We start from the raw sequence: 144,179 nt of genomic DNA on the forward strand, positions 1-144,179 counted from the left end.
TTCATAGCATTTCTCGCGTATTTTGCTCAATTTTCTATTGGTTTTTATGCTTGGTTGGAGTGTTTGTTTCTTATCTATTTTGTAGGTACAAAGCTCTAATTATGCTAGGAATCGACTCTTGGAGCGAGATTTGCAAGTTGGAAGGTCATTAGCTACTCAAAGGTCATTTTTGTGCTGACCAGGTCTCATACCCGGGTGGGTTTCCTCATACCCGGCCGGGTGAGCCTCACATACCCGACCGGGTTTGCACTTGATACTTAGAAGAATTTGAAGATGTTATTCGGAAGAAAAAGTTGCCACACGCACCCGGCCGGGTTTCCACATACCCGGCCGGGTGAGCCTCTCATACCCGGGTGGGTTCCCACATACCCGGCCAGGCCTCTATTGAAGATTAAAATGCTCAGCTGCGTACCCGGGCGGGTTTCCACATACCCGGACGGGTTTACTCCTGGACTTAGAAAATTTTTGACCTTTGAGATTTAGTTATGCTTCGCACCCGCCCGGGTTTCCACATACCCGGCCGGGTCAAGCAGTTATTTTTTTTTTAGTAACTTCCGTATCCTCCGATCTCTTTGGAGGAGGATATAAATAGCTTTTGAGGAGAATTACCAGGGGTGAAGTTTTTTTCTCTGTTTTGAGGGTTTGGTAGTGAAAGAGATTTATCATATTACTTGCTTTGAGGGATTGTTAATCAACGCTTCGACATTGTAATTTTAATTATATTGGAGGTATTGATTTCAATCCTAATTTCTTGTTCTTGGTTATTATTGTTATCTTTGAATGCTTGTGTCTCTATTAAATTTAAATTTGAATTTCTGCATGAATTTCATTGTTGAATCTCTTGTTAGTTTCAATATGCTTAGTGAGTAGTTTTATTTCTAGGGTTTGGTGAAACTATGCAAAAGGTCATGATTCTTGTTTGATTTTAGGATTTAAATTTGGTTTGTTTAGGTGATTCAATTGATGGGTTCTAGATTGATTGCATGTTTGGCCAATTTGCAAGTTTTATTCGCTCAATTCTATAAGCGAGAGTTGCGAGTTTGAGTGAACGATTTCCTTCTTTGAACAATTAAGCTTTAATCGCGATAGCTTGTTTTATTGTTTAATTGTCGAATTTGTTTGCGAGAGCAACATCTTCCTTCGCCTATATTCATTCCTATCCCAATTGTTGTTCATGAATCATGATCTATGCATAGTGGATCCTTTTAGCCCTAGGTTTTTAATTATTGAATTCTATTCATCTCTTATTTTTGCGTTCTACTTAGATAACCAAAAATCCAACATTTGATCGTTAACAATAGTGAACTTAATTTAAATTGTAACTTCATTTGTCCTTCCACAGTGGTTCGACCCTACTTTCCCAACTATACTAGTTAGGTGAATTAGGAATTATTTTTGGTAGTAAAACGACCTATCAATGATTCAAGGCGGGATGATTCATCACCGAAATATCAGAGCAATAACTATCTATTCGTAATAATCATATGCTAAACATGATAGATAAACATATATACATTTACATATATACAAACTATATACAAATGTCAAAATATTACAAATGTTCAATATACTACAAACAATACACTAATGCTCATTCTCCTCCTACACCCTCTCTAGCTGTGATGGTCTAGACTGTCTCTTATGATAGTAAGAGGCAGTCATATGGCGCTCGGGGAGGGGAGGTGATTGATACCGGGATGACCCCGCACCTTGGGATGTTCCCGCACCCTGTGAGGACCCCACAACATCCTAGGGATACGTTAGGTCGACCTCCTCCAATTGTACGTCGTCGTGAGGAGGAGATTCCCTCTGCATGTCGCCTGAGGTCTCTAACACAGCCACTTCTGGAATGAAGTGCTGGAACTGGATCCCTAGGTGCGCAATCTCCCGTACAGGCTCCTCTTGACTAGAGCTAATCACAGATGCGACACCTTGTGCCTGCAAATCACTTGATCGTTAAATAAAGTTATATTATATAAGTTATATGTTTAATAATTCAACATGGAAGAATACTTACAAACTGTGTCATCATTGGTGTGACGGGGGCGTACTAAGCTGCTGCGATGATACCTCGAGGTGTGATCCATCGGCGAGTGATGGAGAGAAACCACACCATGTAATTCAGAGAAGTAGGTGTGCCGGCAGCATTAATTGGTGCACCTTGCGCCAACAGCTCCAACTGTCGATCCCAGCGAGCGATGTGTCGCCCATTGATCTCAAGCAGTTCTTCGGGTCCCGATCCTTACGTGAGGTGAGATAGAGCTCAAACCCCGTGTCACATGGCGGGAGGATGCCCTGTACCACCCCATACTGGCGAAATACGCGCTCGGGAATATGTGCTTTGACTATTTAGAAGCAAATGAATGGTACAGAGGCTCTCTACGCACCCGACATTATGCCTGAGTGCTGAGGCAAGGCAGCATATGCCTCAACGGGGTATGGGTCCCAACGAAACTACAAGTTAAGAAGCAATTAACAAATTACAATACATGATAATAATGATGTTAAATAGTGAAGCATTTACTTGGTCTGCTCGTAATAGATCCAAATGATCACGAAAGAATCCCACACCGGATCCGGTGTGAGTCCTTGTGTGTTGTGCAAATGTTCATCGAGATCCTTATGGAACCTCTGGAGGGGGATTGATTGGAGGTGCAACAGCGCCATGTCCAACAGTTCTCATTGGTTGCCCAATGAAAATGTGCTCCCAAACCCAAAGCTATGACAATTATACATAAATAAGTAAATGTAGGAATCCAAACATATTGAAAAACAAAACAATCATAATTTGTAAGTTTCAATTACCTGGAGTATAACTAGTGGTCCAGCAATCTCCTTCACGTTCCTCTATGAAGCATTGCAGAGCCATCTGTACAGATAGCGTAGGGCTGCGGAACCCCAACTGTAACACCTCAGAATTTCCGACTTTACACCAACTGTATCCGGTAATGCGCTCCCAAGGAGCATCAAGCAACGTCAAGTACAGAATCTATACTTGACTACCAGTCTTGTCGGCAAACAAGACCGTACCAAGCAAGTAAAATATATACGCCTTAGCGTACCTCTCTATAGTGACCTCATCAGCACCTTCAGGGAGGTGCGAGAAGTGTTGCGCTAACCATATAACACGCAACCCACTCCCTTGGACTATGTCTGTCGGAGGTCACACTCCAAGTACCCTTTAGAGTATGTCTCTATATGGGAAGTCGTGTCAATACATCTAGGGTATTTGACAAATGATACTTCACTACAAATTATTTCCCTTGCTACCAACTATTTATCATTAACATGATATATATCATGAAAATGTTTACTACAAATCATTCTTATTCCCACCATTTATTACCGATTACTAAACAGACCGTTAGTGTTTTAGGTGCTTTTGTTTTTTGGATGTTGCCTTGTACATTTATGCTAGTGTTTTTCTTTTAATAAAAATCTTATTTTCCAAAGAATAAATCATACGATACCCTCTATTTAATTCAGAAGGTATTTAACAAATAAATAATAATTGGTAGATGATAAAGTAATTGATTTTAACAATTGATTTTTAAGAGCCGAATTGACCAACATATTTTGAACACGTTGCTAGGAGCAACTTGTTAAAAATTAATTTATTAATAATAGTAAGACGCATTAACCAACTAATTTACCAAACATTAGAATTAGATAGTTCGACCACCAAACCATCTATTTCAATTGCTAAATAAATTGTTTTGCCAAATACCCCATCTCGATTGTGAAATATCTAAACTATGCAATTGGAAGATAAATTGATAAATTCATCCAACCCATATATGCATACAACTAGTCTCTTGAGAGATCGTCTCTTTGAGAGACGTTTCTCAAGCCCAGCCCATTGAAACTCAATGTCTATTTACATTATCCTTAGTGCTATTTACCGTATTTTTAATGTCTACTCACAATATTTTAAATGTCTACTTATATTATTTTTAATGCCTACTTGTAATATTTCAAAAAATATATAATGAACCGGCCCAATTAAAAATAGTCTCTTAAAAAGACAGCATCTCACAAGAATTTGTAATATTCATAGTGCATATGGTCATATGGACATCAAAATTCCCAACTCCGTATCAAATTTAGTGATAGATTTGGGTTAGAAAAACATAAGCCTAAAAACGACCAAATGGTTGCGTTAGGGACCATACAAACAAACCCAAAATCTTGTTCTTCCTATCTTCAGTTTCTTGGGTTTCTTCCCACTTCCTCTCTTTCGTTCACTTCAATTCTTCATATTCCCTTTCCTTTTATCTCTAATTCAACTTTCTTTCTCTATAGAGTGTCATCCTGATTCTGAAGTATTAAACTTCAATGGAAAATTGGCGACCATTACTTTCTTTCTGGAATCTTCTAGAATCTTACTGAATGAGCTCCCCATGTCTTCACTTGGTACTCTCTTCATGTTTCTTTTCTCTAGCCTTCTGTTCTTCAAAGCTATTGATAATGTTATTGCACTATAATAATATTTTATCTGCTATGCTTTTTATATGTTGAATATGGTGTTTTGTTGTTTCATTAGTACTAATTGTAATATGGGTAACTACTAATTTCTAGGGATTGTTCAAGGGATTATTTTTTTCTTTGTGAATCTTTATTTTTCCCTTCAATTTTCGTTTGCTTATTTGTTTGATGAAGTCTTTTGGGTGCACAATTCTGAATTTAAATGATAAAACAAGCCATAAGGTATCTTTGAATATAATTATTTTATGGATAAGTTGCCCTTGAACATGATAAACAATAGACCTGTTGTATGAGAATTTTAGGTTGGCCTAGTGGTTGAATGCTTTTTGTATATTCTTATAGCAAGGGTTAAATTCTCACTGTCTATAAAGAAGATGACTGAGTGATGGGGAGTTAATAGTGATATGATGAATTTGGATTTGCTAGAGCATATGGTAGTCCATAGCAATGGCTCGAGGAGGAGAACATTCCTTAAGACCTTGTTCGGATGGAAGGAAATGGAGGGAAAAGAAGGGAAAGGATTTGGAGAGATGAAAATCTCCATGTTTGGATAGCAAAAAAAAGGAGGGGAGGGGTTTGAAGGAAGGGATTTGGAGGGATTAAGTCTTTTAATTTTGTTAACATCAAAAACTCTCCATAAGAGGAAAGATTTGGAAGGAAAATGAAATTTCCTTTCTTTTCCCTCCCTTTCCTTACTAAACAAACATGGAAGTCTTCTCTCTCTCTTCCTCCTCCCCTTCCTTCCCTTCCTCTCCCCTTCCTTTGTTTTCTCTTCTAGTTTGCATCCAAACATAGTGTTATGATCATAAGAGTTGAAAGTTTGGTTCATATAGATGACTTTGTCTATATGGGAATAAAAGATTTGGCCTTATTGTCAATGTTGTTGGTTGGAGTAATATTAATCAATCATTTCTAGCTTACTATTTACTTTTAGTTAACTCAGTAACTCGAATATTCACAACTATTGATTCTTGCAATACTTGAATAAAAAGGTTACATTGATGAAGTCATGGTGAATCTTTAAGCCAATAGAAGCATAATCTTTTATTCTATGTTTGGAAACATATCATATTCTTTTATGCTATGTTTGGGAACGTACCATAATGCAAAAAAGGCTGCATCTGTGTATCTCGATCATATCATAACGGTTTCTTTGAGCTTTCTGCAACTGAAATATAGGCTGCATTGACCGCAAAATCCTTTTCACGTCATTACCAAAACCGTATTATTGCACTATGCTAGAAGCTCCTACTCCCTTTAGGATATAACACTAAACGAGTGTATATTGTGATAAAAGCAGATATTGCTATTACACAGTCTTCCTTCCAGAAGTGTTTTGCTCATTCAAGGCTGCACTCTTTTATCAAAGGTACAATACCCAAGTGTTCCTTATCACAGCTTGAGGATAGATGGGCATCATTTCGGATTTCCTTTAAGAATACAGGGGACTTGAACTCCAACTGGAGTCATTCCTATAAGAGGTCACATCATATGTTTCTGGTTAAAGCTGTTGCTACTCTTGAGCTTAGTTCTTTAACTCCAAAATGTCTGGTCCAACGTAAAGGTGAAGAAAAGGAAAACAATGTCGTCTTATCAACTGAAGAACAACAGAGCTCAGTTCTTGATAGTACAACAAGTAAAGAATCAGAGGAAGTTGATGAGAAAGAAAAGTTGAGACGCATGCGTATTTCAAAATCAAATAAGGGGAACACGCCGTGGAATAAAGGCAGAAAGCATAGTCCTGGTAATTTACTTGTACATCTGCAGCTTTCATGCTTTTGCATTTTGGAGCTTGATATGATGAACACTGAATACTTTGATAATGTACAGAAACTCTTCGACGTATCAAGGAGAGGACCAAACTTGCAATGCAGAACCCTAAGGTGAAGTCATGTAAGATTTATTGGTTTATATGTTTGTGACTTAGGAGCGGCAAGGAATAGATTTATATCGACCCTGAAGCCTTTTCGAGGTTTGTCTATGGATGAGAACTGCATCTTAGGCCCGCCATATACTCTCTACTTTGAGAATCTAGATTTTAGGAAGAGCACTTGCTTAAATATGTAACTCTGTTTGGATCGAAAGGAAAGGGGAGGGATTTGGAAGGATGGGTATCACTTGTTTGGATAACAAAAGGGGAGGGGAGGGATTTGGAGGGGCAGGGTATGGAGGGAAAACATGACAAATTTGTTAAGAATGTAATCTCTCCTAAAGTAGAAAGATTTAGATTTGGAGGGAAAACGCTCATTTTTGTTCCTTTTACCTTCCCTTGCTTTCTAAACAAACAAGGTGCACTCTCTTAATTTGTTATCCAAACATAGTGTAAGTGATTGCCATTTCTCTTGATTTTTGCTTTTTGATACCTGTCACACGAGAGTATATAGGACAAGAATCGAATCATTACATCTCCTAGTGCTCATGTTTAGCTATCTCATTTATCCAGTCATCCTAAGCTATGTTACTCGGACTCTTCATTTTGCTTCACATACCCCTGTCCGATCCTTGATCCTAGACATTGGTATGGCACTTAGACACTTCATTTTAGGTGCAGAATTCAATATTTAGACGTATCTGGCACTTAAACACGTATCAATATCCAATATCAAACACCCGACTCCAAGTAACATAGATCCTAAGATATTATGGAATTTGAAAATTTTTTCTTTTGCCTTAGCTTCCTTGTTTCGTATACATGCAAGTAATTGTTTTACTCATACATTATGAGATCCATTCTAATGAAACTTTCTGCTCAGGTGAAAATGAAGTTGTTAAATAATGTTGGTCATGTACAAAGGTGAGTCCAGACCAAGTTCTGTTCTGATTCATGTCGAGTAGCCCATTGTTACTTCCATCATATCATGTTAGGGTAATTCTTTCGTCATATTCTCCCTTTAATGTGTATGCACTTCTTGTAGTCGTCAGACAAGGGAAAAAATTGCAGTTGGAGTGCGAATCGGCTGGAGAAAACGTCGTGAAAAGTTGTCGCTTCAGGAAAATTGCCTTTTTGATTGGCAGAACTTGATTGCTGAAGCTGCTCGAAAAGGTAACCTAGAGGAGGAAGAGTTGCAGTGGGAATCGTACGAGATTATAAACGAACGCTTGAAGCAAGAGTGGGTGGCCAGCATTGAACATAGGAAAACAATGCCCGGACCCAAAGCTAGCAAGAGAGCACCCAAATCTTTAGAACAACGGAGAAAAATTGCCGAGGCCATTGCTGCTAAATGGGCGGATCCTGTAAGTTCTCATCCCAATACTGAAACATATTTTCCCAATAACTTCATAAGCTCTCATCCCGAGTTTTCCGGCCTTGATTAGTGGCAAAACTTTTATGCCCTTGGTTTTTCTGACATTTTAGAATTAACCCTTAAGAGCTGCCCAAGCAATCTAATTTCTGCGGCATTCACAGGACATTACAACAATATTGCATGACTTCTATGCCACTAAAATGGCTCCCGCTTAGGCTAAGTACGGGGGATTGGATATATATAGAACATCACCCTTGTAAACAACAAAGAGGTTGAGTCCGGTGAACTGTGAACCCATGATTGTTGTCATAAGCTAAATGTTAGTATGTTACATCCAATAGTCATAGTTTGAGGCTTTGAGCTTTTGATATTTTGTGCTCTTCATGTATGCGGCAGTCCAGTTGAACAGAGTTTACATCTTGTTATTATGTCGTATAGGTAGGAATTTAGAACTCTATAAAGGGATGAAGAACCTTCTGTTATTCTGTGATTATCGAACTAGCTACTTAAAGGAAATGCTTTTCAATTCGACCTCTTTGAAGCCATCCTTTCTTGGATATCGTCATCATATGATACTGTTACTCAGTATGAGGCCCTAGATATGGTGTATGGCTGCATGCAACTTCACCCATATAGCGATTATGAGATGTACAAGGTTTATGGTGTTGTCATCCAATGATACCGTCATCCTGTGTGAGGCCTTAGCTTAGGGTAGTGTAGTTGGCTGCATGTAGCTTCGCCAGTATAGCTAGAAGACCTGTATGCCTTAAGGTATACTCAGATCGACAGAATGTTCTGAATTACACGCAAACGGTACTAGAATTCTGGAAGGTGTCATATACCTTCAAGTAATCTGTAAGCATCGGATTAAGCTTAGCAATGTCTAGAAGATCCCATTTGTCCCTAGTCCAAGAGTATTGTGTGCTTCGAGTATGGCTTAACAGTGCTGTTTTCTATTTTGTCGATCTATTTCTATTGATATTCAACGAAACAATCTAATTCTTGCTTTGGATCCTTGAGCCTTTCACTTTCTTGTTCGACTGATCTGATTTTCTTCCTTCAAAACAAAGGAATACCGTTCGAGGGTGTCCTCCGGGATGGCTAAATATTACGAATCAGCAGATGGGGCTGAGAGAAAGGTGAAGAGGAAATCAAGTAGTCGATCACAAACCCCGAGAACTCCTAAGAAGAAGCTCAGTAGTGCAGAAAGATTGATTGTAATTGAAAGGAAGGTAAAGAACCAATCATCGAAATTGAAGAAAAGGACCGCTCCCAAGTACAAGGATCCTTTGGCAAGCTCCAAACTGGAAATGTTGAAGAACATAAGGGCACAAAGGGTGGCATCCGAAGCAAGTAAGAACGAAGCTGTGGAACGAGCAAAGTAAGTCATCAACCTTTAAGATTTTGTATCCCTTTGTTGTTGATTTTGCCTTTTCTTATAATGGTGAACTGAATGACTACAGGCTCCTGATAGCCAAAGCACGAAAGGCTGCCAAGGCCCTCGAGATCGCTGCACTGAAAAGCCCGGTTGCTCAAGCTTCCCTCGTTGAGGCAAGAAATCTTATTGCTGAAGCAACTCGATCTATTGAATCAATAGTAAACGAAAAGGTTGCTTCAGGAGAGAATCTAACATTAGGGAAAATTATTCATGCCGAGAAGGATGAAAATTCGAGTGTAATAGAATTAGATGCTGTTAGTCATGCTTTCCTTAAAAGGGTTAATGGCACTTGCACTGGGATTCAGGTTGAGAAGGCGGAAAGTCCCCAAATTCGATCTGAAGACGATAAAACTCAACCGACAGATGATGTTGATGAACGAGACCGTATAGGGATCAATGGAATCAGTACTGGGCACGTGAAAACATTCGATGGCCAAAATCTAGATGTCGGTCTGTATAAGATGCCAATACCACAAGATTTGGATGTGATTCACCAGCACCAAAGGCAAATCGGTGGGTATAGATTTCCTAAATTCGATATCCAGAGTTTCACAGGGAAATCGGAAACGCGAGACCTCATGAATCAACAACATTCACATGTGCCGAATGGTCTCGCATCGTGCAATCGCCTTACCAAGTTGCAAATTCATGAACAAAAAGTAGCTCCAGCTCCAGAAAAACTAGCAACTAAAAGATGGGTTCATGGAAGACTGGTTGACATTGTAGCAGGGAAGTGAGATGCTGTGTATTCACAGGAATATTGACTAGAAATAGGCATTTGGATCATCAGGTCGAGTCTAGGTTGCTTGCTCAACATGTTAATTCGATTCCATTTTTGTGCTCGAGTTATTATTTAGTCGGGCTAAGTCAGAATCAGATTCAGATGCTAGACAGCTAACAGATGAAGTGAAAATGATACTCATCAGCCTCTAAATTCGTAGCACCATTCATGTTTTGTATTGTAAGTATTTCACAACTCACAAGCATGTTTATTTTCTAATAATTTTGATAGATAACTGCTATTATTGCTGCAGTAATATGAAAAACTAGATCATGGTTGTTTATGTAATACGTCATTCCCTTTACAAAATGATTAATTACCATAAACTTATATGCAATGTGAAATTGTAAATGATATTTATTACATCTGTTTTATAATACTTGCACTTATTTATTTTTTGGTTGTTTTACTAATAAATTTGTTATCTAGTTGATTGAAAACCGACAGCTTTGATGCCATAATAAATTTATCTTGTACACACAAGACGTGCAATTGAGGAAAGTTGGCTACACATAAGTCTAATAAGTTTCATTTTAAAACCAATTGATAATAAGAGGAACCCATCAATCTCTCTAATTCTATAGTGTGAAATTACAAGTGGGTTATTTTTCCATCAATTTCACGTTACTTGCGTTTTTTTAACTTAGTGAAAAACAACTCAATAGTTCTCTATCTTTCCTCTATTCTATTCTTACTCATCACATTATTACTACACTTTTTCACTTATCATCCAACGGGTAAAATAGACAAAAATACATTGACAGTGACTTTTTTAATTCATGTGCACCATCCAAAGGTGCAAGTAATTACGAATAAAGGCAGTATTACTAAGAATCAATTGAAACTAATCTTTTTGTCAGGTAAACACATATATCTAACCTCTAAACCCACTTAGGAGAGGCATCTTATGACATAATCATTTTATAGTTGTGTCTGAACATAAAGTAGAACGTTCTGATAACTACTAAACATGTGATCCTAGTAGAAATTTACATATTTTAAAAAAGATGGATGGACTACAGCTACTTGGATTCGATAGGAGACACTGGTGTTGATCAGATTGATGGAGGTATGAATCCACTGTTTCCTCGACCTGTTTCATATTCTCCTCTTTATCCTTCTTACCTTTATTGATCTCACTCTTCACCACTTCCACCTGCACCAAACCCCACAAACTTAACACATCTAGTGTATTAATGTGTCATCACTACCATTTGGTCAATTTGTAGGTATAAAGTCGGTCTATTACATAATATTAGGTGATAATTATCACATGATCATCTCATAAATGCACTCGTGTGTGGACACATCTATGAGGCACCTGTGGCTTGGACCACAAACCTATGGTGATGAGCATTAACTTGCATAAATAAATGTGAGCTACATCCAAGAACCACCATCGGCTCTGATATCATATTAGGTCGTGAAAAGTCTATCATATAATCACCCTACGGGCACATAATCACCTATGAGCCTACTCGTGTAAACACCCCACAGGCCACGGTGGGTTTACAAACCCACTAGAAGTGTTCAAAACAAAATCAAAGACCCAAAATTTACCGTAATCAAACCCGATTTGACCCGACTTAAAAATAATTTACACTTATATAAAAAAAATAAGACACAAAATTCGATTTCTAATTGACCCGATACTTCTAATTCCAAACCCAAATGAACACCTTGACTTAATTTGCATATACATCTAATGAGGTTGAACTTTTCTAAAACCATACACCTTTTTTAAAACCATATAATCGTAAAAAATTACCCATCAAGCATTATATATAAATCTACAAAATCAGTGATTTTTACACAAGTGAAGCATTTTCAACAACTCTGTAAAAATAAATGTTCAATTTACCTTATACTCAACCTTGAACATAAATATCAATAATATTTTGAATGAAGTGCAAAGAGTAAACAAGAAGGGGAATAATTAACCTACATTATCAAGTTTATCAGTAGTAGGGAGGAGTGCCATGAACCCCAGAACGGTTGGTAGCTCTGCCCACCATTAATCTATGTTGAAGATTAAGATTGTTAATGGTAACAGTATTTGCAGGCCTCTTCTCTTTTAACATAACCGCTAACATCATTGGCGATATAATCTTCATCATATCATATCATATTATCTCTGATTCTTATGATCAATGTATGTTATGGACTTATATATGGAGTACTGGAGTAAACTGGGAATATTCGAATGGGTCATATGCAAATACTAGCTTCTTGTAAGACATGCATATGTTCTACGTGTCTTCATTTGTTGCTTACCCAAAACGTGCGACTGGGCATATGTGGAGTTGCACAAAATATGACACTGGATCTAAATCGAGTCGCACAAAGTATGCGACTGGACTTAGATTGTGTCGTATGTTTTTGTGCCTGGACCTAGGCTTAGTTGTACGTTTTATGCGACTGGATCCATTTTCTGATGATTTTTAAATTAATACTCCCTCCGAACCAAATAATTAGTCCCATTTCCTTGGGCACGGATATTAAGGGTTGTGTGGGGTCCATTAAAAAGTGGTAGTTGGGTATTTTTAAGTAATTGGATTAATTGTTAATGATTCCCTCCTTTTGCTTAATAAAGTAGATAGAATGAATTTTAGAGGGAAAATTGGGTTTCACATTATTTGAGACTTAATTGAAATTAATACATTTCCGAAATTTTAATAATTAAACAATCATTAAACTACTTAATTTAAATTACAAATAATTACATCAAATAAATTACAAAACCCGTCAAAATCATAAAATAAACTAAGTCTTCAATTCTTCCTTGATTTCTTCAACGTTTTTTGAACGGCAATTGAAAACGAGCAACCCTCACGCCACATGCGCATGCGGATATTAAATCTTTCGTTGACTTCAGATTTATAAAAAAAACAAACACGGTATGCATTTAGTGTTGAAAATTAATTAAATAACTACAAAAATCTTAATGTTTTGATTTTGAAAATAAGCCATCCATGAAACTGGAAGATTGTAACACTGATGAAAAGAAGCCAATAATGAAAGTGGAAGAAAAATACAGTATTGAAAAGAAGGCATCAATCCAATGAGTTGACAATTAGTAACACAGTAAAGGGAAAACAAAAAATTAAGTGGAATGGCGCCAAAGTTAAAAAAAAATTGCGCCCATACAACAACAAAAACCACCAAGCATCAGTATATGTATATAAACAGCATTAAGTGAAGATGTCAGGAGCTTCAATTAATTTCCACCACCTTCAATTAAGTATATACAATGGGGAAAAAAAAAGATGTAGATAATTTTACTAAGACTTAAATAATGCATGAGCTTTTAACGTCACTAAACAGTAATGGGAAGCCACAACACGGGTTCATCAATGAAATTGCGAAGAAGTACGATTTGCATAGGAGGACAATCGGAAGGATATGGAGACAGATTCGGGATCAAAAAAAAAATGAAGTTCCAATTAATGTCAACAATAAGAAGACATGGACCAAAGGAAGGGCATCAATCCCCTTTGATGAAAACAAATTCAAATCAATTGAAAAAGTGAAGAAGACAACTTTAAGATCACTATCAAGGGCCATGGGAGTTAGCCACACCACAGTATGCAGATGGAAAAAAAAAGGTACTTTCGAAAGCACACCAACGCAATCAAACCGTTACTTACAGACAAAAATAAACTCGACAGGTTAATTTTTTGTCTTAGTAGTTGCATTTTTGATGAGCAAACAAGCAACTTCACATTTAATGAGATGTCAAATGTAGTCCGCATTGATGAAAAGTTGTTTTATATTACAAGGACACAACAAACATTTTATCTAACTCAAGATGAAATAGAGCCACATAGAGAAATCCAATCTAAAAGATTTATCCCCAAAATCATGTTTATGTGTGCCGTTGCAAGACCAATCTTTTCTAGTGAAGGTGAGATGATTTTTGATGGAAAGATAGGCATTTTTCCTTTCACACATCAAGTGGCAGCACAAAGGAGTTCAAAAAACAGGAAGAGAGGAGAGCCAGAGACCAAACCAATACAATCAATCACTAAAGATCACATAAGAGACATGATTGTGCACAAGATACTACCAGCAATTAGAATTAAATGGCCACCACATTTAAGCAAAACAATTTTCATTCAACAGAAGCAACAACAGAATCAGCAGCATATATTCCAGCACGAAATGAAGCAACAACAGAAGCAACCACAGAAGCAGCACCAGCATGAACACCAGGAACATGTAAATATGACACACATGAGTATACTTTTGGGTTACATTGTTAGGTAAATGTTTAGGTCTAAACACGATGTAGAAATTAAATAGGGGAGATGTTTAGCCGTAAACATTTAGAACGAAATGTCATATAACAATTTATGGATGGCTTCAAAAACAAAATGAAAAACATATTCATCTCAGAGAACAATTTGAACTCATCACAGATAACCCAAATCCCATACTAATTGCCTCCTACATGTGGTAAGAACATAGCCTCCTAAACATAATGTTTGGTGGCTTATGAACTGAAAACCCTAGATTGGTGGCAAAATGAATGAATTTAGGGATTTTGTAGCTATAATCAATTGTCTACCCTCAAAAAAAAATCATAGGGCAACAAAAACAGAACACGAAAGACATGCATACCATACAAATCACATAAACAAAATCATCATTAGTCAAAGAGGAAAGATGTATCCATACGAGAAAATGGGCCTCGAACATCTATATCAGACAGCAAATCATCATCATCCAATGATTCTTCATCTGAGGAAGGGAACAAGTTCTCAATGTATAGATCTTGAAGATCCAGTTGTAAATCAAACATACCCTATATTTCTTCATCTTCAGAAGTTATACTTCTTCCCCAGTTAGGATCTGTTTCATCAGAAGTCGTAGACGATGCAGGTAGGCGATTGTAGAAATCGAACCATGGGTTAGGAGATCCAATCGTAGGATCACTTTCTTGGGACGAAGACAAACAACAAAGACAAGACGTTGGTGACGCCATGTTCAAAAAAACCCAGAAAAGTCAAGAAAAAACCCAGATTTAAAAAACCCCTAAAAGTATTAGGGTTTCAAGGAAGACGAAGATGGTGGAAAAAAAATGAAGATGAAGATAATAAACCGTAAACCAAGGTATTCTTGGGGATGAAGATGAAGATCATTGAAGAAGAAGAAGAGAGGTTGAGGATGAACATGAGAGAGAGGGAGGGAGAGGTAGGGATTCAGTAAATAGGGGAATTATAAAGGGAGGGAAAGATTATGTTGATTAATGATGTGTTATATTGTTAATTATTTTAGGTTAGTAGGGTTTACGGGGGTAAATTCGTAATTACGTGTGTGAACTAAGGGTATTTAAGTAAAAAAAGATTGCCAAAAATAGAAATGGGACTAATAAAAAGGTTTTGCCAAATAAGGAAATGAGACTATTAATTTGGATCGGAGGGAGTATTTTTTTGCTGTTCTTTGCCTCTACTTATCATTCTTTACTACCTCTCTCACCATTATCGTTTTTTTAGTTATTTGTACGTATTATATTTGTTGTGGATATTTAGTTAGTTGTTTACTATTTATGGTTAGCGTGGTGTAAGTTACAGGCTTTCGGAAGTTACAGGTTCTGCTCGCTTTGAAGACCCTTCTTGAGCCGAGGGATTCTTTGATCGCACTCTCCATTATAGGTATGAGCTGCCGTCTCTCTTCCCTCCCCAGACTCTGACCATAGTTGTCTATGAGCGGGATACACTGAGTATGATGATGATGATGATTTATTTTAAAATTTAATTATTATTAATAAATTTCAGATTAATTATAATGATTTTTTTATTTTTAGTTTAAGTGTGGATCCTTTATTTCTCCTAGAAAATTTACAAACGAAATAAATAAGAGTTTGAAATCGATGCTTATCAAGTTATTTTGGGATCAAATTCATCAACCTTCAATTATATTTTGATGTTGAATTTTAGTTTGGAGTGTTTTTTAAGATAGAAGTTAGAGAGATGGAAATATGAAAAAATAAATATTAAACTAAATATTATTAATAAACAATTAAATCAAAAAATTAAATATTAATTAAATAATGATAATAAAATATAATTAAAAAAAGAAAAATGGACCCAATCAACCTAAGCCTAATTACATGTTTTGTGCAACTTGGTTAATTTTTTCGATTTTTTAAATACTTTGTCCTGTTTTTATTGAATTAATATTTATTTTATTTAATTGTTATTAATAATTTTAGTTTAATGATAAAAAAATTATATTTAAAATTTTTAGTTTATGAGTGGCTCTATTTTTTTTCTCCCAGAAAATTTACGAACGAAAATTCAAGTATTCAACTAAGAGTTCGAAAGTAATATTTACCGAGTCATTTTGGAATCAAATTCATCACCTATATTGTTTTATAGAATTTTAATTGTTTTAAAAATTCAATTTATAAAAGGTGGTGAAACAATTAAAAAAGGAAAAATTACTTAGAATAATCCAACTTTTTCATGATTTTCCTATAATAATCTCACCTATTGATTAACCAGGAATAATCTCAACTTTAGGAGGTATTTGCCTAGAGTAAGCTTGGATAACCCAATGACCTGTTATAGTAGGTAATTCACCAAAAAAAGTAAATTAAAAATTAAAGTAAAATTAGAGAAAATTTTTGAAAATTCACATAAAAAATTCTAAATAATTAAAAAAAGTCAAAAATTTTTTTAAATATTTTTTCACATTTTTTCGACATTTTATTTTAATTTATATTTTTTTAAAAGAAGATAAAACTTGCTATAACAAATTATCGGTTTACTGGATTTACTCTAGGAAAATACGCTCCAAAGTCAAGATTATTTATGGATAATTAATAGATAGAATTATTATAGAAAAATCATAAAAATATTAAATTATTCTAGGTAATTTTTCCATTAAAAAATATAATGACAAATAATAAAGCCCCAAAACTTTTACAAAGAGACGAGATCAATACAAAATCACACATTTTTATTTCTCTTTAATTTGCATTAATTGGCATTAATTGGGCTATAATCCATAATGGTTTATTTAGTACCTTGTTGGTTTATTCTATTAGGATACAGGGGCCGGGCGAATAACAAGTCCTACTCCTACTTCACCTCTCTTGTTCTTGAAGAAAACTTTAGCATCTTCAAAAAACACATCAGAGCAGCGAGAAATCAAACACAAAAATGGCAATTGATCACGAAGATGAGCTCAAGGACGAGAAGAATCCTCCACCACTTGACGAAGATGATATCGCTCTCTTGAAAACCTATGTACTTTCTAGTCCTAATTACTTCGCTTTCCTCCCATCCATTTTTTCTTTTCGATTTATACAAAATACCAAATTTATACTCTTTTTGGTTTAATTTGTGCTTATATGATCTTTTATGCTAAATTAGGAATGTTTCATGGGAATCATAGTGGTTAATTGAAATCTGTGCTAGTTATATCGTATGTAATTTGAGTTTTGTTTTCTTGATCTATTGCGATTGTAAAGTTTGATTTTTCCTTAATCCCGATTGCCTATGTATTTTTTATTGCTGATATTTTTTCAATTGATCTCGTAGTGAAGGTAGTTGATGGTGAAAGATGCAAATTACAGTTGAGGTCTTACTGATTCGAGAATTAGGGTTTGTATTATAGGATAGCGAACTTAACCAAATGTTAAGCGTCTTTATATGTTTAGCAATTGCTTACTCCCTCCATACAATGAGTTTGCTACATTTCCTATTTCCATCGTACTTCTTAATTTGTTACATTTACAGGAATATTCCACACCACTTTTTGAACTTTCATCCATGCAATCTGGATTCTAACAACTAAACTTCTCTTTAATGTTTGGGGTTTGATATTTGTGCCAAGCCCCTTGTTAGCTGAATCAGGGACAGGGAAGCATGTATCAATAGGGTGCTTTCTAATTTTTCATTTCATTGCAAGTTGTTAATACCTAGTGGTGTCTGGCGAACTTATTAAAAAAAATGGATGTCGGATGCTTACTTAGGTTTAAAAAGTGCACCTCCTAGAAAGGCTCTAGAAAAACCACTTCTCTTAATCTAGGCTTAGCGAGATATGTGAGTCGCACATTTTTTGTGTTTCAGCGTTTTTTATGCCTCAAGCATGTTGGATTTTTTTGGAGAAACCTTTTCAAACAATATGTCATAGTATCAATGGACAAACAAAGAGTTGTGTCTTATTTGAAGAGAAAAAAGAAAGGGAACTGGACTTCTTTTGTCTTTGAAGAGAGAAAGAAAAAAAAAGGAAACTTAAGGACTTGCTTGCAATCCTAATTGTAAGCAAGCAGACCAGTACTAGGTAGTTTGTAGTTTCCCTTTATGTTTTACTTTTTCTCTTCTAACTTTTACTTTTTTTCTTTTTTGCGGATATCTTTTTTCATTTCTCCTTCTAGATTTCAACTTTTTTTCTTTTCTTCCTTTGGTTTATTTGATTTTTTTTGGCTTCTTCCTCTTTTAGTTTTCGCTTTGTTTATAGTATTTCAATTATGCTAAACTTCTTTCTGTTGGTTTTTTCTGTTTTAATTTTTCTCTTTATTTCTTCTTTCGATTTTCGTTGATGTCTTCTTTTCTCTATTTTCTTCTCTAATAACAATGTATACCTCTTTCAAAAAAAAAACCAAAAAAACAATGTGATACCAACCAGACAAAGAACAACTAGACGTCTAGACATATTGCATAGAATTTAGCTTTAGGTACCTTTTTGTGTCATTTAGCACTATATTAGTGGCTTAATGCAATGGTAACAAATGTTTAGATCTTTTATACAACAATTGTATATTCTCTATTCTCATATAATTTGAAGTAATAAATATTTTAAAAATTGTTTTTAAGCTTTTGACCAAAAACTTATGCCTTACCTCCCTAACAACTTGCAGTTTCGCCTTGCACCCTGTCCTTGACACTTGTGTGCCTTGCGTCTTTTACAATTAAGGATTCTCATTGGGTCCCTGATTTCTTTCCTCGAATGGCTTTCTTTATGTTTTTGTATAATAGGTTTTGCCAGTTTGTTTGGACCTCCATGATACCGTCCAGCTGCGGACTTGTACTATGTTGTGATTTTTGTGGTTATTGTTATCATTTGATAGTTGTGTTTTTAATTTTTGTTCTAATTTAATGGATGGGAAATCAGTTTGGTTGTAATTACTAGTTATGTTAATTCTTATGTGTCAAGTGCTTCAAGAAGTTTAGGCTTATATTGATTGTTTGTGCAGGGATTGGGACCTTACTCATCCAGCATCAAGAAAGTGGAGAAGGAAATTAAGGAGATGGCGAAGAAAGTCAATGACTTATGTGGTATGTGTGATACATATCAATTTACTAAAGTATTGTGCAATTCCTGTTTTATTCTTGCTGGATGTTCTTTGAAGTTATAATGATCTTTGATTGGTTTCATCCTCTCCCCCCGAACTTATTAGCTTAGTTAGAACAGTATTCATCAATGTTCTGGAGTAAAAAGCTGAAGTCTAATGAAGTTACTGTCCTTTGTGTTTTGACATGTGTGAATCGTGTGATATGTTTTACTGGCTTTTTGAATGATGTTTGACAATGTAATGGTCAAAGTCTAAAACTCAAGAGTCAAGACCTTTGATATCTGTTAGTTAATAGCATGGCCTATTATAGATTATCATGAGTGTGTTTTTTCTGTTTAAAAAATGCGTCATCCTGGACTTACATATTGTAAAAGACTTATGTAGGTGAAGTATTCTGTCAATTTCATAAGCCCATATGTTTTAGTATTCACTGGTTTGAATAGCTTGAACTTTTATGTCTTGATTAGCCATCTGAGTAGGTTCATGGCAATATTTTGTCATTGTTGCGATTTTGCAAAACTATTAATTGGCGAAGTTTGTAGTTGCCAGATTAAAGTTGAAGGTAATTAGATGAGGTTTATGAAAACGCTATGTATATGAATGACAGGAGCTTGTTTATTTTTTTAATTTTTAACATTTTCAGAATAACTAATGAGTTCCTAACAATTGAAATTTTGACTTGTGAGAACCATGTCAATTTCTTTGGGCCTCTGTCTCAGGATGTGCCAAAGGAGCTGTTTCTTGTTCTAGTTGATCACTTGATTGACACTATGTATGAGCTGAAGTTTTCTTGAAAAAGATTTTTATGAGTAGGTCCATTTATGTGTGTCTGATTTCTGTTTTTTTTTTAAATAGGTTGTGTGACCAATTTTATTATCTATTCTTTGACAAAAAAAATTTTTAAATGGTGATTTACTATCTATATAAACTAGTTTGTTGGACATTCTAGCTTGTATCTCCTTGATAGAAGCAATGATTTTTGTAATGTGGCAGGAATTAAGGAGTCTGATACTGGATTAGCAACTCCTAGCCAATGGGACTTGGTCTCTGACAAGCAAATGATGCAAGAAGAACAACCTCTCCAGGTATTTTTTTTGTGAAGTTTCTTTGCTAATGTCTTTTTTTTATATAACTGTCTTTGAATGCTGAATGATTATGGTGAAATTTGAGCAGGTTGCAAGATGTACCAAGATCATCAGTCCAAACACGGAAGATGCTAAGTATGTTATTAATGTGAAGCAGATTGCAAAGGTACTCGAAATTCAAGCTTGTCTTTCCTTTTCCTGTTTTATTTTCCTTTTACCTTCAATTGGGGGCCATTGTCACTTCTATTATATTGTTGTCTGATAGAAGGTTATGATTTTTTTTTTTTTTAATCTTAATGCTGTGAGAAATGGTATTTACCTTGGCTGAGACAATTTTAGTTTGTGATATTTCTAATATGGAGTATTTGTTATAATGCACCATTCTCCAAGTGGTTTGGTTGGTTTTTGACTTTTGATATTGTATTGTAGAACATTTTCTTATGGTATGTGTAGTTGCTTACTATGAATACTTCCCTTGGTTCTTTCTTATTTGCAGCATAAGCCTACCGTTCTCTCACTAAATGGTTGGCCCGTGTTGTAGAACCTGAGAAAGTATTTTCGTTCTAGTAAATTTTTGGGTTGTGATTGTTTAGGACATACATTTATATTTGCTTGATATGACTTGTGATCACTTTTAACATGTTTATATTTTATTATTTCAGTTTGTTGTTGGGCTGGGTGATAAAGTATCTCCAACTGATATCGAAGAAGGCATGCGTGTTGGGTATGTTGGTATATTTTCAATTGATCTTGTGATTCTGTGGTGTGTCTAGCTTGGTGTTATATATAGTTTTGGGAATTGTCTAATTGTGTTTCAATATGGTGCAATCTTCAGAGCTGAATCAGATATTTAACGCTAACACTATCCTGTAACTGTGGAAAATCATATTGATGAGTGCATTTTTTTTGTTATGGTGGAATCTTGTGATATGCAGTTGATGCTCCAACTACTCAGGACTTTTTATATGATTTTTCTTGCCTGATAGGAAAATGGCCTGTTAGTTAAAGGACTATACTTGTTAGATCACACTGCTTTTTACTGAACTAGTCCCTGCTCTTTGATTTGTGAGGTTGCTTATAGTGGACGGTTTTCAAACCTTGGGAATCTATTTCTTGTCCTTCCGTTTGAAGTTGCTTGAATTTGATATGCTGTTTCTATTGCAGCCAAAAATTGTGATGGCTGAAAATCTTGATTGACATCTTTTGATCCCCTTTGACATGCCCTATTACTCTCGGCTGCTTCTTTTACTAATTCATCTATTTTGTCTCTCCACGTGATACATCACACAAATAGTCTTTTGTTAATTTGAGCTTTCATTTTCTAATATGTTTATGACAGGGTTGATAGAAACAAGTACCAGATTCAGATTCCCTTGCCACCAAAGATTGATCCCAGTGTGACCATGATGACAGTGGAGGAGAAGCCAGATGTGACGTATAACGATGTGGGTGGCTGCAAAGAGCAAATTGAGAAGATGCGAGAAGTGCGTTCCACTTATGATTTCTTTCATTGTTTTAATATGACTAATGAGAATAAGTCGTAATTTTTTATTTTAGATCTCTTGGTCTGGATTTTCTTTGTGCTTTCAAGATGTTCATCTGATCCCTACTTATTTTTCGGTTGTAGGTTGTTGAATTACCCATGCTTCACCCAGAAAAATTTGTTAAGCTTGGGATAGATCCTCCTAAGGGTGTGCTATGCTATGGCCCTCCTGGCACTGGAAAAACACTTTTGGCTAGAGCTGTTGCTAATAGAACTGATGCATGCTTCATTCGAGTTATTGGCAGTGAGCTAGTCCAGAAGTATGTTGGTGAGGGTGCTCGGATGGTTCGTGAGCTATTTCAGGTATGTTTTTCTTCTGACGGCTTAGTCGAATGCTTCCTTTTTCTGTATAGCTGAATTGCTAAATATATGATGTGCTTGTTTAATTAGATGGCAAGGTCAAAGAAGGCATGTATTGTTTTCTTTGATGAAGTTGATGCCATTGGAGGTGCTCGTTTTGATGATGGTGTGGGAGGAGACAATGAGGTTCAACGTACCATGCTTGAAATTGTGAACCAGCTTGATGGGTTTGATGCTCGTGGAAACATTAAAGTTCTTATGGCCACAAACAGGTAAATTTTGTTCTTGAAGGCAACATTTCTACAACTTCATTGAGTTTTGAGTAAAATTAATCTATGTTGTCCTGTTTCAGACCTGACACACTAGACCCTGCTCTCTTGCGTCCTGGAAGATTGGACAGAAAGGTTGAGTTTGGCCTTCCTGATTTAGAGGGTAGGACACAAATTTTCAAGATCCATACCAGGACAATGAATTGTGAAAGGGATATCCGATTTGAGCTACTTGCTCGCCTTTGTCCAAACTCCACAGGTAAATTTTACCTATTCTGCAAGTAACATTTTGTACCACTTTACATGCATTTAAAGTAACAAAGATTCCCAAAAGAGATAAACCCCAGCCTTGGGAAATGGTTTTTTTTTTGGAGAAGTGTTATTTGAGGTGGGAAGGAAACTTACTAATCTGAAAATCTGTGACAGGTGCTGACATTAGAAGTGTGTGCACCGAAGCCGGAATGTATGCAATTCGTGCTCGTAGAAAGACGGTGACAGAGAAAGATTTCCTTGATGCAGTAAACAAAGTCATCAAGGGTTACCAAAAGTTCAGTGCTACTCCCAAGTACATGGTTTACAACTAAAAAATTCTTGTTACAAGAGCCTGCCTGATAATTCCAATATCACTCCCATGGATAGCAATTTCCTGCACTATCGTCTGGACGCTGGCACCAAATGGGAACTTAATGCAAGTCAATAGCAGTTCTACTAAGAGGTCTATTGAATATTTGTGCTGGAAGTTCCATTTATTTGTAGTTTCAAACAAAGTTTGGGTTCGGCATGTGGTTAGTTAGCTGAAGTGAGTCTTTTGTTGCCAGACTGATCTACAATTTAGGGTGTTCTGGGACTTCTGGTTGTTATCTTTTTTTACTGTATAATTTAGAAATTTGTAATGACTACCAAATGTTGGCCTTTTTCCCTGTTTTCCCTTCAAATGTTGCTATTATTAGAAAGAACTGGTTTATAAAAATCGGAGAAGAGTTCTTCCGGTGAATGTTCTTCATTCATTTTCTTCTTTTCCTTTTACTATCCAAATGAAGTGGATTGGTAAGAGTCATATGTTATAATTGTTGATTTTTTAAGCTACTGGATGATTTAACTGTTTAAGATGTTTGGTGAACTTCGATATTGGTTTTTGGCTATTAACAAACCATTAAATACATCCACACAAGTCAAAATAAATTTACCCAAAATGAATGAAACAAAGAAATAACAAGGTTGTTAAATAATTTTTTCCTAGTTTGAGCCAATTCAAATTATTCTTGAGCTGAACGTAATGATAATAATAAAATTAATTTCACCCAAATGATGAACACAAAACATTTATATTAAATACAAATATATGGTCTGATTTAGTCTTATGTAATCTAATAATAGTAATTGTAGTTTGGTCTATTTTGATTTGATTAGATTTGATCTCATCTAATCTAATATGATCTAATCTAATCTAATACATAATTTGATATTTTAATTAAATCTAATTTGATCAGATTTCAATATAAATAAGCAATACATTCAAAAATTGAACGTAACACTCCAAAATTTCCGACCCTTATATGACACAAAAACCGCAAAGGACGGGAGGAAATTCGGGTGTTGCATTAAAATAAAATAAAATAATAATCTAAAATTGTGAGTAGAAATTTCGACAACATTTCTGCTAAAAATCGAGGGCGAGATGGAATATAAACACAATAAAATAACTAAACTATCCAAGGCATCATCACCTTTTAAATCTTGTACCACGACGGAATGATTCATCGTCGGCTCCTCAAATCATCATGACAAGCATGGATTGTGATTCCAGTGTTGACGCTCGAGTTTTAAAAAGAAATAAAACACTTTAAAAACATACAAAACCATAAACTACGCAGCGGAATTATGAAAATACAATAGAAGACACAATGTCTCATACCAAAAACATATACAACCTAAAATTTACAAAAGACATAAAAGAGCTACGAAGTAAAAAGACAAATGCATAACTCGTGTTATGCTTCGCACTCATCAGTCTCCCCCAATGCAATGCAGAAGAAGCTTCAATACTTGTTACACCTATCTAGGATGTTCCTGCTGCTCAATATCAGACCATAAGCATGTATCATAGCAGAAGCATCATAGAATGTGGTAATAAATCAAACATAAACACAAACACATACACGTCAGTAACTAACACCAAATATAATAAGGTCAACAGACTAGCTAACATTATATTATACAACTGTATAAAGATGATTTTGTAAAACACAAAGTATAACTAGTAACTATTTATCATCCATCTATATTTCTTGATCTCAATTTCTTTCCCAACACGAACCATGTGTTCATGGGTGGAATGTATATCTTAACACTCCTCTTCTCAAAATCATAACATCTTTATAAGACACGTATGATATCAACTTAATTAAGGGCGTTAACAAACTACCTGACGCCTCATGATAAAGCATGGCTTTACGACGCTTGTCTACCTTAAAGTAAGTGTGATCATAGTATATCCTTAGGATTCTAAACTCCCATGAGGTAACTCAACTTATTCACAATCATTCTATAAAGGAAAACCCTTGGGGTTCGCAAGACCCACGAGGCACTTCTCTCTAGCATAAACTATTCTATCGATGAAGACCTTGGGGTTTTGCAAGACCCCCCGGTAACTCACGTACTCTTGCTATCAATGAGAACCATGGAGTTTGCAAGACCCACCAGTAACTCAAACATACTCTTGCCATCAATGAGAACCTTAGGGTTTGCAAGACCCACCGGTAACTCATGTACTCTTGCTATCAATGAGAACCATGGGGTTTGCAAGACCCACCTATAACTCACAAATACTCTTGCTATCAATGAGAACCTTGGGGTTTGCAAGGCCCACTGGTAACTCAAATATACTCTTGCTATCATGAGAACCTTGGGTTTGCAAGACCCACCGGCAACTGATCGGGACTTTACGTTCTTCAATAGTAATACCGCAAGTGCAGGGCGTATCTTAGTACGGCTGCATGTACAGGTCTAATCCACAAGGAGTGGGGGTTAAGTCAATAGTTTCTCGATCGATTAGTGTGTTCGAAAACGTATAATAAGATGTTTGGAGATGGAAATAATTAAAGTAAGAAATTAAAAATGCTTAATGAAAATAAAGCATAAAAGTAAATAAGGATATAATGAACTAAAGCAAGGATAAAATGATCAATAAGCTAAGAGCATAGGTTAGGCTTTCTCACCAAAGTAGTGTTTACTAAACTTTAACCTAAGGTCATGGATGTTTTGTTATGGGGAAGAACGTATCATAAGTTTTAATGTTCTCTCTCGAGCAACAAAAACTTCCTAAAACATACTCAAGTACCTATTCTCATGGAGCTAAGCACAATTTAAGACATGAAGCACACATTCAACATTTCCAATCAAAGCATCTACCTATTCTCATGGAGATGTCTTAACTTTTAAGTATAGATTATCGTTAAAAATCGACTCTCGCCCTCAATTCAACAATACTACAACATGATAGCAAAATACATCTTAAACCATAAACAACACAACCAAGCCAAAGGTATAGAAAGCAATTCAAACTACATAAATTGTGATAATGCCTAGCCTAAGCTCATATTGAAACTGTAGATTGCAAACAAGCCAAGAACCATAAATGAATAAATTAAACTAGAGTATCATAAAGAGATGAGTGCAATATAAGTTGAAGAACTAAAAGCATGAATATATGAAACTAAAGGCAAACAATCAAAGATAACTAAGTGATATGAATTGAAAACAATATAAGCAAAGATAGAAGTTACTCTTTTAGGTTCAATCTAAGGATGAACAAGATGATTTGATGATTCAAAGTAATACCATCCAAAAGCTTCAATAATAATACATCATTGGTTGAAGAATCCAAGTTGCAAAATATTACAATAAAGGATGAAGTTAAGATTGTAATTGAAAATTGAAAGTACTTAATTGAATTAAAAGGAAAATTATGCTAAACACTAATTTTTAATTGAAATGAAAGCAAAGCTATGAAGAATACATAGAAATTACTCAAAATGAAGGGTGAAATCTCATATGCCTAGCTCCATCTTCCTCTTCTCTATTTATAGACTTCAAAAACAAGTAGGGGTGGTGGTTTCATGATTGCTCCACCACCCCTAGGTTCTAAGAGAGGGGTACCACCCCTAATGGATAGGGTAGGGTGGCTGGCAATCTTGGCAGCAGCAATTAGAAGCAACAAATGTAATTGGACCTCGAATGATATTTAAAAAGATCGCAAAGGCTACTGCCACCCATCTCGCTCGACCTTAGCGGATCTCGCTCAATCAGTCGAGCCACCATCAGGTCCAACATCAGAAACTTCAAAAATTGAACAGAATGTGAAAATTAGCTCCGCTCGGCCTGAGCCATCTCGCTCGACCTGTCGAGCAGATGTCCTATACTCCTGAATTGAATCCTGCTAATGATCAGAAGCTACTAACTTGCTCGACCAGTCGAGCGACCTTCAGGAATGTGATACTCAGCTTCTGATCTCAAGTACATGCTCCCGGACTGCACAAGCTACCTTTGCTCGAGCTCATTCGGGTCGAGTGGGTCTACTTTGGCTTTTTTTGGCTTGTTCTTATGGCTTGGCTCATGATGTTTCGCTTCTTTGAGTCCTCAGCGTTTAGGTGAGCAATGTATGCATCAAAAGGGGCTAGTTTGTGCTCGATGTTGATGATTAGATCCTGAAATGAAACAAAACACCAAAGCAACAAAACAAGTGTAAAATCCAATAAACCAATGCAATAACATATAGTTTCCTCACGCTAAACAAGCCACTTATAGGGGTAAAAATAAAGATAAAATGTAGCTAACAGTAACTCACATACTCTTGCTATCAATGAGAACCTTGGGGTTTGCAAGACCCACAGGTAACTCACGTACTCTTGCTATCAATGAGAACCATGGGGTTTGCAAGACCCACCGGTAACTCTAATATAAACTTAAAAATTCTTATATAAAGGAATCATTCCGACTCCAAGTAAATATAATGTAATTCTATCAATAAGGGAATTGTGCTCAACTTCTAATCATACCTTAGTTCTATGCATCTATACCATTCTAAGTTCAAGAGACATGCAATTAATATCTACTCATGTATAAGGCTTACTCTAGTACTTCATATATTTATAATACAACGCATAAAGTCGCAAATATTGATAATACTTTGAAACATAAGCATATAAAAGTTAGTTACCGCGTGTACTTACCTGAAACTGCTACAACACGACCAAAAGCCATAATAATCAGCCAAGGTGAGGTTTTTCACCCCTCTTATAAACCGAGTACCTATACGAGTTTTGAGTGGGACTAATAAGCCTCCCTAACCTTATTTAAGAGCTACTTACTCTAAAAGAAAGGACTCTACTGCCATTTAAACAAGTTTCAACTCGTGCTCATAAGTGCTTTAGCCACACACACAACGACTTCAATACTAAACTAGCTTATGAACTGAAATATCATATTACAAATCTAACCACAACACAAAGTTAACACTCAACTCTATATCAAGGTATGATCTGATGAAAAAGCTTCTAATTATATACTTTTTTGAACTAGCATAACTTTTAGGAATTAGTAGACTTAAGCTCTACAGTGTATTGTATTACACCAAATAATAATGAAAATACTCATGGTAGTATTAATTTACATCCCTACAAATATTCAAGTTTAAAGTGATAACAAATGAAAACAATGAAAAAGAAACGAGTTATTTAGATAAGTCATAATAAATATGGCTAAGTTTACGCAATTTTACGACAACAATAAACAAGATCAACAATGTCAACCACTATTAACAACAACAATGACACATATTACTACACTAACAATAACCACACAACAACTAACAAATACTACTAACATTTTACAACCACATTTAATAAACTTTAAAATGATACCTATAGTTAACAACAATACCCAACAACCATGACAACAAGAATGCTTGAACTCATGACAATGAAAGCATAGTGTCCAACAAAACTCCAACGTTTAATAACACAAAGTTTTCATGTAGTAAGACACCATCAAAATAGCACACAACCATCATTTTCATTCATACTTCAAACCCTAATTTATAAATATATTTAAATCATCAATTAAACTCTTACCCATAGTAAGATTTAATAAAAATAATATAAAATTAACACTTGATAAAATTCCAATTAGAAACTAGAAAAAAATCAATTAGAAACTAGAAAAAAATCAATTAAGGGAAAGAAAAGATGGCTCACAATGGTGAAATTAGGTGGTTGTTGTTGTGGTGGTGATGCAGGTGGAGCACGGTGATGGTGGGGGACCAAGAACCGCGTGCTGGTGGTCGGGGAGAGCCGCAGCTACTGCTGCTGGGGAGAAGAAAATGCGGTTGGTGTGGCCGGCTGCTGCACGTGGATGGGAAAACGCAGCCTGTGCTGCGATGGCTGCTCGTGGGAGGTGAGAGAATGCCACCGGTGCTTGTGGAGGGAGACAAAACACACTGGTGGTGGTTAAGGGCGCATCAAAATGATGGAGAAGTGGAGAGGGAAAACTATTTAACTGATTTCAAATAATTTAATATAATCATAAAATCTCTAAAAATTATCATAACGTCATAAAATAACAGACCGTTAGGATCCCCGTCATAAACATAGGGGTTCCCTAGTCCCTACAATAAAGGGTTGAAAAGCGATTGTCAAGTTGACCTTGCATTGCCTGGTTCTGAGTGGTTCTCATTAAAAAAAAAAAGAAAAGAATAAATAGTTGTTAATCAAAAATAAAAATAGCATCATTATATTTATTCCAAATTTCAACCTCTTTAAGTCTCAAGTAATGTCACTTTAACTTAACCTCACAGCCTTGATATTCACCTACCCTCACCTATCCCATCACTCACCTACTTAACATTCTTTATAGTCAATAGAACGCCTCGGTATATACGGTAATTTATAAAGTTAACAAATTACCCTTATATGATAAGATTTTATCGGGTGAAAGTTTTTTTATTTTCATTTACCTTTTTTAAATTTGTTTATTTTATTATTATTTATTTGTCTTTTTGTGATGATTTACAAATCACAGTTATTGATTAGAAAATCATTGCTTCTGTCCTATTCATTTTGTTCCAACGGTAATTGACGAAAAAATTAAGAAAAGTGATAAAATGATTTTAAAAAAATAGGATAAATATGTAAATAAAATGAAAAAATAAATTAAATATATGGATGAGACAATCTTACGATAAAACCATACATAAAAATTTACCAAACATGATTTGATTCAACTTAATTCGAAATAGTCCATGCATAAAAATCAAATCAAATCTACAACATATTAAAAAATTCTCAAATGAGACGGTTTTCTGGTTAAACCATTTCTATTGGGTTAACTCAACGTATACAATCTTAATATGGTCAGTTATAATCTTAAAGTGATCACTTACAATCTTAAAATGACGAATAATCATCTTAAAGTAACCATTTACACTATTTATAATTTTAAAATAATCACTTATAATATTTTAAGTGATCAATTAGAAACTCATCTCGCAATCTAATACAAAACTTGTTGGAAGATTATAACTTCAAATATCGTATCTGAAACCCATCACTCCTCTAGTTAAGATCCGACAATAGTCGAGTTTAGATGAGTGGGTTGTGTTGCAATTCAAGAACATTTTGTACAAAAATGAGAATTTCCAGCAAATGATTGATGCACATTCTCACTGTCACATGATTCACTAATTTACTTTCAAATCGCAAATAGAAAAACGAAATATAGTCAATTATAGACTATTTTAAGATTATTTTACGTGAATTATGAATTAAAAAAGCACATTAACTAGCAAATTATGTTATGCTGCACATATTTCTGCTAACAATTAACAATATGGTATTATTATCATGCATTACATGAAAAATAAAATAAATTAAAGCTTTTCACCTTCAAGACATTATATCATACAACAAGGTGATATTGAAAAAAGAGTAAATCAAATGGGGAAAAACTTAAATATGGTACCCTGAAATGTTGTGGAGGCAGAATAAACCAGATTATAGGGGAGAAAAAATTATGAGCTGAAGAAAATTAATTACTTTACTTTCATCAAGTGGATCTGAAAAAAAAATTATACAAACAATTTAATTCACACTATCATTTGTTTCTGCACCGTCTGATTGTCGAGCTGCATTTCCGACAGTTCTCTTACTCATGTTTGCTCGTTGGACCAATCGAACTAAAGCTTGCACTACCTCAGACATTGGTGGTCGGAACTCAGGCTCGGGCTGTTCATAAAAGAAGGTTTTAGTATGTTTTGAACACTAACCTGACAGAACCTAGAGCATGTATAACAGGCATAATAACAAACTGACGGGCTGACGGTTGAATCTCCAGCATAGCATAGATTTTTCACATTCCAATAGACCGTAGACTTTTACACGGGCTGATGGCTAGTTGATAATATAAGGCCACAAATTAAGGTAAAAAGACTAGCTTAGTGAAGTCTGTGACGGCTAGTTGATATTGTTAGGCTTGTTAGGCCGCAAAACACATGGGTCACGAGCGTTGACTTGCATACATCACATGATGAGTTTCACTCTTTCCCAAAACCATATGGTATTAGGAGATTCATCCATCAAGTATTATATACAAGTCTACAACCCACTTTTTTAGCGAAGTGGGCTCTTCCTCACATGTAAAGTATTTCCAACAAATATAACGCCGCAAATTAAGGTAACAAGAATGGCTTGCGTATTTACGTTCAAACTATTGTCGGAGGTCATACTAATACATCAACATTCAACATTCACATCAAGTGATTTGAGATACTCATTGGTGGTAATTTAAATATTTTTAGAAGTTTCCCAAACTCGTTTTGAATTCAACTTCACCATTTGGTATGATTCTCCCTTCATTCGACCGAAGATTCTTAATCCCAACCTCCCACCACTTCCCAAAAAAAAGCAATCATAGAAATCTTTTTGATTGAAGCCATTTATTGTTAACATTGTGTTTGAGAACAAGTTTAGAAAGTCATTCTCAAATTCACAACTTACTAATGGCGAAATTGGCAAATCAAAATTATTTTTTTTTTAAATTGTTAAACACTAAATTTGAGCCAATTCTGGACTTCCATATGAAATCAACGTTCCTAAATATAGCATAAAGGAAATGTGCAAAGCCCCTTAGGTTTGAAACGTGGAAGAAGTACCAACAAGGACGAACAAGGGAAACTAGACCCACAAGATGAATCTTAATTGCTATTCTACCCAAGAGACACAATTTATACATGAGTCACAGACTTATGTTCAATTATACTTCCATACGATATCTCCAATGTGTAAACCTAAAAATACCAAAGGTGTTGTGCTAGTTATATCTTATAGAAGCTAATTCATTCCCTCCACCACAAGTGGTTGAAACCGTTGATAGTCAACCGGCACTATCAGGCAAGACGTAAAAGCTTGCAATTGTTCACCTATTGAATAAACTAGAGTCAAGAATAAAGCAACTGACATACCTGAACGCAAAGAGCAATAACATCGGCAAAACGCGACAAAGACTTCACGGGGTAGAGACCTTCTAAAGCAGGATCCACCATTTTAGTCAAAGCATCAATATCATGAAGTTGAGGTGTTGCCCATCGAACCAATGACTGCTCAGCCCATGGTAATGAGCTGTATAAAAAGTAAGATTTAACTCAGAAACAAAAAATGGTAAAATTCCAGCAGTTCTCACTATGTTAGGATAACTGACGAGACGAAATTACCTATCAAACGGTTTTCGTCCGGTGAGAAGTTCTAACATGACCACCCCAAAACTGTATACATCGCTCTTCAAAGTATACTGACCAGAATCAGCAACTTCAGGGGCACAAGCATTATGGTTAATCGCCTACATAAACAAATGAAGGATATAGATGATTGAGCATGTATGATGCATAGTTATCAGAAAAAATCATCTATGATGCATAGTTATCAGCAAAAATCATCTAAAACGAAAATCAAGATGTTATGGGGACAATATTACGAACACAGCACCAACGGTGAGATCTTTCTAAAACTACAATCACATTCGTAAAGAACCAAATGGCTTTTTCCCCTCCCTGGGGTTTGTTTCTTTTTGTACATTAACATAGTCCACTCCTATGTTGTTTGGGTGGCCTGTTATAGCTTGGGGCCTTTCCAATGGCTTTTTTTCCCTCTTTGGGGTTTTTAATGCCGGTGGTGTAGGTTTCATCCTATATCAGTGTTTTGTTTTCCCTTTTTGATATATATATTCTCACTTTCCAAAAAAAAGAACCAAACGGGACAATTTTTGTTTGTGTACTAAAAAAATATATTACTATCGGTTCTTAAACAATGCTTCATTTATGACACACTCCCCCCCCCCCCCCCCCCCCCCCTCTATCATTGAAGCAAATAGCATTCTATACACCCCGCAAGATTCAATCCTACCTGATTTGCATTTGAAAGGAGACTTGCCAACCCACAGTCAGAAAGATGAGGGTTAAGCTCTGCATCAAGTAATATGTTCTCTGACTTGAAGTTTTGATGAACTACTGATGGTGAGCAAACTTCATGTAGGTACCTGGCACATATAGTAGGAGGGTTCAAGTAACGTGAATAAACAAAAGAAAACACACGCGCACATCAAGGATTGTAAGAACACACTTTTTATTTTAATATTTATAAATTCGCTGACTGTATTAGGCCAGTTCACCTTTATAAAATAAATAATTAGTAAAAATAAGTTTTAATCAGTTACAATCAGTTACAACAATCAGTTGCAATCAGTAAAACACAGTATCAATAGTAAAAATCAGCTCGATAAATTAAAATAAATTTTAATCAATAAAAATCAGTTTCAATTAGTAAGTTGAATTAGTAAAAATTAGTTGAACTAAACAAGGCCTTACTACATAGTCATAACCTACAATCGTACTTTGATTAAAAATGCAACATATGACACTAGGATAAGAGATAAAAGAATTTTTAAATGGCATAAACATTTCAAGATAATGAGTCTCAGATGGAAAGCCTCTAACACCAAATTCGATCTACCCAAAGTCCACTAAGTGGCTCTTGTCTAGGCGAGTTAAAGGTAATCAGAAGGTATGATGCTATAAGTCGGATACAAGTGTTGCATCTGAGTGTCAGACTCGTTAAGTTCTAATTTTGAGGATTCGTGGATTCATTTGAGAAGGGGCCACTTGGCAATAAATAACACACATATTGTCTTTCAAATTTTTAAGGTTGAGTGCGTGATTTCAAAATTAAAGGTTTTTTCAATTTATTAAACATTTCATTTTCTCTCTAGTGAGTTTAAGGGTTATTCCATATTATACAAACTAATCAGGTAGGTAGGATGTCGAGCCCGAGCATCACATGTAATAAAGATATTATTTCCGATAGACCCTTGAAAACAAATTAATTTGGCTAAATGCGAAAACACCAAGTATGCCCCTAAAATTGTAATGTTGAAAGTGAAGACCATCTATGATCAATTGTATCAAAAAACCAAGTCTCATTCACTATATCGACAAACAAAAATTAAGTCTAGTCATTCATTATATTTACTTACTCAAGTGCACGTGCACTGCCCAAAGCAATCTTCACACGGGTATTCCACGTCAATGGTTTACTAAATTCATCATCAAGATGTAAAAAGTCATGCAACGACCCATTCTTGTGGAACTCATAAATTAACAAGTGTTGCCCATGTTCTGAACAATAGCCAACAAGCTCCGTTACATTTGGATGATGAAGTTTGGAAATGCTAGCAACAATGTCAGTGAAATCTTCAGGAAGGTTGGCTAGGACAGATGAGTCTATCTTTTTCACAGCAAGAACCTGCCAAACCAATAATTTAATCAACAATGAGAAATTTAATTCTTCCCGAAGGCTTTGAACAAGGCACAAAATGACTCGTGACAGATAAGCGGTTAATCAATATAAAATATGCAATTGTCTAAAACATTACGCGAAGACTACATTTCTAATGTCAGAATTCCGATCTTTTGTAGATATACTTCTATTTGACCATCCATTTTATACAAAGACGGAGGTACTAGTGTGTGAAGGTTGGCCACGGCCCCCTAAAAATCTGTAAAAATATAGTATATGTAGGATATTTTTCCAAAAAATTATTTTAACTCTAAATTTGAGTCATATTGCTGATGTTGATATCAACATATTAAAGTTGCTCAAATACTCTAACGGCACTAAATAGTGGTAATGGGAATGACTTATAGTGTAAAATTTCATTAAAAGTTCCATGTTATTCCCATGGTGATAAAACTTTGATCATAAAAAAGTTTTTTTTGAGTACAATTTACAATACCATCTAATACCATCTCTCCCAGTGGTAATGCATTGGAATGAATTTTATGAAAAAAATGAGATGATTGAAGTTGGACAAGCATGGTCATAAAGGTAGCCAAAAGATTTTTCAACTAAAATTACACTAATTTTCATTCCCATTATTACCGTTTAATACCACCTACCAAACATAAAACTCCTTGCAGATTATGACCCCCTTATCCATAAATGTTTTAGAGATGTCAATATGAAAAAAAATTCCCCCCCCCCAACCTAATTTTTATGGACACAACAAACTTGTACAAGTGTGTAACCTACCCTCGTGAATTACCTTCTTATAAAAGTAGGAGAAAATAATAGCATTTAGACAATTATGTACCTTTCCATCATCAAATGCAGCACGATATACACGTCCAATAGACCCTTCTCCAACAAGATTTTCAATACTAAAACTGCCGGTGGCCATTTGCAAATCTGCTATAGAATATTGTTTCACATTTTCTGGCACGGTTGTAGGAATCTTGGTGACAACAGGTTTGTTTGAAATGTCTTCATCATCAAATGACTTGTTACGATCCAGCGGAGGTGGTTTTAGCGTAACTGTAGGAACTGTGTCAAGTGTGGTTGTGTTGATTGAAGATGATGAATGAACTGACTTCAGCTCCGTGAATTCGGGTTTACCTAATCAAGTTAAGCATTAAAAATTACTTGAAAGAGTTAGCGATATCCACAAATTTTAAGTGAAACCAACGAGTCTTAGATTAGATAGCATCATACTGCAAAAACAAGGCCGCATTGCATAAGCCGTGTTGTAAAGGCTTTAAAAAAACAAAACAATATTTCCCGCATTTCAAAGGTGTAAACGTATTCTGGGCTTTTTCATGGGATATCTCATGCTTTGCATTACGATAACCGCATCTATCCCTTTACCGCATCACTGCGTCATTACCTCGATCTTGACCACTACACTCGCCCTTCCTAAGTAGAATGATTATAAATAACATGTGGACATTATTTAAGATCACTCTCTAGATTCAAATGTTTTCAAGAGATTCCAACCAGCTATTAAGATTTCATTAGCTAGCTTACATTATGCACCATGTGAAACAGTTTTATAACCAGGGCCGGTCCTAGGTTTTTAGGGGCCCTGGGTGAAAGATATTTATGGGCTCCTAGACTATTGTATTTATATATAGAAAAGTTCAAATCATAGCACTAGTTGAAAACTAAAATTTTTTGTGGGCTCTGGGCATAAGCACGACTTGCACTTGCTTAGGGCCGGCCCTGTTTACAACAGAGTAAAAACACGAATCGCGGCCAATACAGTATAAATTTTTGAAAACAAAATAAATCACATAAGGGGAATTTTGAACTTATAATTGTATTTTTGTTATTGAACTACTATAATTATGCAATAATATGCCCAAAGCTATATAATTGCGCAATATTAGGTATTTTTAGTGTTTGATTAATTAACTTATTAGTTAATTATTTTGTTTAACAACTTAAATAATGAGTAACTATAATTTAAGTGATCTTAATAATAAGTTGTAACGGTGAAATAATAGGTGTTACACGTTACATAACTAATTAGCTATATAAAGGGATTTAACGTCGCGGCAACTTTCAAACAGGTTACATAACGGCATCTGTACTCTAGCTTCTAACTTCAACTAACAAGAACTAAAGCCTATTCTAAAATTGAAAATTACCATTTCCATAATCAAGCTTACAAGCAATTGAGAGTGTCAGCCAATCAATAGTTTCAAATGTGTTTTTATATAAAAGTGATAATTTGATTTTTGTCTATCTCGATCCTCTAGATAAAGTACTAGTGTACTGCATACTACATTGTAATAACAAATTTAATATTCAAACTACAAAAGAAGTCATATGTGAATGTGACCTAATTTCCGGAAACTGAGAAACTATAAGTTAACACTAATAAGCAATGAGCCTATGACAAAGCAAGTACATAGTTATATCTTTTGAACTTTAAGAAGCTATCAGTCCATCAAAAGCCAAACAATTTGAAGCAAAGCAAAATCTATTACGAGTTACGATCTAAAAGGGACAACATAAGCACAAAAATGCTGAATTACCTTCCATATCATTTGACGCAGCGACAACAAAGGGCTTATTAATGTCAACCTTCTCTAAGTCAGAGGATGGTCTTCGTATTCTTCTCTTAAATATGAAAAACCCGACTATTATTATAACCACAAGAATAGCTATTATTATTCCAACAATAGCACCAGCACTGACACCAGATTTTCCACTCCCGGAGTTTGAATCAGAATTTCCACGATTTCCAGATCTGTGACGATTGCTTCGTGATCCAGGTGGAGCAGGGGGTGCAGGTCCTGAGCTCCACGAGTTACCATCCTTCCTGTAAGGAACAAAAGAACAGTATAAAGAGTGAACAAAATTTCCACTCGGAAGGATCCAAAACATAAGGTTAAACCCATCAATTCTTACTGTATATTAATGCCTTGTAACTGCCTTGGAACCCATCCCCTAAAATGGTTATTGGCAACATTCCTAAAAAAGAAAAATAAATCGTTAAAGATAAGAACAGAAGCAATTATACCCATCAACTATTGTTTTTACGATAGAATTACTAACAAATTTTTCAATGGCAAGTCCCCTAGAACATCAATTGTGCCTGTGAACTGGTTGTTTTGCAAGTTCCTGCATAAAATCAGCAATTTAACCAATAGAAGTAATATTAAAGATTAAAGAACATACGCATAGACAGAGCAAAGAATAGATATAGAACGGAACATTTATAAAGGATATAGAGCACTGACAAGGTGTTCAAACTGGACAAGGAACTCATCGATGGTGGAAGATCGCCTGTGAGAGCATTGTTGGAGACATCCCTGAACAATAGATTATCAGTGAGCCGTTTTCTAACTCATTTTAAACAAGACAAGTTACATGTAGAATTTCCCGAAAAGCTCATCAATTTGAGAATACAGAAGAATGTGAAGCATCAAGCATTATAGGAACAGTGGAAGCTAACTGAAACTTTCTGAGCTAAAAACCAATGGAGCCTCCAAATAAAGAATCAATTGAAAATAAAGAAATATCGCAATTTAAGGATATCCTATCACCCTATTAACATATATAATAATTTAGCCAAATACATTTATCGACAACATGAGGACGTAGTAGATAACTCACATTGTGGAGAGTTTAGTAAGTAGTGTAAAATCGACATTCAGCTGCCCGTTAAATTGATTCTGGCTGAGGTCTCTATTGTCAAGCACGGAAAAATAATTAGATTGGGTTGTCATTGAATAATATATCAAGTAGAATTGTCGTCAAAGGGCAACCAACTTACAGATGCTCTAGAGATTTCATAATAGAAATTGAATAAGGTACAGCTCCATTGAAGTTACAACCAGCAAGATTTCTGCACATGTAATAACAGCTTAAGAATGTCCGAAACAAAAAAATAAAATAAAAATGTTGAATCACTAATACTTCTTAGACTAATGAATTAAGACATTAATTTTTGTAATGGCGTTCATTAGATCAGCATCATTAAGTTAATGAAAAGCATGAGTCAAATTAATGGAGCATACAGTCGCTGCAGATTTGGAGGAAGGTTATAAGGTACTGCGCCTCCGAAATTGTTATGGCTTATGTCGCTGCAAACGATATCACGGATTACAGAAGTGTGAGATAACAAACTTAAGACAAAAAAGTTTTAAACAGGCAAAGAGATGTTAGTATTACAATTCAGTCAGGGCTTTTAAACTGTCAAGCTGGTAACCTATTGAGCCGGTGAGTCCAAGATTAGATAATTTTCTGCGCACAAGATTTGAATAAAGCAAAAATAAGACACAAAGCTTTCATAAACGAAAATCAAAAAGAAAAATGCATAAAATGAAGGCTTACAATTCTGTTACCCTTGAACCCGAACAAGCAACACCTTTCCACGACTGACCACATGGATCACCACCACCAGCAGTCCACCCAGTGAGCTGTGAAGGTGAATGCATGCTACTAAACATAACATTGAGGGCAGAAACTACAAAATGATGAGAAAATCCGAGTCAAACTATGACATAACTACAGAGAAACAGCTATAAGCTCCCGTTTTCGGGCCGAGGGTCTTACTTGCCACAACCCCCTTATCTCAATTGGTAAGGGTATAGTCCGACAGTCATCCAACCCTCCCAGACCCTAATCATAGCTTTTATGAGCGAGAACAAGATATATTGGGCATGATAATGTTAGGCTTCCAAAATAGGCAATATGAAATCACATAATTTTATCCACGATGATGTCACAACCATTAGCTTACTTAAAATGATTATACTCAGGCAAAGCCCAACAGATTATAATTATAATAATAAAAATCCACAAAATAAATAAAGTCATCCATGTTTTCCCTTCATTCATAAAGATCTAGTAAATAATTATCAAGCACAACCACCCATCAAAAAACCATCATAAAAAGGGTCTACTACTATACAAGTAAACAATCCTTTATTGAAATGGTAAAACAACTCCATAAATGACAACAGCCTCAATGTAGTTGATTTTGGCAGTGGGAAAATCGGATAGAAAGATCTAGAAGAAACTTATTTAGCCACATCCCATAAGCACCCATTGGTAAACATCAAAGCTTATCATCATCATCAATACAAGAACACCCTTCATTTACTATATCAATCAGAACAATCAACTCAACATTAATATGACACTTGATTCATTCCAAATGAAGAAGCAAAACAAAATTACATGATCAAACTAAAACCAATACACCTATCATCAATACCAAAAACAGCAAAGATTCAAACATTATGCTTGTGGGTGGAAATTATCAAACTAAAAGTGAAAATTTCATAAACCCACAAATCAATGAAATCCAAAAACAGAAATAAAAAATACCCACAAGTGTAAAATCTAAAAAAAATAAAAACATAAAGGAGCAAACTTTATTAATGCTAACCATCTGATTGATCTGTTTGACCATTAATGAAGCTTGGAGTTAATACCAAAATGCTGATTATTAGGAGCCTCCAAAGCTCCATCATCTTAACTCTTTCTCTCTCCTCTTTCTAGGAATTCTCTCTCTATCCACCTGTTTCTCATACAGAATGAAGACTAAAACAAACAAACAGTGATGGCCTGCTCTATTTTTTTTATAAAAATTAGCAATTCATATTTGTTGGATTTGTCCCCATAATTAATTTAGTATTATTTTTTTATTTTGTTTGTAATTTCTGACCGACGGATAGATTTACAGCATATAGAAGAGTCTATACTGGATTACTGTGTGTGTAAATGAAAGTGTATGGTATTTGTATATACCCGTGTTTATTGTAATAAAGCTGGCAGGCATGATCAAGTATAAGAATCCCAAGCCACAAAAAGTCATCCTTTTTTTTTTAATTATTTTTGTCTTTTTTTTGGATTGTTATTGATACAAACTAACTTCTTCTCTTTGAATTTATAATATTAGTATAAAATTAGACATTTAAAGGTAAGAAATGACACTGATAATTAGATTATCTTGATTGGATTGATTACAAGTGGTAGATATTATGTCGATAAGAATTAAAGAAAATGATAATAATATTATCTAATATAAAAATGGTGCAAAAAGATAGATCAAAATAGAATTGTTGCTAAAACCATCTAATTCGAGAAGTAATGCTCTATCAACAAAACATTACCCAATCTAGTTTTTAAGATTATTTTTTGTATATAATAATTCTATGACTTTGTAAGTTGATACTCTATTAAGGAGTTACTCTTATTATAAATCATCTTTTAATGAGACTATCTCAAAATAAAGATTTTCTATATTGATAATTGTATTGATTATGATATTGAACTCATGTATAGGGAACATCTTACGATAAAACTGTCTCACACAAGAATTTGTGATTAATGAAAATATGGCAATTACTTGAAGATCTAATTTTATAATTTTTTTAAGTGTTTTTATATATAAAAAAATTGATTTAATATAATCTTTTTTGTTCATTTTTATGTGAAGAAAATATATAGTATTTTTCATAATTATATATATTTCAATGATAAAAAGAGTTGAATGATGAATTAAAAGCTAGATGAAAGTTGTTGGATCATAGATACATAAAACAAAAAAAAGCATAAATCAAAATTTCCCAAATTGGGTACAAGAATCAAATTGGATAACATTTCCTCATTGTTTTATGTAGTAGTAGTCTAGATAGTACCATTGTCTAATTTTGTTGATAAAAGTACATGATTTCAAAAATGTATGGGAATAACGTATTTATAAGGGTTTAATTTTTAGAAAGTTGAAAAAAAAGCCAAATATTTTTTTATCTTATTTATTTTGCAACAACTAATTTATAAGGGTTTAATTTTTAGAAAGTTGAAAAAAAAGCCAAACATTCTTTTATCTTATTTATTTTGCTATATGTGTATCTTTATTGATATTAGCAGTGATATTTATTAACACCGGACTTTCGACATACATATTTATGCAATATTAACTTTTATTACATTGTTATCTATGTAATTTTGCCTTTTATTTATTGTTAGAAGATAATCTAGAAAATTGTATTCCAAGAAAATAAAATATATAAAGTAAGAGTTATTTAGAGAAATGTAAATGAAAGGAACTAAAAATAGTTGGCAACAAATACACTGACCTAGCAAGTTTATAAATACAATTTAAAATGCGTGTAAAATTGTGTGTTCATAAAAAAGTAAGAATGTGAGTGTACACCAAAAATAAGAAACTAGTGAGACATGAGCTCACAAAATTAAAATTTTAGTATGTATAGGTGAGAAATGATGTGAGTGTACACCAAAAATAAGAAATTAGTGAGATACGAGCTCACAAAATTAAAATGTTAGTATGTATAGGTGAGAAATAAGTATTCCACACAAATATAAATGTACAATGTCATGTATTTAAATTTTTTAATTATATAAATGCTACTTTGGGTCCAATACAAATTTTGTGTGCGCCCAAAGCTTCTATTCATTATAATATACTGGTTTATAATTCGACACAATTAAACCTACTAATTAATGTTTTATTATTTCAAAAATAAACCTATAAAAAGTGTTATTATTGCTAATTCTTCTAATTAACAGTGAATTTATTTTAAAGGAATAAATAAGTAAGCAAAATTTTGTAGGGAAAATAAGGAAGGGTTTGTTGGGAGACAAGTGGGATACTTTTCTTACTCAATAATCACCTTCTTTTACTTCACTTAAATTCTTTTGGTTTGTTGCCTTTTAAGATTACATCTGGTCATCTCCTACTATTCACGATGATATTTTTTAGTTTATGTATGTTGGCTTCTTCACTTTTGCAAGCAAGCATATACTAGCCAAAATACTTATTAATATCCTCTTTATTACTTTTTTTTCACCTTATTTTGTATGAGACCGTCTCAATATAAGACGAGCAGGCCTATATGATTAACTTATTTTTCTAACTGATCACTTTAATACACTAAATGTATATGAATCAGTCCAAGAGAGATCTCACTATGAGACAATCTCATTTAAAAAAATTTCTAAATTTATTATATAGTTTTGTGTTGAGTAAGACAAACTATTTAAAATACAGTTAAATAAAGAGATATTAAGACTATGTTCAGCACAAAATAGTTGTGAATATGAGAAAGACACACCAAGACTGAGGGAGGCTCGGCCCTACAATCAAACATACGATTTGTTGCATTTTTAGCTCATTTCTTATTAATAATTTATAATATACTCAAATTATAACTTGTTTATATAATTATTTTGCTAGGTGATTCAAATAATAACACCTAGCCAAATACCTAATAAATTTCTATTTATTGTTAGAATTCCATTTTGATGTTAAAAAATCAATTAAATATTATTTTAAACTACAAAATATAAATGAAAAATAAATTAATTTGATTTGTGCTGCCTATTGGGGAAAAATGGAATCAAACACCAAACTGTGACCCCTTACCCTCCTAAAAATAATATGTGGTTTTAGTTCACTAATCTCCGTTAATTTGGTTAATATTTGATGATTAGTTAAATAAAGTCAAATCTGTTCGGTAAACTGTTAGCATAAATCAAATTATAAGTTAATCATTTCATCTCCTTTAAATAAGAATCTCATGGATCGGACACCACTTATTTCATTTGTTAGGGGTTATAAATATTATTATTATTATTATTATTATTACAAATTACAATACAATTATTTATAAGACTCGAATTTTACCGGGTATGATATCATATACTTTTATGTATTTTTCTAATATAGGATAAGTTGAGAAAGGAAAGGGAAACAAAGAGAATATATCGAACTTAAATTTCTTCTAAATAAATCAATATTACATGCTCTAACTTAAATAAAATTATATTTTAATACTTTTACTTGTCTACTAATATACTTCTATAATTCATGATGATTAATAAAAATTCTTATGCTAAAATTTTGAGGGATAAGTAGAATTTTTACTAGAATTTATAGGCATTCATGAAATACATTGATTTACTTCATAAGGTCGGGGATAAAGCCAAAAATAAATATTAAGAGAATAAAAGATATATTTTTAAGTTAAATTGTTATTAAAGAAATTATTATACGTGATCAGAATGGTTAGTAAGGGGTTTGGTGGGCACATATCATATGTGATTAATTGACTACTTATGATAATGATACATAATGATACAGCTCATTACCAATTAATTTATAAGAAAATGCAAAATACATTCCTAATACCATTATTGTCTAATATTTTTCGCATTCTAATTAGATGTCCCATTTAATAATGCACTAATTTAAAAAAAAAAAAAAAAAACAGAAAAAGATCACATAGAAGAAGATAATAGGAGAAAAATAAAAAAAAATTATAATTTCATAGCAATTATATAAATAGTTATACTTTATAAAATATAAAAAATAAAATAATTATCAAATAAAAAAATAAATTATTTTATAAATATGTGACGATATATTATTCAAGCTAGCTAGTAGCTAGCTACCTTACGCGGAAACATATGTTCAACACTGCTCTATATTATTTTCAATGGGACAACATATTTGATGTTTACATGTAGTAGGTCATTGCCTTTTTTTGTTGATTAATTAAATAAAAAGATTGCTTAAAGAACCTTCTAATAATAATTAACTATGACAAATAAACATTTGAAGATAAATCATTGGAAGATACTTGTATGTTAGCTAAGGTGATGTATTAATATTTTGTAATAATATAATAATTCTACTTTATTTGTGACTCAGCTTAAATTAGTTTGACTTAAATTTAAAATATTGTTAGAAGTTACCTGTAAAAATAGGATTTTTGTTAAAAAATACTTTGAAAATTTGTTTGTCAATAGTTATCAAGAAAAGTTATTTCTTTATTAATGACTACCAGTTAACAATAGATATTCAAATTTCTATTATAGGTGTTGCATGAGTCACATGCTATAAAAGATTTATTTTTAAACTTCTTTTAATCTTAGCTTAAATAGCCTTGAGTATGGATTAGTGCTAGTAACTTATCTAGTTACTTATCCGTAAGTGCCAAATATAATGAGAGTTTAATTTTTTTTTTAAACTTTTAAGTTTGAATAAACCAAGTCGTGTTTTGTTTAATGTTATTATTATACTAAAGTAAAGATTTTCAATGTACTTAGTTCTATTAAAGTTTATTTGATTTACTAAAACAACATTAATTTCCTTCTAAACTTGGTTGATTTGATAAACATATTAATTTCGTTTCTTATGATAAAACTTTATAGTAATTGCAAATAATTTAATAAACTATGTTAATAAAAGCTTATTTTAAGTGATTTAATAAAAGTAGTTATTTTGAATATAAAGAAAATATATTTATCTAATTACAATATATTATGAAAGAAAAGGTTATTTTTAATGATATTATAGTTATTTGGTATTTAAAAATAAGTTTTGGTTATGGTTTTATATTGTTTTCAAATAAAAGTATACTATTTCCTAAAAACAAGTATTTCAGAATTTTTTCTCAAAACTATTATCTTACTTCTAAAATTATTTAAAAATAGTAAATGAGTATATTTTGACCTCATCTTTTACTATATCATCCACATACATGTTATTGAAGATACCAAACCATTAGATTGAGGCAGCTTGTGGTATAATTAAAGAAAAGAGTGTAGATTTGTACAAAGGTCAGGTTCAGTGATAATTTTGCAAGTCTGAAAGATACCCTAATTTACCTAAACTATACCATATATAATTGAGTGATACCATTTGGAAACTTTTCCTAACACTCTAAGCTTTCTGTAGGTACTTTATACGCCCTTATATCCCTTCAGAAATGAGAGATTCATTTCCTTCTTTTAGCCCTTCATCTCAACAGTTTCTGGCAGCTTATACACCTTCAAAAAATCATCCTTTTTCTCCCAAATTCTCTTAATAAGGGCCTCATATTTTTATACTATAATACTGTAGACATCCTAAGCTTTCCATTGATACCTCACACGCACATATACAAGCTCTATAAGTCCCTCATCCTCAAGCAAACATTTACAATTTGTTGTTCTTTTTTGGTCATTTGTATACATAAATACAATTTGAAGTGTTTACCCATTTTTCTCTTCATACATGTATAAATAAACCTTATAGTGATTTTACACACAAAATTCTTCACATTTTAGACCCAAGAATTGCATCAATTAGAGTATGAAAGGTTATGTTGCCCTCAAACATTTTGGACAACTATGAGTAATCCAATTTCAAACACCTTTTGTTTTGTGGATTCGACCACCTTCTACTAATTTTAACACTATAGTTTCTTCTTAAGAAATATGGATCTTGGAGTTGTGAGCAATTAGACACTTGAATCATTGGATTTGGAGTTCGAAACTAGAGGTTATGAGCATTTTAGTAAGACATGCCGAAAAGGGACTTATGATGGTGAGAGATTTGGACTTTAAGTTGAATGTGTATTTTATAATTGGAGTTAGAGATAAAGATAGAAAATAATTTTATCATTTTCTAAGTCAAAACCATCAACTTTTGTAAGGTTCTAGTATTTTTATTTTGGGAGCTTGGATTATTATTCTTGAAATCTGGAAGATTAATCTTGGAGCTTATGTTTTCTTATTTTGGAGTTTTTATTTCTTATTATTCTCTTGCATCCTTAGTGTCTTATGGTATACACTTCTTAATCTTCTTACTATGTGACATGTATATTATATTTACTTGAAAACGCGAAACATATGACAATACGTTAGATTGATTTAATTTATATCTTGCATGTTGACTTAAAGTAAGAATAACACATTTTTGTATTCAAAGTAAAAATAAAGTGTTTATTATAAGTTTAAGTATATGCATGTTATAAATTGAAAATTTATGATATTTTATATATATTAATGTTAAAAATGTTATTCATATGTTTATATTATAAATTTTCAAGTATTGCGATTATTACCCGAAATCAGTATTAAATTAAAGTCACAAAAAAAATATATAAATCTAAAATTTTCCCATTTATATGATATTAATGATGGATATATGTTTTATTATGTGTATTTTTACTTTAGTATTCATGCATGTAAATTTTATGAATTTCTATATGTAAAAATGCGTAAAAATGATGTTTTGAGGTGTTTTTGTGAAGTTATTGTTGTGAATGAATTTTGGGTGAGCTTAGTAACTTTAGGAATGTATTTTTATATGAACTCCACAGTAGATAAATGTTAGAAAATCATTTAGGTTTATTTCCTTAAAGTTATTTCATTAAAATGGTTATTAATGGAATTTTAACTAATAAAATATTTTCTAATATATTAATGGGGGTTAAATATAATATTAATGGATAAAATGGTTTATAAAATCATGTTATTATTTTTCGTACAATTTTGGACCAGAATATAAACTTTTGGTAAGTATTTTACTACTTACCGATAAAACGTAAAATGTTAAAATATAAAATAATTACTAAATGAAGTTATTTCGAGCTATAATTTTTATGAGATTCTTATATGGGTAGTAGGTTTATAATTTGATTATTGGATAATTTATATGACCATCTATGGACCATTGTAAATTTTAAATAAAATGATAATTCTAAAAACGATAAAATATAAAATAAATACTAAATAGACTATTTTGGACTTAAAAGTTTTACGAGACACTCTCTTATAGAGTAGAATCATATGAAGACCCTTTGACAAATTTTTTGTGGACATTGAGGACATTAATAATTTTATGTCGGTTTATAGGTAAATTGGCCAAACAATTTAGTTAGAATCTATAAGCTTGTTTTTCTTGAACTTTCTGGTCTAAAACTCACTTTATATAGCTTCTTGACCTCTAATATATTTTTATAATATTTTTATTGGTTATTGTGGATTTTTAATTAATTTACATGTTTAATCAATGGAAACTCCTTATTAAATATTACGAAAAATTTTCTTAGCCTTTATAAGTTTATATGGTCTTGTAAAGAACTTATATAGCCTCCATAACCTTGTCATCCTTTTTGGAATTGTATTTATTGAGAATCTCTAATTATTGAATTATCAAATATGTTGATTTTTCCTTATAAGAATGTTGACTTGGAGTTAGACTAAACTAGGGTTGACCTATAACTATGTCAAATAGATAACGAGGAGTCTTGTTTGAACTTATGTGTACTTGGATGAATGACTCTGATCGTAAGGAAATGTCGAACCACGAATCGGCGTGTAATCTGGTGCCCGTGTTTCCCGGCACGTAGAAATGTGGGGTTAGACAGGGGGATCGAGAGAGTCCCATCCTATACAAACTCAAGCATAAAAATTGGTGGAGCGACAGCTCCCATCATAGTTAGATTTTGGAATATGTTCCTCCTCTAGCTAGACCCTTACATATATCAAAAAGTCATTACTATGTGTGTTGTGCAAATGTGATTTTGGATCTAATTAAGTCGATCCATTGGATGAACCTTTATAGTTACCAAGTGTAGGTGACTGTAGTAAAGATATTTATTTACATTCATGTGATGAATGTGAAAAATTGTTGAAAGTATTTGAGAACTGAAAATGAGAAACGAGAAACAAGGAACTTAAAATCAAGTTTTGAAATGTACTTTACATATCTTGTAAATATATTATGATTGTCATAGTATTACATTGTTGAGGAGTTTGTACTTGGCGTTAGGCGCTGATTCTGATTCAAACGGCTATCATACGTATCATGGATGACAATATTTTGCAGGAAAGTTTACTTCAAGTTTCGATCCAGGCCACAGCATTTATTTTCTTTATCAAGGATTTAGCTGCATTTTATTTTACTTATTTGTGATTTTGATGATCATGGTGTATTTATGCCTTTATAATGGTTAGAGAAAACAATATGTGTTATTCTCTTAATCGTAATATTTTAAACTTTTGTTTTTAAATGATTTTAAATTTTAATAGATTTTAGCAGTTTGGAATTAAAGATTTTCGCATTATTTATTATAAACATAATTATTAGTGTGATTTGTATACAGGAATTATTGCGGCTGTTACACATGCAATTTATCTAAAAAATAACTGTTAGTCTTTAACAAAGAAATAACTTAATCTAGGTAGTGTTTGACAAAAAAATTTCTATATAGTTTTTGACAAAATAATTTTTTTTGTGCAAAGAGAAGGAAAAAAGCCAGAACATAATACATCTACAAAGAAGAACCTACATTCTTTGTATCATCATATTGTTAGAAATTTCAATATTACAGAGCTTGGTATAGTCAAAAGAGTATGAAAAGAACATGAGAAAACAATATAAGTTTTCGAGGATCTAAGCCGCTTAAAGTTTCCAACATCATAGCAAAAGTGAGAATACAGTTTTCTCAAATCCTTTGCTATCACTGAACAAGTGAACTCCATGCAAGATCCTTGTGCAATTAACATATATATAATCTAACCTACATTGACCCTTCTATTTAGTTAAATTTGTTGTATAATAAAGGAAAAATTGTCAAATTCTATCTATAAAATTAGAGTTTTTGTCAAAAACTACATTAAATTTTTTTTTGTCAAAAACTACATAAAAAAAGTTATTTTTTCATTACAGACTACTAGTTATTTCTTAGGTATTTTACACATGAATTGCACATGCTACACTTAATGAAAATTTGGATGTCTATGGTTAACTAGTAGTCATTAACAAATTAATAACTTTTTTTTGACAAAAAAATTCTTAGATAGTTTTTGAAAAAAACCTTATTTTGTACGTAGATATAGCAATATTCGAAAATAATTTTTTTCCTCTAATTCCCTTATTGCTAAATATTTTTGATTTGAAAATACTCTTAATTCAAATATGACTTTTGTGTCAAATCACAAGACACAAATGCAAGCCTATATTTGGCCTAACGGTCATGAAGATGGAGAATTATCCATTTCTCCTATATGGATGAATGTTGATGGGGTCAGGAACAAAAATTCCATCTTTATTGATTAGTCCTTTTGGTATCCGCACCAAACTACTCCATTCCTTCCTATTTCACATTTTATAAGGAACTTCATTCATACATCTGTTTTTTACACTATTTATTTATTATTTTTAATTTATATTTTATTTTTAATTTATAAATTAAAACATAGTCAAGTAAAATCTTATTTGATTTATCTTAATGCAAAGATTATTAATATCCACTTTCTATAGTATTTCGTTATGTATAATAAAAGATATTAAGTATTTAATAAGAGCATTAGATAGCATGAAAAAATAAATGACACATTTTTAATGGAATGGAGAGAGTATAAAAATAGACTCTTTTAGATGAAAAAGATATTATTTTATTGAATATAAAGTAAATGAAGAAACAGAAAGGACCACATACATTAAAAAATATATAAAATAAAGTTAGTGGAAAAAAAATGAAAAACAAAAATATTTAGAGATGTTAAAATAAAAAACAATCTACAAACAATTAGGACACATGTCGACTTTACGTGTATTAAGTGATACAAAGTCTCAATTTAATTAAAATAAAGAATTAACTATCAGAGTCTAGGGATATAGTTAATTATGTGGGCTAAGGCCCAATTTAGCATTTTTGTGGAAAGTTATTGGGATCGTGTAAAATCGCTAGAATCGTACGATTATAGTTGCGATTTCACAATTTTATTCGATTCTACTTGTGACTCTAATTGATTTCGATTTTAGAAATGATTTAAATCGTAAGTTTGTATTTGAATCATAAAATCATACGATTCTAAATCTGAATCGCAAGTCATTTGGGTGCATCTAAATAAGCTTAAAGATGCAACAAAAAGTCCAAAAAGTATTTGGAATTTTATCTATATCTATATATCTATCTATCTATCTATACAATATACTAATGAAGAAACAATTAGAACACATGTCAACGTTACGATTAAAATTTTTTCGCTATTTTTATTTTCTAATTAGGCAAATATTTTTAGCATATCATGTATTATCTTTCTAATTAGATTGTTAAATTGGTTACTTACAAAAGATTTTAAAACTATACTTTTTTCCTAATTTTTTTAACAGATACAATCAATTGAGATATGTAGTATCTTTTAATTACAATGGGTAATTATCGAATAACATATTAATTATCTATGTAATAAAAAAATAAGTTATATGTTAATTATTATAGTAAAATATTTGTTCGGTACGCTAAAAATTTATTATAAGGTTTTACCAAGACAATCAACATTTAAATTATTATTTATATTATTTTGTATGTGTTAAAATTTTCTATTATTTTTATGTAATTATTTTTAATCAATATTGTTTAGTGCATAATTTTATGATTATGTTTTATATATTTTAGTAATATGTATCTCAATCAAATATTTCATTCGTTTCAAAATACTTGAAATATTTGTTTCACGTAATCCAATGCACTAATTCAATTATCAGTATATAATCAAAAATATACAAATTTGATATTAATAATATTTGCATTAAAACGAATTAATCCCACTTGACTATATTTTAACTTATTGATTAAAAAATAATCATAAATTAAGTATAATCAGTGAATAGTAATTATAATTCTAATGTTGCAAATAATTTGAAACGGAGGAAATAGTAATTTAAGTCTTATTAATACTTTTACAATATTTAAAACAGATTATATATTTATAGTTTTAATATGAATAAAAAGTAATAATAACTTATTTACATTTATAAATAGTAATTTTTTATTTAATAATTCATAAACCGACACATAATCTACTTAGTTATGTATTAATCAAAATGTAATTTTAATTATGTAAAATAGTAATTGTGAGATTTTAAATTTTCAGTTTAAACTCATTTATTTTAGTTATGCCTTCCTACTTATGACTTAAAATCAGATAACCAAACTCAATGTCACCCAAACCCTGACATTACCTAACCGCTGCCCGACGACCTCCACCACGGCCACTTCAGTCGTTAATTAACACCAGTCGAGCAGCGGAGCTGAGCCACCAAAACACGCTAACCAGCCCATCCGGGTCACAGCCCAGTCTCCACGGGCACCTCCATCCACCATCACGCCAAGTCGTCAGTCTTGCTAAACTCACTTGCTGTGGTCCTCCGTGAGCAGCACCGTACATTTGTTTCTCCGTTCCTCTTTTCTTCTCTTGAGGTACACACTACACGCCCACCCCATATGAATTTCGTTTGTTTTTAATCAAATTGCAAGTAGATTTTACATTTCTAATGCATTCTTGTAAAGTATCTGCAAATTATGATCATAAATTTTGTTAGTTTAGTTGTGTATATTTATCTACTAATGTTTAAGTGTGTTAGCACGTATATGAGCAAAGGTTTTGGGATTAATCTAACTGGGTTTTTTTTGTTTCTATGTCTTTAAATTGCTGTAGATTGGGTTCTCTTTGATTGTTAGTTAGGGTTAGTTTAGGGTTTTGCTAAAGATGAATTTTGGGTAAAATGTTGGGGTTTTTGCTTAAGTTGGAAGTAAAATTAGGCTAAATTTTCATTAAGAGGGGTTTATGGAGTGTAGTGTAGTTTGGCAGGGTGATAGTGGCATCTGGCTTCTGTCAGGTTTTGGACTATTGGGGCTTATGGGTTGCAGGGGGAGGCAGCAGGTCCGAGTTGGGTTCCTTTGGTTTTGAGTACCAAAAGAAGATGATAATGATTTTGGTATTTTGATGAATTAATTATGAAATTGGAATTATAAAATGTCGCATTATGACTTTGTTTGTGATTTCAATGTTTGAATTGGTTATGAATTGGAAAGTAAGGACTAGATTGTGATTGTGGTATTATGAGTGAGTTTATGGATTGGGTTTGAGTTTAGATTAAGAGTTTAGCAGGTAAAGTTTGATTATAATAAAAAGGAATTTGAATGATTGGTTTTGTACTTTGTTATGCAAAAGAATTTGGAGTATGGGATGCTAACTGAGTTGAGATAATGGGTTTGTTAAACAAGTTGGATTATGGGTAGGTATTTAGCTTATAGGATGGTATTAAGAGTGCACTGCGAGTTTGGAATAAAGGATTGAGTGTGAGATTGATTATTTGAATATTCCTTTGACTTAGTATAAAGTAAACTAATTATGGTTATAAAATAAAATTTGTAAATAAAATGGTGAGTTGTGAAATCTTTTGTGCTTTATCTTTTACATATTATGCGCAAAGCTGAAAATGAGAATGTAATGATTTTGATGTTGATGTAGATTTGATTTTAATGAGTGAAGTTTATATAAGAAATGCCATCTTTTTATAAATAATAAATTTCATCATGTCAACTAGTGCATAAAGGGCAACTTAGTGCACATAACATCCCCGCAGAGCGAGGGTCTAGGGAAGGATGTGCAAGAGGCTGTTTATAGGACCTGAATCTGTTGCCTTTCAAGCACACTCACACAGGGACACTTAATGGTGCCAAGGTTACATTATTTATGTTACTCAATGTGGGTACTTTAAGGTTTTGGGTAGAGGTGTTTGACCGTTATTGAACCAATTGTTAGACCTAGGAACCTGGAAAAATATGAGTAGTCAACCAACTTCGGTAGAGTTTTGACCCAAACCATTAATAGCATTAGTCTGCGTCCCATTTGTGACCAGTCCTACCTATTACTATTTGAAGCAAACCTGCTGTTGACCCACCCCATTTTGACTTGTCCAATAACCATGTCAAATATTTTCAATTACTCTTACTTTGTTGTTTTCTCCCTCTCTGTTCTCTTTTTTGTGTATTGGCAAAGGAAAAACAATTACAATGCGAAGATTTGATGACAAAACAATATTTCAATACCTCAATGCTCATACGTGGCTTTTGCATATGTGTGGGTCGGAGGGTTAGATAAAAAATATACACAACCCGGTCATTGTAATTTGTAATGTGCTTGTTATTATGTAGAGATTGATTCTGATTAACCAGTTATTGCAATATGCAACCATCACTTGCAACTTAACATAAATAAAAACATACATAATCTAGTGAGTTATTTTAATATAGTTTATTATAATCCAAAACTAATGAGTTATAAAACTTTAGGTCCATCGAGAATGATAATAAACTGTGTTTATTTTTACTTCAGTTTGCAGGAACATTCAACACTCGTCAATTGACGAATTTGAAGTAGCATACGCGAAAGCATAGATATGAACCTTTCAACCAAGATCACGGAGAGGATACCCTTTCTTGAAGTTCTTTGTAATCCTGTTCTCTCTTGTAGAGGTGCATATTTAGCATTCTTGAACTCTACACCTTACAACATTATACTTTGTCTTAGTATGAATCACAAATATATAATTGTGTCCTGCAATTTGGAACTGACTCTGAATCAGGTATCTTTGCTTGCAGGAGCTTCCAGACTAGGATATGTGCATTTGAAGCAGCCTAGGAGTTTTACTGGGGTTCGTGCAAAATCTATTCCGAGTTTAGATGGTTGTGATGGCTCTTTGAAGAATGAAGCAGGTATTGTCCTCCCTGCAACTAAAGATTTTGTAGAGGAGGCAATACAATCAATAAAATTGGGAAAAGTCATTGCTGTTCCAACTGATACATTGTATGGTTTTGCTTGTGATGCATGGTATGCTCTTGAACCACTCTACTGAGTCTTTTGAACTTCATTAAAGCTTATTTGTTTTGTTCTTTTGATCATATATGTAATGTGTTTTTCTGATGAAACTTGTGGATATTTTTTTCTAATTTAATTTTCTTAAGCGTGCATGTTGTGAAGAATTTATTTGTGTTTGGTGTATTGGGGGTTTCAAAATCTTCTTATTAGGATTTAGGAATAGGTTAGTAAATGAATGTGGAAATATGGATAAAGCTCTCGATATTCCTTGTAGCCCCCTGGTGTGAAAGGGTTGTCTCCAAATTTGAGTATGTGGAAACTAGTTCTGGAAGGTTCTTTATTGTCTGGTACTCTCTGGTAGGAAAACTTGAATATGTTGATTTCAATCTTCTCATTTAGGTTAGGTTTTATGTCTTCATTTCCATGAGGAAAAACCAAAGCCGTCTTAAGGTTATGTGATTCCTTCTTAATGTGATTATATTTAGTGGCAGTGTCTTATTCATTGTGGATGGTCATGCTTTTCAAATGCACTTAGAAGCTAAAACTCCTTTGTATAAAATGCAAAGCTGTAAAGAGGTTGCTAGCCTGTCCTTTATTGACATTGCTAAATCATTTAGCTGTCATTGCTTAATCATTTTGTGTCTACAACTTTTTCTATGTGAAACTTTATTAAAAGATTCAGGAAATAAATATTTCTGGAGAACTATGATAGGATGGCTGTGAGAAATGGAAGGTAGCTTGGTGAGGTACTGTGGTATGTGGCTGCTGAAGACGTTAGATTGAAGAGAACTGTATTTTGATAGTCACTCACCATTCCTGATAACAACTTTGACTTGCTAGTAGAAAATGATGTATTTTAGCAGAAAAAGATGGTGATGTACTCACAAATCCACCACCTACTACAATATGGTATTAAATTAGGGTAGGAGCAGTCCTAGTGCTATAGGAAAGAGGAAGTTGATTCTTGAGCCTGAGTTGCGTTTTTAATTAAGAATCATGTTCAATATCCATGAGATGAGGGCTCGTTGTTCCAATTGGCTTCATTAGGATCGAATTTCACTTGGTGTGAAAGTGAACCTCATGCTAGCCAAACAGGATTTGGTTGACTGGAAAGTTTAAAAAGTAATGAAAGGTTCCCGATCATGGTTTCTGTTGTGATTAGGTCTTAATTATTAAACGAATCCATTTCCGGTCCAATCAGGTTCCGGTCATGGTTTGGACGGGTGCACACCCCGAAATTATTAGCAGTGAGCTATTGTTTTCAGTTTACTGATAGCCGTTTGCGATCAGTTTAAGCCTTTAGGGGTTTTTGGCAAAGTTGGTTTCAGTCAACGTATCTTTTAGCTTCTCACATTGCGGTTGGGTTCCCTGCAGTTCTGGCCTTCTAGTAGCTATTATTACTGTTTTGGTTCATACAATTGCCTTTGATATTCTATTTAGGTTTTGCGGTAAGGTTTAATATTTTGATCTACTAAAGCTTTGAAATGCTGTTTTTGTTCTTGCTCCCTAGTGTTTGCTTTGGCCTCAAGAATAGCATCCTTGCAATTGTGATATACCTTGCTCATCAAATTTCTTTCTTGAATGGAATCACATTGAAGTCTCATTGCATTGCAGTTTACATAAAATCTCCCGGACTATCATTTCCGAATTTCTTGTTTCTGCAGTTCTAGAGAAGCTGTCAACAGAATTTATGAGATCAAAGGGCGCAAGCTTACAAGTCCTCTTGCAATTTGCGTTGGAGATGTGCCAGACATACGTCGCTTTGCATTTACAGATCATTTGCCAGAAACTTTGCTGGACGATCTCCTTCCTGGTCCTGTGACTTTAGTGTTGAGGCGAGGTTTGGGGCCCTTCTTCTTGTTTCTTTATAAACTAAAGTTTGATAGTTTTAAGCATAGTTACATGGACCATGGAACATCATTCCACAATTCGTGAATGTTCGTCCCAAATCACCATGAAACGTGACCCATATTGCTGAAGGTGACGTCCTGGTGTGGAATACCTTTTTTAAAAAGTATTTTGGCCTTCATTTACAAATTAAAGAATAAAAAAGGAGGAAAAATAAGATAAAACCTAGAAAACCAAAAAAATTCCACTTAAAAAAATTTCTTAAAGCAAAAAATCATTTTAATTTAATTTTCTTTTCAAATATATTTTTTATACATAATCTATCCCGTACCCAATCGTTCCCGAGTCAATCAAGGTTGCGTTCCTTGTTCCCTTTCCCTTTCCCTATTCCTAACCGAATGTCGTTCTAGGGAACAATGGTTTTAAGGAAACCATTTTATTTTGCCATATTGGTTAGAGGATTTTTGCAAGGAGTTAGCGTAAAATAGCAATAGTGACTGTCGATAATTTTAATGATTTCTGAGAACCTGCATCTTATTGTGATATAATGGTTCAAACTGAAAACATAGGGAGCAATGCAAAAGGTTCATTATTGGTGTACTAACAAGTACTTATTTCAGGAGAGTCGAGCATTCTGGAGAAATCTTTGAATCCAGGATTGGACAGTATTGGTGTTCGAGTGCCTGATAACGACTTCATAAGAATTATTGCTCGAGGTGCTGAAAGTGCATTAGCTCTTACTAGTGCAAACTTGAGTGGGCATCGTAGCAGTGTCTGCATACAAGATTTCGATAATTTGTGGGGCCACTGTGCATATGTCTTTGATGGTGGTGAACTTCCGATGGGTCGTGCAGGATCTACTATTGTGGATTTGACAAATCCTGGAAAGTATAAAATTATAAGGCCTGGAAGGTAACAAATAGAACTGAAATTTTACGATTTAGTTTGGATGATTTTCTAGCTTTCTTACATGTTCTGAAAACTCGCTCTTACCTTGGAATTTGTGCAGTGCACAGGAAGAAACTATCAAGATCTTACAACGACATTTTCTTGTAGAAGAGCTTACTGATAATTCATGATTTATCAACCAAGTTGGTAGTTTGTCAAGTATAGAGAACCTCGATCGTATACTAAGTCGAGGCTTCTAATCTGTTGTGCTAAGTTTTGTTTACTTTTGCGTGATTGTAAAGCTTTGTTGTAATCATATTCGACATATCCAGACTTGAGATTACTACTAGCTAGAATTGGATAGTAGTTTAATGAAATGACCTATTTTTGCAAATTCCTTACATACCTCATACCCGGGTTTTAAGATACATGAACTGGTTATGTTTAATAGGTCAGCTACAGGTATTGAAGGAGCTTCTATTAAATCAATTTCAATTTTTATCGACAAGGAGGTCGTTTGGCAAACGACTAATAGACTAATAATTGATAGCTAGTAGCTAGTTGGTGACTTGGTGTGGCTAATTTAATCAGCTGATTTTGCATGCATTTCTTGAACCTGCTTAATCAAAAATTGTTGTATCATAACAAGCTGTTTAAACCCGTTAATTACTAAATGCTAGCATTCAAAGGTTTGAAAATCAACTATTTATTTGTGCCAGAATAAGCTAAGATCTGCCCAATAAGTTATTTTACTATACTTCTAATGACAACATTCCAATTCTACAATGTTAAAAATGGCTCCCACCTAATGTGAGGTTAGAAGCGTAGGATGTGTGCAACTTTACTCTTATTAATAATAGAAAAGTTGTTTCTAATTGATATTTAATCACAAACAAAATCAATAATTTCACATAAGTGCACATATATAATTGAATAAACCATTAATAACGAGGATGTATCCAATTTTGTAGCAAATATTGAAGATGAAACTTTTTCAAAATTCGTGCAAGGGATGTAGATTACAAGCTGTAGCAAGAAAAGCATGTAGTATTTATTACATGCAGATTCATTGTAAAGGCGTGTTGTTTAAAATGTGCAGAATATACTGTAAATAAATAGGAGTAATAAAAAATATATACAAATTCTATTGACAAAACATAGAAATTGATTAGTGCAACGCCATTAATTTGCAACGATATTCATAATCATACTCAAAGGCTATAAGCCATAATCCCAAAACAATTTACAATCCTATCAATCTGTGATAAACTGTGTCACTAGCTAAAACACTTAAGAATGATTTAGTGGGGTGTGCCACGCCCTTGCAGTAGTGCAACACATGGGCGACACTAAAGATCCTAGTAGCAAGCTACTGTAATGGACCTTCCCCTAAAAAATTAAATTTAATATCAATGTGGGTCAATTGACCCACGTATCAGATATTAAACTGATAAGAACAGATACTACACTTGATCTTAGCCAAAAGGCCGAGAAAGGTATGAGTCTACAATCATTCCAAGACGCCTTTTTATTGGTTGGCTTTCTACTCAGGTCACTGTTCCCCTTATGGTGTGGGATAAGCTAACAAACTCAAATTCTTACAGCAAGACTCGAAATCACAGGAAACAAGAATCTAATTACTTGACCCCGAAACACGATTACTTGAAGCACTGATTTATCTTTCAAGAGGCATTTCCCATCTACCATTAGTGAATTACTTGACATACAGTTACAATAACTCGATCTTGTGAGGATAAATGGTTGTACTGCTGCCTAATCTTTCGATTGCCAGCCGCGAATTTTTCCTGCCAGTTATAAGTTTGTTAGACGTCATAATTTTGTTAGAAGGCGGTGTGCTATAATCTGTCCTCTAGTGTAATACAAAATCATAATTCGTTTTTCTATTCGCATTAACGCATTACGTGACAAAAAATTTTGTTGTAAGATCAAATCAAATTGTATATTAATGACATGTTTCCACAATGAATTGATCATTTCAGTAATTAAGGTCGGATAAATCTTCTGTTCATCAATTCAAAAAATAATCTACATTATTCTGACTTTATATCATGATTTCACTCGATTTTGAAAAAAAAATAAAATTGTAGCATTAGTTGAATTTATGGAAAAAAAAATTTGGACCATTTCTCGATTTGTGCGTGTCATCCTTGCGCAGGGGCCATGCTAATCTTCTCTGTATCGTTCCAATTTTATCAGATGTCTCCATAGAGACAACACTTAGTTAAGCTCTGAAGTATAAAAACAAAAGTACGTATTCTTATTCTTCCGATGTGGGACAAAGTGGCTCATTTACAGTTTACTGGCTACTTCTTACACTCCAAACAAGCACATATCATATCATTATATATGTCTAGGATCTTGTTTGACTCTCCTCATTTCATTTCTGAATTACTTCAAAAGATTTCAAATCAATTTTGACCCATTAACAAGATGTGTTTACGCAACTCTCACAAATCACAACACAGACACACACAACATCTGAAATGTAAGCATGAAAGAGATTCAACAATGAAAAACAAATACAAAAGTTGAACACAAGTGTTTATGAGGTATCTTGGATACCTCCCCCTCAAATGTTTATTATATTGAATTTAACAATTACAACTATAATAAACCTCCCTTTATCTTGAGAACAATTCTCTCAAGATTACAAAACGTTGAAACAATAATAAACACTCTCAAGTTTCAATCAAAGTAATAGCTCTCTCTCAAAGTGTTGTGGTGCCCTTTGCTCTATGAATGATACTCCCTTTTATAGAGGAAGGTGAGTATCATTCTTAGAGTCACACTTCAATGCACCATAAAGCACAATTACATCACACAATTAATATACCAATTAAGTATGACAATAAACATCACAATAAACAAGCATTAAACAAGGAGTTACACAACCTTTCAATGCCTTTCAAGCGGTCAAACTGACCAAAAAATAAATTCGAGGCACAGTGCTCGAACAAGCACCCCTTGTGCTCAAATGAGCACTTAGTTCAAAACCCACCTGCACAAGGTGCCTTGAATGAGCACACCTCTTCAGGCCACTTTTGACTTAGTTTTCATGTTGCCTTGTTCGAGCAACCTTCATACCATGCCTTGTCTTGTTCAAGGTTGGTTCCATCCTTTAGTGAAGTCTCATTTGCCCCACTTTAAGCACCTCATTTATTGTTCCAAATCTCAATTCACTTACACTCGATACATCCTCATCGTTCCTTTCCAAAGTACAAGCTAGACATGTTCGATTAAGTGACTAAATTCATCATCTTTACTAAGTATTTTGGTACTTGCAATAACAACATCCATGAGACCATGATTGCCCATATATGTTCCATGCCAATTCAGTGCATTTGAGCTACATACTACATAATAGTATGTGATTGATTACATTTTAAGACCGCAAAGATGTGGAAGCGTCTAAAAATGGAATTTTATAGACATAGGGCCGCGTTAAAATAGTTTAGAGGCTCTGCTCTATAGCCCTAATAATAAATAAATAAAATCATGAACTTAAACTTTTAAAAAAGTGAACCCTTGAAATTTAGGAGCCCTGTGCTATAAACTATCTTGCATATGCAAATCGACAACCCCGTGTATATATAGTTTCAAATGAAAGCAAGTAGTGCATAGTATACAATAAAAGCATTTGATGATGTATAACTTTTGCAAAACACTTTTAAAAGACATCAAATTTAGTGTTAATCATGTACACTTATTATTATATAAAGTTACAGGTTGTGTTTGCTATTAAGGATCAATCGAAAAGCATCTTTGTTTTCACTAATAAGAATAGTTATATCTGATCTCTTAAACCAGTACTCGATGATTAATAGTGCTACAATATTAAGTATGGACAACATTTCCCTTGGAAGTTATAAACACGCTTATTTAAACGTGTTTAAATGCATTAGCCTTACTTATAAGCGCACCATAAACATTTTCCAAGAGCTTTTTTGCAGTGATGTTATCTTAGAGAGATTTTGAGATGAACATTATGAATTCAGTATTTCAGTTTTTTCATACACAATTAAGAGCCAACTGTATCTTCTTGATGTTTTCCTCTTTGGTTAGCTCACAGGTCAGCCATGGAACGAATCCAAAATTCCGCGTCAGGGTTGATAAATTTTCGATCTAGGACTTGACTCGAACTTAGAAAAGACTTGAAACTGTAAAGGATGACTTGCTTGACCAATAATATGAGGAGCTTGACAGAAATTTGGTAAAATTTAATACCAACTTCTGAAACAATTACACAATATCCCTGCAGAATTGTGTTTCTTGGCTTCAGAGAAATCATAAGAATGAGTCAACTTCAAATACAAAATATTGTTCTAATGAGTTTAAACTAATAATTTTTGTTCTTCACAGCCAATTCTTTGAGCAGTATCTTGATCATCTTATAAGTGAATATGGAAGAAGAAATAATTTTCGTCCGAGTTGATATGCATTTTTCATGTCACCATTGTCAGATCGAATGTGCAGATGAAAATGAGTTATCCAAGTTCTTCAAACACATAAACGATTCCACATGCCCTTTCAATGTGTGAATCTCCTGCAACCTGCAAGATTTAGGGTTTTTGTCATCATCATCATCAAACCCAGAATATCCCATTTATACAGACTAAATTAAGAGACTTAGGAGGGTTAGAATGACGGCAGATTATACTCTTATCAAAAGAAATAATGAGGTTGTGGCTAGTTAGAGCCTCAGCTAATGTGTTCTAATAAAGCTAAAAACCTATGTTACTTAGACTCTCATTTTGCTTCACGTACCCGTGTCCGATCCTTAATGTTCGGACATTCATATGGCGCTTGGAAGCATACCAGTATCCGGCATCAGTACCCGACTCTAAGTAAAATAGCTAAAAACTATTTCAGTTTATCTAAGCATGTAAAGGAATTGTAGCAATACCTGGCTATCTCAGCACGTCTTTTGGCTTGTTCAGCAATAGGAGAACAACTCCGTCTTCGAGTTACAAGTTGTTCTTCACTTTCGAATTCCCTGCTTTCCTTTCCATAATCTTTCTTAGAACTAAATGCAGTCTAAGGAGAAAAACAAATGCACCATGATGAAGAATAAGTTTTAGACGGAAATTAAAGATTAAATCAAAAACGTTTCGCTATAAGAAATATTGATCGTAAATTCCTAACCTTTCTGTCCCATAGAAGATTCCAAGCTTCTCCACTCAGAGCATAACGAACACTGAACTTGATAATATCAAGAGGAAAGTAGAAAACCAGGCTATAAAGCCATATAACACCTGCCCAGCGCCATCCGATGCCATCGATTGAAGCAAAACTAATATTCGCGTAGACGGCTATCAAGGAGGCAACCTGCAGCCATGAGCAGAAAACTCAACATATCAAATCATTAGTTATATGAAATTTTAGTCAAATGAGTTGATGCAAGTGTGTGCATGACAGTGTGAGGTCCAGCTTATATTAGACTAAGGCATAGCTAGTTGATATGTTGGTAAAGTTTTACTTTTTGTGATTTCGAGGAAGAAAAGACATTCGAGATAGAAACTAAACAAAGATCATATTGTCTGTCAACAACAAACAATGTTCTATTACCCCAATGCCATTTAGTGACTTCCACCTAGAGGTGTTCATATAGGTCATCGAGCCTATTTCGGGTCGGTTCAAAAAAGGTCTTGTGTCCACATTAGTTTTTACAATATTGTAAATCCATTTTTAAGTCGGTCAAATCGGGTTCGGTTACAAGGTCCGGTGAATATCGGGTCATCGGGTTTGTTTTGAACACCTCTACTTCCACCTAAGCACAATTTGGGGGCTCGAATATAAGCAACCTTACCCTTGTTAGTTATAACAAAGAGATTGTTTTCAATTGACCCTTGGTAGCAAATGCCGGCTGTAACTTCACATATATAAGAAGTGCATATGATTTAATAAGCCATCTTAATGTAGTCCATTAGAATTCGAAACTAAATATTAATAGAACTTTGGCCTGTCAAGAAGAAAATATAATGAAACTAGTAAAAGCGAAAAAGCCGGAGTCTCTTACAAGTTGAGCCACAATGAAAGCAGAAATGAGAAGAACTCCTGGCCTCTCCAAAAACGACCAATATTGACTGCGAGTAACAAAGATGAGTGCCTGGCTGATGATGCTAACTTGCAGATATACAGCAGAAGAAATTTTCTGAGTGTTTCCAGATAAAGAGCTCACACCAAAATGCTCCTGTTATAGAGTGATTGATTATGACATATTTAAACGGAGATCAACCTGAATTAAAATTTAATATCTGCATTTCTTTATACTATTTTATTTTTCTTACTACCTCGAAGAAACCAGTCTCGCTTGTAACCCAATAGAATAACACAGTGACTAAGGCAAGGTACGTCCCAATGACAATGCCAGTCACAAAAATCTCGTTCAGTTTCCAGCTATCAGGACTTGGAGATGGTCTGACACGATCTTTAGAAATCGTCATGATGGTTCCTGCATTAAAGTTATGAGAACTAGAGCTTAAGTTCTGCAAAATGTCCAAGTAATGAGAAGTCATATTTCATTCGTCTTTGTCTTAACATGCTTGAAGCTTTGCTGGAACGTGCAAGCCATTGTCACATGATTCACTAAACTCCTAGCGAATTGCGAATCAAAAAAAGCGAATTATGGTTGGTTTTGGACTATTTTAGGGTCATTTTGAGCGAATCGCGGTATCAAAAAGCGAATTTATTGGCGAATCATGCTACACTGAGCAAGCCGCTTCCTTCCAAGGAAAACGAATTGATCTTTTTGCTTTCTTGGGTATTTTTCTTATAAGCAAAACATTTTTAATGGTTAAGACTAGGGGGGTCCAATGGGCCGGCTAAGGGCCAGACCGAGCTTAAGTAAATATGGGCCGGGTTGAATAAGATCCTTTAAACTTAATATTTCCCAACCCGGCCCATTTTCATTACTAAAAATTATTTTAATCCCCATTTATCAATTTATAACAATTAAATTATCATTTATAATATTTAAATTATACATTAACTATGCTATTTACAAAGGCCAGTTACCGACCCTTATTGATCCCTTTTATAACCCATTTCATTTTAATTATAGTAGAGCCCATTTTCAGCCTGACCCTTACAAGGCCCCTCTAAAATGGGCATGGGGGCCCGGCCCATTGAACACCCCTAGTTAAGACTGATTTATACTATCACTCATCTTCACAAGTTGAAAAGAACGAAGTCTATATGATGGACTATGGAGAGATGATTCTCCATAAGTCGTACCGCAGTGATGGAAGAAATAAGTTGAGAAGTGATTACCATCATTTAATATTGCTATGATCAGAACCATGAACGGTGGAAAGTCGTATTCCCATATTAAGGCCAAGAGCATAAAACCAAGCTGAGACAGAAAGACATAATTTTAGCTTTCTTATTGATGTAAAATTGGAAAGTTAAGTTATTGAAAAGTGTAATCGGGTTATTAAAAGGGAAAGGAAATCTAACATACCACGATACGAATGGTAATGGACACAGCGTATATCTGAAATATAAAGTTCAAATCAATAGTTAGACATAATCGACAACTAAGGGAAACATAAGAAGTCATTGAAACATTAATAAACCGTGTAGTTTTTCATCCTCTGAAATATAGCTCGACTGGTCAGTACAGCACTGACTATGACACTTAAGCCAGGCTCAGTTAGCACAATATCAGCTGCACTCCTTGCGGCATCTGTCGCATCAGCCACTGCTATTCCAATATCTGCTTTCTTTAAAGCAGGTGCATCGTTCACGCCATCCCCAGTCATTCCCACAACATGATTCTTTTCTTGCAGAATTTTCACTATCTCATACTTGTGTTCTGCAACCCACTTAGAAAACACAGCATTAACTGAAGGCCACAAATGAAAGATGGGCTTTGGTCATTCACATTATAAAGCCATTATCTAAATTAAGAGCTTTATGTTTTGAATGAACTTCTTTGAGCTTGTTGGCCCAAGTCCGAAAAGTTATATTAACATATTTTCTTATAAATTTAACTCTGGTAGTCGCTATCTACACTTACTGTTTCTTATTTCAATGAGGCTAAAGATTTATAGTTCATTGGTTTCGCGTTATAATGTACTCTATATAAAGGTCATATGCTCAGGGGATGTGTTTTCGTATCCAAAAGTAATGAAAAACCAGCCCATAAAACAAGATTAACCTGGGAAAACACCAGCAAAACCATCAGCCTTTTCAATAAGCTCGTCCACAGGAAGGGCTACATTTCCGTCTTTGTCATGGCCGAATAGTGATGATGATGGATACATGTTAGTTCCCATTCCAAGCCGTCGACCAGTCTCCTTTGCAATTGCCAGCTGATCACCTATTTGCCAGAAAACATAGATGAAATTGAGCTACTAATAAGCAGACATACAGCTTACAGTTGCTCGCATCATGTTGGTACAATTCAGAATTTCTAATGCAGAAGATACCATCTACTCCTGACCCGCCTTTGAATCAAAAATGCGTTACATAACTTATCTCTAGATAAAAGTTAAAAGATAATCTCTCTATTCTCTTAGATTTGCATCAAAGAGAAAGGGGGTGATTTTTAAGAAAGTGGTAATAAATGAAGAGATAGAAAGAATTGTGCGGATGAAATTAAAAGAGAGTTAAAATGTATGGATGAGAAAGAACGTGGTGGGCCATTGTCCAAAAAATTGAAATGATGCAAATTAAGTGGGACGGACCAAAATGGAAAATGCAGCAAATTTAATGGACGGAGTGAGTACCTGTAATCATCTTAACACAAACTCCAAGGTTAAGAGCTCTTTGAATCGTCTCAGCACTATCATGCCTTGGGGGATCAAAAAGAGGTAGTAGACCGCAAAATGTCCAAGGGCCTCCTGGGCTTGATTTCGTTTTCTCTGGAATTCTCTGCAAGAAAACTTGCAACAAGTTCCTCTTAAATGTCCTCATTTATGAGAGTATTATGCAGTGCAAATCATCAAGACACCATTACATCTTTTGCATAGCAATAATAGTAGATATAATCCAATATGATTGATAGGGTCCAGGGTAGTTTAGATGTACACAACAAGATCCCCAAGTGGTACGATACCAGGTAAATCTATACCTGCAAAGCAACTGCAAGAGACCTCAGCCCCCTTTCAGCAAATTTGTCAATCATGTCATGCACTTTTCCAGAAATCTCATTTTTCTCTTGGCATAGGGAGAGAATCTGGAAAGAAAACGGATAAAATTCGGGTTATATACTCGCTTCTATGTTCCATAATGGATCGCCATTCCAACACAAAAACGCATTATCTTCTTATTTATGTGAAATTGCAGTTGGTTGTTTCTATCAATATTTGGAAACAACCTATTTGTTTCTAACAGGGTAAGGTTGCGTACATCATTGGGATAACAGAATGATATTAGAGCTCACTATTCCTTGATAAGTCATGATTTTTTCTTTTATCTTTTTTATTTCCATATACCTTCCGCTTAAAATAAAAAATCCTCTCTTCATTGATGCATATTAATTCTCCACATGAGCTATGCATGAACAACTAATAGTTATTATGTTACAAGCTAATTAGTACTTGAACCACTAAGGCACTAACCATATACTCCTAATTATCAAATTTAAGTTAGCCTGAAAGAATTTCTTGGTCACACGGTATAAGAGATCCCATGATGTCCATTGCCTAATTAAAATTGGTATTCTTGATTTTAGTTCAGGGTCGTTCCTTACCGTAGGCGAGGTAGGAATTTTCCTAAGACCCAGAATTAAAAAGGGCCCTAATATCTGAAATTCTGGTTAATAAAGTATACACTTAAAAATTTGCAATTTATGATTTGTTCGTTTATCAATTAAGAAGTATATGACACGTTTACATTTATAATGATATAGGGTCCGTCTCTGTTATTTTTCTAAACACCCGTTAAAGTTCAGAATCGACGCTCCATAGAGAGGGCCCATAAATTGCTAGAAACGACACTGTTTTAGTTACTTAAAGCCTATGAAGAAAATGCAAAGATACCAATTACTATGAGTTGCATACCTGTTCAGGGGCTCCTTTGCTGACTCTGTACCATTTGCCATCGCTATCAATGTATGTTATAGCTGTTCGTTTGTCAACAGGATTGAAAGGCAGGAAGTGAATTTCTTGGATGTTTGCACGTGCCTACAACAACGCCAAAGCTTTATTCTTATTATGGGTTTGGCTACATGAACCAATGGTGTAGAATGCAGCATTACATTTCTTACCTCTCTTGAATCACTAAGCATATTAACAATGGCAGCATCAATGGCATCTTGATTTTCGGGTCTTGACGCTCTTGCTGCAAGTAAGACCATTGTATCTTTGTCCATTTCTCTGTTAAAAACCTATTAGAGAGCCCAAAATCAGTGATGGATCCACTTTACTAATTTTGGTAATGCATTATCTTAAAGGTTAGGAATCTTATAATAACAGGGTTCTTTTTTTCTAAGTATTTACAGTTTCTTCATATTTTATGGTTATATACCTTCATTTTAACACGCTCCTATATAGAAGTAACATTTTATTCAAATATAAATAATGCCTTTCACATAAGGAGACTAAAATGTGAATTTGAAATAGATTAGCTCAAGTAGTACCTCAACGAGGCTGCGATCCACCGTTAGACGGTTCAGAGTTAAAGTCCCGGTTTTATCACTGCATAGAACATCCATTCCAGCCATTTCTTCGATTGCTGTCATCCTTTTTGTAATGGCACCCTGAAAATTTGTATACAGCAAACGATTAGGCACATAAAATCTGCAACAGATGGGAAAATAGAACAAATAAGATATGTGCTCTCTTTCTGAAATTGGCCTCCTCTATCTAATCATACAAGGACAGAAGATTGCTATTTTCGAGAACATAACCTGTTGAGATAGACGATGAGAACCGATTGCGAGTGTAACTGACAGAACTGTTGGCATAGCTATGGGAATTCCGCCAATTAAAAGAACAAGAAGGTTATTTATCCCGCTTCTGTATCCACGTTTTTGTATAGGGAACATAACAATGATCTCAATAGTCATTCCAACTGCTATGGAGCAGATACAGAAATTCCCAATAGAAGTGAGCACCTATAAGTTGGACATGATAAAGAATGATTGAATTATTGTTCATTGCTCAATCTTGTGAGCATCAATGACGTGGTAGCTCCTGAGAAGTACAGATGGACACACAAAAAAAAATACTTCCTCTGTTGCATTGTTATTATTACAATCTCTAGTTTGTATTTCCTAAAAGACAGATAGAAATTACTATTATGTGATGCACAAGTAGTTAGATGGTCATTGTCTGATAAAGTGACATTTAGCCATTTACGGCATGCATAGTGTAACATAATTCGCCAGTTAAATCGGTTTTTGGATTTGAGATTCGCTCAAAATGACCCTCAAATAGCCCAAAAGCGATCATAATTCGCTTATTTTGATTCGCGATTCGCAAGGAGTTTAGTGAATTATATGACAGTGGGCATGCATGAACTGGAGGTAATGAATCGAAGGTACTTGAAGACAAATTAGAGAAGTTTCATGCAAAAGACATACCCAGCAATTCTCATTATAATTTGAAAAGTGATCATTTACCTGTTGAAAATGTCCAACAGACTGGGTACTATCCACTAAGAACGCCGCTCTTCCAAGAAAAGAGTGCACCCCAGTTGATATTACTACTGCTTCAATTTCTCCGTGCTTGCATATAGATCCTGAAAACACTCCATCACCGCTTTTCTTTGTAACAGGCAAAGATTCCCCAGTAAGAGCAGACTGTAAAGTAGATACCATCGCATGTTAACTAACATATACTGAGGGGATTAGCAAAGGCTTTTGCGACTTGCCTGATCAATTTTCAGTGGGTCCCCTTCAAGCAAACGAGCATCCGCAGGGATGATGTCACCAAGCTTTATGCTAATGATATCTCCAGGAACAAGGATAGCTGCATCTTGCTCCTGCCATTTCCTATCTCTGAGGACCTGCATAAAACATAGTGATTATATTTGTACATGTTCCTACATACTCGGCATGCTTGGATTGGGTGTAAATATTTAATGGAGGAAATAAAGTCAAACTAATGAAATGAAAGCAAATAGAGGTGCATTTGAAGTAGTTGAGATAGTTGTGAAGAAGGTAAAATGAGTATGAAATAAAAATAATGAAGGAAAAAGAAGATGATTTCCCTTATTATGGAGGTAATATATCCCCCACCCTCCCCTAGGATAAATATTTACCCCACAAAATTAAAAGCTCCCTTCATTTTTCATCAATTTGCAACCATTCTTCCACCTCTACAACAATCAAATTTCACTAATTTCTAATTTATCAACTTCATTTTCTTTGACTTTTTTTCACCCCTTGAATATTTACACCCAATCCAAGCATGCCCTTATGACTACTACATTACATTAGCCAATGTCATTAAGTCGCTCCTCACTATACGGGGTTAATGGGATTGAACTGTTATGAATTGGGTCAAAGGGTGAAAGGGTATTATTGACATTTTACCGTTAGTTAGTCTTTCGGTTTTGTTAGTTACGATAGTTCTTATTTTAGTATTTGTTGTTGGGCTTAGGCTTAAAAACAGGAAGCCTTGTAATGTTTCGTTAGCTTTTGGATATATTGGAATAAGAGGAATAAACTAGGAGTCTGGGCAAACTCGAATTGCTCCACTAGTAATCTGATTGTGGTTACAGGTCTTGGCCGGTTTGTTATACGAACATATGCAACATCTTGTAATACAAAGAGCCCGTTTCCAATTTACCCTTCTTTGCAAATTGCAACTTCACATAATAAGAAACACATATTTTTTTGTTGCCTTGAAATGTAATGCACCTATAAAAACGAGAAGGGGGAGATCTAAAATATATAAACCTTCTGAAGTTCCTAGAGCTAGTTGAGTATGATACCTTTGTTTTCGGAGCCAATCGAGCCATAAGTGCTGCTGCCGCATTGCCAGCATTATTTTCCTCTATAAAGCTTACTGTTGAATTAATGAGAAGCAGGCATATAATGCCGACAAAATCCTGCCAGTCTGTTCCTTGACCCTGAAAGTACATACACATCAGACTAATGATAGATGAACGAAACTAGCAAAATTACATCTCTTTGACACAATTTGCAAAATGAGAAGCATTCAAAACCGAATAAACTTACTCCTCCATTAGCAAGGACAAGTGCCATCACAGCAGCAGCTTCCATAACCCACGATAAAGGATTCCACATGAAACTAAGAAATTTCAAAACTTTGTTATCCTGAATCAAGTAAAAACCTGTATTAAAATAAATTTGTAATATTTATAACAATATCGAGACTTTTTATCTGAACTGACAGTGTGATTAGAATTTTGAAAGCACGTCTTTGAACCAATATAACTGCACATGTATCATTGGATGTATCACTTATACTGATCATAGTGTAAAAACAAGGCCGCATCGCATCACATCGTTTCGTTTTGGGCCTTATTAAGGGATATCTTATGATTTGATCGATATTTAAGCGTTACAATAACCACATTAATCCCGTTACCACATCACTGTTACGTTACCGTGATTGCGACTGTTACTGAATTTTTACACTAGGATACTGACACATAACAAAGTTGCATAACAAAATGAAATGTGATAATTTTTTCCTTACTGGATTCACGTGTTTTTTACTCAAATTTTCAAGCTGCATCCTTGAAAATGTCAAGAAAAAAACTATAGCTTGTGAACACAGCACATACTCTTTTAACTTGCTCTAAGGAGTAATAAATAAACAAGAACTCGTCCAAGCCACTTGAACATACCGACTTTTCTTCTAGTTTATTGAGTCCAAAAATCTTCAGGCGGGCTTCAGCATCCAAAGTTGACAGTCCAGCTTTTGACGTTTTCAATAATTCGAAGACTTCATCCATAGGTAAACGTTCCTGTTCACCCAAATGTTTTAAGTTTGCTCAGGATCAGTATGATCAAATAGAAGTATTAACTATTATACATTCTTCCATTAAAACATTACCAAATCAACTCCTTCATTCTTAAACTCATGGGGATTTACAAGTGGCTCCTTCAAGCTTTCTGACATGATTCACCAGAAAGCCTACAAACCTGAAGAACATCAACTCAGAAAATTTGGTTAAGGAAATGGAAAGTCTTCCTTATATTTAGACCCTATTTATTTTATATTTTTTCGCAATCTTGAGGCCTAAAACAAGTACTTAACTAAAACAAAAGCAATGTAAACAACTTATTATAATACTTGAGGCCCTTATTTTGGGGCCAGTGCGGTCGGTCAGCTTGCACATGCCATGTTGTCAACAACATCATTCATTCAAGTGATCAAGCCATGTAAACTAACTCCATGTTCAAGATTTTATTTGTATTTCCTAAGACCATAACTATTTCTGTGTCATCAACTATAGTGCAAAAATACGATTTCGATAATGATCGCAGTAATGGCTGCAAAACAGATTTCACGGCTAATACGGATGATTTCACGATCAATGCAGCCTATTGCGATAAACTCAAAAACCTTTATAAAACGGTGATGCAGCCTAATTTTTGCACTATGCTCACACGGTCCAACTACCACATAATCGAAAATTTGACTTGAATAGAAGCATGAAATGCTTTCAAATAGCATAACCCATATCACAAACACAATGAAAATTAAGAATTCATCACATGTTAACAGACCCCCAAAAATTGTTTCATACTACAATAGCAAGCCAGAATAAACAACCTGAAAATTGATAACAATAATTACTGAAAGACAGCATTCAAAATCAAACTTACTAGGGTTTAAACTTGGGAAGCCCACAAAAAGTATGGATTTTGAGCAAGAAGACAAGTTGAAGGAGTTAGATTGTTGCAGAGAAATGAGGGATTTTGAGGAACAATGGAAAATCATATCTTTTAAAGGGTTTTGAAGGAGAGTAATCTTTGACTGGTGGGTGAAATTGAAATATCATAATGAAGTAATGATGTACACAATTCAATTTCAGCACTTGTAATTCTGGGAGAGATAATGAGTGAGAAATGGAGGGAATGGAATCTAACCTTCAAACTTGCTATTAACTAACTCCTCAAACCTAACGGTCGTTCTTCCTTTTGTTACTTTCCTATACCTAGGTCCTAGGTAGGATGAAAATTCATTAGGCTATTATCTGTCGAGTTTCCTATTAAAACTGACGTGTTGGGAAGAAAAATATTATATTCAGTAGCAAGATTAAAGGAGCAATTTGAATTTTTTTTTGTATTTATTTTGGATTATAGAGTAGGCATGAGCTCGAAGTTTTTAAATTGAACTCGAAATAGCCGTTTTAAGTTTTTAAATTGACAATATTAAATATTTGTAGTAGACATTTTAAGTCTTAAAATAGTCATTTTTAATATCGATGAAGAAAATTAAAGCTTAAAGTAGAATTTAAAACCTTAAAGTGAAGATTTTAAGCCTTAGAGTAGACATTTTAAAAGTTGGAGTAAATATGTAAAAAATAAGAAAAATTGACTTAATAATCCGACCTTTCACCAATTCGCTGTGAATTATTTTCTAATAATCTAATCTTTGTCATACATTTACCCACAACATACCAATTACCATATTACTAATAATAGGTAATAATAGAGTATATATGCTGCCAGCAAACTACGACAAATATTGGATTATTCACTATGAATTAAGGGTAAATGTTGGATTATTAGAAAAAATCTAAAAGTGGAATTATTCACATCGAACGAGCAAAAACTTGGATTATTAATGCCAATTTTTCCAAAAAAAAAAAAAGTTTAAGCCCCTAGAGAAGGAATTGCATTAGTCATTTTTATCATTGACAGATTAAATTAAGGTTTGATGTAGAAATTTTAAACCTTAAAGTAGAGATATTAAATCTTTGACCGAATATTTAAAAGGTTGGAGTAAATAGGTAAAAAAAAATGTTAAGCCTTTGGAGAAGAAAGATTGCTTGGAGTATGGGTTTTAAGAGTTTAAATTGACATTTTAAATCTTGAAATGAAATGACTGTTTTGAGAGTCAAACTTGGTAGTTAAAATATAAAGTTAAGCTTTTGTAGAATGAAGATTAAAAATTAAGGTAGATATTTTAAGTTGTAAAATGGGTGTTTAAAGCCTTGGATTTTTCCATCCGTACAGCTCACACGGGTGCAACGATCGCATACAAAATTTCGTGTATAAATGGGCTTTTTTCCATGGTTATAAAGAGAAAAAACGATACTTAAACCAAGGCTTAAAAGTTCAAAATACACTTACAAACACTTGCACATATGGTTCTAATCTTAAAAGAATTTCACCTTATCTAATTACTCCCTAGTTCTATTAAATTTGTTCCATAGATATTTGGTGGAAAATAAAAAAAAAAGTTAAAATAATGATTTTGGAGCAGTAAAAGAAATTTGCGAATGAGATGATAAAATAAGTTATTGTATGCATAAAAAATAAATGAAGAATATGGGCTATGATCAAAAATAAAAATGAGACAAAATTAATAAGTATACTATAAAGGAAAATGAAACAAATTTTGTAGAACAAAGACAGTAAGATTTTTATCACACCACCTCTATAGTTAGCATCCTATTAAGCTAATAGCATAAAACAGATGTTTCAAGTACTTAAATTTATACACAAAATAATAACATATAAACCAACCAACAAATGCATAACAAACACAATACATATTCAGCGGACCTCAAATAGTTTTTAGCTAATCTGATGTTATGTCGACACTTTAAGCTATAATATAGAAGAAGAATAAGAATTAAATAGCAATTTTAAGCGAATGATTTTTGCGGAACTAAAACAAAGTGGCTTTTACGTCAAGAATCAAGGATTAATATTATTTTGGGTGAAAATTTGTCTGAGTTAGATCAATGTGATCAGTGATGTGATGCCTAACTAGGGATGGCAAAGAGTCGGTTTGGGATCACATTGTGCACATTTTGAATTTGCTTCAGAATAAAAATTTAAAATTGAATTTTAACTCTGACTTGGACTCAGATTTTGTAATCTGACTTTGTCTCGACTGCAACATTTAAATCTATAGTGGAGTTGAATTATGATATCTCTTTACGAAAATCAACTTTGTTTAACAATAAGCAAACTCATAATAATATCTTTCAAATAGTCCGACCAATCCAACCTATTAACTGGAATACACTACTATTTGCTAAGATTTCACTAGAAATAATACGCATAATACGCAAATTCACAATAATAATGTTTTACAATTAGTTGCATCAAAGTTTCATAGTGTTAAGATCTTGGAAAAAGTCTTCTACAATGTGTCCTATAAATCAACTAGACTTGTTTAATTTGTTGGTCGAGTTTAATCTAACAACTCATAGATTTATTATTGATATGAATAGCTCAAAATTGCCTTGTAATTTTTTCCAATAAAATTTATAAATTATTTATTTTTATTATCGGAGCAAAATAGCATTTCAAGCCATAATTACGGACTGCTCACTAAAAATTGACAAAAAAGAGTACTTTCTCCATTTTTTTACTTGCACCCAGATAAGTTTAACACAGTTCAATGCATTTGTCGGATTACTTTTATCTAGAGTTATACACAACTAAAAATTTAAAAAATATGATTCTAATATCATGAAAATATGCGATGAGACAAATAAAATAAAATCCCATATATCTATATTTTTCTCTCATATAATAATCTTAATATGTAAAATACTATAAAATGATGAACACTCTTCAATTGGGTTTGGGTGAAAGTAATAAAAATCTGAACTATGTTATTATAAGGTATAACTCGAAAATTGTTATCGAAGTTGAATGTGTAGTCAACTAGTAACTTAAAACTTTCTCAAAGGCGCTAAGCCAAGTAGCCAATAGCAACATGTGTGGCCTGAGGACACTCACAAACACACACACCATTTCCTATTTTTACTCTCTTTATCTCTTTTAGCCACCAACAACAAAACAACATGATAAAGCAATTCATTTACTGCTAAATTCCAACAATTTGGTCCATTTTTCTTGTTCTTTCAGTTTCACATGCCCTCTCATCAATCAATATCCAAAACAATTTCATTTTCCAAACTCTTTCAAACCCAAAAATCAAAAATTTTGATTGAAGAACAAACTTTGTGGGGGTGGTGGTGGTAAAAAATGAGTCATTTTGGATATGCTTGTGCTACTCAATCCACATCAAGATATGTTCTTTTAGGAAAATCAAATAACCCCACTTCAGTTTCATCTATTGGAAGTGATTTTTTGGGTCATTCTGTGAGAAATTTCAGTGTTAGTAAAGTTTATGGTGGAAAGCAAAGAAATGGGCACTGCCCTTTAAAGGTTTTCTTTTTTTTTTTTTTGATGATTTGATTTCTGGGAAGGGTTAAATGATAAAGATTGATTCTTTTTTTTAAATGAATAATTTGTTTTTTTGTATGATGCAGGTTGTTTGTATAGATTATCCTAGGCCAGAGCTTGAAAGTACATCCAATTTCTTGGAAGCCGCCTACTTATCTTCTACTTTTCGGAATTCGCCTCGTCCTCAGAAGCCATTAGAAGTTGTAATCGCCGGAGCAGGTGAGTGGAAGGGCTTTTTACTTATTCTGTTCATTAGGGTCTTTTTGTCTTGCTTTTTGCTTTGCCAAATTGGATGCTGTTCTTGATTTTCAGTAGCTTTGGGTAAAGTAGAAGCCAAATTGATAATTATTTGAGTCAATTGAGATGTTTAAAAAAAATCAGTTGTTGGCTGTTGACCGTTTATTAGAGAAAAAATATGGGTTGAAAAGCCAAAAGATAATGGAAAGCTACTCATAGGTGTCTTTTTTGGTCATGAATTATGACGGATATTGTATGATGTCTAGATTGCCATATAACTAATGTAGTATACTTCCTTAAGGGGTGGTGAAGGATACATATGTGGATGAGAAGATTGCTTGGAATTTCCTAAGCTTTTGTAGAAAATTGGTGTATGAGTTTGCTTGATCGCTTTTCCGAGTGCCTCATTGTCCGTTCCACACCTAGGTAACGTAGTAGGGTTGCCGAATGTTAGATTGTTAGTGATGGCTATCGTACAACATTGTCATATCTTATGCCATGGGCCAAATTCATCCCCTATTCAACGACGCCATGCCCTTTCTAGACCTAGGTGTAGTGAAAAGTATGCAAGGGTTAATCGGACATCAAGAAGGGCACCATATTGTCTGAATGTGGTGTCAATAAGACTTTACTACACCTCTCGGCCCATTAAGTATGTACAAGTTGTTAGGTCATCACTCAAAAGTGATGTGTCACATTTCATCATATGAGCAAAAAGTATTTGGTTTTAGGGATAAGCGCCAAACAAATAGATCTATGTGAAGATTAACATTTTGGAATATTGAAACTCTATTAGGGAAGTGATTGGAGTTGGTAGATAGAATGGAAAAACTTAAGATGGACTTTATGTAAGAGACCATGTGGATTAATGGAGAGACCATGCCATTCAAAACAAATAAGAAATTATGAACATTATTGTATACATGCAAACTAAAAAGAGAAACAAACTTGGTATCATGATGGGTGAGTAGTTAGCCTTTGACTTTGTAGAGGTGTGTAGATAAATGATTAGAACATGAACTATGAATGGAAGAGAAATATTAATGGTTGTGCATATGCGCCTCAATGAAGGCAAAGGAAGCAACACCAACAATGTCAAAGTCTTATTTTTAGGTAATATGAAAAGCAAAGGAAGCAATCAAAAGATATTTCTCAGATGAGTTGATGCAAATTATCCCTAACATTAAGAAAATTTTGTATACTGGCGAACATGTAGCCATCCATCATCAACATGTAGTCCTAGATCTTCATATGTGATCAGCCTCGTGCAAGAATAAACTTCAAGGACAAAGAAAAATCAAATGATAGAACCCAAAATAAGAGGATACTAATTTTTCTTTTGATTAGACAAATGAGGAAGATCCAAACCCAACTTGGACAAAGATGAAGAATGTTATCACTTGCACAACTAGGGGAATTCAAGGATAAGCGGATTGTGGTATGAAGTGAAAAAGAACACAATATAGGGGAATCAGGAAGTAAAGGAATAAGAAAAAAAAGAATGATATCTAGCTTTAGGAAAATCTAGGAGTGAGGAGAATATAGCAAAATATGAGGAAGTTAAAACCAAGACGAAAGAAGCGATATGTGAGACAAAGGTAAAAGTATACTAAGAGATATTCAATAAGCTGACTCAAGAGAAGAGGATAATGATCTTTGTAGGATAGCCTAAAGGAGACAAATGATTATAAAAGATACTAGTTGAATGAATTATGAAGTGTGTCTTGGATAAATAACAAAATAATATTCTCCAAGATGAATAGATATACGATAAATGGAAGGAGTTCTTTGATGAGTTGTGCAATGGATGTCAAGGGGCACGATAGTATACATCTAGAAGAAATTCTGAAAAGGTGCCTTTCTTAGAATGTAAATTGTGAGAAAAAGGAAGAAGGCGATTATCAGTAAATCAATTGTCTTTGTTCACAGAATGTGACACCAACATGTTGGATGGGGGAGAGAAGTTTTCATTGTTAACGAATCTTTCGGTTATGTATGTTAGTATGTTATTTTATAAGACATCTTGTTCAAGAGCTCATCATTAATATAGAGGAGTAGAGGTGTTCAACGGGCCGGGTCGGGTCAAAATTTAAATGGGTCGGGGCGGGGCGGGTCATGTCTAAGAGGAGCAACAACATAAATAATTAAATAAACCATCGTATGGACATATATTTAGAAATAGATTCAAAATATTTATATCTTCAAATATGAATGTGAGAACCGACTTCTCATACTTTATTTTATTTACAGGTTTGGCTGGTCTATCCACAGCAAAGTATTTAGCTGATGCAGGTCATAAACCCATATTGCTGGAAGCACGAGATGTTTTAGGAGGAAAGGTGTGTGCTATACTTTTCTTGTGTCTTATGAAACAACTCCATTGTGCTTACTCTCTAATTAGTTTATTTCAGATTATCAGATAATTTTTGAACTTTTTTCTCCCTCTGTTCGGCTGTATAATTATATTTGAGAAACATGTTTAAAACTGGGTGCATTAACATATATGAAGTTTTTTTTATCAAGGTGAGATTTTGTCATCCAAAAACATTACTTCTGAACATGCTGTATGATCCTGTTTCTTTATCTTCATTTGTTGGGATTTTCTTGAGGTTCCTGACTACTTTCAGTTATTATAGTTATTCATCCTGCGTAAATCTGAGTTTACAGTTATAGTAATGAAAATAAATAGGTTAATTATATTCTCGTCAGTCATCACAGTATGATGAATCTTGGGCTAATATGAAGATGAGGTAGGAAGAAGAATTTGTGTTAGTATGATAATATGTGCCCGCCCTAAGCAAGTGCAAGCCTTGCCTATGCCTAGGGCCCCCCAAAAATTTTAGTTTTCAACTAGTGCTAACGTTCGAACTTTTCTATATATATACAATAGTTTAGGGGCCCATAAATAATCTTTCGCCCTGGGCCCCTAAAAACCTAGGGTTGGCTAGTGCCAAGAGAAATATTGTTGTGCAAAGTTTCTTGGTATTTTTTCTTGTGCTTACAATTCTTGCTCCACAGGTTGCAGCGTGGAAGGATGAGGATGGTGACTGGTATGAGACTGGGCTACATATATTCTGTGAGTGATTTTTTAATTTTCTGCTTAGTTGGGTAGTTACCCGTGTACTTATTATGTGCACTCTAGTCAAGTTTATTGGAAAAATTCACTGCATATTTATCAGTCCGATGTACTAAACATCTTCATATTTTCTTGAAGTTGGGGCATATCCAAATATCCAAAATCTATTTGGAGAACTTGGTATAAATGACCGATTGCAATGGAAGGAGCACTCTATGATTTTTGCAATGCCTAGCAAACCCGGTGAATTCAGTCGCTTTGATTTTCCTGAAGTCCTGCCTGCACCATTAAATGGTTAGTATATCGGTGATGGTTTTCGTTGGCTGCCAAATTACTTGATGCAATGCATTACCTTGTAAAATACTCCTTCCGTCCCCCTGATTTTGCCCCATATACTATGTTAGTCCGTTCAATTGAATTTGCCCATTATTATTTTTGGACGTGATTCCACCTATAATACTTGCTATAACCTACAATTTATTTCTCTTCCCTACATTAAAAGCTATAAGTATCCATGCTAAAGGACATGGCCCCACTTACAACACCTCACTAAAATACCCACTCACCCACTTTTCTTAATCATTGTACCATCCGCCCGAGGAGCAATCTCAGGGGGACTGCGGAGTACTACTTTAGTGTTTATGTGATGAAATAGGTACCTGCATGGCTGCATCATATCTCATGTCCTGTGGATACCCAGAAATGAACAAAAACTTTCATTTTTATCCGTATTATCCGGCTTTAGAAGCTTGTAATATCACTGAACTTTTTTAATGTTCTAACATGAAAATAATCTGCATCTTGGTCTGTTTGGTACTCCTAAATCCTGATGAGTCGGGCTGATTTATATCTTTGATGCTTTTTGATTGTGTTTGGCAGGCATATGGGCAATCCTAAGGAATAATGAAATGCTAACCTGGCCAGAAAAAATCAAGTTTGCCATTGGCTTGTTGCCTGCTATGGCTGGCGGACAGTCATATGTTGAGGCACAAGATAGTTTGAGTGTCCAAGAGTGGATGAGAAAGCAAGTAGGAGCAGACTTTCGTTTCAGATTTTCCTCATTTTGTTAATATCTTCTGATTCTGTTGATTATGATGATTCTAGCTGTAAACTTTGACTTTGTTGGCACTTCAATGCTGAAATTCTGTTTGCGCATTAATGCAGGGAGTACCCGATCGTGTAACTGATGAAGTATTTATTGCCATGTCAAAGGCACTGAACTTCATAAATCCCGATGAACTTTCAATGCAGTGCATCTTGATTGCTCTAAACCGATTCCTACAGGCATGAGTGCCTTTCAAGTTCTGCTTTAAATTTTTTGTTTTGTACGACCTCAAGTCTCTAATATTTGTTACAGTCACTATAGCAACTACTGTTCATCAATTGATCTTACTTGACATATACTTCTCTATATGTAATGTAAATAGTCAAATGAGATCTTATTGATTCGTCTTATGCATATTTTCATATTATTAACATTTTAGAATTTTTTTATCATATGAAATTAAAGATATTAAGGATTAAAATTGTGTATTGGATAGTGTGAAAAGCAAATATGAAGCAACTATTAAAAGCTAGAGAAAGTACAACACGTCTTACTGCTTGTTTTTGTGACTATTTTCAAGTAAATTGGGTTATAAAATGATCGTGTTGTGTTCCATAAACTGACCTTGGGTAATGTATATCAACAGGAGAAACATGGTTCTAAGATGGCCTTTCTAGACGGAAACCCTCCAGAGAGGCTTTGCATGCCTATTGTTAAGCACATTGAGTCACTAGGTGGTGAAGTTCAACTAAACTCTCGTATACAAAAGATTGAGTTGGATCAGAGTGGAAGCGTGGAGAGTTTTTTGCTAAATAACGGGAGGGAAATACGAGGAGATGCCTATGTTTTTGCCACCCCAGGTTTTCTTCTTTTTTTTTTATTTTTTTATTTTTTTTTACCATTAGTTCTCTATTAGACTCCGTAAAAGCTAGAGTAAAGAAAATGAAGATTACATTACAGAAATGGACACATCGGATAGCTTAACTAGTTTTGATCTTGTGCAAAGTACTTGTGTTTCCAAATTTGTTAATGTTATTATTTAAATAGAATACTTATGTTTGTAATGGGTAACAATAGGTCAAGCTTTGAGCCAAAGTGTTATAACAATGATTATATAGTGTAGATAATAGTGTAAAAATGCGGTAACGGACGCAATCACAGTAACGGGAGTGATGCGATTATCATAGCGCCTAAATGTCGGTCGAAACCATAAGATATCCTTTGAAATGACCAAAAACATGGTTTTTCAAAACCTTTACAACGCGAGAAATGTCGTTTCATTTATTTTGACAACCTTTAAAACGCAGCCGATACGATGCGATGCGACCTTGTTTTGACTCTATGGTGTACATAGGGATATACAATTAAGGAAAATATTTCAAAAAGGGATAGGTTTTGAAATAGGCTTAAGAGTCAAATCAATTGCGGAGTGACAATTGTTTCATTATTGATCCTCTATTTGTTTTCCTTGGTAAAATTTTGCATACTTATTTACAGATTTACACTACATATAATTTGGTCTGTTGAATATGTTCTTAAGTCAAAGCATGAGTCGATGTTTGAGGTTGATGTTGGACTTGCTTGGGCAAGCAAGTACGAAGATGATGGGTTAAGGAACCCATGAGCATGGAGCAGCTTGCAATGAAAGCAAAGCCCAGTTGAAAGCCTGCTCGGGCAAGCAATCCTGGGTAGCACTGTAGGGCTTGGGGGAGCAGCATCTCGTCGAGGCGAGCATAATGAGCTGTTCAAACACAAGCTACAGGAGTGCTAGTGCTCTGACAAGCAAGCACAGCGTGGCTTACTGATTCTATCTAGAATTCTAATTAAACCCTAATGCTTACGGTTGATTAGTATTATTAAAACCCATTAGTCTTCAGATTTTTTACCACAAAATATTGGAACTTAGTAGTCAACAAGAAATCCTCAAACAAACCATGACATCAATACTAGTAAGCTCTCGTTCTCTATTGTAATTCTTCCTGTTACGAGTTCTTGTGTTCAAGAACTACAAGTTTGGTTATTAATCAACCTAAGAAGGCCACCAAGGAGGATGTAGCCCAAGTTGGGCGAACCTCGGTAAATCTTTTAATTCTTTATTACTTTCTTCTAATTAATTGCATATCAGTATGCAAGATATTGCATTTTATTTTCATATTCAACAAAAGCATTCTACTACCGATCTTAGCCTTGTAATTCACTTTTGTAACATTGTTTCTGCTTGACCAACCAAGTTATCTTCACTTACTTCAACTTCAACTGGTAAATGAGTTGTTTAAATACTCGACAAGTGACATTATTTGAGTGGTTGTGGATCTAGGATTTGTAACTAAATTGTCGCTTATGAGTTAGGACCATATCCTTGCCAAGGTAGAGAGATCACTCGGCAGAATTCGGTGAAAAGTAGCACCTTTTGCATAGATAGTATAGCTTTTTAAGTGGATTTATTATATTGTGTTATCTGATCAGTGTAACATAGTTCGCTAGCTAATACGCCTTTTGAATTTAGAATTTGCTCAAAATTGTTGAAAAATGGCCAAGACCGACCATAATTCGCTTTTTTCAATTTTCGATTGCGCAGGGAGATTAGCGAATCATGTGACACTGTGTCTGATATAATTTTTGAATTTCATTGTCAGTTGACATCTTGAAGCTGTTACTACCTGATACTTGGAAGGAAATCTCATACTTCAAAAAGCTTGAAAAATTAGTGGGCGTTCCTGTGATTAATGTTCACATATGGTTAGTTAATTCTTCATTCTATATTAAATTTACTCCTTAGATTTTATACCTTTATCAACTGCTTTTGGTTTTGACATTATGTTCCACAATAAGTACTAGCTACTGGCTGTTGCATTTTGTAAATTTCTTTCGATTACGTTTGCACCAACTTTCTGTCTGCCTATTTTCCGTCCCAGGAAAAATACTATCCGCTGCAACATAGAACGATAAAATGTGGATTATTTTAATGCGTCTGCCCATATTCAATCTGTTTGATGTTTTTTTCTTGTATAAACTTTCTCCGTGTTTAACTGCTGAAAACCTGTGTGCGCTATGAATTCTCGATTACTGATCTTTTGCTTATAAATAGAAATATCAGATAATCTTGTCCAACCAGGGCTAATGGTATAATAATGCTTCATGCAGGTTTGACAGAAAATTAAAGAATACATATGACCATCTACTTTTCAGCAGGTTGTGTTTCGTTTCTTTTATCATCCTATTTCTCTTTCATAGCTCTCAAATAATCTCGTTCTTCCCCTTCCCTTTTACACTTCAACACTTATTTCAATTCTTCCTTTTCGGTTGTAGTCGAATTTGATGAACATTTGACAAGAGTTGCATAATAAATAATATGAACATTGGAGAAGGAGCGATATGCCGATAATCATCATCTATGAAGTTTAAACTAAGATTCCTTTTAAGAAGGTGAAAGTTTAAGTGAAAGTTTTCTTTCCATTGGGAAATAAGTCTTTTAATTACCGTCTTGAATAGATGAAGAATGCAAGTTTTGGTAATGAAGAGAAACATTTTATGTGATTCAATTGCGAGTCGATTGTGCCTTGAATTTCTTCAAAAGTTAACATATTTGTTAACATTCGCTTTATTGTTTCACTTTCATGTCCTTTTTCTTAAAGTTGTATATGGCTTTTCACTCTCAACTTAGGCTTACCTCAATGCCTAAACCTTTACAAACACACATCATATAAGAATGAGAGTGTTAATATTTACCGCTCCATCTCAGTACAAGTGTTCCCTTTACTTTAGCACAAATTTTAGGAACGTGTAAGTTGGTGGATAGAAATTACTGTTAGGGAATCTTGTGGGGCTCAAACAAATGAAAACCACAAATAACTTTCTAAATATAGAAATGGGTCACTTGTGGTGATCTGATCCAATATGAAAATCGGACACTTGTGCTGAGATGGAGGAAGTACCTTTGGTAGGAACCAAAGTGCAAAAATGCGTTAACGTTGCAATTGCGGTAACGACATGATGATGCGGTTATGATAACACTAAATACTGGCTAAAAGCATGAGATATTCCATGTAACGGCCCAAAACGCGTTTTTTTATACTTTTACATTGTGAGAAATATTGTTTCTTTTTTTGAAACCAAATCTTTAGATATTCCATGTAACGGCCCAAAATGCGTTTTTTTCACTATGGTAGAGACAAAACATTTGCAGATGCACACATTGGCTACCATTTCTGATCCCCTTTTCACTTATACAGATCCTATGGATATATGTATGTTACTGATTCAATGACTTCAATCCCTAGGATTAAATGTAGAAACCATACAAGAATGGATCTTTAAAATTCTTCTATCTAAATTATTTCCTAAACCCCATTATTAATAGCTATGGCCTACTAGAGGTGGTTACAATTTATCATCCTTTTCATCCACTTCATGAATTTGCACATATCTTGGACTTCTTTAATTTGTTCGTCTTTGTTATCTCAGGAGTCCTCTTTTGAGTGTCTACGCTGATATGTCGGAGACATGCAAGGTGAGCATATTCCCATTTTTTTTTATTTCCGGCTTATATGTTCTTGTTCTCCGCTTGTCTCTTTTTCGCGCATATAATTTCGAATGTTAGCCACTCCCAGTTACTCCTTCCATTTCTGCGAGCAACGGGATTTTAGCTATGAGGGTCCTCAAAATTGATTATTAAAATTCGAAAAAACAAAAAAAAGAAATAAAATTGAAGGGCCATAACAATTTTACTTAAGATATTCAACATTTTTTTCACAATTTTTCTTGAGAAATTCATTACATCTATACTCCCAAGCCCCTTCATGTGTGCGTCGGATATATGCTATTTCTTCCATTCTTATGATCATTTACAGGAATATAAGGATCCAAATAGATCCATGCTGGAACTTGTTTTTGCACCCGCGGAGGAATGGATTTCACGAAGCGACACTGATATTATCGAGGCAACAATGCAAGAGCTCGCCAAGCTTTTCCCGGATGAAATCGCTGCTGATGGGAGCAAGGCCAAGATCCTTAAATATCATGTCGTCAAAACTCCAAGGTGATCGATAAACTTGTGAAATTAGAATTGGATATTTCATGCTACCTCTAGAAACAGCATTAATGTTGTACCCGCGGGCTCTTTTATAGGTCGGTTTATAAGACAGTACCGGATTGTGAGCCTTGTCGGCCGCTGCAAAGATCACCAATAGAGGGTTTCTATTTAGCTGGTGATTACACAAAACAAAAATATTTGGCTTCAATGGAAGGTGCTGTTTTATCTGGGAAGCTTTGTGCTCAGGCTATTGTACAGGTAATCAAAGCTTGATGGAACACCGCGGGTATGCTGATTAGACTTTTCGTATTTTGATTCGATCCGAAATTGACCCAAAATCGACCGGAAATCAGTGGGTTATAATTCAGAAAATATGACCCGTAACCAAAAAATGACTCAAACCCACCGTAGCTCAAATCCAACCGTTTTGACTTTGTTTACCTAATTTTGTCAACTTTTCTTGTTCCACGTCATTAGTTTTTTTTCGGGAGTCAGGACCCACTATCTTTCTAGTCTGTTTTTGTATTTCTTTTTTCTTTGTTGATGCTTTTATTTGTTTTTACCTAGTTATGTTTATATATTTATATGTATTTTATTTATTTATATGTTTTTGACTACTGAGGTATGATGATAGTTCCTATGAGCGGGATATACTGAGTATGATGATGATTTATTTTTTTTATAAAAAAAAAAAGTTTAGGTCTTTTTTGAAAACATTTTAATGATTTTTTTGACCCGATCGAATTTCAATTCGAACAAAAAATAACCCAAGCGAAAGTGACTCAACCCGAAACCTACCTTGATCTACTTGTAATGATAGCTTTGAAATTTTTATCGTTTTAGTTAACAAGTTCTGTTGACGAATCGTCTTTAAATTTTTTCAAGTTAATATAAATCTCGAAAGTTCCTATAAACTTATTTTACAGATTGTCAAGGTTAGTTGTATAAAAGTTAAGTAGTTTAAATAACTAGTTCATATTTTATAATTATATGCAGGATTATGATCTGCTGAGTTCTCGAGCACAAAGAGAATTGGCGGCGACAGGCAATGTATAACCCCGGATTGCTTCATCTGCCATCGATTTTCATTCGGGATCTGGATTGGGAATCTGATCAGTCATCGAATAATGATCAGCTGTAAACAAAATTATGGGGGTTGCATACTGGTGTTCTTCAAGTTCTTGATGTATAAATTCTCCAGAAAAAAGATTTATTTGTAATGATATATCAATTAAATTTATGTTCTGATAGAAATATGTATAGCTTACTTCTAGGGAATCATGTATCTGCTCCAGTTAACTTGATTCAAATGTAAGCATCAACTTTGTCCATTGAAATGTAAGAATCAACATAATACCAATTTATACCAATACATTTCCCTTTATTGTTTAATTATTATTATTATTTTTTTTTAAACAAAAAAAATTTGTAACTAGAGTTACCAAGAGCTATATAGTGTTGGCTCGGTTAGGATGATTACGACTTACGATGGTTAATAAATATGTTAAAGTGTTTATTATTATCCACATGAAAGGATGTACCACTTTTTAAAATTTGATAAGTAACTCTTACAATTACCATTTGATTTTATTAGTAAGGCGTGTTTGTATGTGAGTTATTTCTTCTACTTCTTGTTCGAATTGTTTAGAATTATATTTAAAATTCTAGCTAAGGGGTCGATATTTAACCCATAAAGTGAGCTAAAATTTTAAGGACACTGACATCACATCATGCGAGGGGAGTGTTTAAATGTGTATTATTATCCACATATGAATTATCCCACATCAGAGAATGAGAAAAGGATATAGCACTTTATAAACTTATATTTAATTTCTACCACTACCAATTGATTTAATTAGTAAATATCCTCTATGTTTATACATTGGTTATCTCTTCTCTTTGTTTGGGTTGCTTAGGCCTATTTTTTTAATCCTCCTTTGGGTTGGCATCTCCATGGCGTAGCATGACCTGTTTAAGTGCACTTCCTATTATAGTGTAAACAAAAACAAGATCGTATCATATCAATCACCTTGTAAAGGTTTTAAAAAAAGGCAAATCAATATTTTTTACGCTGTTATGGTAACTATAATTGTAATTATTATCGTATTTTTACACGATCCAGTTCCAATCTGTAATTAAGTAGCTATTTATTGAAGCATTAACAACTCATATCACCTATCATAAGCTTATTGCACTATCTTTATGATTTATGAAAGGAGTAATACGAGAACTTCTCTTTTCTTGGTTTAAACTCTTGAGCGTAGCCGTACAATTACAAATCATTGACATACATGATACATTGCATTGGGACCAATCAAAAAATCAAAGGAAGATGATTGATCCTAAATGAAAATGAATGAAATCTAAAAGCAGAGTGAAAAAACACACTAATTTTAAAAGTCTAATTTATTTTATATCTATATTTTATCGTAATTTTAGAGCCTAAAAATAAGTAATTATATTTGAGACTCCCTTAATTTATGGGGCTTTATATGATTGGACACCTTGCACATGTTCAGAATCACACCTGAAATAAAGAGCATGGTGTGGCTGTATCAATATAATTCTTCTTGTATTCGAGCCGATGGTTCGATCAAATATTAAAATGGTAGGTCAGAACCATGAATTAAAGATTCAGTGCGAACTTGACGGGGATCGCATATGAAAGGGTTTTGAGATAGTTTATCCCATATTGATGAATTAAAGATGGTGTGTATATATTATAATTAATTAAAAGCTTTCCTTCCAATCTAACTTAACATGCATGTACCTCGTTAATCCACAAAATCTGTTTCCAAGCTTGTAATTTCAACAAAATCTAACCAACTTAAGTCTTAAGGATAAAAACCAAGAGGAAAAGGGCGGTCTCAATTAATCTTCAATCTCGAGTGGACGCCATAACTGATGGCTGATGCAGATCATCTCACATTCTTAACATTTGAATTCACTGAATCTTGGGATTTTGGTGTTAAAAAGAAGATCATGGTAGTCCTTTTAACCTTTAACTCTAATCAAAGTCATCAAATTTGTGGTTTTAATGTATTCAACTTTAACGGTATTTACCCAAGATCAGGTAGTGGGAGATTGTGCATTTGTGCATTAGATCAGCACAGGATTAATGTGCAGCCACACAAGTAGACAGTCATCAGCCGATTACTCCCTCCGTCTAACAAATTGTCACAGTTGTATATTATACAAAGATTAACAAATAGTGGGACTATTTAAATTGTATAAATGATACTCCTCCATTACTTAAAGTTAATGTTAATAAATTTAATGGCGAAAAATATAATATTTTAAATGGTGAATATATTATTTTATAGAATAATAAATTTAATGGCGAAAAAATTGAGACCAGAAGCATTATAAACATATTAAAATAGAGTTAAGGAAAAAAAATGGAAACCATGAAGTATAAATTTTTAAATAAAATTACTGAAAAATATGTTGGGACTATAAGTATTAATAAAAATGAGAATAAACAAAGTTAATTATATTTAAAATTTATAATATAAATAAAAAGATTTTCTAGGTGAACAATTAATAGAGCAATCCAAAATAAGAATGAGAACAAGTTTAAGAAAGAAAAAGAGTAATAGAAGTAATTATGAGGAGTTAAATGTGAGAGCAAAAATGCAAGAAAATGATGGAACATTTTTATAAAGAAGATTTGTAGCAAAATAAAGACCAACAAAAATAAAAGGTATGAGTGACAAGTCTCTTAGTGAATTGAAAGCATATTTCTTAGGAAAAAGATCAGCTGAGTTTGTTCACTGATTTGATGATGTGATCAAATCATTAGTGAATCAGAGCAACCATACCCATGATTATATGATTAGAACTTTAACAAACAAGTAAATATTGCATCTTTGGAGATATCAATGAGTCAATTGACTAATGAATGCTCAAAAACTCAAAAGATTTCACCAACTCATAACACTCCATCTATTTTTTTTATTTAGTATCATTTTTTATTTTGGGTTTTTCGTCTCACTTACCTTAATAATGTATCATTTTCTTTCAACCTTATTCATGATTTCTAATTCTTTTTAATATTATTCATACAGTTTAATTTCTAATGTCATGTTTGAGAGTAATGGTTTCATTTGAAAATTTGGAATTGACTTAAATTTATTGTTTAGCAAATAAAAAATTTTTTAATTTGAATTTGAATCAAATTCCACCCTTGTTTATAAAGTAGTTAAAGTTGAGAATTTGAGAATGACTACTCAAACCTTGTCATTCTCAAATTCTTTATTTATGATATCATAATTAAAATTCATAATTTGAAATGAAAAACTTGTTCCCAAACACTACATTAGCTTGTTATCAAATGTCTACCTTTTTTCTAAAAAACATTCTACTTTCTCTTTTATGCTTATTCAAGGAGACAAAGGAGCAATGTTAAAAAATTTAAAACCTACTACCTCCGTTCCGATTAGTATATTTGACATTATACATTATTTAAGTTTATTTTATATATTACGACTAATGTGAAATTCAAAATATAGTTAAGTGAAATTTTGTTCGAATCGATTATTTGCATACTTTTATAATATCTTTTTAATTTTTTAGCTATGAATAATTCAAGATATAAATAATCAAACACTCATAATTTAATAAGTCATTTTACTATAATTCATATAATCCAAAAAATATAAAGAATTTTAATAAAATTTCCCCTCACCTCTTATCATTATTCTCTAACCTAAACCCGAATCAAAAAATAAAAAAAATAATAAATTGAAAAAACAAAACTCGTTATTGAGCAAAAAAATTTATCAACCACAAGACTCAAAAAAATACTAATTAATTTGTCACCAAGGATATGTTATATGAATAATAGCTAATTAGTGTTGTTTTTTTGGATATATGCATTTAAAAAATGTTACCTTATGATTAGCAAAATCAAGCAACAAAACTATATGATGATTTAAGTTTGTCTCATTTGAGACCATCCAACAAGAAGTCATGTGGAAAATCATAAACTATAGTGATTAGAAAGACTAGTATACCAAATCTTTGAATAAGATTACAAAAGATATCGATTAAACTAATCTTAATTAGCTATATCCAAAATCTTTGGCTAATTAAAAATTATATTTTATGTCAGTTAGAGAATAAATATTATTTTTTTAAAAAAATTATTCATTTAATTATCGCTTATTTTTTCTTTCTTCGACCTACCGATACAGTAAAAAAAAATAATTCTCTCAATATTTGTTATATGAATAAAATCTTTAGTTTATTTTTGGTTTTACTTTTATAGTTTGTTTATTATTATACATTATTACTCATGTGCTGCTTACTTAAGTTAAGCTCTTGTTAGGAATCTGAGGTGGATTGAGATAATATGATTTTAATAGGTCGGATATTTTTAAGCATCATGTTCTTGAAAATTATTTAATTTATTTTTTTGAAAAAGGAAAGATTTTTGAGATATGAGAAATAATATAAATTTTTTTTGTAATTTATTAAGTGCAAGACATTGGAATCTATGTCTTCTTAGAAGCATTACTTTTGCCCCAAATTTTCATTTAAGTCGGTTTAACGTGAAACATTTCTAAATCAATCCAATTAATTAATTAAAATATTTACTTTCGTATTAAAATACTTATTTTTAATTATTTCATATTTAATACCACATTTTAGATTTTAACATTAACACTAACACCTTGAATATTAAAATATTTTTACTTTCAAATAACCAGTCTCTTATAACTAATACACAATTTGCTCGTACATTTTTATAATAAGTCCTAGTGAATTTGGACTAAAAATCATGTTTGTCAAAGTATTAAATTACAAATATAAGTAAGAATTATGTAATACAAATTATCGTTAAAATTTTAAAAATAACTATGAATGATATAAACTAGTAGAAGAAGGAATAACTTATTTACAAGCTTAAAAAAAATTCACTATTAAAATTAAATAATACTATATACTCTTTAAATTTATAAAATAATACTATATTTTCTTTCTCAAATATTAAACAACTCACTTTTTAATAAAAGTAGACATTTCAAACAACTATTGCATATAAAGATGAGCAAAACATTAAAAAAATAGAACTCTAAATCAATTCCTTTACGTAGTGAGATTCCATCAAATTAAATTGAGTGTTTATTATTGAGAATCTTATCTAATCGTAACTACTAACTCCACATCTTGACATATGCCTTTTCCAACTAATTAGTAATTAGTGATTTAACTTTACTTGGTACAAATCTAGAATACTAATATGTTATTGAATCAATTCAACTATCATTTTATTGTAAAATAAGTATCTGTATGTCACACACAATACAATATTAATAAGTTTTTAGTCAATGATCCGGACAATAGCCTAGGTAGACTCATAATAAGATTTGCATGATTCTACTTACTAGAGGTGTTCAAAACACATTTGATACTCTGATATTTATTCGACTTTTATAACCGAATTTGATTTGATCCGACATAAAAAATGGATTAACAATTTTGCAAAAATCAATATGAACACAAAACTCAATTTCAAACCGGCCCAAAACAACAGATCTAAAATCAAACCCAATTGCTCGATTAAACACCTCTACTTGATAAATTTAATTACCTTCTAATGAGTTGTAACCATGATGTGTGTGACGTGTGTTAGGGGGTGAGAGCTAATAGAACTTTGTGCCAAGTGAAGGTAGAATCCAACCAAACAAGCCCTTAAACCTCTAAAAAATGAAGAATGATCTCATTGTCTAATTTTTGTTCCCTTACAACTCAACCTTTGCTTTGTTTTGTATAAACATCTTTCCTTTTCTTATGTTTCCTTTTGCCAATTTTGTAATCTTCCTTCCCCTAAGTAGCCTACACTAATCCATTAAGATAATTAAAATAACACTTTCCAATATTTTGTAACTATCGATATACTGCTTCCTTTTTTATTTTTTTATTTTTTTTATATAGGAAATAAGAATATAGGATCAATAAATTTTAGAGTTAAACTTTGACTATGAATTTTTATTATTCTATATGAAAAAACATATATATATATATATATATATATATATATATATATATATATATATATATATATATATTCACGTGAGATATTAATAGATTCATTTCGATTTATATTTTTCAAATATTAACTTTTTATAATTTTTAGAAACTCACAACAACATTTATGTTTTTCTTTCGTGTCATTACACTTGCTACATTTTCCTTATTTAATCATTTCAAATTACTTACTGCATTACTATTTTGGGCAAAATATAATCACGCAAATATCTACTTTGCCCCTACATTAAAACAATTTTTAAACACAAAAATATTATTATTTTTTTCTTCAAATCCTCATGTAGCAACAAAAACAGAATAAAGAAAGTATTTGAATTTTTTAATTGTTGTGCAAATTCTTATGTAGCAATTAAAACAGTACATAAAAAGTATTTGACTTTTAAATTTATATTCAGCAAAAAAAATAAATAGAATAAAAAAAACAGAACAAAATACGTAATTCTATATAATTTGTATTTAAAGTTCATGCCCACGTTCACTCCCCCTCCTAGAAAATTACATTTAAAAAATCCCACTAATCTCGATATTAGTATGTTCACCTCCCCTTAATTACACTTAATTTTAAATTCTTGCCAACTTATAGCCTTATATATATATATATACACTTCATTCATAACTTGAGCCACCACATGTCCACATTGTCTATGCCTTCATTTTTCATCTAGTAAGGTTTATACATAAATATATCTTGTTCTATATATTTTTTTATACAATTCCTTTTTTCCACTTTGCCCAAAAAGACACTAAAAAGTTTAATTATGGCTCAAATCCAACAATTTATTAAGAGCATCTCTTATGTTCCTTCTAAGAGAAAAGGGAATGGATTTACAAGAAAATGTTCGTCTTTGATTAAAGAGCAACGCGCTCGAATCTATATCCTTAGAAGATGTGCTACAATGCTTCTTTGCTCTTACATTGAAGGCGATGACTAAACACCCATCTCCTTTTTCTCCATCTTTTTGTTTTGATATGATCTGATTATAATTTCGTACATATCAGTACTAGTCATAATATGTCATCACGATTACTTTTTCTAGGTATGACTATTACTAGTCGTACCTTTTTCCCTTTCTTAAGGCAATCTTTTTCTAATTTTTATCCGGCCAGCATGTTGGGTTTTGATTACTCAAAAAGCAATGTATTTTTTTTATCACCTTTTCTCTTAGATCATCCAAAATGTTTTGGCCTAATCGGAAAATTCCGATTGGGATTTTTATTTGGATGGTTTTTGGTTCATGAAAAATTTATGATGGAGTATATATATATATATATATATATATATATATATATATATATATATATATATATATATATATATATATATATATATATATATATATATATATATATATATAATGATATCATGGGGTTTTAACCGTAATATATTGTATCAATTTATGAGTGCATTGCTGCTTTTTGGCGAAACGACAAAAAAATTGTTGAGTTTCGAAACATCGATTCGACTTTGCTAGGAGAAGTGGAATAGAGATGGCTGAAAATGGGAATATATATACTTACACTTATGTATACGACTATACACTTCTATAAGAATATATGAAAAGTGTATTTTATTTTTGTTTCTTATATCTTGTGGGAAATGAAACAAGTAAATAAATAACTTAAATGGGTATGTACACTCTGTTGCATATTCTAATAAAACTTGTTGAGTTGGATAATTTTATCTATGTTTTCTTTATTTTAATTTTTAGGAGAAATTGTCGAAAATAATCAAAAATTTTACTTATCAGCTGTGATTAATCTAATCTAATAGTTATTTTTTAATAATTTCATCTTTTATAAGTATTTGCTCCCAGCCTATTCTGTAGGCTTGGGGAGACGTGGGATTGTGGTGATTAAAGGGGTGGAGTTATGGTGGTTTAAATCGTTAGATATGCTGGGAGAGAAAACACAATAAAGATTAAATTATTAAAAATTAATCCAAAAATAAAATAATCTACAGCGAATAAATAAAAAAAAGAATTATCTCGCTTTGTTTTGAATATTGTAATAAGTCATGGTGCTCCAATATGATGATAATCATGACCATTATGAACACAATTTTGACCTTTTTGGCTAGCTAGTTGGTGAATTAGTATGTGGATGTTGTGAATTACCCTTTTATATTCTTTATATTTACTCAATTATAAGGCATTTTGGTCTTTTATATAGAGTCGTTCATAAGATTTTTAGAGCCCTAACTAAAATATATTAATAAAGAGGCCGTTAATAAATCTCTACAGACTTAATTTCGATCAATTATTAGTAAGATGTAAAATTCAATTAACATAATTATTCATATAATTATAACAATCAAATGCATAAGTATATGATAATTGTCAAAAATGTTATTGAATCCAACTTTAAACTTAAAATACAATCAAATCGTAAGATTTCTCCGAAGTACAATTGCAGATACACTTCTTAAAATAGGGGTTGATATTTTAATTTATAGTATTATAAACTATATTATGTACTTAGTTAAAAAAAGTATTAACCAACTTCATGAGTTCATAACAAGATAAGCTTATGTAAACTTGATCCACATCATAGATTTAAACAAATCACGGGGATTGATTAGAAATTTTTGTATTTTACATTAGTTGTTATTATTGTCCGCCCACTCATTTTACATTATTATTATTTTTACCACTTTCTTTTAATCTCATTCATGCATTTTAATTTTCTTTTAATATCATCCCCACAATTTATTTTCTCTACTCATTAATATACTCTTAGATTACATTTTGGTGTTCTTGCCTTCTAGCTTCTCTCGTTTCTTTTATTATTAGTTTTTTTGTTTTCTTTATTTTATAGTTGATTCTACTTATTTATCTTATTTATAGGCTTTTAATTTATCTTTCCTGTGTAGTTACGTTTCTTTATCTTTTTCGAGCCGGGGGACTCCTTTGACCGTGCTCTCATTTATGGGTATGAGTTGCCGCCGTCCTTCCCTCCCCAGACCCTGTCCATAGTTTTTCTATGAGCGGGATACATCGGGTAAAATGACGATGATAAGGATGACTCATTAATGTAAAATTAAATAAACGGAATAATTAGAAAAAGAATAATTCCACGCATGACTAACTTAGGCAAAACCAAAAATTAAGAAGTACTTTCGTAAGTGGTAAAAAAAAGAGATCAGATCAGATCAGATCATATGATATAGCATATAGGTAATAGGAATAATAAGTAAATGTCCAGAATCAGCATATAAGGAGAGGACAATAAAAGATTATCAAAGCAGGATTGTGAAAGAAAAATTCTCAAAACTATCCTAAATTAAAAAAATACAAAAATGTTGAGATTTATTCTTTCATGAAAATGGACTTGGGTTGATTTGCCTATGGCTGTAGACTGTAGTGTTGGTTCTATGGTGTTGTACACAGTATTGCCTCATCTTTTGCCCTGGAAAACCTTGTTTTACTCCGTCATTCTTCCATTTATTGCAATCTTATGTGTTTTTAGTAATCACAATATCTATCATAGCTTAGATGATAAATCAAGTAATTAGCATCTAATTACTTTATATATTACTAATTAGTTTAGTATATTATTGTTTTGAATATTAACTAATTCACAAATTATTGTATAAGGCAGTCAAACAGTAAGATGCCTTTTATATATTGATTAAATAGTCTAATTAATACAAATTAAAAGAAAATTAAAATATGAGTTTTTTATTTTAAAGCATCTCATTGAGATAAATGTATGTATTAGTTTAATATATAATAATGTATCAGAAAAATATTGTTAACCATAAATAACTTTGCTTGCATATATATATATATAAGGAGTAACCAACTTGGTACACTCACTTTAAGAAATGACCTTGGCCAACCCAGATAAAGAGAAATTTATTTCAAAGAAGGTCCACTGCTACAATAAATTGGTGGTTGGAGTTGTTTTTTTGTTTTTAAATGGTATACTACTATTTTTCTGATATATAATAATATAGCAACTCACATCTGAGCAATAATTGAACACTTCAACCTCATTTAATGGGTTTGTTTCATTAGATGCTAATTACTTAGAGCTCGTATTGTATAAGATTGTCTCACTATGAGATAAATCTATGCAATCAATCAATTTCTTTAATTGATCACTTTAAGATTGTAAGTAATCACTTTAAGGTTATAAGTAATCACTTTAAAACTATAAAAGTGATCACTTTAAGATTATAAATGATTATTTTATTGTTATAAATGATCAATTTAGTCTACATTGAATAAATTTAATAGAGATAATTCCACTGTAAGATCGTCTCATTTAAGAATTTATGTATTTGAAAAACAACCAGAGATAACTAGGCATACTATGGAACCTAAGGCCCACAACCACTTGAAATGTAGGGCAGGTAGCCCAATTGAATGGATTAAAAACAAGAAAATTTGAAATCATTAAGTGAAAAAATCAAAAAAATGAACTAAATAATCTAAGTTTCATATATATATATATATATATATACATATATATATATATATACATATATATATATATATATACATATATATATATATATATACATATATATATATATATATACATATATATATACATATATATACATATATATATATATATATATATATCTATATATATATATATACATATATATCTATATATATATATACATATATATATATATATACATATATATATATATATATATACATATATATATATATATATATATACATATATATATATATATACATATATATATATATATATATATATATATATATATATATATATATATATACATATATATATATATATATACATAAATATATATATACATAAATATATATATATATATATATATATATATATATATATATATATATATATATATATATATATGTTTATTTAGTTGTATAGTTCCAACATTTGTATATATTTTGTTGTATATATATGTTTAATTACTTTATCATAGCTTCTAAGCTTTCACTTATGAATGATCGGAGTTTTGGCGATGAATCATATCGCCTGAAACATAGATTGACTTATAATTATTTATTCTCATGTCTCTAAAACATTAATCAAATTTCTCTTTCCTTAAGGTGAAATATCCCAAAGGGAAAGAACATTATAGAAGGGAGAGGGTATAAAATTAACATATATTTAATGTACTAACACCATTTGATCCATTAGCATACCCACTAACCCAAAAAATTAGAAACTAACCTTGACTCATAATAACCAACATTTTTTAACATATTAGCCACTATAATCTTGTTTAACAAGTATACTTCCTAATTGGTTTATTATAAGCTTTAATATTAATATATATTCTAAAAAATTTAAGTATTATAATAAAATGAATATTTTTTCAAATTAGAGACTTGGAGCATGAGGCACTTATTTTAAAAATTAATTTTATAACACTTATTTTTTTTTTAAATAGGCTTGCTTTTTTCAAAAGTTTTTGTATAGCCAACTAATCTTTCATATCGTCATAGTGGTTATAAGTTCTTTGGAAGAGGCCCAAAACCTTTGAGCCCAAACCTTGTGCTCTAAGAGTCTAAGTCATAGATTCATAGTGCACAATGTGAATTTTTGAAAAAGTTGAGCGAAAAAATAAAAAAAATTAAGCAAATAAGCGAAATTCTAAATTTTTCCCAAAAGTAAGCGTCCGAACCCCAAAGCTGTGCTTTGGAGCTGTTCGCAGTTACTAACTGCGAACAGCTATAAAAGACAAAATAGCTGTTCGCAGTTAGTAACTACGAGCAGTTCAATAAACACAAAATAGCTGTTCGCAGTTAGACTGCGAACAGCAAAAAGACAAAATAGTTGTTCGCAGTTACTAACTGCGAACAGAAAAAAAAAAAAAAAAAATTTTTTTTTTCTTTTTTTCTGTTCGCAGTTAGTAACTGCGAACAGCTATTTTGTTTTTTTTTGACCTGTTCGCAGTTACTAACTGCGAACAGCTCCAAAGCACAGCTTTGGGGTTCGGACGCTTACTTTTGGGAAAAGTTTAGAATTTTGCTTATTTGCTTAATTTTTTTTATTTTTTCGCTCAAATTTTTCTAAAATTCGCACAATGTCTCCTATATCATCGTATTGCAAATGTTTTCAGCTTACCACTGGTGAAAAATAGGCCCAGACAATTGCAAAACCTCTATATTGAACACAAGATTGTTTCATGACTATTTTTGCGAGAATGACATAAACTACATTGTTGCACTATGCCCTAAATCTTATGTTGGGCCCGCTAACCATGAATAATCCGCATTAAAATGAATTATAATATTGTCTGTTTTGGGCCAAGTTTGTACAAATTTATTTTTGAACATTTCCTAAAAGGCAAAATAATAATTTAATGTTGAATCACTTATATTTTTGTCAATAATTTTTAGATTTTTGATGTAACACTTGAGATGTACACTCGCTAATCCCTCCCTCAGACCACATCAAATGTGTCCATTCCTCCAATGATATAATTTGTCATCTACTTTAACAATTTAGCATGCTACTCATGGTGTTGCTCCATTGTATATGTATTTTTCCAGTTGAACCTTTAGCTCTTAATACCAGATATTAAGCCCACCAGTCATAAATAATTCACATTAGTATGATATTGTCCAATTTGAGTCATGCTCGCACAAATTTGTTTCTATAAACATAAAATTCATCACTATTGAAACTGGTCAAAGAGTCAAGAACTCAAGATATATAATCTCCTAGAACATTCTTAAGCACCTCTAGCCACGTACTTGACACTGGGAAGAACTTTCTTTAAACAAAAAATAATGAAGCATAAATCCAAATATACATCGGGAAGAACTTCACATTATCCGTGCACATTGACCTTGCAAGGGGATGATTAGAATTTTCAAGAAATTAACAGATAATGAGAAAATCTCTATTAGGCTGATCTAATGTATACTTGTAGTATAAGTATCCAATTATTCATTTATAAGCTTAAAGTGATCATTTACACGTTACAATCTTAAATGACTATAACTTTAAAATGGAGTCTTAAAGTGATCACTTACAATCTTAAATTAACTAATTAGAGAAATGAGTTGATTTCATGAGTCTGCCTCACGATAAAACGTTTCCAGAAATTTGTTAAAGAGATAAAAAAAATTGCGGCTAATGAGACCCTCGGCTCGAGAAACAGCATTACCCTAATGGTCATAACTCATGGAAAGATAAAAAGGGACGAATCTAAAACTTTCACCTTTGTAATAATAGAAAGGTTTATTCTCAAGTCCTAATTGATCCTTACTATAGATTATGAAACACTTGGAAGCTTACTAACTTACTACTAGAGAATAAGAACAAAGTGCAAGCACCCAAATAAACCATTAATATTTTAGTTTTGTATAATTTAGAATACTAATATATTGAATCAACCATTTCTATTGGTGATATTACCTTTGTTTGTCTAATAGCTATATTTTTTTAGTTTATATGAGAATTTTTTAGAACAAGTGTTGCTATAAAAAACGGAGGATTGTAGATAAAAACATACATTGTAACTAGAATTCAATACAATAAGATTCTACTTTTCTCTAATTTGATACGAGAATATTGATCATAAGTGAAACATCTTGGAAACAAAGCCCATAACTTACGTGTGATACCATATTGAAAATTTAAACAGAGATTGATTAATATATAAGTTTAATGAGCAGTTCTTTTTATTTTCAATTTGCTTTATGATGGAACATTATCAGATTTGTAAGCAATCAATTTTTATTTTGAGTGGCTCTTGCTGTTCATAAGCCCAACTAAAAGTTTATTGTAACCATAGCTACCAAATATGAGCAAAAAGATTTACTATTCTCTTTTTTTTACTGATTCGAGGATAAACTATGAAATCCATGCAAAAAAAATTAATCTTCTATATAAGTGGTAAAAATCAAAATTCTATCACAATGGTCAAGATTCACTATTCTTATTCTTTCGGTTATAATTGATTAAATCAAATTTTAATCGTCCACAATTCTTATTGATTGTGATTTGTGAGCAGTAAGTGACAATCAAATTTTACTGATTGTGATTTGTTGTCTACATCCACTTCCCCTTACAACAATGAGAAGTTAAGAACCATCCATCAACTTAGCTATTGAGCCAATGAAGCCGTTTTAACTAAAATCTTAAGCCGATTGTTATAGCCTTAAGATTAGAGGTGTGCAATGGGCCGAGGGCCTCTTAAATGGACTGGACTATTGAAGGGTCAACTTTTACCATACATGGAATGGGCTAAAAATGGGTTTTTAACGGGCCCTAAACGTTGATGTACTTGTTAGTTGTTAGTGAGTTGTACAAAAACACTTTTTTTTTACTGAGTAAGGCACTAAGGCTAGAAAATACCTAACAGATAAGGGGATACGGAAAATTAATTATTCATATAAGTATTAAAAATCAAACCCTTGTAACAATGCACAAGGATGAAAGAAAAGTCTTTAATCACTAGACTAACTCATAATTCTTAATACAGAGAACACCATTTCACTCTTTTGATTTACTCTACATTAACTAAACCTAGTTTTCATTGCCTTACAAAACCTAAAAAGTCAACTCCAATATAAAACCTAGAAGAGCAAGACTTAAGATCTTAGTGATATTATATAAGCAAAGTTGAATCATGTAGTGGCATGAAATTATACCAACTTTCTTTCAACTATAAATAATAATCCCACTTGAATAGAAAGCCAATATTAGTGACCAACAAACATCTCATATTCCTATCTAAACCTATAAAATTGCAACTATACCCATAAACAATTAATCACCAAAAGCAATGAATATGATTCAATATGATCCAAATAAATCTCAAAGTAGTTGCATCATATATATTCATATTTCCATTTGTAATTTCACTAGAAGAATACTCTTAAGTAGCTTCCAAAATGGAGAATTATAACAAAGACCAATAATTGTTTAGCAACAAAATCATCACACAATAAAAAATTATACACTAATTTTGACTAGAGTTGTCCATTCTAGTGTTTGGACGAATTTTAGGAATAACATCTCGAGTTGAATTAATTTCAATTTTTAAGTACATGTAAGTATTTTTACAATCTGATTTTGATATATATATATATATATATATATATATATATATATATATATATATATATATATATATATATATATATATATATATATATATATATATATATATATATATATATATATAAAAGAGTTATTTCAAGTAGAGTTGGATCATACTCGGTTTCGTTTGATCGGGTCAATTTCGGACAAAAAGATATATTAATCAATCAATGATTCAAGTCCATTGACCTAATACTAACCCCTAAATTAAGCTCCTAATTTCCGGATTATACTATTACTAATTGCATTTGCATGTTTCTCCAACTTGAAAGTGAAAACATGGAAGTATACATCATTAACTTTTCACACCTCCAAATCATGCATAAACAATAATTATACTCAATAGTATTAAACACAAACTGGTAAATTAATTAATTTTAATTCCATAAAGTTGACATCTTTTTTTTATTCCTTGTTTCTCTCTCTACATAATTAGCCTTTCCTCTTCTAAATCACTACGTGTAAATAATAACCAAAAAATACCCAATAAATTTTAACATATAAATCTTTATTTCAATTGGCCACCATAGAATCGGATCTCGTGTAAGTTTGTTGGAATAAGTATCATTTTCTCTACATAAAATTATATATTTGATTCTCATCTAATTCCTTTTGGCCCTTTTATTTTTTTAGCTTATCATATTAGAAAAATCAACTCGTCTTGTATGAGGCTGTCTCACCATGAAATAAACTCTTATAATTAGCCTATTTCTTTAACTGATTACTTTAAAATTGTAAATAATTAATATAATATTATAAGTGATCACTCTAAAATTGTAAAAAAATTAACACAAATTGTCAATAATCACTATAAAATAATAAATTATAATATATATTAAGAGAGTCTAATAAATATAATATCACCATAAAACCCTCAAATGTCAGAATTTGTGTAAAAAAATGTCCAACAAGTGAAATCACTATCAGTATTTTTGTTGACGCGCCTCCTAAAATTCCATCATTACTACATAAAAAGTCAATTTTCACTAACTTAAACACTATTAAGCTCTAAAATGAGAAATTTCTTAGAAATTAAAATGGGAACAAAAAAATAATTAATTAAAAGAGGGCACTCACAGAATAGTCTAGCATTCGATTATCACTTGTTGAATATCCTGTACAGGTTGTTATAATTGAGAAAATAAAAGATAAGTCAAAAAAATTAAAACAGGATTTTTTTTTTCTTTTATTGTTTTTTTGTGAGGGTTCGAAGGGTGAGGGAACAATTAAATTTTCTTGACTACATCACGTTCTTGTTTTTTAAAGGTAAGACAGAAAAAAGAAATAACGACATTTGAATTTATTTTTATTTTTGAGAAAGTAGTATGTGTTTTAACCGATAAAAAATACGACTCGATTCTAATTTTAGATGGGTTTTAAATAGAGCTGTCCATTCAGTTTATCGGGTTTAATTAAATTAGGTGTTTTAGTTTAGGTTAAATTCGAATATTAAGTTCATATTCATTTTTTTAAAGGAACATAATAATTCATATCTAAAAATGCATTTTAATCAAATAAAATTCTATGTAGAAAAAGTCATATCATTATAAAGGAGATCTACCACTGAAGTCTTTCCTCTATCACATCGCGGTTTGATACAACCTCGTTTGAAGGGGTTTTTAGATCTGATGTAGCCTTTTGAAATAGAAACAAATTTGATACTGTATAATATTAGCAAACTGACACCCGTGATGATGTATATAATTTTTTACCATCGAATTGATTATAAGACTTTAAATTCTCAACATGACAGACTTTAAAACTCAATATATGAGTAGATCGAATCCAATAAATAAATAGAAGAGAATGAAGTTTATTTGTAACCAAAAACAAGAAAAAAATAAAAATAAAGAGATCGGGATTTATCTTCAACCATAAGGTTGGTAGTAGCCAAAAAAACATTGAAACTAGGGTTTTTTTAGAGAAAAAAAAAAGAGAGAGAGAAGAGAGAAAGTTCATATTCGTTTTTAAGTCATTATAATTTTATTTTTAAATTAGAATCAAACTCACATTTAATTATACAAGGTTGAATAAAAGTTGATTCGGTTTTGTTTTAAATAATTTTATTTTATAATTTCTAATTGGGAAAATAAATAAAGTTGTTCAATTTGTCAGTTGGAATATACTACTCAGTCTCACTAACTCACGAGTCACGACAGCTCGAGTTGCCGGGTCAAATGAGGTTGATCATATTGAAAATTAGCATGGCAACTCAGAAAATGAACTTAAATTCGATCCAGGTGTTTGAAAAATGGTTTTGAGTTTTGACTATTGATTATTGACCATTTTAATTAATTTGTTTGACTAAAGTGTTAACTTTTTTTTATTGGTTTTTAAGTTAGCTGGGATAAACTAGCTGTTAAAGAAGATATTTGATAAAAATTGTATCTTGACTACCAGCTGTTTATTAGAAAAAAATTAGCCAACAAGTAAAAAGCCAATGAAAAAGTCAATCACGCTAGTTTTTTCATTTACAGCTAGCCGAAAAGTCATAATCAAATACGATTTTTTGGGCTTTTTGACCAATCTAAAAGCCAAAAGCCAAAAGTCTACTAAAGTCAATTACCAAACACCCTCGTTATCTTTTAGTACATAACATAATCTTAGCGTACTGTTATCTAATTCAAAGGTTATGGATTCCATTCTCGCTAGCATCTTTTTGTTTGCCTACATGCGCTATATCTATTGAAGTATTCGTTGTGGCACACATTTGCATTGGCTCACAATAGAAAAAGAGAAGAACATATATCACTTTATAGATTTATAGAGTAACATGTAGTACCATACCAATTAACTTTAGCAGTGAATCCGTTTTAGGCTTACTACGAGCGAATTTGTTTTTGGCTTATGAGCGGGTAATGATTTTAAGTAGAAGTAGTCACGGGCTAATTCATGGATTTATTGGTTGAATCATGACTGGATTTGTTTGATCGGTATTGAAAGGAAAATGCAATGGGGTATTATTTATAGGTTCTTTTAGAAGTCTGAATTAGAGTTAATTAATTATTTAACCAAAAATATTTCACCCTAGGTCATGCTTGAATTAAAAGTAATAATTTATAAAAAACACTAAAAGTCAAATGAAGAAAACAAGATTGTTATAGTATAGAAACAAAAGAATATAATTGTTACAAAGAAGGAAAAAGGTTGTAAACTGATGGGAAGTAAGGAATATATGAATAACTCGTCCCTTCATTTTAGGTTTAAATATTCATCCTTGTGGGTTAGGGAGGAAATATTTCTTCTTCTCCCCCAAATATGGATGATAACCTCTCCTTTCTTTCATCTCCTCATAATATTCAATCATCTCTGCTGTATCTTTCCTTTTAAATTTACCACTAATTACTTTTTTTCGTAGTTTGATTTTTATTTATTTCTTAAATATTTATCTTGATACAATCATTTCAATGCTAAGTGTTGGAATATAAATACTTTTAAATGCAAATGATCTTTTATAAAATAAAATAGGATGTCCTTCTTTTGATAATGATTAAAACTATTGCCTCAAAAAAGATTATTTTTAGAATTTCTAAGGGTACAAAATACAATTAAGATCTTTCAAAAGATTATATTACTCACCTCTAAATATAGTGTTTACTTAGTAGATAATTAACATTAAGAAATCAATGGTCAGAAATTAAAATGATTCAATAGTTCATGCTCGAATGATTGGGAGTGCTTAGACGAGCGCTTTCTTTTTTCGAATGAACAAACTTATTCTAAGAGCTACTATATTGTTTTGTTCAAGTTGCTCCAATGAGTACTCATTATGCTTAAATAAGCAACTTGACTTCAAATTAATTAGTTTTCCTTTTGTTATTTATCACAAATCTTTATTTAAGTTAATAGATATTTGTTATGATGATATCAATAAAATTGGATCACAAAAAATATAAGTTATTAAGTCGAATCATTAATATGGATGACTTATTTGGTGTAACAAAGACAATCTAGTAAATAAAACATTCCCACAAAGCGAGAGTTGAGCAAAAGGTTCCACCACATAAGTGTAATGAAAGTAAATTTTACCCTGAAATTTTAAAAAAGACTACTTTCAAGACTTAAACCATCTGAAAATATCAAAATATTTTTTAAAAAAAATATGTAGATTTTTCAATTAAAATTTACTAGTTAAGTAAAAGAAACCTTTTATGTTGTAAAATTTTAGAATTCAAAACAATATGTGTAACTTTATATTTAAACTTTTGTTAAAGAAAAACTTCATAATTTCTTTTTTATGTAACGATCATCGAAGCTACCACCTTGACCTCAACTTTTCATAATATATTGAGATGATTGATACTCACAATTTTATTTGGAATAAAATTTAGGTCACAAGAGATGGAAGATAGGGCATAAAAATAGGATCCTCTAATTTTACAAGCCTTTCAATAAACAATAATTTTTATCCTTTTCATTTTGCACAATTTTTCATTTTAAATTATTGTATTGATTTTGCACAATTTTTATTTTTGACAATATTCTCACTCTCATTCTTTTAATCTCATCTATAAACTTATACTCTCTCCATCTTAACTACTAATTTCTATCCTCTACTTGTTTTTCGTCTTATTCTCTAATTTAATTTTCCTTTCTTCAAATTTCATCCACTATGTACTAGATGCTGAAGTATATAGCATATTTAAGTGCTTCAATCATCAGCTTATGTTACAATATATAGCATATCTTAGGGCCTTAACCATCATCTTAAGTTGATAATTAAGATCCCAAAATATGTTATATACTTTCACTACAACATAATTTACTTTTAGTGGGATATATTCAGCATCACTATTTCAAATTTCTACTAGTATATATATAGAAGATTTAGTGACATTTATTACACCCTTTAGCAGCATAATAAAAAATCACACTAAAATTTTGTGCGACATAGGATCTGGTGTCATCTCTCACAAATGTCACTATAGACTATAGTAACAATTACATATGCCACTAAAGATCAAATAAAGTGTCGCTAAATTACTTTATAGTGGAACTTAAACATAAATCAATAATTATTACACTAAAAATATAAATCAGTAACATTTTCGTAATGCCACAAAATTTAATATCACAAAAAGTTAAATTTGTTATTGTGTCTGTACAAGAGGAGTACTACTAGCAAGAGTCAATATTAGCTATGATTTTGCCCACAAGCTATCAAAAACGTGTGTATGATGCTATTGAAGGTGGGGGAAGAAAAAAAAGAGTGGGGGTCCAAATGGGAAACAAACAAAGATGGTAGACTTCAAAAAGAATATTATTAAGTTGAGCACTCTTGAAAGTTATTGCCCATTTCAATTGCTATTGCAAGTCATTCCAATATACAAAATACAATTATAATATACACTATCACATTTGTTATGATAAGCATCAAGATAATAACTAATAATGCTATTTGATGCCCACTATCCTATATACTAATCAATATTTTAATTTTTTTTAATAATACTAATTATGTATCATTAGTCATGACAATGAGACCTTTCTCTCTCTATCTCTAAAATCTTACATACTTTATAACACTACTAATGTTCCAAACCATCTTTTTAATAACAAAGTCCACTCTCCATAGCCTCCTTCCCGAAAAGTAAACGCTTTCTTCATAGCTCATAATCTCAATCTCCTTTTTTTGGGCTCACTCACAAAAGACTAAAATATAGTATTAATATTAGTCATTTAAATTTATTTATCTTTGGCACAGAGATTAAAAAATTAAGTATAATAAGTTAAAGTACTAAAATTATAAATTCTCATTTAAGACGGTCTAACCATAAGAGAATTTTAAATTGAGCTAAATATTTAATAAATTATTTAAAACATCAACTTTGAATATTAAAACACTTATTTTTTGGATTTCAAGAGGATTATGTAGAAATGTCCATTCAGGTCATTGGGTTAGGTGTTTAAATCTATTTAAAATTAGGTCTTCTGTTCAAGTTGATTTTTACAAAATTATAAATCAATTTTTAAAGTCTGGTCATATCGAATTCGATTATAAAGTCGGGCAAATATTGAATTATCAAAACTATTTTGGGAGCACAATTAATCCAAAGTGAGAACTAAATATTTCAATTAAATTAAAATGGAGGAACAAAAGGATTACTTTCCCGTCCTATTCATTTTGCATTAATTCTATTTTTAAACAACAACCCACATCTTTCTTTTAATCTCACTCTCACTTATGTATTTTAACTTTCATTTTGAATTTTATCCACATTTTATTCTTTCTTCATTTATTATCAATATCTATTTTTTATTAAGACCATAATTTTTCTCTATCCTCCTAATTGACCCGAGACGAAAGGAGTACACATTGAAAAGAAAAAAGAAAAAACATATCCACATCAACATCAATTATTTTATTGTTGTATATTTAAAATAACCCCTTTTTCTTTTCTCTTTCTTTTGAGCAAAGGGTTGAAGATGGGGAGATGAGATGCAATACAAACACAAGAAGTGGAAGCCCACATGACTGGACCAAGCACCTATCTTCATGTCCTCTTCCTTCCTCTCTTCCCCTTCTTCCTCATCAATCATCAACTCAAAATCAACCCAAAAACTGTCCCCTACTCTTACTTGATTGACCTTAATCAAAACAACAAAAAAACATACCAAAATTCTTAATTAAATTCTTTTAAACCATGCTTATTGAACTCCAACCTTCTTTTTCTTATACAAGTTTTCATCTTCTCTTCATCTTACTCTTATATTCCTTCACATTCTCTTACCAACAAGATTGTCATCCTGATGATCAAAAATCCCTTTTAACCTTTTCTGCTTCTCTTACTAACCCACTTAATTGGAGTACTGCTTCGGATTGCTGTTCTTGGGATGGAATTGGGTGTGATATCTCGGGTCGTGTTAATCGTTTGTGGGTCCCCAAAAGAGGATTAACAGGAAACATATCCTCTTCACTTGGGAATCTTACAACCCTTTCTTACCTTAATGTTTCTCATAATTTCCTTTCTGGGGTTCTTCCAAAAGGGCTTTTTTCTTCATTGAATAGTCTTGTGATCATTGATATCAGCTCCAATAAGTTGGATGGTACCTTATATACTGCTTTTTCATTGAATGGTAGTTTCCCTTCTACCATTCAATTTGTAGATATCTCAAACAATCAATTCCATGGCAAGATTGAATCAAATTGGTTTGGAAATGAGCTGAATTTGACCAGTTTTAATGCCAGTATTAATGGGTTTACTGGTCAGATTCCTTCATTCATATGCGCCAATTCTCTTGATTTTTCCACCAACCATTTTTCTGGGGAGATTCCTGTTGGACTTGGAAGATGTTCTAAGCTTCAAGTCTTTCGGGCGGGTTTCAATTTGTTGTCTGGATTACTTCCTGATAATATTTATAACTTGCAATCACTGGTTGAGTTATCAGTGCCTGCAAATAACATAACTGGGACTATTGGAGAAGCCATGCTTAGCCTAACCAATCTCAGGATCATTGAATTATATTCCAACAACTTTTCTGGGGCGATTCCTCAGGATATCGGGAAGCTCTCGAACTTGGAGCAATTGCACCTTCACATAAACCATTTCAGTGGTTTAGTACCTGCATCTTTGATGAATTGCACAAAGCTCGTAAAGCTAATTTTACGAGTTAATTCTCTTCACGGTAACATCTCTACCCTTGATTTCTCGAGACTTGTCAGGCTCGAGATTCTTGACCTTGGTAACAATAAATTTACAGGGAACTTGCCTGAAAGTTTGTTCTCCTGCAAGTCCCTAACTGCAATCAGAGTAGCCACTAATAAGTTGTCAGGACCTGTTTCTCCTAGTGTACTGAAGTTGACATCTCTAACTTTCATTGCTTTATCTAATAATAGCTTTACCAATGTATCGGATGCGATCAAAATTTTCGCACGCTGCAAGAGCCTTACGACACTTATCCTGTCGAAAAACTTTTATAATGAAGTACTGCCAAGTGAAATGAACTTGATAGAATCAGGACATTTCAAAAACCTCCAAGTTCTAGCTTTTGGAGGGTGTCAACTGAATGGGAGAGTACCAGAGTGGCTCATTCATATAAAGAGTTTAGAGGTTCTGGATTTATCATTCAATCGAATCACAGGAACAATTCCGGACTGGTTTGGAACTCTGCCAAACTTTTTCTACTTGGACTTGTCTATGAATCATATAAAAGGAACATATCCGGTGCAAATTAACAAACTACCAGCACTGCTTTCGGAGAAGGTCGCGAATAAGTTGAATCGAAGCTATCTTGAGCTCCCCGTGTTTGTTGCCCCGAACAACGCGAGCCAACAGCAATATAACCAGCTTGCGAACCTGCCACCCGCTATATACCTTAAGGGTAACAGCATCAGTGGTGAGATTCCAGTTGAAATTAGTCAATTACAGAATCTTCATGTGCTGGATCTCAGTGAAAACAAATTCACAGGCAGCATTCCATCAGAATTTTCCAACCTCACGAACCTTGAAATGCTAGACCTCTCGAGGAATCAGTTGACTGGAGAAATTCCAGTATCGTTGCAAAGCCTAAATTTCTTATCGAAGTTCAATGTATCCTTCAACAATCTCAACGGATCGATACCAACAGGTGGTCAGTTTGACACTTTTACAGAATCTAGCTATATGGGGAATCCAAGGCTATGCGGCCGAGTTCTACAGCATCATCCTTGTCAAGATCAATTGGTCCCAGGAACAGCACGTCAGAATCTCCGTGGTAAAGGCATTAACAGGAATCTGTTGTTAGGGATTACCCTTGGTGTCTGCTTCATCTTTTCATGCATTTTAGTAATTCTGGTGTACTGGATAATGTCTAAGAGAAGAATCCTTCCAGGAGGTGACAACGACAAGTTTGAAACAGAAATGACCTCCATATACTCCAGTTCCCGAGAGGTTGGCAAAGATACTAGTCTAGTTATAGTCTTTCCGAGCAACACAACTGAGATCAAAGAGTTGACTATACTTGATGTGCTGAAAGCCACCAACAATTTCAACCAGGAGAACATCATTGGCTGTGGAGGTTTCGGTTTGGTTTACAAGGCAACCTTAAATAATGGGGCTAAGCTTGCTATCAAAAAGCTGTCAGGAGATATGTGTCTAATAGAGCGAGAATTTAAAGCAGAAGTGGAGGCTCTGTCAATGGCTCAACATGAAAATCTCGTCTCATTGCTGGGATATTGCGTGCATGATGGTTTGCGGCTATTAATGTATTCCTATATGGAAAATGGAAGCCTAGACTACTGGCTACATGAAAATCCCGATGGCCCATCCCAACTTGATTGGCCATTACGGCTGAAAATAGCCCTTGGAGCTGGTAGAGGGCTTGCTTACATGCACCAAATCTGTGAACCACACATTGTGCACCGTGATATAAAGTCCAGTAACATTCTCCTTGATGGAAATTTTGAAGCACATGTTGCTGATTTTGGATTATCTAGGCTAATTCTCCCTTATCGAACTCATGTCACCACAGAGCTAGTCGGAACACTGGGATACATTCCTCCGGAATATGGGCAGGCTTGGGTGGCCACATTGAGGGGTGATGTATACAGTTTTGGAGTCGTAATACTTGAACTACTCACAGGAAAAAGGCCAGTAGAGGTATCCAGATCAAAAACCTCTAGAGAAATAGTTGTATGGGTGCAGCAACTCAAAAGAGAAGGAAAACATGAGGAAATCTTTGATCCTGTCCTTAGAGGCAAAGGATATGAACAAGAGATGATGCGGGTACTCGATGTAGCCTGCAAGTGTGTCAATCAGAACCCAGTTGAAAGGCCTATTATTAAGGAAGTTGTTGATCAGCTCAAGAATATACAGTCCTATCTACAGACGCCCAAGTCTGAGCAAGATTGTCCTGCAGAAATGAGGTAGCAGTCCTCAGTGCATCAAAGAATATACAAGAGACGATGCTTTAAGATGTTTTGTAAGATTTTGCTTCGCATGATAAAAATGCATACTGGCTTGTTGTGTCAGGAGCCCAGAAACTCCTTGTACAAACTGCAAAATCTCGTTCTTGTGATTATATATAGTATACAATCAGAAATTGTAAAACACATTGTTCAAATGCAGTAATGCACATTTTGTAGAGAAATAAATGAGAGTTTTGTGAAAATTATGTACAAAAAGGATTACATATCATTAGTTGCTTATATACTTGCAAAAACCTTCAACGTTAGTACTTTGATGAGCTAATCAAATCGAATCATATACTATATACTTGTATATCAGAAAGTATCCAGCGGCATAAGCATGTCGAATGACATCTTTATGTTTGATACAGATCACCAATACCAAAAAGGAAAAACCAAGACACTCCATAGTGATCCTACCATTCTCTTCTCTCACTGTCTGACATAACTTGGTAATATATATTCTAGAAATATTAAATGGTTCAGTAGCCATTGTGTGTAAACTATTTCATAACCTAACAGAGCTCAACCTAACTAGAACATAACGAAATTCAAATTTATACGTTTCAAGCTAATTAATACGTGTCCTCATGTCAAAGTCTTGATAACATGTACTCTAACATGATGAAATGACAAATATCTTTATCCAACTCATGTTAAACTCAAGTTCAGCAAAATAATAACCTTTTAAGAATGAACCTTAACAGTGAGCAAACAAATAAGAATTAGTAGTTCTCTTGGCTTGGAGGGCAGGTGTGGAAAGGATACGAAAGATTTAGACTTACAGGCTAAGATGGTAGAAAATTGAAATGAATAAAGATGAAGAATCCATGTGGAGGACCACTGGAAATGATCTATTGATTCATATAGCCGACCCAATCTTATGGAATTAAGGTTTTGGCAATGTGTTGTGTTGTTGTGAGTTCTCAAGGCCTTGAAGAAAAAGAAATATATCTTTCTGATCTTGTAAACTAATTTATTTATGTAAATTAAAAATGCCATCACAATGGGTGCATAACAGGGAAGATATGCCCTTTTCCCCTAGAAAAGTGTTGAAATACCTCAAGCAGCCTGTTCCCGAAACCTATTCAGTAAGATGCAAACATACTCCTGCTTCGAAATATGGTCTTCAACTTGGTTTCAGAGCATATGAAATTATTACGTTATAAATAGAATTTGTCAATTGTGTACAAAACCAAGGAGATAGAATTTGTCAACTATTGACCACAACCAGAAGTCTTCAAAATTCCCTCAAATATCATGTCATGAAAAGTCCATCAAAATGGATAACTAGCTTAATTTAGAGGCATCAAATGCGAGTCGGAACTAGGAACTTCAAGGTCAAGTATTGGATCCAAAAGATTCCATGAAGAGTAGGACTTAAAAACAAAGTTGTTGAAATGCAGGTTAGAGAGGGGCAGTTAGCAATGGACTTGAGATTAAGGATAGACATCATCATCATCATATCCAATATATTCCACCCATAAAACTCATAATCAAGGGAAGGAAAACAGCAGACCATACCCCTACCAAAGGAGTTAGGGGAAAGAGAGACCCTCGGCTCAAGAAAGACAGAATTTAACAAAAGTTCCATGGTAAACCCAGAAAAAAATTGTTCTCCAGTTATTAGAATCTCAAAACTAGTTCACAAATCAATCACACAAAGTTTTCAGAATTTAACCTAACAATTCCTGAAAAAAGCTAATCATAAGCATAAATATTCCTAAAATGCAGCCCTAAATTACAGAACAAGTTGAATTTCAATAACAACCATGTTACCTCACACACAACACTTAATCAAATCAACATAATTTTCATAATGTCTTATAAATTTTCAAGATAATCCAGAATACTGCACATGATATCAAAACTAGTATAAAGTAAACCGAAAATATATTAAAATATAGTTGTTCCAATAGAATTGAAAGCTAAAAGAGTCAATCGAACAACAGACAACAATGTAGTTTGTAAATTTCGTATTGTTAACCATATTAAGAGAATTGAAGTGCAATAATCGGGAATTTGAGAGAGACAGAACAAATTACATACCTGTCATTCACAGGAAAGAGCGCGAGTATCAACCGCTTCAAGGAAGATAGTTTATGTCAGCAGACAGCAGCAATTTTAATTCCTCTACGTCTTTCATCATGAGTTTTCCAAGTCCCAACAATTCAATCACTTTCTTTCCTTTTTGAAACAGATTCAATGATCCAAAATTTATTCACGTCATACCAAACCAAACCCGATTTACACAAATAAACACCGAATTTATTGTACACCTTCTCTCACTTTTTAAAAGTTTGTTTTCCTATTAGTTGTTCTAACATATTTTTAATGGAGTTGTTTGGCAAATTATTGTTGTGAGGTTGTTGATTTGTTTGACAATTAAAAAATTTGGCCGATAAGTTATTGTTAACGAGATGCTTGATTAAAAAATATTTAATGGTTATTGATTGTTTATAAAATAATTACAACTATAAGATTTGGCCGATTTACCTAAGTAATTTTATGAATTGATTTAACCAATTGATTTTAAATACATTGATAAGAGCAGCTTATTCAAACTTTGCTTATAACAACAACAACAACAACAATAATAATAAGAAGAAGCTATTTCAATTTGCAAATTTAAAAAACATTAAATTTAACATTTTTATTAGGAAAAGTTACTTAATGTTGTGAATGGGCTATGACAATGGTGAAGAAACAAACAACAAACTAATGCAAAGAATAACCACAAAAACAGAATATAACAATGGAAGAAGCAAAACACACAATATATGAGATATCTAAGGATATCTCTCCCTCAAACAAAGTATTTTATCATTAATATAATCAATAATATATTAATGATTCACCTTATAAGCTTCAAGAACAACCTTTCAAAGCAAAGATTGAACTTTTAATGTCAATCTCCCTCAAATACCCTAATACAAGTGGAGAAAACTCTTTTGGCTAAAACCCTAATTAACTATTAGTATTAGGCTCTCACATAAATCCTAATGAATTCCTAAGACCCCTTATATAGTCCTAAGACATGTTTGGGAGCCTTAAGACCAATGGCTTAAAAGCCTACAAAAAATCGGACATAAAATAGAAAGGCTTCTGTTTCACCCGCTAGAAACTGCTCGACCGAGCACATCACGCTCAACCAGTCGAGCCTCACTTTTAGTGTCTTCTGTATTGTAGCTGCTGCTTGGCTCGATCGAGCCATGGTGCTAGACCTGTCGAGCTACCTTCACATGCTCCCAATCTTTGTGCCTTCCCATCATTGAGATACTCTAAACCACCCTCATCAATCACTTTATTGATTGACCCAAAGCATATGCCCTCATACTTTCTTGCACTCACAACTTCATTCTCAAACGTGCAAGCCAAGGGATAGATAAGATTTGGAGCTTGACTCAACACTTAGAATAATCCAACTTTTTCATAATTTTCTTATAATAATCTCATATATTGATTAACCAAGAATAATCCCAACTTTATAAGGTATTTGCCTCGAGCAAACTCGGGTAATTGGATGACCTGCTATAGCAAGTTTTATTTAAAAAAAAAGAGAAATTAAAATAAAATATCGAGAAAAAATTAAAAAATGTCATAAGTTTTTTAGAATCTTTTATGTAAATTTTCAAAACTAATCTCTAATTTTATATTAATTTTTACTTTACGTTTTTGGTAAAATTCGATTACCCGAGTTTACTTTAGAAAAGTACCCTATAAAATTGGGATTATTCATAGTTAATCAATAGGTAAAATTATTTAAGAAAAATCATTAAAAAATTAAATTATTCAAGATAATTTTTTATTTTTATTAAAGTAAAACAACCCAAAAACAATCCTAAAGTCCTACAAGAAGAAACACCCCTAATTTTCATGCATTGCTCCATTTCTTCTCCATGATGAGATTCTTTCTATAAAACCCTCTTATTCTCTTGTTCTCCATGTGCATGTGCTTTGATCTCTAACTCAAGGAGAGATTGGGTATTTGGTTTTGTTGAGTGTAGAGCCAATTTCCATGAGGTTAGTTATGGGTTCGATCACTTGACCATGCATGCTCTATCTTGCACTCTTTAGAGTGAAGATGAGAGTATTATGAATTATGGACACATATGCTTTGGGTCACTTGATCAAGTGATGAATGATGATGAGTTGGAGTGCCTTAGTAAAGGCAAGACACGAAGAATGGGAGGACATCAAGGCTGCTCGACCTATTGAGCAAGAGGGGCACGAACGAGCTAGCATGCAGCAGTAGGACAGTAGCCTCTAGTTCATTGCTCGACAGGTTGAGCGGCAGTCAGCGGGAAATCAAAATGCATTACTGTTTTATCTACAATTCTTCATGGGCTTGTGTTGGTTTGTCCTAAGGCCTCCTAATATGTCAAGGCACTATATAAAGGGTCTTAAGAGTTTATTAGGGTTTATGTGAGAGCTTAATACTAAGAAATAACTAGAGAGGTTTCTCCACTTGTATTAGGGTTTATGTGAGAGCTTATATTCTTAAACTTGTAAGGTGAATCATTAATGTATTTTTGCTTATATAAATGATAAATACTTATTTTGAGGGGAGGTATCATTCATTTATATTGTGTGTTGTCGTCCATTTTTGTTGGTACTCTGTTTTTAATGTTTGTCTTTGCACTTGCTTTTGTTATTGTTTCCTCACTATTGCCATAGCCCATTCACAACAGGGTTATTTGTTGATATTGCAAGCTCTGAAATTACTTAACAATAGCAGAATTCCTCCTACAGTACCGGCAATGAGGGCTTTACCAACCCAACGTCCGAAAACTGAAGAAATTACAGATTACAGCAATCTTCCTTGCCCTGTTCGGTATGAACAAATTCGTCGAGAATCTATAGGTTTCTTTACTTTTCTCATAATTTTTAACTTTTAATTAATGTGTTACCTTTTTTCTTATTTTTTTGTATGTATTGCACAAGAAGTACTGGGTTTTTATTATTGATGCTCACTGTTTTCCGGCTTTTCACTGTTTTTCGTATGAAATGGATTTTTTCTTTATGGGTTTTAAGGTGAAAGTTTGAATGTTGTGTGAACTGAACGGCTGTGCTGATAACGGGGTTGTTTTATCAAGAACAACTTGGTGAATGGCAATCTTGAACGAAGAATGGTGGTTGAGCTTTTCGTTAACTTGAATACCAGTGAAAAATGATGGGGATAGAATGATAATCTGGTTTCACCCATGGCTACTATCTGCCATATGATTTATGAATTCCTTATATCATGAAAGTATATATAATCTGGTTGAAGCGAAAAGACATGATGTATACCATAACAACTACACATTTTGAAGCACGGTGGAGAAAAGATCACGGCTGCCCATGAAACCTTTTCAATGGTAGCCTAAGTTTTTGCATTTCATAAATGGTATCCCTAAGTGAAAACGATCTCCAAATACGTTACGATGCTAAGAACAAACAACAACGAACAAAACAAAGTTTGACGATGTAACTAAAAAGGACACAAAGATTTAAGGAGGTTCACCCAATGATGGCTACGTCCTCCGTGGTGTGTAGTTTATGTTTATATTATATCAAAAGAATATGAACAACACTTCAATATGAAGAATTACAATTGAGATAGAGATGACAAACAAGAAAGGCTATGTGTTTGGCTTAGGGGTTGTGTTTGATGTGTGAGTATGAGAGCCCTATTTATAGTACTAGATACATGAAGGTGAATGGCTCACATAAATACATAGTTAATATTGAATAATGAATACTATGAAATAACTCTAGGAACTTGGAAGGTCAAAAAACAGCATCCCACGCATATCAGAGAGACTGCTCGACTGAACAGAGAGCTCGCTCGGGTCGAGCGGCTCGGTCGAGCGAGAAGCAGGCACCTTCTGGATACATTTTGTCTGACTGCTCGACCAAACAAAGAGACTTGCTCGGTCGAGCGGAGAGCTCGCTCAGTCGAGCGGACAGGTCGAGCGACCATACAGATCCTACTGTCAGAATTCTGATCGTGCTTTCATTAACCAAGACCCTTCTTCTTCTTCATTAATCATCATTAACACACATAATTCACCATGAATACTCCACACATAATTACACCCATTTAGTTACCACCATCCAAGAGTCACACTCATGAATTCACCCCATTTATGTGCACTCAAGTCACACATTAGTATACTACCACATTAGTATACTACCATTCACAACAATCTCCACCTTGACTTGAGTTCACCCAAGTTACAACATTCATCAATTCACTTCATAATAAAAACATACACACCTCAAAATGCCCCAAGAGGGCATTACTTCAAGCAAGGAGCTAAACCTACCAAGTCAACACATAATTCGAACTTGGTAGTAGGTAATGACTTTGTCATCATGTCGGCCGGATTTTCCGTAGTGTCAATCTTTTTCAATAACACCCTTTTGTGCTCAACTTCATCCCGGATGAAATTATACTTAATATCAATGTGCTTGGATCTTCTATGAAATGTATTTTGATTTCTAGCCAAATGAATTGCACTTTGACTATCACAATGCACACTTACCTCACACATTTTATTGCACATCTCACCAACAAGACCTTTAAGCCACTTTGCCTCTTTGAATGACTCGGCCACGGCTATGTACTCCGCTTCGGTTGTAGAGAGAGCAACCACATCTTGCAACGATAATTGCCAACTAATCGCCGAACCACCCAAAGTGAACACGAACCCACTTGTGGACTTTCTATTATCTAGATCACCACCATAATCCGAGTCACAAAACCCGGTTAGCTCGCTTGCATTTTTCCCATACATGAGACAAACATTTGAAGTATCTTTCAAATACCTCAATAACCACTTTAGCGCCTCCCAATGTCCCTTCCTCGGATTAGACATATATCTACTCACCAAACTCACCGCATGAGCAATGTCGGGTCTAGAACATACCATAGCATACATAACGCTACCAACGGCACTAGTGTATGAAATTCTTACCATTTGCTCTTCATCCGCCTTTGTTTGTGGACACAAATTCTTGGATAATTTGAAATGAGAAGCAAGAGGAGTAGACACACCTTTAGCATCATCCATAGAGAAACGTCGCACAACTTTCTCAATGTACTTCCTTTGACTAAGGTATAAGACACCCTTAGCCCGATCTCTCAAAATCTCCATCCCAAGAATCTTCTTGGCTTCACCAAGATCTTTCATATCAAATTCACTTGAAAGCAACTCTTTCAAGTTCTCCACCTTAAACAAAGAACTACATGCTACTAGCATGTCATCAACATATAAGAGCAAATATAATAAAGAACCATCTTCAAACTTCTTAAAATAGACACAATTATCATAAGAACTTCTAATAAAATCATGTGAAATCATAAAGGAATCAAACCTTTTATACCATTGCCTTGGAGATTGCTTCAACCCATACAATGACCTCTTCAATCTACACACATGATTTTCCTTACCGGCTACCTCAAAACCTTCTGGTTGCTTCATAAATATTTCTTCTTCAAGCTCACCGTGAAGAAAAGCCGTCTTTACATCCAATTGATGTAATTCCAAATCCTCCATCGCCACCAAAGCAAGCAATGCCCTTATAGAAGAGTGTTTCACCACCGGTGAGAAAACCTGATGAAAATCAACACCCTCAATTTGAGAGTATCCCTTTGTAACTACCCTTGCTTTGTAGATGGGAGGAATATCACTTGAAGGACCCTCCTTCCTCTTGAATATCCACTTGCACCCCACAATCTTCTTTTTCTTTGGCGCAACAACGATATCCCAAGTTCCATTCTTTGCAAGAGACTCCATCTCTTACTTCATAGCAATCAACCACTTGCTTGAGTCATTTGAGGCCATAGCCTCCTTGTACGTACTTGGTTCATTTAACCCTTCGACTTCGCTAGCAATGTTGAGAGCATAAACAACATAATCACACTCTTCAATATACCTCCTTGGAGCCACGATCTTCCTTCTTTGCCTAGTTGTGGACAAAGGAGGAGACCTTTGTTGAACATTATCATCTTTCTCATCATCAATATTGGAAGATTCAACCTCCACTTGTGCATCTTTATTTACATCATTATCAAAAGGTTTTTCAACATTAGATACAAGCATACTATTTTCATCAAAAACAACATCTCTAGAAACAATTATTTTCTTTGAATCATTACACCATACCCTATACCCCTTCACACCCACTCCATATCCACAAAAATGCCTTTTCTAGCCCTAGGTTCTAACTTACCATCATTTACATGAATATAAGCTGGACAACCAAAGATCCTAAGACTAGAATAGTTTACCGGAGTGTTGTACCACACCTCTTGTGGCGATTTGAACTTCAAGGTGGTATTAGGTGAATGGTTGATCAAGTAACATGCCGTAGCCACCGCTTCGTCCCAAAATTGCTTCCCCAAATTAGCTTGTTTTAGCATGCATCAGCCCTTTCTAACAATGTTTTATTCATCCTCTCCGCTACACCATTTTGTTGAGGACATCCTGCACAAGTTCTATGTCTAACAATACCTTCATTAGAACAATATTTGAGAAATTTACTATCAACAAATTCAAGACCATTGTCGGTTCTTAAGGTCTTGATACTCCTATCGGTTTTCTTTTCAATCATCTTCTTCCATTCCAAGAAGACATCAAAAACTTCATTTTTATGTTTTATAAAATAACACCAAACTTTCCTAGAGAAATCATCAATAAAGGTCAACATGTAGCTACAACCACTAAGGGAGGGCATTCGAGAAGGCCCCCACAAATCGGAATGGACATAATCTAAAATTCCCTTAGTGTTGTGAATGGCGGGTTTAAAACTAACTCTCTTGTGTTTCCCATAAACACAATGTTCACAAAAACTAAGGTTCCCAAATTTCTTCCCATCAAATAAACCTTGTTTAGAGAGTTCAAACATATCTCTTTCGCCCATGTGACCAAGCTTCAAGTGCCAAAGTTTGGTGTCATGATCGGACATTGTGCTTGTGGATACATTTGCCGAGCCAAGAATGGTTGAACCTTGAAGAGCATACAAACTCCCATTCAACTTCCCCTTCATCACCACTAGTGAGCCCTTGGCAACCTTCATAACTCCACCTTCACAAGTAATTTTACACCCGATCTTATCAAGAGTACCCAAAGATAAAAGATTCTTTTTCAACCCCGGGACATACCTTACATCGGTTAAGGTCCTCACAATCCCATCAAACATTTTTACTCTAATGCTCCCAATCCCAACAACCTTACAAGTAGTGTTGTTTCCCATGGTAACATTTCCCCCATCAACACTTTCAAAAGTATGGAAGAAAGTTTTGTTGGGAGTCATGTGGAATGTGCACCCCGAATCAAGAATCCACTCATCATTATCTTTGTACCCATGTGTGGCAACTAAAACATCACCATCATCACTATCATTCACATAACTAGCATTAGCATTGCTAGTTCCTTCCTTAGCCTCTTCCTCATTTTTCTTTTTAAGCTTCCAACAATCCTTCTTGATGTGGCCCTTAAGCTTGCAATAGTTACAAGTTTTATTTTTATTTGGCCTAATGGACTTGGACCTCCCTTTACCCTTGTTTCCACTCCCACTAGTGGAACCTTTCTCTTGTGACCTCCCCCTTACAAACAAACCGTCACTAGCATTGCTTGGTGACTTTTGTGACAACTGTGTATCAATAAGGTCCCTTTGTGTTAAGGCACTCTTCACATCATCACTACTCAAATTATCTCTACCATAGAGTAGAGTTTCTCTAAAATTTTTATAAGAAGGGGGTAGAGAACATAAAAGATAAATTGCCAAGTCTTCATCATCAAGATTGACATCAATGTTTTGCAAATCCATAACAATGGAATAAAACTCATCTAAGTGAGGTTTCAAAGGCTTACCTTCCTCCAAGCGTAAATCGTAGAGTTTACTTTTCAAAAGTAGCCTATTGGTAACACTCTTGGCCATGTAGAGTGATTCCAACTTCTCCCATATACTCTTTGTTGTTGTTTCTTTAACAACCTCTCTTAGAACTTCATTGGAAAGGCATAATTGGATTGCCGATAATGCCTTAGTGTCTATCTCTTCCCATCTCGATGCGGACATTCCTTCCGGCATCTTATCTACACCATCTATGGCCTTATGCACACCATTTTGAATCAAAATGGCTCTCATTTTGACTTGCCATAAGCCAAAGTTTACATTCCTATCAAACTTCTCAATGTTGAACTTCATTGTAGTCATGATTTTCAAATAACAACTTCTAAAACACCGTAAAAACAACTTGGCTCTGATACCAATTGAAAACGATCTCCAAATACGTTACGATGCTAAGAACAAACAACAACGAACAAAACAAAGTTTGACAATGTAACTAAAAAGGACACAAAGATTTAAGGAGGTTCACCCAATGATGGCTACGTCCTCCGTGGTGTGTAGTTTATGTTTATATTATATCAAAAGAATACAAACAACACTTCAATATGAAGAATTACAATTGAGATAGAGATGACAAACAAGAAAGGCTATGTGTTTGGCTTAGGGGTTGTGTTTGATGTGTTTGATGTGTGAGTATGAGAGCCCTATTTATAGTACTAGATACATGAAGGTGAATGGCTCACATAAATACATAGTTAATATTGAATAATGAATACTATGAAATAACTCTAGGAACTTGGAAGATCAAAAAACAGCATCCCACGCATATCAGAGAGACTGCTCGACTGAACAGAGAGCTCGCTCGGGTCGAGCGGCTCGGTCGAGCGAGAAGCAGGCACCTTCTGGATACATTTTGTCTGACTGCTCGACCAAACAAAGAGACTTGCTCGGTCGAGCGGAGCTCGCTCGGTCGAGCGGACAGGTCGAGCGACCATACAGATCCTACTGTCAGATTTCTGATCGTGCTTTCATTAACCAAGACCCTTCTTCTTCTTCATTAATCATCATTAACACACATAATTCACCATGAATACTCCACACATAATTACACCCATTTAGTTACCACCATCCAAGAGTCACACTCATGAATTCACCCCATTTATGTGCACTCAAGTCACACATTAGTATACTACCACATTAGTATACTACCATTCACAACACTAAGTTTTTTCGATTATTAATGGTATCCTCGTTTTATTGAGCGTTTTACAATTGTAATTTTTTCTAATTTTTTCCGTCCAAAATCGTCCAAAACTGTTAACTTTTTCTTTTTCTTTTATTTTTCAATTTAAACATTAAAAAAATAAAAGAAAAAGAAAAAAGTTAACGATTTTAAACGGAAAAAAATTAGAAAAGGTTACGGTTATAAAACGCTCAATAACACGAGGGTACTATTAATAATCGAAAAAACTTTGGGGGTACCATTGATAAAGTGCAAAAACTTAGGGGTACCATTGATAATTTCCCTATTAACTATGGTGATACGTAGTATGAGTTTCATCAAACCAAGATTGAGGTGAAGAAAGGTGAAGAGGGCAAAACCAAATACTTCATCTCGTTCAAATTAGTTTTTACACTATCCAGTGCATTTTTTTGACTCTTAATATCTTAAGGTATGCATAATTAAAAATATCAAAAAGTTAATATCATGAAAGTATGCGTAATACGCATAATCAAACCAAGAGTGAGGCGAAGAAAGGTGAAGAGGGCAACAACCAAATATTCCATCTCCTTCAAATTATTTGCTACACTTGTTTTTACACTGTGCATTGTACCAATGAAACATAATTCGCTTGTTAGTTAGCCTATTGAATTCGCGTTTCACTCAAAATGGCTCAAAAATAGCCTAAAACCGACTAGAATTCGCTTTTTTTGACTCGCAATTCACGAGGTGACTAGTGAATGATGTGATACTGCAATGTACTATTTTGACTATTAATATTTTAAGGTACGCATAATTAAAAATATCAAAAAGTTAATATCATAAAAATATGCCTTCTAGTTCTAAAGTGGCTTACTGCTTGTAGAAGCTACCGAAGTTTTGGAGGACGACTGAACTTTTGTTATGTTGGTTGAATGGAGTTTTGAAGGACAGATTATTGGTATGTATCGACAACAATTTTGTACGTTTATACCCAGAGTTATTTTATTAGGCATCATGTTCTCGATTCACACTTTTAGGTCGATCAATGTCTATAATTCCCCATTTTTTTAGGACGAGGATAGTCTTTGATTCTTCATCTTTTTTGTAACTTCAAGTAGATATTTTAGGGTTTCAAATAGTTGAATTGTTATCTTGTATGGCCCTCATCATTGTGCAAATAGCAAATAATTCATCTTGTATAGTGATTGATGTTGGCTTAATAAACAAGTTTTAATGTCCAATTTACTTTAAATGTCTTTCTCATCCTCATACATCAACTTTTGAGTTACAAGTAATCAGTGCGCTTAGGTTGGATTATATTGTAGGGTGGGATTTGATAAATTTTTTTCTATCACAATTTTTCTATAGATCCAAATTGTCAAATATAGTTTAGTATTGTCTATTTAGGCTCGGGGATGTTTTGATGAGGACGATCACTAACATTTTTAGCATTTATCTACAATTCACATTGTCTACATATTTTGCTTACATAAAATAAGTGCAGAAGATAAATTAAAAAGTGTAAAGAACCGGGTGTTTGTAGGATCGATTGATCCCAAGTGATCCTGTAACAGTTCTGACTAAACCTTGATCGATTTTGCTGTAGTAAAGTAAATTGCACGAATCGTCAATCAACATGTTATGTTGTGCTCATGCTTGAGCCTTTATTGGCAAGTTGTCAACATGTATCAATGACTCGTTGGTCAAACGATGATTCAAAAGGAATACTACAATGCCTCTCCGAACACCCTCTGATGAGTTTTGTTCATTTCTCCCCTTAGCATAGCTAGAAGCTTGTGAGAATAACATTCCATGAAGATGGCTTATGCACTTAGCTCATATTGCACCTTGAGTCATTGACTCGCATCAAATGCACACTCAAGCTTTCACTTGAGATGTCTGATCATGGAAATCGACCTCTCGAACACTCTAACCTCCAACGCTGATTTGCAAGGACAAAATAAAGATAACTGTTGCATATATGGTGGAGCAACAGATCCATGTGCCCACATCTACAGGTTACGAACTACTCGACAAATGCCATACGGTGCAAGGTTATTCCACTCTTGTCAAGAAATGGTTATACGTTGTTCAAGATATTCCACACATGTTACCAATGGATGGTGTTGGGATCAGGCCGCCTTGCAATTTATCTTGCAACAGTAGTACAATGAACAAGTAATCGCAGTAAATTCTATAATCAAGGCGGAAACCTTCTGTGGGTAATTAATATACAAAAATTACAAGCCTTGATGCACCAGAATAATGCTAGGGTTGAATGAAAATAAAAATTGAAAATAATGAAGGGGAAAACAGGAAATATATTTCAATAACTATGAACAAAGATCTCTGTAACAAATTCCAGAGGTGCTCTCATTTCCAATGTACATATGAGCAAACATACAGCTGCTAAGAGCTCCCATGAGACCTGAATGATGAGACTGACTGAGCAGAGACTGAAGCTGTCGGGCTATTCACTTCACGATCCCCATTGATTTCTCTCGGCTTTCCACTCAGTGTCTCAATTGCATCTTGACAGATGTCGTTAAACCAGTTATCTTCAGGTAGTATACTGAACACAAGACATTCAGATTAAGGAAAAAAAATCGTGAAATCGAATCCAACGTACACAAAGAGGTGACAGAACTCCCAACAATTAGATTTGTAATCTAAAAATTACTATTAGTAGCATTAGTCATTTAAACAGTATAAATTTTTAGTCGTCACTTTCTTTTAGCATACGGGGGATGGAAGGAGAGGAGGGGGGGGGGGGGGGGGGGGGGGGTGGAGATTACCTATATGGATCTCTGCCTGTAGCTTGAAATGCTGCAAGTGCTTTAGCTATGATCTCATTGATGACTCGAACTAAGTTACGAGACAAGTAACGACCTTGAGAAGCAAAGAAGATGACAAATTTCATATCCAAGTAAATCTGCAATATTCAAAAGGGTGGACAATTGTAATTGCCATACACTCTGTACGAAAATTTAAAAGATCAAATATGCAAAAAGCATGAGAATACAAAATTACTTTATCAAGCCGAGTAAGCAAGAAATTACACTCGGTGTCCCAAGAAAATTATTAAATTCAAATTAACATTTCGGTTTGACATTAGATTGACATGAAAGTGTGATATAGAAAAGGAGGAAGCAGCAAAGTTGAGATCTCATACCTGTTGAAGGGCAAGAGGGCCTAAAGGCTTAGGACCATCCTCAATATCATCCCAGAAGCTTTGATCTTGAGACAACCATAAAATGATAGTCTCTGTAAGTTTCATTAACAGCAGCGTAGCAAATCTTTCTTTTCCGACAAACATCTCTGCCGCAATACTAGCCATGGTATTAAGTTTGAAGTAAAGTTCCTGAAAAGCAGTTACATCAGTGTATATTGCAGCTCACGTATAATCTTGGCCATCTCTTTGTAAGTGGGAAAACTCATTCAAGCATGAATCAGCCTTACAAAATCACTCACAAAAAAAAATCTTTCTGGCACATGGAAACATTCAGCAAGCACCAGCGCTCTTATTATACGCGATATCATAAAATTTCAATACCATTTTGTATGATTCAACAGGCATAACTTAATGCTGAACAACTTAAGCTGGCATAGCTGAATTACGGAACTAAATACAAGGGACATGAAATGCGAACGGATTATAATGTGATTATATAAAATATCAACACTTCTCAGCTTTTAGGAAACATAAAAAGTTGGGCATTAGCCTCAAACAAAAGGCTTTTGATTGAATCATGTTAGAAATTACAAGCATCAAGGACATAAAAAAAGATATCACATGTCATAAAAATTACAACACTGGAATAAGGTTGATATTTTGTCCAGGTTGTGCACTGATTCACAACGGTGCATGAAAGCAGGGTGTAAACCTAAGCAATGGTGCACTTTAAATGGATGAACTTGTTTGTTAGCTGGAATAAGTGATTGTGTACATAGTCGTACTAGGGAAGTTGCCATGCGGACATAGAAGCGATGCAAGATGGAAAGAGCATCTATACTGTGAAATAAAAATTAGGTCGTTCCTTTACATAACGGCCACCTTATAATGAATTTAAGCTTACCGATCCCCAAAACCTGGTTATTGTGATTTTAAATCATGGAGTAGCAACCATTCTAAACGTTTATTCTAACACATTTGTCATTATTGGGGTTATTTGGAAAAATAACTTAATTCCAATTTTAACTTATATTGACACAAATAGAAGGTTGGATGGTTAAACCATTTAATGTTAGTATTTGGTAAATTAGCTAATTGAAACAACTTGTTCTTATGAATAAGATATTTTTTTCAACGTGTTCAAATCAACTGGTCAAACTAGTTGATAAATCTTCTGGTCAAATCAGTCACTCCAATTAGTTACTAGCTATCAGCTATCAGTCGTTTGCTTAACACCCTCATTATCTTTTTCAAACATGTATTAGGTTCTAAACGGTCAATTATAAGTTATTAATTTAACCATATGTTGTAGAAAACCAGAATTACAATGATAAAATTGAACCTTTTAAAGTCAACAATTCACATTGCGATGTATGCAAAACGAGTTACAACACCGCGAGATGCTGCATTAGCGGCCGTTAACGCAATTGCGACGACATCCACAATTTTCTCTATGATCTATCCACGCGTAGAAGCATAGCGCAAAAATGCGATAATATAACGGTCATGCTTGCGATAATGGGGATTATGCAGAAGCTGTACTGCCAAATACCAGCCCAAACCATAAAAAATCACTTGGGAACGGCCTACAACATGGTTTTACTAAACCTTTACAATTAGGGTAATACCGGTTCAGTATATTTGAAAACCTTTGCGATACGGCCAATACAATATTATGTGGCCTTGTTTTTTCACTATACATAGAAGGCAAAACTCAAAAGTGGCAATTCAAGTAGAGCCACGAGTGTGGACATTGAAGAGTCTACAAGATGTGCGTACAGGAAGAGAAATAATGTCACATGAAGGGTAACACTCTGAAACCCTTCCTAGAAGGTGTGCATTGCGGTATATTTGATGCATCGATGGGTGGTAGGCCAGGAATCCGAGGGTTGTTGACCCATTGTACCCCGTTTTGTTATTTGGGTGATACAAAAATCTTTCCCCCAAAAAAAAAATGTCACTAATAAGAAGTGACAGGCTGGAAAATAATAAAAAAGCAATCAATATAGAGAAACTAAAATATATCAACACTTCAATTTAAAATAAAATGACATGAGGCAACTATATACTTATCAAACACGCATACTCCACACAGTCACAGCCTCACAGGGGGCAGGAAAACATATATTAAATTAGTAAATTACACAGGGTACTTTGGTTGTATATTATAATGGATTATAGTAAAACGACAATCACGTGCATTTCTATTTATGTGAAGTTGCAAATGATGTTTGTTAACAAGGATCAATGAAAACACGCATACTCCACACAGTCACAGCCTCACAGGGGGCAGGAAAACATATATTAAATTAGTAAATTACACAGGGTACTTTGGTGTTATATTATAATGGATTATAGTAAAACGACAATCACGTGCATTTCTATTTATGTGAAGTTGCAAATGATGTTTGTTAACAAGGATCAATGAAAACAACTTCTTTGTTTTTACAAGGGTAATGTCGTATACATCCTACCCCCAACCTCACCTAGGTGAGAGGTACTTAATAGCATTGAGGTAATGGAATGGAGAATTATATAATCACCCAAGACAACTGCAACAAAATAGAAAATTACCAAAGGAAGTACCTGGAATATTGGAGAAGGAAACCATTCAATATCTTCCGCACTAGCATCCATATTCAAGTACATATCTGCTGTAAGATTGCTTGCACCGTCTTCTGTAAAGATTAGATCCAGGGCATGATGCTGACAGAAACTACTTTTGAGTCTATCAACTGAACTCACAAGTCTCCTCTTCCATTCTCTGAGCTCAGAATGACGATTTTTTCTATCTGAAATTCTTCTACGAGAATCATCATAATCTGCCTGACTGTTTTGAGAAGTCATCATGGAAGCACGAGGGAGCAACTCATCAGCCAATAGTGATGCATTTGCCAGCAATGCAATCTGTTGGTATTCATTGTCAGCCATATTAACAATTTTATTTCCGGCGCCCTCAAAATTTACTTCTTCTAAAGAATTCGGTAATGCTTTGATGAGCATGTTAACATATGAGTTGAAAACCCGATAAACACCTTCTAATGTTTTACTTCCCAGCTGCATACTCTGAAGTGGTCCCACATCCTCAAAGAAGTCCTGCAAGAGGGAGTAATTCATAGTGGTTCAGAGTAGAGCATATTAATAAACCCTGTGAATCCTACATAGCTAACAGATCTTATCCAAATCATTCAAAAACTAATGCATATTTTTCTAAAAAAAAGATTTTGGAAACATTTTTGAAAAATGGAAAAAACCATCTTACACAAAAATGAGCCACATATAACATACTCCCAGTGTCCCATAAAATTTACTAAATTTCTAATTTTGGCTATGACCCACACTCTCAATAGTTCTCATCCATACACGTAACTTATCTTTTCATCTCATCCACACATTTCAAATATTTAGCTGCTATTCTACCTAAAGTTAAACAATAAAATTAATAAAAGCGACATTATGTACTTGTTGCAAATTCCATGGGATGGAGTAGTATCCTTTAAAAGAAGTCCTGCATGATGTAAAAATTGATAGTGGATTGAGACTAAATTATTTTAAAGAAACCACAAATCCTACATAGCGAACGAGAGAGGCAAAGAACATCATCAGGACTACAATGACCAAGAACAGACCGTGTCATATTAATACAATCAATGCCAACGCAATGCCAAAGTCTTGATCCAAACAATATGGAATAACAACATGAATCAAATCAAATCAAAGTGAAAGATCATTCTAAACAAGAATTATACTTTATTCAACCTATTTAATACTAATCTACAATTAAAAAATCAATTTCAGTGATCATCAACCTATATTCACCTCCTTTCATTCCTATGCATATACGCACCAGCTAATCCCTATTCTTAATATCATTTTTCATTCATGATATCCAAAGTAAATTTTGACTTACCTTTTCTTCTTGTAAACTCCTCAAAATTCCAAATTCTATTTTTGTAAGAGATGCATTATTTGGTCTACTTTGCACATGAACAACCAACATCAACAACTTTCTCTCAATTTTTCTACAATATTTGTGACTTCAAAACTCTTTCTTACCTCTACAGTTTGAATTCTATCTTTTGGGTCTATCTACTCATCTACCCATACAGTAGTGTTGGTCTAAAACAATCCGCTCAAATCTGCCCTTTTAATTTTAGTGATGAACCTTTTCACATAGTATTACATCACAATTCTCCAATAAAACCACTCGCACTAAATCATATGTTTACCATCTTAATTAATATAACCTTTTTTATGAAAAACTAAGTCCAGGTACTTAAAACACTCACTTGACAGGAGCTCCTTGGTATCTAACTTTAAAACATCTATGTTACGAATTAGATCCTGCATGCCAAAGCAACATACCACATACAACATAGTGTTGGGATGGTTTATCCCACATCGACAAATTAAAGATAGTGTGCACACTTTATAAACTATTGGAGACCTTCTTCCTATAGCCATATGGTTTTTGGGATAATATATATCTCCTTGGCTTATGAAGTGTGTGTACCTCGTGTCTCCCTGTTAATGTGTTGGCATTCACAATAAGTCCAGCCTAATTTAACACATAGTTTTAACCCTTTTGACACTAAATGCAACCTCCACATCTATAGCTAGCATTGACAGTGCGAAAATTCGATTTCGGTCACGATAGCAATAACACTTACGATATGACTTCCATGATTGTATCAATGTGTATATCGATTTCCATAAACTCAAAATCCTGTACAATATGACTACGATTCGATAACTTGGTTTGTACTTCAAATTACTCCTTGTTAAAACAGATTATTGCAAGCAATAAAGGCTTCAAATAAGAACCTTGATGTAGACTAGTCGTGACTTGGAAACCTTCAATTACTCCACCATTGGTTTGTACTCTTACATATATTGGAACTTCGACGAGACATACCTTTTTTTTGATATAACCCACCAAAGAACTACCCTTAATGATTTTCATACATCTTATCTGAGGACCTTACCTAGCTTTGCATGTGCTATGCCTACTATGAAAAGATATTTTCATATCACTAAGAACTCTGTCATAAGTTGTCATTGGCTCTATTTGCTACATCAACACCAAAACCACTAAATCTATAGTTCACAGAGCCTAACATAAGAGCAAACCAAATCACAACAAATTTCACACATCTTGACCAAATGGCCTTTGCCTTTAGCTCTTGGATGACTGACACAAAATTGCCCCACCAAACACACCACAAAATTTTTAAGTTATTCACAAATGCCATGCATAGTAAGCAATTCGATCACCCAAGCCAAAACATGCGTGATCCATCAAAACTAAATTAACTGCAGCAAGTAAACTTCCGTTATCAACTCAGCTTTAAACACCCAAAAGAGCTTCATGAAAATTAATTAATCTCAAACATTAATTCCTAGATTTACGTGCATCCATTGTATAAGTTAAGAATCAAAATTATTTTTGCACGGAAACCTCTTATTTTTAGGATATTGTAGTTCAAGAGAATAGAACAAAAGATTCTCCCAAAATGATGCTTAAACTTGGAAAGATATTTTCCACAAGCAATAGATATAGATTAGTTATTTTTCATAAACAAGTAAATCAAACTGAACACGTAGTCTTTGGAACATTTAAAAAATAAAATAAGATTATTTTCTACCCTACATACTTTTCAATAATATGGAAACAACTATGTTGTGCTTAAAATAATTTTGTTATTGAGATTTCATTTCACAATGTCTAGACATACAAGTAAATAACAAAAGCAAATAAACAAAAACATAAGTGAAATGCAACAAACAAATTCTAATAACATGTACCTTATTTCGATGGGACCAAAGATGTGTAGTTCTTTAATTTCAATTATAATTTTATAATAAACTTTATTAAAATGACCCAATATATCATGTAGACTTTATATTTACGTGTACTTGCAGATAAAGTTTGCTATCAAGGATCAATCACAAACAAGCTCTTTGTTACTACTAACAAGCATGGAGCAAAAATGCAGTGATGATCACGGTGATGCGATAACGGGACCGAAATCATGAGATATCCCTTGAACGGTCAAATATGATTTTTTACACCTTGACTGGGTAAAGCAGTTCGTTAAATTTGAAAACCTTTTTAACGTGACCTTATTTTTGCATAATGCTAACGAAGTTAACGTTGCATACATCCAACCCCAATTAATGAAATCTTGTTGTGGCCACATACATGAACATCCAAGCAGAACAAAAACATAACAATAATTGATATTAATGTTATATCTCACTCTAATTATCTGGATCAAACACCAATTAATAGAAACCTATTGTAAAATACGTTGTGTGATAAGGAAAACAAAGAAAATCTATATAGCAATCATGAAAGGGTTGTGGCTACTTAAAATTCATGTTTTCCTTCGCAGATGTACCCTTGGGATGGTTCAAGCACACACTGTTTCCCTTGCACATGCATTCAAAATTGTTATTAACAGACCTATATTACTCTTTGATACATATTAGTTTACAAAATAATGATGGCGACCAATAGTTAAGAAAGCTTTTGGGATGAGCCATTCAAATTTGTAAAATAGCATAAAGACTTTATTGGGGGATAATGTAATTTTTTATTTAATGAGAGAAAAAAGCAAAGGTGAATCCCAAAGGCGGTGAAGATGCCAAATAAATGTTAGGCTCGTACCTAAAGAGTCAAAGAAGAATTGGACGTATAGGTTGATGTTAAAGTACATCTTCTATAAATAGTTGATGTATTCTTCATTTGAAGATATGTTGAGTTGAATAAAAATCTTTTCTTAGTGAAAAACCTTTCGAGCAAACTGTGAGGCTCAAAACAATCAAGTCATTTGTGTGATATCTTGAGGTGTTTTAAGGCTTGTGTCGAAGTGTGACTTTCAAAGGTTCTTAAAAATTTCACTGCGGGTGTCAAAAGAAGTAGTGGTTAATTTTCTTTCAAAGCTATCCTATCCTATCATTTCATCATTTTGTGTCTGAGATCTTTTCAAGCTAGATCCTTATACCCCCCCCCCCCCCCCCTTCATATCATATAATCCAAAGTGAGGTGCGTAGAAATCCACGAAATGATGTTTAAGGATGTTGATTCATAGAACATCATTAGAAATCCATCCTGGGTACCAAGTTTTTGTTCATGCAAACGGTAAAGACAGGAGCGACTTTTTCCTTAAAATAATAACATCCGCTACTTCAAGGTGCATATAAGTTACACGCTCTTTTTTGTTTTATGCTTTTGAGTTTGTATCTTCTTCTAGGAAAAGCTAGTATTTCACTTACAAAAATGTGCTCTTGTTTATCTAAAATTTTAGGAAATTCACAAATTCACATTCTCTTTCTACATTTCTCGATCAAACATAAGTTATCACTATTAAACCTATTAGTATCAATGCCAAACACGAACAATATAACATAAGCTGTCCACAAAAAAAAAAAAAAAAAGAGTAAGCACACAATGAAATTTTGATGCATACTATCCCCAAGCTACTTTCCAGTGTAAAATAAATAGGACACCAAGGAGTGACTATGAAATTCTTAAGAGAACCCAAACGTAAGGCTCCAGCTTTTCCATAAGAGAGGTAGAGAAGAAAAGTATGAGTTTGACATGGTATACTCATCATCCATCCATTTCAACAAAATTCAAACAGAAAAAATCACTCACCTGGACCATCAAGATGAACCGATGAGCACTACTTGTAAGCTTGTACTGGTATCCTGCCATGCTAGCAACGGAAGTGCTCAAAGTCCTCCCAGACTGGCGAGTAACACTTGGTGGAAGGGTCAAAACCCAATCATCAGCAGCCACTAAAGCAGCAGTACTCTCCTCTATCCTTTTAAAGTTTGCATCCACTGCTTGTTCAACACTAGGTCTAAAGAGTTTAACTAGTGTTGGACAAAGTGAAAGACCACGACCTTCTAATAACGAACAATGGCCTAAAGCTATCTGAACACACTCAGCAGCTGCTCTGAGACCTCCTGCTGCTGCCGAAGAAGCTAGTGCATGCCTTTTCACAAGTTGAGCAAACGCTTCTATTTGCTGTGTAGCCCATGTTATCAATTCAGACGTGTAAGCTGGTTCGTTACCAAAAATAGTCAAAGAATCACTGGCTGCCTGAGCAATAGCAGAAAAAACCAGCTGAGAAAGAGCAGCAGTGTAGGCTCCTCCGTAAGAGCTACTTGATGGACGAATATTTTGCATGTTATACTGGTATCTTTGTAAATGTGCACTCAGAAGTAAAGTGTGAGCACGGGGACCATCACCAAGTTTTTTAAGAGCAGATATTGCAGCACGAAGCTCAGTACCACGAGTTGTAGGCTGGCAAGCAGCTTCGGCTAGCTGATCAGCCATTTTCTGTCTTCGTTCTTTAACTGCTGTTTCAAGGGACGAGATCACATCCGGGCTGAGTGTTTTTGTTTCCTTGGCTTCAGAAGCTACACGTTCTCCTTCATTGAGAGCTGTCAATGCTTCATCCACTCTTCTTTCTGCTAACAACACATCAAGGTGATCAGGAAATTCAACCAACCACTTCTCCAGGTCAGAAGGTTCCTTTTCCTCACTATTACTCATGCCATTCATGACAGACCCTTCAGTAATATTTACTGTTGATGATTCCATGTGAACACCTTCAGCAAGTCCATGTATAAGTGCTGCTTGAGTGGTTAGAAGGTTTCTGATGGAAAGAAGTTCGCCTTCTAGATCTGATATTTCTTTTGATGTGCTGCATTACAAACATTCAGCTGTTAAAAATACCAAGACAAACTGGAATTAAAAGTTCTAGATCTTTCTTCAGAAAAATATACAGGCCAAGAGTATCGAAGCTATGTTGGTTTAGTTCCATTATGTATAAACAGAAAGGAGATATAGTTGAGAAGAATAATCAAAAAGAAGTCTTCTAGCTCAAACACCTAACTACACACATTATGCAGTGAGAATGGTTTTTCTCCAAGAATTGACTCCAATTTAAAGAGAATATATCATGGTTTCTCAGTTATAAAGTTCTAAAAATAATCATGTCACAAGCCACAAAGTAGGCTATGACCCGTTTACTCTCACATCCATTTTTCCTGTTATGGTTTGAGAAATGATTCGATTATTCGTTGAATCCAATCCTAAATTTTTCAAGAATGTTCATAAAGACATAAACACCGACCACAAAAGCCTAAATTATTTCAATGTACTTTCTAAAAAGAAAGTCTTTAATATTAGTCTCTCATCTTCCTATGCCAGTTTTCTTATTCCTCCTTTACTCCCCATTTAGAAAATGAAAGGTGCATGCACCATCGAATAAAAACAAGGCCACATCACATCGCATCGGCCGCGTTGTAAAGGTTTTCAAAATAAACGAATCGACTTTTCTAGTGTTGTAAAGGTGTAAAAAAACCGCGTTTTGGGCCACATCAAGGGATATCTTATGGTTTCAACCGATATTTAGGCGATATAATAAACGCATTACTCTCGTTACCGCATCAGCGTTCCGTTATCCCGATCGCGACCGTTACTGCATTTTTACACTATGGTGTGCACCAAACTGCTACCACAGCACAGAAACCAAAACTCATGTGTGATGAAGGAAGGTCATATTAATCTAGATGTTGTACATTTGCAGTTCAATAAAAATTGTAAAAAGGAATTGAGCACAAATGTACCTACTAGAAGACAAAACAGGAGATACAGAAGTAGAAACATTTTTATTCGTTGTCGGCACTACTGAAAAGTCCAGTGTCAATTCAATAGTAATTCAGACAAATAAATTGAATACAATGGGGAACTTCTGGGTTGAAAAAGTAGCAAAGATAACAGCCAGTGACACAGAGCAATGCATCATAAAGTAACAGCCAGCCATAAGATCCCTTACCGTATAAAGGCTGTGTAGTTCGCATAAACACTTCTTCGCATTTCCTCAGCAGATGCCTTCTTTAGATCCAGTAAATATGAGCATAAATGCTTAATTTCCTGTGTCAAAAACACATAATGTGTAAGCGTCCTCAAATCTCATGATCATATAGGTTCAGCCTTCTCATTCGTCTAACCTTAAAATAAACTCATCTCATCTTCCTTTGTAATAGCTTTCAATTGATGAAGCACATGCTTCCCTACTTCAACATCAAAGGAGAAGAGATGAATGTGTTTTGAGTGTAATTATGCTTTGTTGATAAAGAATCACCATGACAAAGTATAAGTAGGGAAGCATGTGTTTTGATGTAGAAGAGCTAACTCTAGATTTAAGATTGGCGTGGACTCACTACAATAAGAAACTAAAGTCTTCTAAGGTCACAAGTGTGCCGGCAGCACACTAAGCATAGAAATTTTCTCACTTGTATTCTCATCTAAGAATATTAGATAAGACAAGGGTAAACCAAAGGTTTGTGTTCATACAATTTTCAACTAGTCTTGCATACTAGGCTAGTGTACACATTAATAGAATAACAAGAAAACACAAAGACATAAAGCAACTTTAAACATACATGTGAAACTTCTTTGGAGGGAAGTTATGTAGCTCCTGCTTTACTAGTCCAACATGAGGGAGTTGAACTTGCAGATTCCGTGAACTCCTTGACCAACTCTTTAAGGAGGGAGCTAATAATTCGAAATTATTGCACATAAGTAACTACAATCTTGGTGGGAAAAGAATTCGGAACTTTGTAACTCCTTACACGTCCATGGGTGGTTTTCTTTTATGAGATAACTTCTTTGCTTTGTGCAACCACATTCACATGTGATTTCCTCTTGCGTGGCTTCCTTTTCTTTGTCATGTAGGTTAAAGCATTACATTACATAATGTTATAGCAAGTGTCAAATCACCCAATGTCGGAGGTAATTTTCATCACATTGTTTCTCATTGAATGGCATACACCATGATGAGAATGATGGGAATACAAGATGAAAAGAGTTGCATGAAGTTGGTGATTCAAGAAAGCAAAGAGGGTGTTGCAACACAACCGCCTTGAACAAGGCGTTGAATGCCTTCTACAAGGCAGCATGGAGCAGCAAACATGATGCAGTGTGCTCGAACGAGCACTTGAAGTGTTAGAACGAACACATGCTAATGCGTTTTTTTATTTTGGTCGCAAGGCTTAGGACAATTCATGTCTTTTGCAAGAGTTCTTTTACTAATATTGTGGGCTATATAAAGGGCCTAAGCCCTAAATTAGTATCAGAATACAATGAGTGGCGGCTAATACATAAAGAGAAATAGGGTTTGAGAGCCTGGAGTGTGTCACGTGTATTAGTGAGAAATCTCCATTAGAAAAGTGAGAAAGTTAATTTTTTGTGAGTGGTAAATCATCATGTTGAATCCTTAATGAAATATAATCTATTCGGAGTGGGAGATGTCCAAGACATCATTTATATTGTTGTGTGTGCTTTGTTCATTCAAAGTTTTGATCTTTATGCTTGTGCATGTATACTCTGTTTTCCATCTTTTTCTACACCTCTTCTAACCATCTGAGGGTCCAAAATTCTTTCCTTTCAACTGCTTTCAGAGCTTGGTTGTTGCCTGAGGTATTTTGAGAAAGAGAATGCTTGGAGTTTGGTTGGAAAAACTAATGATTGAAGTGGATATGTGTTTGGAGGGATTGTTGAAGTCATTGGAGTTTGTTGAAACCTTTGGATAAAGAAAAACAGTAGGTATACGAAAGATAAAGACTTTGTTGATGGAGTACTCAAGGGAGACTGAAAGCTAGTTAATAATGGTGGAAGAACAAAGGCTAGTGATAGAGTATTTGATATTGAGGGTTGAAAACTAGAGAAAGCTTCTAAGTGTAGTAGCAATGTTGATGAATTACCATCTATGGAGGGGTGATTGATTGTTGATGAGAATCCATCTATGAAAAATGGTAAAATGATTGATGAATAAATTCATCAACAAAAGGCATTGTCAAGAGGGAAAAAAGTAGGATATAGGGATAGAGTGTGCTATCATTGCCACAAGAGAAGTCATACCCAACACATGCGCAACAAATTAAACCAAGACCTTCAAAACTTGAAATTTTAGAGGTTCCATTTGAGAAGGTGAAAAAGGCAACTTTGAAGAAAGGAGTTGCAAAGAAAGGTGAGCTCCCAAACAACGAAGATGAGGGCCAAGTGATAATGGCCAAAGGTGATGATGATGAGGTTCATATGCTAATGGCCAAGTATGATGATGATGGTGATTGGGTGTATGATTATGTGCACTCATATCATACTTGTAGAGGCATGAGCTTGTTTACAAGAGTGATGACTAGTGAGCATGAAAGGGTGACCTTGCTTAGTGGTGAGGAAGTTGTGGTTGCCACCATTAAGGGGTGCATTTGAAGATGTACAATGGTATTGTGAGAATACTTAGGGGTGCGAGATACATACCTAAGATGATGAGGAATCAAATATCACTGAGGAGATTAAAGATGAAGGGGTACACCATTAAGACTCAAAGTCATGGAGTCTTGAAGGCGGCAAATGAGTGTTTAGTGCCCTTGAACAAAGTGATGGGCAACAATAGCCATGTGTTGCTAAGGATTGGAGAGTCGTGGTAGGCTCAAGTCACCAAGAAAAGTGGCATTTGTGGACTACTATGGTTGGTGGGGGAGTGGGGCACAAAGAGATGTGAAGATGAGTTTGGTATTGAGTAGGAGCTAAGAGCCAAATCATAAGTTGATGTTGTGTGTGAGATATCGTTGCTCATTCCATGACATACATCGTTGATGAAGATGATGAGACAAGAGGGAAGGAGTGGCATAAAGTCGGTGCTTTAAGGAAGCAAAGAAGGGGTTTCAACGGGAGCACCTTGAACAAGGCATTGAGTACATTGGACAAGAAAGCATACATAAGTAATAATTTAAAGAGTCTGATGCACTATGCTTAAACTTCAGACTCCCCATATTCTGTTTTGGCTGTAATGCTTGGGGCACGTAATGTATTTTGCTAGGGTTCTTTTACTAATATTGTGGGCTATATAAAGGGCCTTAATTAATATTAGAATATAATGAGTGGTGACTAATACATAGAGAGAAATAGGGTTGGGAGCCTAGTCTCTCATGTATCAGTGAGAAATCTCCCATTAAAAGAGTAAGCTATGAGCTCTACTAAGAGAGTTTACTGTTTATGAGTGGTATTTTATACTAATGAATTGTTGATTCCTTATTAAAATATAGTTTATTTTGAGTGAAAGGCGTCTAAACGGCATTTATATTGTTGTGTGTGCTTTGTTCATTCAAACTTTTGATCTTTTTACGTGTATGGATACTTTGTTTTTCAACTTCGACATTTCTTCTCACCATTTGAGCGTCCAAGATCCATCCTTTCACATAACTTATTAAGTTAGTAAATAAAATGCAAGTTACTAACTAAGCTAACAAAAACATACAAGCTAAGCACTACATTATAACAATTATTGTAGGTTAGAAGATTAAGTTGACGCAAGTGTGAAGTTGGATGAAGTTGAAACTTGTTGAAACACTTCTTCTAATGTTGCCCTTGAAAACTTGTAAGGGAGTGGGGGGACTTGCCATCAATTGAGAAGTGCCAAAAACCCCAACCACAACAACAATACAAAGATCTTAATCCCAACAAAACGGAGTAGAATTCAACATAACTATTCCCTAAAATTTACTTCCCCTCCACCCCATCCGTCTCCAACAACAAAAATCAAAAATACTATAATAATACATAGTTCACTTACACCTAAAGGAAGCCTTTTCCTCCAAAAATTATTCAATCTAAGTGCATCTCAAGAAGTTCATCATGACTATCCCTACCACACAACAATGCAAAGCCTTAATCTCAACACATGGGAACGGCTAGATAAACCAAAAATTACCTCTACCGATATTCTTGTTTCTTAGAGTTTCACTAAACTGTACTCTCTCAATTCATAAATTAATAATCACTAAATCAAGACCTAAAAATCAAATACTTCATTGAACATTCCAAATTAAACTATAAAAAATTAGAAATACAAAATTACAAAAGATTTCATTTCCCACAAAAGTCGCCAAAAGATCCAATTCCATTGTACAAACACAAAACATTAAGAATCCAATTATAAAAACAAATGAAAATACATTAAAAGAGAAATGGAGAGGGAAAAACAACCTTCTCATTAAGAGAACATTTGGACTGAACATAGGACTGAGGATCAAATTTATCATTACGAAAAGCATTTAAACTATCTTCAAGTTTCGGTAAATTCTCCTTTGCCGGAGTTCCAGAGTGACCTCTTGACCTCGGCACTTTTACGGCCGCCATTAAAATCTTTGAAGCTTCCGTTCCTTCAATTCCGATCCCCGAAACTAAAAACAAAGGTTATCAGTGAGAGAAAATGGATGTTGGTCGGATTCCAGAAGGAAGGAGTTCGATCGGAGAAGATAGAGATGAAGAAGTTGAGTTGAGAAAATGAAAAACAGAAGAGCAAAGAGAAATGATGCGACGACGTTTTGTAGTATTATACTACATACACCCTCCTATTATTCACCGCCCCAAGTGTCCGATTTATTTTTTAGATATTATAGATCTCTTATTCTTTATTTATATTTTATTATTAATCTATAAGTTAAAACTTATAAAGTGGGATCTTGTTTGATTCGTCTCAATGTAAGAATTATTCATATGAAATTTTCACAATTTCTAATTATACACAATTATAGATATTAAAAATTGAATAAGTGCATTCAATAGAGTGTATTAAGCAAATGGGACACTTGTGGTGAACGAAGTAGAAGGGAGTATTGTTTTGTTTCAATTTAAAAAAATTGTTAGAAAGTAATCCTACTTTCACACATTTGATGTGAATAATTTAACATTTGAATTATTATCTAACAACTCATCATTTGCAATGAGAAAATAATTAATAATTGAGATAACTCATAGCAGATGGATGAAATATTCAACAGTTTTTCCTTAATAAAATATATTTTGTTTGATTTTATGAGTATTCATTATTCAAATTTCAATGTGCTAATAAAATCTTTCATATATCTGATTATGCAAATTTTAAATCATAAAAATTAAATATTTATAAATATTTTTGTAAAAAAATATATATTAGAATTCTATCATCGACATCAATCTAAAATATAAATAAAAAATGCAAAGAATGTTTAGTGCATTATTGTCAAGAATCATGTGATTGTGAACTATTTAGCTCAGTTTATAAATATTTCACAATAAGATCATTTTAAACGAGAATTTATAAAAAATTTATGTGGTTTCCTTCTACCCTCAGAGTCCTTAAGGCTGATTTTGATGGTGTAACTAGATCTCTAATTATTAGAGTAAACTTTATTCGATTCATTTGTTTCTTTTGCAAATAAATGATGGTCGTAGCTCATAAAACAATTCACAATCAAATTTTATCATTGAAAGTGACAACTAACAATCAAACAATACTACAATGATGACAGATGAATTGAGTCTCTAGTACTATTGTATACAATAATACATTTTGCGGCCAATGTGTAAGGAAAAATATATTCAAGTGTAATACTCCCTCCCAACCATTTTAGATGTCCCATTTGCTTGGGCACGATTATTAAGGAGGGCGTAGGGTCCATTAAAAAGGTAAGTAGTAAAGGGTAAGTAGTGAAAGGCAGTTGGGTAAGTAAGGTATATGGGGGTATATTCGTAATTACTTGTGTGAACTAAAGATATTTAGCTAAAAAAGATTGACAAAAATAGAAATGAGACAAATAAAAAGACTTTGCCAAATAAGGAAATGAGACACTTAAATTGGTTCGGAGGGAGTATTGTTTATAAATCGTTTAATCGTATATTTTCATAATGTTAATTTTTATAATTTTTTGTTTTACATAAATCAAGATATACAATGATCTTAATAACGCATTATATCGCATAAAAAATAAAATATAGCAAGTATAATAAATTGGAAGAAGTATATCCCTTTTCTTGTTTTTCCAAACTCTTCGATGAAATTCAACATTCAAAGCTATAACAAGGAGGAATTCAAATATGGGCAAGTCTAAGTCATACCAAGTCATTAGATTAAAAACACTTCTAATATGGAGTAGCTCCAACACACAAAAGAATGATAATCGAGTTGCTTCAACGCAGAGTGAGTGTTCGACCCACCCTAAACAAGCTTCTTCAAAGCTGCAACTAACACATTTATGTGTTCATTTTATGCCATAAACAAATAAAAGTATGCAGAATGCTCGGGCTGAAAGGATATCCTGAAACAACAGAAACAACAAAACTATTGACTAATGCATGTAGATGTTGATCATAAATACGTATTACACAAACAGTTCTTAAGTACCAAATATTCGTAATTCCAGCTTTGTATCAAGAACTTCTATATTTGGGGTTGGTGTCCGAGGTGATCGACCGCACAGGGCTCCCTCTTTCTCCTGTATATGAAAAAGTTAATAAAAAAAAATGCTAAGTTTATTAATAAAATAAATATATTTACTATAACTAAGGCACAATGTAAGTTTTGTACGGGGCCCAAAATTTTCAAGACTGCTGTTGGAGCATTGTTAGAAGATTTGGAGCATTGGTTCATGTAGCCGACCCCCAATCTTTTGAAACTAAGACTCTGACATTATTGTTGTATTACCTTCGCGTGCACTTATTGGCATATCACTTCATTTCACGAGGGAACCACACAAAATCACCCTCAAATAAACACCGTCATGAAAAACCCTTTCTTTCCGAGAATCATGGATTGACCTGGTTTTGAACTTGAAGCAATTCTTTCCATCATTGAAGAGAGGTTCGATTCTCACCACATACACATACATGATAAATTGATTCTCCTTCCAGCCTTATAGGGAACTCTCTAGCCTTAACACGATATCAAAAAATGATATATCTCGTTCCAAAATACCACCACAAAGTCTACCTAGCAAAATGGGCTATCCGAGATTACAGCTTCGAATGGTAATTGTGCAAATCCTCGGGTGATCAATGAGGAATCGAGAATGTTCTTCATATGTATAGACGCTTTGTGTGGCATCAATTGAAAACAATTGGGCTATCTTCAAGCTACAAATTTAGCCTTATGCTTTTTACCCACCATTATCTCATCTTTGTGAGTACATAACTCCTGTTACTCCAATATCATGTATTCAGAACAATTTGGGATATTCAGTGTTACCAGTAATCCCCACAAGAGCAAGAACCATTTCGAAAATGGTGGAAACGACTCGTATCCCTCAATATAATTTCTCTATCGATTACTAGTGATGCAAACTTAAATGCCGAATGACAATCACTACATACTCGAATGTTCTTTTTGATTCGGACAGTGGTATAAGGTGGTGTGTTCAAACACGCAAAGGCCAACGCTAGCTTTTCGCTGTGATGCTGCAGTTTTACTTCCTTCTCATGATCCTCAACAAACAACAGAACCTGACTAGGGTCAGGTACATGTCCAATTTTTTTTATTTTTGTACAAATACTTTCCCACATATCATAGATCTGTTTGCTCTGAGGATGAGTATCATCATCGGCGACAAACACATGGACTACATTTTCGACCTCCACCCAGCTACAAGCAGGTTCTTTTCTCGCCCGAGTCCTCTTCATCATTTGTCGCACCCTAGCAACATCATTTCTTCTACCCGCCCAAGCATACATATTGGCTAGTATCACATAAGGGCCTGAATCATAAGGGTTTAGTTCAAAAACCCGTTCAGCTGCGTAAACACCTAAATCCAGGTTTCTATGCATCCTACATGCACCCAGAAAACATTTCCACATCTCTGCAGTAGGTTCAATGGGCATATTCCTAATAAACCCTAGAGCTTGATCAAGTTTACCCGCTCGACCCAATAAATCAACCATTGTCACATAATGCTCTATTTTAGGCTCTAAGCCATATTCCTCCATCATCTCAAAGTAATATTGTCCTTGTTCTACAAGCCCAGCATGGCTACAAGAAGCAAGCAAGCAAAGAAAAGTTATTGCATTGGGTTGTATACCGGTTTTTAACATGTTTTCGAACTGCTCCAATGATTTGTGTCCTAACCCGTGTTGGGCATATCCATTTAGCATCGAATTCCATGAAACAACATCTCTATCCCTCAATCTAGTAAATACCTTTTCAGCATCCTCAATGCTCCCACACTTCGCATACATATGTAGAAGAGTGTTTCCAACAAAATCAAAAGGCTTCTCCCCGGATTTTAATATATGAGCATGTATCCATTTTCCTTGCTCCAGAACTCCTATACCAGCACATGCATTGAGCAAGCTGGAATATGTAAAACAATTAGGCTCAAAGTTCTCTCTTTTCATTCTTTGGAACAAACCAATAGCTTTCTCTCCTTCACCCTTTCTAGTACGGCCGACAATTAGGGCATTCCAAGAAACCTCATTTTTACTCATTAACCCATCAAATATCGACTGCGCTTCATCTAAAAATCCACTCTTCGCATACATATACAAAAGAGAAGTTCCAACATAGACATTAGAATCACTACCATATTTGATGCAAAGGGTGTGCAAAAGCATACCATGCTTAAAACTAGAGATTATACAAGAGGCCTTGAGGAGGCTAGAGAAGGTGAATTTGCTTGGTTTCAAGCCAAGACGTATCATCTTCGGTAACAAAGAAAGACCACCCTCGGGCCTACCATTTTGTGTAAAAGCAATAATCATACAAGTCCAATTGTTGGTTTCTTTAAAAGGCATCTCCTCAAAACATCTCCAAGCCTCACTTAAATTGCCACACTTAACATACATGTTAAAGATATTATTGTTGATACTAATATCATCCTTAAACTCAGATCTAAGGACATGGGTATGAGCAATACTTCCTTCTCTAAGGTCACCCAACTCCCCACATTTCTGCAACCATCTATTATAGAAAAGTGGATTGGGTTTTCGACAACCTTGTCGAACAAGCTCCACTGCTTGTTCGCTTGTCTCGAAAACCCGATATTTAGAATAGTAGTTGGGTATTTGAGATGCATCAAAAGGTCTTTCTGCTTTACACTCAGTGGACAGACACTCAGCTTGAGCTCCCAAGGAAATCCAAGATTGATCATGACTTTTTATTACAGAAACAAGGCCTTTGAAGTTGATACAATAAAAAATCCTTGGACAAAATAAGGTATATCTTCTCATGTATTACAGAGACAGTAATTTGTATAGAAGAAATCCAGTAAAGAACTAGATACAACTACATACTACAGAAAGGTTCTAAATCATCGTGAAGATTATCAGCATAATGAAATTGATGAATGAACTTAAAACAAACAGGTTTTATAGCATACTATATCCAGAAAATTAGCAGCATGCTAGCTTGATATCATCTTACAATCTGCAAATAAATAATTGCAAAACCAATATAAGCAATTGAGAATCGAGACAGCTGAAGAAAGTATCACTAGCCCCTCTCCTAGAAATTAAATTTTGAGGCAAATTCAAATCTTTTCTTTTCAAAAAAACCCATTTCTTAAATTCAATTAAGTAATCTTTAATCACATGTTATACCCATTAACTAACCTAGAAAATGAAGGGGGAAATTTCATGAATAAAGTAACAAATTATCAGTTTTGTAAAAAAAAAAATGGCTGCTAGAAGGATCAAACTACCCACAATTGAAAAATGACTACAAAGGATAACTCAAATACAAAAAAAAAAAAAAAAAAAAAAAAAAAAAAAAAAAAAAAGAAGTAAAAGAAGTCACCTTTGAAGTAATTAGTATTTGATATTTGTGATTTGTCCTTGGTCAGAAATCAGTAAGAGAGAAGGGGAGATAAGAGTGATAGCTTATAATTCGAGGAAAAGGAAGTGAAGGAGAGGTTCACTTCAGCA

At 33.6% G+C, this 144,179-nt stretch overlaps 9 protein-coding genes and 2 non-coding genes across 19 annotated transcripts in view; 5 read left to right on the top strand and 6 right to left on the bottom strand.

Moving 5' to 3' along the window:
- Positions 1-4,113: 4,113 nt before the first annotated feature.
- On the top strand, positions 4,114-10,342 carry LOC130826934 (uncharacterized). Of its 3 annotated transcripts, none has more exons than XM_057692564.1 (7): positions 4,114-4,413; positions 5,786-6,229; positions 6,316-6,368; positions 7,239-7,279; positions 7,401-7,719; positions 8,801-9,111; positions 9,194-10,342. In XM_057692564.1, exons 1-7 carry the CDS (start codon positions 4,401-4,403, stop codon positions 9,903-9,905), a joined length of 1,893 nt encoding a protein of 630 aa, XP_057548547.1. In that variant the 5' UTR covers positions 4,114-4,400; the 3' UTR covers positions 9,906-10,342. The 3 variants fall into 3 exon arrangements, with proteins under 3 accessions (XP_057548547.1, XP_057548548.1, XP_057548546.1); XM_057692565.1 differs by having other exon boundaries at positions 5,855-6,229; XM_057692563.1 differs by having other exon boundaries at positions 4,129-4,413; positions 5,783-6,229.
- Positions 10,343-16,989: 6,647 nt separating this feature from the next.
- Positions 16,990-23,457, top strand: LOC130827179 (26S proteasome regulatory subunit 7-like). Its single transcript, XM_057692831.1, has 10 exons — positions 16,990-17,202; positions 19,155-19,236; positions 20,247-20,338; positions 20,427-20,504; positions 21,001-21,062; positions 21,678-21,822; positions 21,966-22,184; positions 22,272-22,453; positions 22,534-22,709; positions 22,877-23,457. The coding sequence occupies exons 1-10, from the start codon at positions 17,116-17,118 to the stop codon at positions 23,032-23,034; spliced, it is 1,281 nt and encodes a 426-aa protein (XP_057548814.1). The 5' UTR covers positions 16,990-17,115; the 3' UTR covers positions 23,035-23,457.
- A 6,856-nt stretch (positions 23,458-30,313) lies between these two features.
- On the bottom strand, positions 30,314-40,095 carry LOC130826785 (protein STRUBBELIG-RECEPTOR FAMILY 7-like). The gene is made up of 16 exons (XM_057692374.1): positions 39,731-40,095; positions 38,671-38,803; positions 38,509-38,580; positions 38,355-38,420; positions 38,111-38,182; positions 37,951-38,022; positions 37,575-37,646; positions 37,390-37,455; positions 37,243-37,305; positions 36,867-37,153; positions 35,144-35,445; positions 34,028-34,296; positions 32,902-33,034; positions 32,214-32,338; positions 31,965-32,121; positions 30,314-30,729 (listed from the first exon to the last, which is right to left on the bottom strand). The coding sequence occupies exons 1-16, from the start codon at positions 39,813-39,815 to the stop codon at positions 30,586-30,588; spliced, it is 2,118 nt and encodes a 705-aa protein (XP_057548357.1). The 5' UTR covers positions 39,816-40,095; the 3' UTR covers positions 30,314-30,585.
- A 10,961-nt stretch (positions 40,096-51,056) lies between these two features.
- LOC130827315 (uncharacterized) lies at positions 51,057-56,884 on the top strand. Its single transcript, XM_057692995.1, has 6 exons — positions 51,057-51,350; positions 53,272-53,411; positions 53,538-53,766; positions 55,419-55,594; positions 56,223-56,514; positions 56,612-56,884. The coding sequence occupies exons 2-6, from the start codon at positions 53,336-53,338 to the stop codon at positions 56,679-56,681; spliced, it is 843 nt and encodes a 280-aa protein (XP_057548978.1). The 5' UTR covers positions 51,057-51,350; positions 53,272-53,335; the 3' UTR covers positions 56,682-56,884.
- Positions 56,885-57,794: 910 nt separating this feature from the next.
- LOC130827964 (U2 spliceosomal RNA) lies at positions 57,795-57,990 on the bottom strand. The gene has a single exon (XR_009047277.1). It is a non-coding gene; the product is annotated as a U2 spliceosomal RNA (small nuclear RNA).
- Positions 57,991-58,620: 630 nt separating this feature from the next.
- Positions 58,621-58,723, bottom strand: LOC130827972 (U6 spliceosomal RNA). Its single transcript, XR_009047285.1, has one exon. It is a non-coding gene; the product is annotated as a U6 spliceosomal RNA (small nuclear RNA).
- Positions 58,724-60,244: 1,521 nt separating this feature from the next.
- LOC130827295 (ATPase 10, plasma membrane-type-like) lies at positions 60,245-71,674 on the bottom strand. 4 transcript variants are annotated; one of them, XM_057692962.1, is made up of 22 exons: positions 71,261-71,674; positions 70,485-70,573; positions 70,276-70,395; positions 69,641-69,739; positions 69,394-69,531; positions 68,329-68,463; positions 68,078-68,257; positions 67,364-67,570; positions 67,094-67,213; positions 66,722-66,841; positions 66,516-66,638; positions 65,585-65,689; positions 65,241-65,385; positions 64,670-64,831; positions 64,086-64,324; positions 63,971-64,003; positions 63,781-63,862; positions 62,802-62,962; positions 62,528-62,701; positions 61,654-61,836; positions 61,415-61,545; positions 60,245-61,061 (listed from the first exon to the last, which is right to left on the bottom strand). In XM_057692962.1, exons 2-22 carry the CDS (start codon positions 70,548-70,550, stop codon positions 60,968-60,970), a joined length of 2,817 nt encoding a protein of 938 aa, XP_057548945.1. In that variant the 5' UTR covers positions 70,551-70,573; positions 71,261-71,674; the 3' UTR covers positions 60,245-60,967. The 4 variants fall into 4 exon arrangements, with proteins under 4 accessions (XP_057548945.1, XP_057548946.1, XP_057548949.1 ...); XM_057692963.1 differs by having other exon boundaries at positions 71,525-71,621; XM_057692966.1 differs by lacking the exon at positions 67,364-67,570.
- A 2,602-nt stretch (positions 71,675-74,276) lies between these two features.
- On the top strand, positions 74,277-85,591 carry LOC130827296 (15-cis-phytoene desaturase, chloroplastic/chromoplastic). Its single transcript, XM_057692967.1, has 14 exons — positions 74,277-74,791; positions 74,896-75,028; positions 77,297-77,385; positions 78,065-78,122; positions 78,261-78,416; positions 79,002-79,150; positions 79,287-79,406; positions 79,814-80,027; positions 81,804-81,906; positions 82,312-82,359; positions 83,632-83,677; positions 84,018-84,205; positions 84,295-84,457; positions 85,196-85,591. The coding sequence occupies exons 1-14, from the start codon at positions 74,609-74,611 to the stop codon at positions 85,253-85,255; spliced, it is 1,710 nt and encodes a 569-aa protein (XP_057548950.1). The 5' UTR covers positions 74,277-74,608; the 3' UTR covers positions 85,256-85,591.
- A 21,008-nt stretch (positions 85,592-106,599) lies between these two features.
- Positions 106,600-110,439, top strand: LOC130827294 (tyrosine-sulfated glycopeptide receptor 1). The gene has a single exon (XM_057692961.1). The coding sequence runs from the start codon at positions 106,969-106,971 to the stop codon at positions 110,170-110,172; it is 3,204 nt and encodes a 1,067-aa protein (XP_057548944.1). The 5' UTR covers positions 106,600-106,968; the 3' UTR covers positions 110,173-110,439.
- A 12,142-nt stretch (positions 110,440-122,581) lies between these two features.
- LOC130826739 (exocyst complex component EXO84B-like) lies at positions 122,582-138,867 on the bottom strand. Its single transcript, XM_057692304.1, has 7 exons — positions 138,495-138,867; positions 134,281-134,378; positions 132,087-133,143; positions 127,013-127,522; positions 124,427-124,615; positions 124,050-124,186; positions 122,582-123,826 (listed from the first exon to the last, which is right to left on the bottom strand). Exons 1-7 carry the CDS (start codon positions 138,645-138,647, stop codon positions 123,664-123,666), a joined length of 2,307 nt encoding a protein of 768 aa, XP_057548287.1. The 5' UTR covers positions 138,648-138,867; the 3' UTR covers positions 122,582-123,663.
- A 668-nt stretch (positions 138,868-139,535) lies between these two features.
- LOC130827200 (pentatricopeptide repeat-containing protein At3g24000, mitochondrial) overlaps positions 139,536-144,179 on the bottom strand; it is a 4,712-nt gene continuing 68 nt past the window's right edge. Inside the window, exons 1-4 of one of the 4 annotated variants that reach the window (XR_009047177.1) lie at positions 144,052-144,179; positions 140,974-143,682; positions 140,674-140,764; positions 139,542-140,587 (exon numbers count right to left, since the gene is read on the bottom strand). The exon at positions 144,052-144,179 is cut by the window's right edge and continues 68 nt beyond it. Coding sequence is in view for 1 of the 4 variants with exons in the window: in XM_057692852.1 (XP_057548835.1) it covers positions 141,510-143,486 (1,977 nt within the window). In the remaining 3 variants the exon portion in view is untranslated. Of the gene's footprint in view, positions 143,683-144,051 lie in introns of all 4 variants that reach the window. The other 3 variants (XR_009047179.1, XR_009047178.1, XM_057692852.1) reach the window with 3 other exon arrangements.

Source organism: Amaranthus tricolor, chromosome 11 (genome assembly GCF_026212465.1).
Source record: "Amaranthus tricolor cultivar Red isolate AtriRed21 chromosome 11, ASM2621246v1, whole genome shotgun sequence".
NCBI lineage: Eukaryota > Viridiplantae > Streptophyta > Magnoliopsida > Caryophyllales > Amaranthaceae > Amaranthus > Amaranthus tricolor.

Coding starts and splice junctions, on each gene's coding strand:
- LOC130826934 (XM_057692563.1), top strand. Junction 7,280..7,400: donor AATGTTGGTCATGTACAAAG/GTGAGTCCAGAC, acceptor CACTTCTTGTAG/TCGTCAGACAAGGGAAAAAA. Junction 7,720..8,800: donor CTGCTAAATGGGCGGATCCT/GTAAGTTCTCAT, acceptor TTCAAAACAAAG/GAATACCGTTCGAGGGTGTC.
- LOC130827179 (XM_057692831.1), top strand. CDS start 17,116: ATGGCAATTGATCACGAAGATGAGCTCAAGGACGAGAAGAATCCTCCA. Junction 19,237..20,246: donor GAAAGTCAATGACTTATGTG/GTATGTGTGATA, acceptor GTAATGTGGCAG/GAATTAAGGAGTCTGATACT. Junction 22,710..22,876: donor CCTTTGTCCAAACTCCACAG/GTAAATTTTACC, acceptor AATCTGTGACAG/GTGCTGACATTAGAAGTGTG.
- LOC130826785 (XM_057692374.1), bottom strand. CDS start 39,815: ATGATGGAGCTTTGGAGGCTCCTAATAATCAGCATTTTGGTATTAACT. Junction 38,804..39,730: donor TCAAACAGATCAATCAGATG/GTTAGCATTAAT, acceptor ATCATTTTGTAG/TTTCTGCCCTCAATGTTATG. Junction 33,035..34,027: donor GGCAGTGCACGTGCACTTGA/GTAAGTAAATAT, acceptor TATATGTGCCAG/GTACCTACATGAAGTTTGCT.
- LOC130827315 (XM_057692995.1), top strand. CDS start 53,336: ATGAACCTTTCAACCAAGATCACGGAGAGGATACCCTTTCTTGAAGTT. Junction 53,412..53,537: donor TCCTGTTCTCTCTTGTAGAG/GTGCATATTTAG, acceptor CTTTGCTTGCAG/GAGCTTCCAGACTAGGATAT. Junction 56,515..56,611: donor AAAATTATAAGGCCTGGAAG/GTAACAAATAGA, acceptor GAATTTGTGCAG/TGCACAGGAAGAAACTATCA.
- LOC130827295 (XM_057692962.1), bottom strand. CDS start 70,550: ATGTCAGAAAGCTTGAAGGAGCCACTTGTAAATCCCCATGAGTTTAAG. Junction 64,325..64,669: donor TTTTGCTGGTGTTTTCCCAG/GTTAATCTTGTT, acceptor AGTGGGTTGCAG/AACACAAGTATGAGATAGTG. Junction 61,546..61,653: donor ATCTTCTATGGGACAGAAAG/GTTAGGAATTTA, acceptor TTTTCTCCTTAG/ACTGCATTTAGTTCTAAGAA.
- LOC130827296 (XM_057692967.1), top strand. CDS start 74,609: ATGAGTCATTTTGGATATGCTTGTGCTACTCAATCCACATCAAGATAT. Junction 79,151..79,286: donor AAGAGTGGATGAGAAAGCAA/GTAGGAGCAGAC, acceptor GCATTAATGCAG/GGAGTACCCGATCGTGTAAC. Junction 80,028..81,803: donor CTATGTTTTTGCCACCCCAG/GTTTTCTTCTTT, acceptor TTTCATTGTCAG/TTGACATCTTGAAGCTGTTA.
- LOC130827294 (XM_057692961.1), top strand. CDS start 106,969: ATGCTTATTGAACTCCAACCTTCTTTTTCTTATACAAGTTTTCATCTT.
- LOC130826739 (XM_057692304.1), bottom strand. CDS start 138,647: ATGGCGGCCGTAAAAGTGCCGAGGTCAAGAGGTCACTCTGGAACTCCG. Junction 127,523..132,086: donor GGTTCATCTTGATGGTCCAG/GTGAGTGATTTT, acceptor TCCCTCTTGCAG/GACTTCTTTGAGGATGTGGG. Junction 123,827..124,049: donor ACAGGCAGAGATCCATATAG/GTAATCTCCACC, acceptor TCTTGTGTTCAG/TATACTACCTGAAGATAACT.